Source organism: Rhinatrema bivittatum, unplaced genomic scaffold (assembly GCF_901001135.1).
Source record: "Rhinatrema bivittatum unplaced genomic scaffold, aRhiBiv1.1, whole genome shotgun sequence".
NCBI classification, from domain to species: domain Eukaryota; kingdom Metazoa; phylum Chordata; class Amphibia; order Gymnophiona; family Rhinatrematidae; genus Rhinatrema; species Rhinatrema bivittatum.
The window spans coordinates 48,394-151,744 of NW_021820724.1; the positions used below are offsets into that span (position 1 = coordinate 48,394).

At 50.8% G+C, this 103,351-nt stretch overlaps 2 protein-coding genes across 6 annotated transcripts; one reads left to right on the top strand and one right to left on the bottom strand.

Annotated features, from left to right (window-relative positions):
- Nucleotides 1-763: 763 nt before the first annotated feature.
- Nucleotides 764-69,055, bottom strand: LOC115082031 (zinc finger protein 142-like). 3 transcript variants are annotated; one of them, XM_029586290.1, is made up of 8 exons: nt 68,938-69,055; nt 65,589-65,959; nt 56,580-56,795; nt 55,119-55,934; nt 54,647-54,824; nt 32,733-35,988; nt 15,994-16,099; nt 764-1,652 (listed from the first exon to the last, which is right to left on the bottom strand). In XM_029586290.1, exons 2-8 carry the CDS (start codon nt 65,890-65,892, stop codon nt 1,183-1,185), a joined length of 5,346 nt encoding a protein of 1,781 aa, XP_029442150.1. In that variant the 5' UTR covers nt 65,893-65,959; nt 68,938-69,055; the 3' UTR covers nt 764-1,182. The 3 variants fall into 3 exon arrangements, with proteins under 3 accessions (XP_029442150.1, XP_029442151.1, XP_029442148.1); XM_029586291.1 differs by having other exon boundaries at nt 56,661-56,795; nt 68,724-68,954; XM_029586288.1 differs by having other exon boundaries at nt 68,724-68,954.
- A 43-nt stretch (nt 69,056-69,098) lies between these two features.
- On the top strand, nt 69,099-91,937 carry LOC115082032 (mitochondrial chaperone BCS1). 3 transcript variants are annotated; one of them, XM_029586292.1, is made up of 8 exons: nt 69,099-69,277; nt 69,959-70,344; nt 76,829-76,968; nt 79,746-79,940; nt 84,567-84,630; nt 86,888-87,057; nt 87,841-87,958; nt 89,243-91,937. In XM_029586292.1, exons 2-8 carry the CDS (start codon nt 70,025-70,027, stop codon nt 89,493-89,495), a joined length of 1,260 nt encoding a protein of 419 aa, XP_029442152.1. In that variant the 5' UTR covers nt 69,099-69,277; nt 69,959-70,024; the 3' UTR covers nt 89,496-91,937. The 3 variants fall into 3 exon arrangements, with proteins under 3 accessions (XP_029442152.1, XP_029442154.1, XP_029442153.1); XM_029586293.1 differs by lacking the exon at nt 69,099-69,277 and adding an exon at nt 69,329-69,434; XM_029586294.1 differs by lacking the exon at nt 86,888-87,057.
- Nucleotides 91,938-103,351: the final 11,414 nt, after the last annotated feature.

The following is a 103,351-nucleotide window of genomic DNA, read 5'->3' on the forward strand; positions in this document are numbered from 1 at the left end:
TTCCCCCCCCCCCCCCCATTTTTAATCCTTGGCTAGGCCCGGCCCTGTGACCGCCTCTAGCTCGCAGTATCCAGACCCCTCCGTGGTGTCCGTCAGCAGTGCTGCTGGCATGGTTAGGATTTAGTAACGGCAGCTGGGTCCAGGCTTTAATACTAGGACAGAAGAGTAGCAAAAGCTCGATGTCCAGCTCTGCTACCTTGAATGGTATTAGACAAGAAAGTGGAGGGTCAGGCCCCGTGGTGATGCAGTGGATTTAGAAGGCACAGGCACTGACACAGGGCAGGGGGACCTGGGGAGAAGAGCTGCTCACAGAGGAGGGAGGCACACACGGCCCCACAACCCCTTGCAGTGAGAGGAAGCAGCTTTTGTAAAGCGCTACCTGCTCCAGGCCTGCTTTTACCCCATTGACGCTGGCTATTTAATACCTGTTTCTAGTCTAGAGGAATAACATGTCTGCTCCTAGGTGTGTAATCAGCCTATTCCCGTACTTGTCATTGTAAACCAGATCGTAACCTGCTCTAGTGACATTGGTCACTGCCTGCATTTTCTTAAACACAAAACAAACAAAGGGAGAGCCTGCATTAAAGACAAGGGGTGCTTGCTTCAGTGCAAACTGCTTTCCTGCCCGTAAGGTGCCGCAGGGACTCCAGCTCCTGCTAATCCCCACCGCTCTGGAGGACAGGATCAGACCTCAAACAGGCCCGGGGCTTCCTGTCAGCCACACCCGGCCCCCTCCGGCAAGAAGAAGAGACGCACACTTAGCTAAATTAAAAAAAAACAGGCATCTATTTCAATATTTTATACACAGCTGCAAAATATTACACCTCTAAATGTACACTATCTACAGGCTTTATATACATACAGGGCAGAGCACGTCAGTGGCAGTGCAGTACGGCCCTTCCTGGGGCAGCTTTCTATCATGAATGATAAATAAAAAAAAGGCTTCCTATTCACTCTGGCCAGTGCCTCACACATACGGCTGCCACTGCTGAATAGCCACAAGTTGCTTAGCTTCAAACGCCCCCGCTCCTTTTCAACCCACGAAAGAGGCAGAGCTGGAAGCTGCTCCCAGTCTATAAAACAAATCAAATCAAATCCCCCTTTCCAGAAGAGGCAGGAAGCCAGCTTATAATTATTCATCCCAGGGAGGTGCGGGCGCACAGGCTCCAGGGGCAGCCTCTCTCACGTGCCGGGACCATCCCCGCCGGCAGACTCTTCCGGAAGGCGCTCCAGCTGAACGTCCTGCAGGTGGATGGTGGAGGTGCTGGGGTCCTTGCCCACCCCCTGCCTGGGGTCCTCACCAGCGTCCTGGGGGTGGTGCCTCTGGATGTGCTTGATGACCTGGAACTTCTGCTTGGCTTTGTACGTGCAGAAGCGGCAGTAGAAGGGGTGCTGCTTGGTGTGGATGAGGTAGTGGTGGCGCAACCCCGCCGCCCAGCGGAAGTTACGCAGGCACACGTTGCAGACGTAGGGCTTGTCCTCGCTGTGCTTCTTCAGGTGGGTTTTCAGCAGGAAGCGGGTTTTGAAGGCCTTCCCACACTGCTCACAGATGAACGTCCGGGCATCCTGGTGCCGCGTCTCTTTGTGAATGCGCAGGGCATCCGCCCGATTGGTGCGATAGTCACACTTATCACACTGGTAGGGCTTGATACCTGAGGCAGGGGAAAGCATTTAAGACAAGCTGAACATTAGGAGGAAATGCTGAGGTGTGCTAAGCTGCTTACACCGAGTCTGTGTTTCCAGCCCTAGAGGTAAATCTAAATATAACATAGTGGGTGCTAAAACCTGTACAGATTTAAAAACTGCAACGAAAAACATAACAGGGGATAGACAACTCTGGTCCTCAAGTGCCACAAGCCAGCTGGATGTTAAAGATATCCACCACTAAAGGTGAGATTTCTTCTTACCTGAGAATTTCCTTTACTTGAATCCAGCCAAACCAGTCCAGATGCATGGGTTATGCACCCTAACCAACAGATGGAGACAGAGACAAAGGTTTGCTGACATTACACCTCATAGGCAGACCTCAGCCTGCCAGTATTATCCTGCAAAAGTGAGGAAACGATTGCCCCATTATTCTATCCCTACTACTCAGGGGACTTTCAAGAGCATATGAAACACTAGCACCATAAAAACCAGAAACTGTCTAAGAAATATAAAAAGAAACAACTTACCTCAACATGTTGAAACAGTCACAATACTATTTTCTGAAATGTATAACAAATCTGTCTGGTAGAACAGAGTGTGGTCCTGGATAGTCTGGCTGGATTCAAGGAAAGGAAATTCTCAGGAAAGAACAGTTTTCACCTTCCTTTTCATCCAGCCAGACCAGTCCAGATGCCATGGTCTCAACCAGTAGGTAGGATAGTGCCAAACCTGCTCTTATCACTTTAGAACCAAAAGAAGTCTCTTCTCTGGCCCGAACATCCAGCCAATATTGCTTAGAAAAAGAAAGTAAAGATGCTGCTTTGTAAATTTCTGCTTGAGCAGCCAACCTATGTTCTATCTATGACGCTGCATGTGCTCTAGTGGAATACGCCTTAACTTGAATAGGGAGACAAAAACTCTTATCCATATAAGCTACTCCAATTCTTTCCTTTATCCAATGTGCTAATGTTGCCTCAGGAGCCTTCAACACTCCCCCCATCCAGTACAGGATAAGATGATCAGACTTCCTGAAACAATTTGTGACCTTTAAATAAGGCAACAGAATTCTTCTCACATGCAAATGGTGAAGCAACGTATACTCGTCTTCACATGCTTCTCTACAAAAAGACACAACCTAAGATGAAATAAGGAAGTCACCTGGTGAAGGAACGAAAGTATAGTGCAAATCTTCACCACATCCCTCATAATTAACAGCAGCAGCTCCCTGACCGTGCTTGCAGTTCTGAAATGGGCCTTGCTGAGCAAAGGACTACCAAGAAAACCACCTTCAGAGTGATTAACTTAGCCAACGCCTCCTTCACAGGCTGATCTCAGTCAGATAAGACAATACTAGGACTTCAATCCCAAGATGGAACTGGATCCCTAAGCGGCTGTCTGATATGCTTTGCTCCTTTTAAAAAAAACAGAGACATCTGAATAGGAGGATAGAGGATGACCCAAAATATGACCTCAAAAAGCAATCGCTGCTCCTTGAACCTTTAAGGAATCTAGCACCGAGCCTGGATACAAACCATCCTACACATGGTTAACAATATTCTGCTCACTGAGATATCCTTCCCAGCACAGTCTTCAAAGATGCACCAGACTCACAGACCAAGGAAGCAGAACTCTTCTTCGAATTAACAGAGTCTACTACTTGCTAAACTACCATACGACCTTCAGTGCGTTTAGGCCCCAATCCGTTTAACATCCAGCACCGAAAGTCAGCAGTCTGAAGAGCTTCTCAACAGCTCAGGGCCTCTCGACTGGCTGAGAATCCATGGAGACTGGGGCCAAGGGCCAGCATCCCACTAAACACGCTTTGCACCCAAGCAAATTACAACCAGCAGGAGGCTTCTACCAGAACCAGAGACTCCGCCTCAATGCGAGTGCCTCTCTGCGGGACCGGGAACTTTCTTTTGGTGCAGAGGTTCAGGTTCCAGGAGCGCAGGCCTCACGGCAGATCAGAAGAGAGTCAGACTTACAATACCTACTCCCTAGAATGGAGCACAGAGCTGCCAGCAGAAAAAACAACCCCAGCCAAATTAAAAAAGGGACCGACTAAAAGAAAACCAGCCGCCCTGAGCCTGCAGCTGCCTCGTGAAGAGGCGGTATCTGCACCACCAGATTTACACCCCACGGAAGAAAGGAGCGAGCGTAAAAAAGGGTCACCAGCCCCCAGCTCATCCACCTCAACCAGACAAGGAAGGACCCACAAACCCCCTGGGAGGAAGGCTCATAAATCAAAAACAGTCTCCTGACTGCAGAACTGCAGGTTCTGCACCATCTACCACCTGCTGGAGACTGCAGGTTGCACATGGGATTATATACACTGAACCTTTCTCTGTCTCCATCTGCTGGCAGGGAGGCAAAACCCAGGAATCTGGACTGATCTGGGTACGTACAGGGGATAATCTTTTATCAAATGAGACCTCTCAAAGACTAAGCCGCAAGATAAACGTGGCTTGGATCTTTGTGCAACACTAGACCTGGAAACAGTAGATAAAATGACTGAGGAGTCCCGTTCAATAATCTGATCAGATCCACATAATCAAGGGTGCCTTGGCCAACTGGGAACCACTAGAATCACTAAAACCAGACACATGGAGATTCCTTGCATGACGGCTCAGTAATGGCCACAAAGGAAAGACGAAAACAGCAGACCCAAAGGCCAGGACTGAGCCCTATGTCCCAACTTGCTGAACCCTTTTTCTCGATTCTGCTAAGAAAATTATTTCCATCTTTGCTGGAAGCCATTAAGCCCATTACACATACTCCGTACGTTGCAACTCTGAAAGTTTGCTTGAACATTCTCTTCTACTGCTATGTGCAATTTTCAGACGTCATTATGCCCGTTCCAAGAAAGGAGTTGCCTTGGCTGAAACGAAGACTCCTGGACCCCTCCTGGTGGTTGACATATGCTATCTGACAAAACTGACTACTTGGCCCCTGATCAGAGATGCAAGCTGTAGATGTGCCAATCTCACTGCTTTGGTTTCCAAACAATTGATGGACTGCTGAGCCTCTGGAGATATCCATTTTTCTTGAACCACTAAATACTGACTATGAACTCCCCGATTGGCTGGCCTAGCATCTGGCTGTGATATCTACTGGATAAGATCTTCTCCCTTTTCTAACTTATAATTTTAATTTATTAACAGATCATCCATCAAATCAAACTGGTTTTCACTTGCTTCAGAATGAATAACCAAATTTTGTGACCTTGGATCCCACCTGGATAGTAAGGCCTTCCATAGGAACTAAATTGAAGGCCACTGTCATGGAGACCAGTAGTCAAAGGTAACTCCATTTCATCTGTATACTGGTAGACATCACTTGGACGTAACTTTGCAGCTTCTGGATCCGCTACACTGTAAAGTGAACATGACCTCTCCTCGTGTCAAAATGAGCTTCCAGATACTCTAACAACTGAGAAAAGACTAACCTGCTCTTTGAAGAATTTATTACACAACCTAGGTCTTGAGGCAGTCAAATCACTTTGGCTGGGAATTCACACAAATCAACCAATTGGCCAGATAAGATGTACCAGAATTCCTTCCAGAGCTAAAAATGCTGCAACCACTACCATTACCTCTACCATTACCTCTAACAGACCAACTAGAGATATCCACAAAGGCACTCTGAAATGTCCCCCTACTAAAGCCACACGCCTCTCTACGACCAAAGACCGAGCGTTTTCGATAGCAGGCCCATCTATCTGGAACAGCATCCCATCAAACCTCAGATTGGAACCCTGCTTTTTAACTTTCAGAAAAAGACTCAAAACGTGGCTCTTTCACCAAGCCTTCTATGATCCACCAGACAAGCACTAGTTACCCTTCACTCTAAACCGGACTGCATTTACATCCACGAATCAATGGACCCTGACACTTACAGGTTAAAGCACCTTTAAGCTTTTACCCGTACGCACTATTGCACCACTTTATATTTATTACCTGCCTTATCTTCTTTCCAGCTTGTTGCAAGCTTCCAAGTTCTTTATTCCCTGTTGATTGTAACTTTGACTTATTCTTATCTATTGTTATCTATGGTTTTATTGAATTGTTACTCCAGTTATTCCCTTGTTAAATGTAAACCGATCCGATATGGTTATTTACTATGAAGGTCGGTATAAAAAACTGTTAAATAAATAAATAAATAAATTACCCTTGGAAAAGGTCCTTGGAGCTGTTGCTAATCTGGTGCTTGAAACAAAGTGACCATTCAGAACTGCAAGACGATGAAGCTTTTGATAGTCCCTTATTGGAAGGTGAAGATAAGTCTCTGACAGGTCCAATGAAGTTAGGAATTCAGTATTACTGATCTTAAGGTTTCCATTCTGAAGTGTGGTATCTTTAAGGCCTTGTTCACTAGATCCAAAGTAGGATGAAATTCTTATTTGTAGGTCCTTCTTTGGAACTATAAAGTACATTGAATAGCAGCCCTGCCCCAGTGAGCTTGAGGAACTGAAACCACAGCGGCTACACTGAGAAAAGGAAAGTGTGCAATGAATTGCTTCTCTTTTGAAGAGATGAGCAAGGGGGAAACCATAAAAGCACCTAACAGGACAAGAAAACTCTAAAAAGTATTTCTGTCATGAATAAATCTCCAAAAATCACTGCCCTAATGTGATCTGGATTCACCACCTCCAGAAGAATTTTAATAAATGTGCTCCTATTTCTACTTCTGGAGTCTGGGTCCCAAAACCTTCATTTACTGTTTCAAGAGGTACCAGAATCTCCTGTATTCCCTTCTTTCCACCTCTTCTGGAAGAACAGAAGGATGGGAATCTACTAAAGGGACTGGATCTTCAATTGCCTGAATACTGACCCTGTTTGTACCTTCTGAAATTAGAAAAACAACAAAGGGACTACCTTACACCGTGGAAGATTTTATTAGAGATGCATCTCTAATAAAACCTTCCACGGTGTAAGGTAGTCCCTTTGTTGTTTTTTGCGTTGGCTACGTGGGACCGCCTTCCGATTTGTTTTATTGGACCTTCCCTTCTGAAATTAGGAAAGCAAAATTTGGACTGAAACTGACACAAAGTCCTTTCTGACTCAGCCTATGGAAGTCACACCCCAAGCTTTTCCAGATCCTCACCAACAACAACTTCCCCTTAAAAGGGAGCTTGGTCAGATTAGAGACGAAATCCGCAGACGCCTCACCGCAATAATCAAGGCCATGCTCCTCACTGAAGTTCAGAGTCAAAGGATGCATCAGCCAGAAAGGCTGTGCCGAGTTCTAACCGAGCCACTTCCTCCATTATCAAACTAGAATCGTCCACAGATTTCTCTTGCATCTGCTGTAATCCCACCCTAGCCACAACTACATGAAGCTTCAAAGCCTTGTTTAAGGATCAACTATCTTTCTGTCCTGAGCATCTCTGAGAGCAGTACCACCTTCCACAATAGTGGATCACTTGAAGCTGCAAGGAGCCATAGATGTAAGTGGCCGGTAAAGCCGTTCCCTTGACCATACTTGGTTCCCTCTCCTTGGGATCTCACAGCCTCCTGTGCTGCCTTTATGGCAGCAATATGATGAAGTGAAGCAGCACCCTTCATTGCCACGCTAACAAAATGGCTGCTGCGCCTGTCCCGGTGCACAAAACCTCAGTGGTAATCCCGAAACTCCTCCAATACAGCGCGGCTAAACCTAAGCATCGATTCTGCCGGCACTGTCCACACTCTTCGTTTTCTCTTTTTTTTTTTAAAATACAAATAAGAGCGATGAGGAAATCTTCCCATGTTCTGCTGGCACGATCATGTGACCTGCTCACCCTGCCAATCCCCCATGGCATCTCTGCTGCAAAGGAATTGCTGGTGCAGACTTGTGCTGAGCATGGTGTTTCTTCTTTAAGTGACAGCTCCAGAAAATAATCATCCGGAGGCAGAAACCATCGGGGCGGTCCTACCTTACTCCTCAGAGGGAGGGAGGGAGCCACTGATGTCATCTCTGGAGACCTTCTGAGGAAGGCAACCCTGCAGGAGCTCTCCCCTCTTCCCTGCATGTTCGCAGGTTAAACATTAGGGCCAAATGCTCTGCTCAGAGGGAGGGCGAATCCTGCGTCACCTCAGGAACATTGCACCAGAATCTTCCGGTTCCATCCGGCCTAGACGTCTAGCGAGGGACGCAGGGCCAGATTACCGGCAGGCTGTCCAGCGAGAACTATCCGAAGGCTGACATCAGCAAGCTCTTGATCTCTGTCTCCATCTGCTGATAGGAGTGCAAAAGCCATCTGTGTGGCCTCGCCTGACCGGATGAAGAGGTCCTGAGCGTCTCGGAGAACTGTCCCACCTTCCACAATAGTGGATCGTACACACAAGGCCATTCGCTTTAGGGAACCCAAGTTTTTTCCTTCTCTGGAGAGAGCGTCTCTTTGACAGAGCTTGGCCACCTGTAAAATTAGCCTCAGTCAACTCCCAATCTAAATCAATTAAGTCCTTTAATCGACCTGGGCAAAGGAAGGGCTTAGGAAGTTCTCTTAAACTTGCCATCATAACAGGATCCTCCGAATCCTCTGCTCCTTCTCATTTTTTTCCTCAGAAATATTTGTTAATTGTAAGGAACAGGAAATGAGATCTCCTAATTCATCTCTGTGGAAAAGTCTTACTGTAGAAGGAACCTTCCAAATCCCCTCCTCGGGTCTCGGAGGTCTTACCGTCCTGCACGTCCTCCTCTGCCATTGCTTTTTTGTGCACCTAGGAAGGTGCCCACCCACCCCCAGGGACTGAGGACCGGTGCAGACGCTTTACAAATTCAGATGATATTGCACCCAGGAAACGGAAGTTACTTTGTCTGGGAAGGAGGTCCCTGTCTGTTTAACAAAAAGAAAGCTACTGCGGCCCCTGAAGAACTCCCAGCTGTTTCCGGCCCCACAGGAGAGCGCGCAGAGGAGCCTGAAACAGGTAGGGAATTATAAAATGGCCGCCGCTCTCGCTCCTGTTGCAGAGCTTGCTGGAGGGCCTTTTCCCCCCCCCCCCCACCTGTCCATAATGTCCTGCGTCCTTCTCCTCACTGCATAGCCAGCCCCGCCCGGTATCTGCTGATGTGACCCTCAAGTCTTACACAGCAGCGCTGGCTTCTTCCCGTGGTCAGCCTTGGCCATTTCCTGCACTGCGCACCTCAACGGAGCTCACAAAACTGAAGAAAATTAATGTAAAAAACAAAAAACAAAAACAAAAAAACTGCTGAACCATGGAAACTGCCTCTCAGATCCTGCTTAACTTCCTTGCTCTCCCATTTTGTTCTTTACTTTATGGAATCAGAGCAGCCAAAAGCAGGCAATCAAGACAGCAGAAACCTGTTTTGTTTTTTTAAAGGAGAAGGGGTGGGAGGGGAGGTTTAACAGCTGCTACCACTAGGAAGCCCTCTACTGAGAGAGGGAGTAGGAAACTTTCATCCTAAACAGGCCTCAGGACAGAGCAGGCGACGTGCTCCTACCATCTGCTGGAGACGGAGCAGGCTGGCAGGCACGACGTCAGCAATCCTGTTATTCCCCGTCTCCATCCGCTGGTCGGGCTGCATCGCCCATGCCTCTGGACTGCTCTGTCTGGAGAAGGAAGATGCACTGCCTCCACACCTCTCTCATGCACATTCACTGAGTATCTTGAAAACCCGACCGACTTGCGGCACTGCCTGTGGCTGTCTTATAAACACGTAGGATGTAAATCTAGTGGGAAGGTCTGGGATCACACAGGTGTCTAGGGCTTGTGCACGTGGAAACGATGCTTTAGCACGCGTGATCGGCAAGTGGGGCTTAAGCTTAATGTCTCTGAAGACCTGCACAAGAGCCTGCTCTACAAGAAGCCAGAGAGACATGCTGAGAGCATTTTCCAAGCAGCATTTAACGTGAGCTGCTCACTCACAGCAAGGCTGCTTCCATTCAGAGCTAGAAACTCCTAGGAGCTTCTTGTTTGGAGCGGCATATTGCTCCTGCTCATGAAGGTTTCCAGCTGCATTGGACAGGAAAATTGGTTCTTACCTGCTAATTTCTCTTCCTGTAGTACCACAGATCAGTCCAGAATCCTGGGTTTTGCCTCCCTTCCAGCAGATGGAGACAGAGAGACTTTCACAACCAGCAGCTTATAACCTGGTGTAGCACCTGCTGAAACCAAGCTAAAAACAGTTCCAATTAAACTAAGAATACAATATCCCCCGAATGAGCAGAGGAAAGAAGAAATACAAACTGTAAACACTGATATAAGCTTTAATGCCAAACTCAAAACCTGTGCCATTCTTCAGATAACAGACTAGACAGAGGGAACGAAAATTAGCAGGTAAGAACCAATTTTTCTTTCCCTGTAGGTACCCGGATCAGTCCAGACTCCTGGGATGTACCAAAGATTCCCTAATATGGGTGGGACTGAGAGAGACCTGCTCAAAAGGACGCCCTCTCCAAAACCAGCATCTTCCGGAGTTTGGATATCCAATCTATAGTGTCTGGTAAAGGTATGCAAAGACCTCCAAGTCGCTGCACGGCAGAACGCCTGTGGAGACACTGCTTACACTCTGCCCAGAAGGCTGCCTGGGATTGCGTCGAATAAGCTCTCAACCTCTCTGGACCGGACGACCACAAAAAATTTAAGCAGAACCAATAGCCTCCTTCAATCAATCAACGAGCAATTGTAGCCTTTGAAGCTTTCTGACCCTTTTTTGCTCCACTCCATAGTACAAAGAGGTGATCTGACACCCTAAAACTGTTGGTCACCTCCAAGTACCGCAACAGCCGGTGCACGCGATGCAGTATTCAAATTAGGTGGCGCGGTAGAAACGGGGAAAAGGAGCGTCCCTAGCACCTCCTTTTTGACAGGAGCAGCGGCTGTCAGCGGGTTTGACAGCCGACGCTCAATTTTGCCGGCGTCAGTTCTCGAGCCCGCTGACAGCCGCGGGGCGAATTCAAATTTTTTTTTACTCTTCGGGACCTCCGACTTAATATCGCCATGATATTAAGTCGGAGGGTGCACAGAAAAGCAGTTTTTACTGCTTTTCTGTGCACTTTCCCGGCGCCAGAAGAAATTAGCGCCGACCTTTGGGTAGGCGCTAATTTCTGAAAGTAAAATGTGCGGCTTGGCTGCACATTTTACTTTCTGTATCCGCGCGCATATCTAATAGGGCCATTAACATGCATTTGCATGTTGAGGGTGCTATTAGGTGCCGCGGGTTGGACGCACATTTTCCTCCCCTTACTGAATAAGGGTTAAGGGAAAATGCGCGTCCAATAGCAGGCTAATAGTGCGCTCCGGAGCACACTGTACTGTATCGGCCTGTTAGGGAGAAAAGACAGAACTGTCCTCAATGAAACACCAGAGTCAGAGATCCGCAAAAAAGGCTCCCTGCAGGATAAAGGCCTGAATCTCTGAAACCCTTCTGGCTGAACAAATAGCCACCAAGAAAATGACCTTCAGAGTTAGATCCTTAATGGTAGCTTTTCTAAGGGGCTCAAACAGCACTGCACACAAGCCCTTAAGGACCAAATTATGACTCCATGATGAACAAACAACCTAAGTGAGGGCGCAAATGCTTTGCTCCCGTAAGAAAACGCACCACATCTGGCCTACCATGGATCTTGCCCCCAAAACCGACCCGGGTGGAGACCTGCACTCTCAAAGTTGATCGATAAGCCCTTAACCTGTCCATTCGGTAAGAAAGCCAGAATCTGGGATGAGGCTTGCTGAGGGTCAATTTCTTTATGAGCGCAGCAAGACTCGAAAACCCTCCACACCCAAACAGGTGGAGGACTTACGAGCTTGCAACAAAGTGGTGATAACATCCTCCGGATATCCCTTTTTCCTCAAATGCTGCTGCTCAAAAGCCAAGCAGCTAGAGAAAGGCGATCTGCCTGATTGAAAAATACGGGTCCTTGACAAAGCAGGTTTGGAAGATGTCCCAGCCTCAATGGACCGTCCACTGCTAGATTGACCAGGTCCGCAAACCAAGGTCATCAAGGCCACTCTTGAGCCACCAGAATCACTCTTCCTGGGTGGACCTCTATCCTTCTGAGTGTCTTGCCCACCAAAGGTCACGGCAGAAACACAAATGAGAACATCGTTTGGCCAAGGAAGAACCAGGGCATCGACCCCTTCTGCTCCTCGCTCTCTCCTACGACTGAAGAAGTGAGGAGCTTTGGCATTCCACTGAGTTGCCATTAGATCCATATGAGGAACCCCCTATCTGTGGGTAATGAGACATCACGTCGTCTGATAGCTCCCATTCTGCGGGATCTAACTGCTGACAGCTGAGAAAAGCAGCTTGCACACTGTCAGACCCCACAATGTGAGCAGCTGCTATCCAAGGTAGATGCTACTCCACCCAAGACATCAGCATTTCCACTTCCCAAGCACCTGCTCGACTCTTGGGCCCCCTCGCCCCTGGCAGTTGATATAGGCTACCGTTGTCACATTGTCGGACAGGATCCTGACCGAGCGACCACGCAAGAGGTAAAAACTCCTGAAGAGCCGAACGCACCACGCGCGTCTCGAGACAACTGATGTACCATATCGCTCCCGCTGACGCCCATTGCCCTTGGACTGACTGGGCCTGGCACCCTGCTCCCCAGCCAGAGAGACTGGCATCCGTCGTCACCACCATCCACCGTGGAACCTCCAAATCCACTCCATGGCCCAGATGACTGCACGAAAGCCACCAAGAGAGACTGGTCCTTGCTGAGTCTGTAAGCTGTAGTGGAAGATGAAACAGCTCCGATACTGGATTGCAGTAGGATAGCAATGCCTGCTGAAGCAGTCTCATATGAACAAACGCCCAGGACAAGTTCCAAGGCAGATGCAATGGAGCCGAGGACCTGTAAGTAATCCTAGACTCTGGGGACCCGGGACTTAAGACACTCCGGATCGGAGACTGCAATTTGAGCATGTGCTCCTCCGGGAGAAAAACCTTCCCCACTCAGGTATCAAAACGTGTCCCCAGAAAATGGCTCTTGGATAGGTTCACTACCCAACCTAAGGAATGCAGGTGGCGCATCTCCACCGCTTGACTACATAAGTCCTGCGACTTCGCTTGAATCATCCAGTCGTCCAGATACGGGTGCACCAGAACCCCCTCCCCCTCCTGAGGGCTGCCACCACTACTACCATCATCTTGGTGAAAGTCCAGGGCGCTGTTGCGAAACTGAATGGAAGAGCACAAAATTGAAAATGCTCCACTAGGATCATGAATCTGAGAAACCTTTGATGGTCTGGATGGATTCCAATGTGTAGGTGTGCCTCCAGATCCAAGGATGCCAGGAATTCCGCTGTCCAACGAGCCATGATGTTGGACCGCAAAGTTTCCATTCAAAAACATGGTACTTTGAGAGCTAGATTCACAGTCTAAGTCCAGAACTGGACGAAAATTGCCCTCCTTTTTGGGGAGCACAAAATAGATGGAAAGGTTCTAAAGCGTAACCTTTTCTATCACGTTTAGAACCAACTGGTCCGACGTTATTTTGGCCCACTCCTCATAAAAATGCATGAAACGACCACCTATCCTTGGGACAAAGGAGTGGGCCAGCCTCGCTTCATTGTGTACCTGCCACCAGAACCCTGGCTGGAGACCTCCTTGCCAGCTCAACAAGCCCGAAAGGACTGGGTTCCAGGACTGTGACCTCCCTGAGGCCTGTCTCTGTACCACAGCTGGAGCTCTGTCCTGCCGAAAACACCTTTGGCCACAAAAACGAGAACATGCTGGAAAAGACACTTTGGGCTTGTCTTCCGGCAATTTGTGGACTTTATTTTCACCCAAGAGCTTTATCAGCTGCTCCAGATCTTCACTGAATAGGAGCTTGCCCTTGAATGGTAGCGCCCCCAGTTGAGCCTTAGAGGAGACATCAGCCGACCAACTTCTCAACCAAAGGAGCCTCCTGGCGGGGACAGCAGACACCATTGTCCTTGATGAGGTACAAATAAGATCATATAGGGCATCGGCGCCATAAGTGACTGCTGCCTCGAGATGCTCCTCGCGCCAGGCCTCTGAGGGTGACAAAGTTCTGTTTCCCTGAAGCTGCTGCACCCACCTCAAAGATGCTCGAAGCATAAAACTACTGCAGACAGCCGCCTGGATGCCCAAAGCAGAGATCTCAAAAATCTTCTTTAGGTGCACGTCCAGCTTCTGTCCTGTAAAACCTTCAGAGCCGTGGCCCCAGCCACGGGGATGGTCGTTTTCTTGGTAACTGCAGAGACAGAGGCATCCACCTTCAGAACCTGCAGGAGCTCCAGTGTTTCCCGGGCAATGGATACAGCTTGTCCATAGCCCGGCTCACTTTAAGGCCAGTCTCCGGAGTATCCCACTCCCTGACCATCAATTTTCCATTTCACAAGTCTGTGAGACAGGTCTTAGCTGGACCCCGTAAGCCAGCCATGACCGGATCAACATCGTTGTGGTCTGATTTCTCTTGAGGTACCGGTATATCCAACTCCGCCAGGACAGCTGGTATCAAGGGACCTAACTCGTCCCTCTGAAAAATGCGAAGGACCTTGGGATTGTCCCCGTCCATAGTAGGAACCTTTGCCGGCTACTTGGCCAGACCTGCGGACCATTATTCGGCTCCACGTCCGGGGTGCCATCCCCCAGTGACACACACCTTGGTTCGACTCCTCAGAGGAAACCTCCTCAGGGGCCCATGACATCAAGGGACAATGAACTCTCCGGACCCTGGTGGCCCCGAGGACCTTGATAACTTGGGCTTTTTACCTGAAGAGGGCTCAACCTCCCTGCACTTATGAGAGGGCCGCCCCGCGGCCAGGTGGGCCAGAAAAGCTTTGTGCATTAAAACCACAAATTTGGGTGAAAAAAAAAAAGAGAAAAACAACACTCAATCCTCAAGAGGATATGAATCCTCCTGACTGCCTTCCGCGGGCCCACCAGGCCTCTTCAGCACTCAAATCGGGCAGTGAAAGCACTGGCGGGTGGCGGGAGATCTCCTGCAGCGTTCGGCCCCCCAGACCAGCACTGCAGAGAGGAAACTACCACGGTCCCTCCCAACGTACCTTCCCCTGCTGAGCGGCACCTGGAGCAGCAGCCATCCCGCGATAAACGCGAGGAGTCATGTCTGCAAATGCAGCACCGGAGCTCCTTAGGCATGTCTGAGTGCCATGAAGACCACACGGTAGACAACCACACCAGGGGGGGTGGGGGGGTGGCGGGAGAGAAAAAAAAAAAGATACTGGGAGCCCACAGACAAGAAGAAAAAATCCCCCGAGCTGCCTCCTTGCACTACTGGTGCCAGGGAGAAGGCAGTGACAAGGCTACATCAAACGGTGTCCCAAACACCGATCACAAACTTTACAATAAAAAACCAGCAGGACACACAATAAGAAAAAAGAAAGAGATCGCCTTACCTGAAGTCTGGCAAAGGTTTTTTCTTCCCTCGAACTCCGGAAGGTGAGGGAACTGGAGCACCAGCTTTCAACCTTTGGCGTGGCCATCAGAGCAAATTTGGGTCACCAACCCCTGCTCGTCCGTCCCTACCACCAGAAGGAATGGTCCCCACCAGGACCCGCCAACCTCCTAGGAAGGAAATCCTTCCCTTCACCTCTTCCTCCATCTGCTGGAGACAGAGAAATACTGAGGGGCTGCAAGTGCTACACCAGGTTATAAGCCGGTGATTGTGAAACTTTCTCTGTCTCCATCTACTGGAAGGGAGGCAAAACCCAGGAGTCTGGACAGATCTGGGTACGTACAGGGAAGAGACCCTCTCCTGAGGCTTCACAGTCAATAATCCTTCATTCTCAGCTACCCGGGGGGGGTTTAGTCATTTAACCACCACCTCTCACAGAGCACTCGTGTGACACGCGTGCTTTTAGCTTGTCAGTGAGCGCCACTCCACTCTTATGCAATGACCGATGAGCATTCCCGAGCAGCAGAAGCCTGGCCTGGGAATCAAACCCACCAACCCCATCCCCGAGCCTTTCTGGAAAAAAAAAAAAAAAAAGGTAACAATTAAGGAACTTTCCACACCAAGAGGAGGGTGGCTCCTGTCACAGCTGCTCTATAAGCCCAGCGGGAAGCTGAGGGTCAGCCAGACGGGAGCCGGGCAGAGGACGGTGCTGCAAGACCTCGCTCCAGAAGGCGAGCAGCTCTTCATTGTCACGGCTGCACCCTGGACTTCCTAACCACGACAGTGTTCCCAAATTATGAGGATTTTGCCACCTAAAAAACGAGCCGGCAGTGGAGGCAGGCTCAGGGCCGTGACCTCCCTGTTACAAGTGGTGTCTGAAGGCCAGCGAGATTTCCAGTGCTCTTCTCCCTGACAGCCGGACACTGACCTCTGACCTCTGTGCTGAGACACAAGACGCCAGGCCACAGACTTGGTCACATGATCCTGCCGAGCCGGCTGAGCTGGGTACTTGCCTGTGTGCTTGGTTCGGTGGTACTTCAGCTGATTCACCCACTTGCACTTGTACCCGCAGTCTGGGCAAAGATATTTCCTCTCTTCCTTGTGGATCCTCATGTGGTACTTTTGGAAATAAGAAACAGACTTGAAGGCAGCAAGCACGGTAAAGACCACCAAAAAGGTACAAGACAAGACATCCAAGCGCCTTAAACTGAAGGGGCAGAGGGAAGGTAAATTCAAATCAACATTTTCTGACCTAAAGAGACCTTTCTTTAACCAAGTTAGATATCTCAATAGATCACAGGCTTTTTCTCCACTTCTTAGTTACCAGTGATCATCCCAGGCTTTTCCCCTCACTCCCCCACAGCTAAGGATCCTCTGTGCTTATCCCAGGCTTTACCTCTCACTCCCCCACAGCTAAGGATCCTCTGTGCTTATCCCAGGCTTTACCCCTCACTTCTCCACAGCTAAGGATCCTCTGTGCTTATCCCAGGCTTTACCTCTCACTCCCCCACAGCTAAGGATCCTCTGTGCTTATCCCAGGCTTTACCTCTCACTCCCCCACAGCTAAGGATCCTCTGTGCTTATCCCAGGCTTTACCCCTCACTTCTCCACAGCTAAGGATCCTCTGTGCTTATCCCAGGCTTTACCTCTCACTCCCTCACAGCTAAGGATCCTCTGTGCTTATCCAAGGCTTTACCTCTCTCTCCCACAGCTAAGGATCCTCTGTGCTTATCCCAGGCTTTACCCCTCACTCCCCCACAGCTAAGGATCCTCTGTGCTTATCCCAGGCTTTACCCCTCACTCCCCCACAGCTAAGGATCCTCTGTGCTTATCCCAGGCTTTACCCCTCACTCCCCCACAGTTAAGGATCCTCTGTGCTTATCCCAGGCTTTACCTCTCACTCCCCCACAGCTAAGGATCCTCTGTGCTTATCCCAGGCTTTACCCCTCCCTCCCCCACAGCTAAGGATCCTCTGTGCTTATCCCAGGCTTTACCCCTCACTCTCTCACAGCTAAGGATCCTCTGTGCTTATCCCAGGCTTTACCCCTCTCTCCCTCACAGCTAAGGATCCTCTGTGCTTATCCCAGGCTTTACCCCTCACTCCCCCACAGCTAAGGATCCTCTGTGCTTATCCCAGGCTTTACCCCTCCCTCCCCCACAGCTAAGGATCCTCTGTGCTTATCCCAGGCTTTACCTCTCACTCCCTCACAGCTAAGGATCCTCTGTGCTTATCCCAGGCTTTACCCCTCACTCCCCCACAGCTAAGGATCCTCTGTGCTTATCCCAGGCTTTACCCCTCACTCACCCACAGCTAAGGATCCTCTGTGCTTATCCCAGGCTTTACCCCTCACTCCCTCACAGCTAAGGATCCTCTGTGCTTATCCCAGGCTTTACCTCTCACTCCCCCACAGCTAAGGATCCTCTGTGCTTATCCCAGGCTTTACCCCTCACTCCCCCACAGCTAAGGATCCTCTGTGCTTATCCCAGGCTTTACCCCTCACTCCCCCACAGCTAAGGATCCTCTGTGCTTATCCCAGGCTTTACCCTCACTCCCTCACAGCTAAGGATCCTCTGTGCTTATCCCAGGCTTTACCCCTCACTCCCCCACAGCTAAGGATCCTCTGTGCTTATCCCGGGTTCTACCCCTCACTTCCCCACAGCTAAGGATCCTCTGTGCTTATCCCAGGCTTTACCTCTCACTCCCCCACAGCTAAGGATCCTCTGTGCTTATCCCAGGCTTTACCCCTCACAGCTAAGGATCCTCTGTGCTTATCCCAGGCTTTACCCCTCACTCCCCCACAGCTAAGGATCCTCTGTGCTTATCCCGGGCTTTACCTCTCACTCCCCTCAGCTAAGGATCCTCTGTGCTTATCCCAGGCTTTACCCCTCACAGCTAAGGATCCTCTGTGCTTATCCCAGGCTTTACCCCTCACTCCCCCACAGCTAAGGATCCTCTGTGCTTATCCCAGGCTTTACCTCTCACTCCCCCACAGCTAAGGATCCTCTGTGCTTATCCCAGGCTTTACACCTCACTCCCCCACAGCTAAGGATCCTCTGTGCTTATCCCAGGCTTTACCCCTCACTCCCCCACAGCTAAGGAACCTCTGTGCTTATCCCAGGCTTTACCCCTCACTCCCACAAAGCTAAGGATCCTCTGTGCTTATCCCAGGCTTTACCCCTTACTCCCCCACAGCTAAGGATCCTCTGTGCTTATCCCAGGCTTTACCTCTCACTCCCCCACAGCTAAGGATCCTCTGTGCTTATCCCAGGCTTTATCCCTCACTCCCCCACAGCTAAGGATCCTCTGTGCTTATCCCAGGCTTTACCTCTCACTCCCTCACAGCTAAGGATCCTCTGTGCTTATCCCAGGCTTTACCCCTCACTCCCCCACAGCTAAGGATCCTCTGTGCTTATCCCAGGCTTTACCTCTCACTCCCTCACAGCTAAGGATCCTCTGTGCTTATCCCAGGCTTTACCTCTCACTCCCTCACAGCTAAGGATCCTCTGTGCTTATCCCAGGCTTTACCCCTCACTCCCCCACAGCTAAGGATCCTCTGTGCTTATCCCAGGCTTTACCCCCCACAGCTAAGGCTCCTCTGTGCTTATCCCAGGCTTTACCCCTCACTCCCCCACAGCTAAGGATCCTCTGTGCTTATCCCAGACTTTACCCCTGATTCCCTCCATAGCTAAGGATCCTCTGTGCTTATCCCAGGCCTTACCCCTCATTCCCTCCACAGCTAAGGATCCTCTGTGCTTATCCCAGGCTTTACCTCTCACTCCCCCACAGCTAAGGATCCTCTGTGCTTATCCCAGGCTTTACCCCTCACTCCCACAGCTAAGGCTCCTCTGTGCTTATCCCAGGCTTTACCCCTCACTCCCCCACAGCTAAGGATCCTCTGTGCTTATCCCAGGCCTTACCCCTCATTCCCTCCACAGCTAAGGATCCTCTGTGCTTATCCCAGGCTTTACCTCTCACTCCCTCACAGCTAAGGATCCTCTGTGCTTATCCCAGGCTTTACCCCTCACTCCCCCACAGCTAAGGATCCTCTGTGCTTATCCCAGGCTTTACCCTCACCCCCCACAGCTAAGGATCCTCTGTGCTTATCCCAGGCTTTACCCCTCACTCCCCCACAGCTAAGGATCCTCTGTGCTTATCCCAGACTTTACCCCTGATTCCCTCCATAGCTAAGGATCCTCTGTGCTTATCCCAGGCCTTACCCCTCATTCCCTCCACAGCTAAGGATCCTCTGTGCTTATCCCAGGCTTTACCTCTCACTCCCCCACAGCTAAGGATCCTCTGTGCTTATCCCAGGCTTTACCCCCCACAGCTAAGGCTCCTCTGTGCTTATCCCAGGCTTTACCCCTCACTCCCCCACAGCTAAGGATCCTCTGTGCTTATCCCAGACTTTACCCCTCACTCCCTCCACAGCTAAGGATCCTCTGTGCTTATCCCAGACTTTACCCCTCATTCCCTCCACAGCTAAGGATCCTCTGTGCTTATCCCAGGCTTTACCACTCACTCCCCCACAGTTAAGGATCCTCTGTGCTTATCCCAGGCTTTACCCCTCATTCCCTCCACTGCTAAGAATCCTCTGTGCTTATCCCAGGCTTTACCCCTCATTCCCTCCACAGCTAAGGATCCTCTGTGCTTATCCCAGACTTTACCCCTCACTCCCTCCACAGCTAAGGATCTTCTGTGCTTATCCCAGGCTTTACCCCTCATTCCCTCCACTGCTAAGAATCCTCTGTGCTTATCCCAGGCTTTACCCCTCACTCCCTCCACAGCTAAGGATCCTCTGTGCTTATCCCAGGCTTTACCCCTCACTCCCCCACAGCTAAGGATCCTCTGTGCTTATCCCAGGCTTTACCTCTCACTCCCCCACAGCTAAGGATCCTCTGTGCTTATCCCAGGCTTTACCCCTCATTCCCTCCACAGCTAAGGATCCTCTGTGCTTATCCCAGACTTTACCACTCACTCCCCCACAGTTAAGGATCCTCTGTGCTTATCCCAGGCTTTACCCCTCATTCCCTCCACTGCTAAGAATCCTCTGTGCTTATCCCAGGCTTTACCCCTCACTCCCTCCACAGCTAAGGATCCTCTGTGCTTATCCCAGACTTTACCCCTCACTCCCTCCACAGCTAAGGATCCTCTGTGCTTATCCCAGACTTTACCCCTCACTCCCCCACAGCTAAGGATCCTCTGTGCTTATCCCAGGCTTTACCTCTCACTCCCCCACAGCTAAGGATCCTCTGTGCTTATCCCAGGCTTTACCCCTCACTCCCCCACAGCTAAGGATCCTCTGTGCTTATCCCAGGCTTTACCCCTCACTCCCCCACAGCTAAGGATCCTCTGTGCTTATCCCAGGCTTTACCCCTCACTCCCTCCACAGCTAAGGATCCTCTGTGCTTATCCCAGGCTTTACCCCTCACTCCCTCCACAGCTAAGGATCCTCTGTGCTTATCCCAGGCTTTACCCCTCACTCCCTCACAGCTAAGGATCCTCTGTGCTTATCCCAGGCTTTACCCCTCACTTCCCTCCACAGCTAAGGATCCTCTGTGCTTATCCCAGGCTTTACCCCTCACTCCCTCACAGCTAAGGATCCTCTGTGCTTATCCCAGACTTTACCCCTCACTCCCCCACAGCTAAGGATCCTCTGTGCTTATCCCAGGCTTTACCCCTCACTCACCCACAGCTAAGGATCCTCTGTGCTTATCCCAGGCTTTACCCCTCATTCCCTCCACAGCTAAGGATCCTCTGTGCTTATCCCAGACTTTACCCCTCACTTCCCTCCACAGCTAAGGATCCTCTGTGCTTATCCCAGACTTTACCCCTCATTCCCTCCACAGCTAAGGATCCTCTGTGCTTATCCCAGACTTTACCCCTCATTCCCTCCACAGCTAAGGATCCTCTGTGCTTATCCCAGACTTTACCCCTCATTCCCTCCACAGCTAAGGATCCTCTGTGCTTATCCCAGGCTTTACCCCTCACTCCCTCCACAGCTAAGGATCCTCTGTGCTTATCCCAGGCTTTACCCCTCACAGCTAAGGATCCTCTGTGCTTATCCCAGGCTTTACCTCTCACTGCCCCACAGCTAACGATCCTCTGTGCTTATCCCAGGCTTTACCCCTCACTCCCCCACAGCTAAGGATCCTCTGTGCTTATCCTAGACTTTACCCCTCATTCCCTCCACAGCTAAGGATCCTCTGTGCTTATCCCAGGCTTTACCCCTCACTCCCTCCACAGCTAAGGATCCTCTGTGCTTATCCCAGGCTTTACCCCTCACTCCCTCCACAGCTAAGGATCCTCTGTGCTTATCCCAGACTTTACCCCTCACTCCCTCACAGCTAAGGATCCTCTGTGCTTATCCCAGGCTTTACCCCTCACTCCCCCACAGCTAAGGATCCTCTGTGCTTATCCCAGGCTTTACCCCTCACTCCCTCACAGCTAAGGATCCTCTGTGCTTATCCCAGGCTTTACCCTCTCACTCCCTCACAGCTAAGGATCCTCTGTGCTTATCCCAGGCTTTACCTCTCACTCCCTCACAGCTAAGGATCCTCTGTGCTTATCCCAGGCTTTACCCCTCACTCCCTCACAGCTAAGGATCCTCTGTGCTTATCCCAGGCTTTACCCTCTCACTCCCTCACAGCTAAGGATCCTCTGTGCTTATCCCAGGCTTTACCCCTCACTCCCTCCACAGCTAAGGATCCTCTGTGCTTATCCCAGCCTTTACCCCTCACTCCCTCCACAGCTAAGGATCCTCTGTGCTTATCCCAGGCTTTACCCTCTCACTCCCTCACAGCTAAGGATCCTCTGTGCTTATCCCAGGCTTTACCCCTCACTCCCCCACAGCTAAGGATCCTCTGTGCTTATCCCAGGCTTTACCTCTCACTCCCTCCACAGCTAAGGATCCTCTGTGCTTATCCCAGGCTTTACCCTCACTCCCTCACAGCTAAGGATCCTCTGTGCTTATCCCAGGCTTTACCCTCTCACTCCCTCCACAGCTAAGGATCCTCTGTGCTTCTCCCAGGCTTTACCCCTCACTCCCTCCACAGCTAAGGATCCTCTGTGCTTATCCCAGGCTTTACCCCTCACTCCCTCACAGCTAAGGATCCTCTGTGCTTATCCCAGGCTTTACCCCTCACTCCCTCACAGCTAAGGATCCTCTGTGCTTATCCCAGGCTTTACCCCTCACAGCTAAGGATCCTCTGTGCTTATCCCAGGCTTTACCCCTCATTCCCTCCACAGCTAAGGATCCTCTGTGCTTATCCCAGACTTTACCCCTCACTCCCTCCACAGCTAAGGATCCTCTGTGCTTATCCCAGGCTTTACCCCTCACTCCCTCCACAGCTAAGGATCCTCTGTGCTTATCCCAGGCTTTACTCCTCACTCCCCTATAGCTAAGGATCCTCTGTGCTTATCCCAGACTTTACCCCTCACTCCCCCACACTTAAGGATCCTCTGTGCTTATCCCAGGCTTTACCCCTCACAGCTAAGGATCCTCTGTGCTTATCCCAGGCTTTACCTTTCACTGCCCCACAGCTAATGATCCTCTGTGCTTATCCCAGGCTTTACCCCTCACTCCCCCACAGCTAATGATCCTCTGTGCTTATCCCAGGCTTTACCCCTCACTCCCCCACAGCTAAGGATCCTCTGTGCTTATCCCAGACTTTACCCCTCATTCCCTCCACAGCTAAGGATCCTCTGTGCTTATCCCAGACTTTACCCCTGATTCCCTCCACAGCTAAGGATCCTCTGTGCTTATCCCAGGCTTTACCCCTCATTCCCTCCACAGCTAAGAATCCTCTGTGCTTATTCCCAGACTTTACCCCTCATTCCCTCCACAGCTAAGGATCCTCTGTGCTTATCCCAGACTTTACCCCTCATTCCCTCCACAGCTAAGGATCCTCTGTGCTTATTCCCAGACTTTACCTCTCACTCCCTCACAGCTAAGGATCCTCTGTGCTTATCCCAGGCTTTACCGCTCACTCCCCCACAGCTAAGGATCCTCTGTGCTTATCCCAGGCTTTACCCCTCACTCCCTCACAGCTAAGGATCCTCTGTGTTTATTCCCAGACTTTACCTCTCACTCCCTCACAGCTAAGGATCCCCTGTGCTTATCCCAGGCTTTACCACTCACTCCCCCACAGTTAAGGATCCTCTGTGCTTATCCCAGACTTTACCCCTCATTCCCTCCACAGCTAAGGATCCTCTGTGCTTATCCCTGGCTTTACCCTCACTCCCTCACAGCTAAGGATCCTCTGTGCTTATCCCAGACTTTACCCCTCACTCCCTCACAGCTAAGGATCCTCTGTGCTTATCCCAGGCTTTACCCCTCACTCCCTCACAGCTAAGGATCCTCTGTGCTTATCCCAGGCTTTACCCCTCACTCCCTCACAGCTAAGGATCCTCTGTGCTTATCCCAGGCTTTACCTCTCACTGCCCCCACAGCTAAGGATCCTCTGTGCTTATCCCAGGCTTTACCCCTCACTCCCCCACAGCTAAGGATCCTCTGTGCTTATCCCAGGCTTTACCCCTCACTCCCTCACAGCTAAGGATCCTCTGTGCTTATCCCAGGCTTTACCCCTCACTCCCCTCACAGCTAAGGATCCTCTGTGCTTATCCCAGGCTTTACCCCTCACTCCCTCACAGCTAAGGATCCTCTGTGCTTATCCCAGGCTTTACCCCTCACTCCCCCACAGCTAAGGATCCTCTGTGCTTATCCCAGGCTTTACCCCTCACAGCTAAGGATCCTCTGTGCTTATCCCAGGCTTCACCTCTCACTGCCCCACAGCTAAGGATCCTCTGTGCTTATCCCAGGCTTTACCCCTCATTCCCTCCACAGCTAAGGATCCTCTGTGCTTATCCCAGACTTTACCCCTCATTCCCTCCACAGCTAAGGACCCTCTGTGCTTATCCCTGGCTTTACCCCCCACAGCTAAGGATCCTCTGTGCTTATCCCTGGCTTTACCCCCCACAGCTAAGGATACTGTGCTTATCCCAGACTTTACCCCTCATTCCCTCCACAGCTAAGGATCCTCTGTGCTTATCCCAGACTTTACCCCTCATTCCCTCCACAGCTAAGGATCCTCTGTGCTTATCCCAGGCTTTACCCCTCACTCCCCCACAGCTAAGGATCCTCTGTGTTTATCCCAGACTTTACCCCTCATTCCCTCCACAGCTAAGGATCCTCTGTGCTTATCCCAGACTTTACCCCTCATTCCCTCCACAGCTAAGGACCCTCTGTGCTTATCCCTGGCTTTACCCCCCACAGCTAAGGATCCTCTGTGCTTATCCCTGGCTTTACCCCCCACAGCTAAGGATCCTCTGTGCTTATCCCAGACTTTATCCCTCACAGCTAAGGATCCTCTGTGCTTATTCCAGGCTTTACCCCTCACTGCCTCACAGCTAAGGATCCTCTGTGCTTATCCCATTCTTTACCCCTCATTCCCTCCACTGCTAAGGATCCTCTGTGCTTATCCCAGACTTTATCCCTCATTCCCTCCACAGCTAAGGATCCTCTGTGCTTATCCCAGGCTTTACCCATCACTCCCCCACAGCTAAGGATCCTCTGTGCTTATCCCAGACTTTACCCCTCATTCCCTCCACAGCTAAGGATCCTCTGTGCTTATCCCAGACTTTACCCCTCATTCCCTCCACAGCTAAGGACCCTCTGTGCTTATCCCTGGCTTTACCCCCCACAGCTAAGGATCCTCTGTGCTTATCCCTGGCTTTACCCCCCACAGCTAAGGATCCTCTGTGCTTATGCCTGGCTTTACCCCACACAGCTAAGGATCCTCTGTGCTTATCCCAGACTTTACCCCTCATTCCCTCCACAGCTAAGGATCCTCTGTGCTTATCCCAGACTTTATCCCTCACTCCCTCACAGCTAAGGATCCTCTGTGCTTATTCCAGGCTTTACCCCTCACAGCTAAGGATCCTCTGTGCTTATCCCAGGCTTTACCTCTCACTGCCCCACAGCTAAGGATCCTCTGTGCTTATCCCAGGCTTTACCCCTCACTCCCCCACAGCTAAGGATCCTCTGTGCGTATCCCAGGCTTTACCCCTCCCTCCCCCACAGCTAAGGATCCTCTGTGCTTATCCCAGGCTTTACCCCTCACAGCTAAGGATCCTCTGTGCTTATCCCAGGCTTTACCCCCCCACAGCTAAGGATCCTCTGTGCTTATCCCAGGCTTTACCCCTCCCTCCACCACAGCTAAGGATCCTCTGTGCTTATCCCAGACTTTACCCCTCATTCCCTCCACAGCTAAGGATCCTCTATGCTTATCCCAGACTTTACCCCTCATTCCCTCCACTAAGGATCCTCTGTGCTCATCCCAGGCTTTACCCCTCACTCCCCCACAGCTAAGGATCCTCTGTGCTTATCCCAGACTTTACCCCTCATTCCCTCCACAGCTAAGGATCCTCTGTGCTTATCCCAGACTTTACCCCTCATTCCCTCCACAGCTAAGGATCCTCTGTGCTTATCCCAGACTTTACCCCTCATTCCCTCCACAGCTAAGGATCCTCTGTGCTTATCCCAGACTTTACCCCTCACTCCCCCACAGCTAAGGATCCTCTGTGCTTATCCCAGACTTTACCCCTCATTCCCTCCACAGCTAAGGATCCTCTGTGCTTATCCCAGACTTTACCCCTCATTCCCTCCACAGCTAAGGATCCTCTGTGCTCATCCCAGGCTTTACCCCTCACTCCCCCACAGCTAAGGATCCTCTGTGCTTATCCCAGACTTTACCCCTCACTCCCTCACAGCTAAGGATCCTCTGTGCTTATCCAGCTTACCCCTCACTTCCCTCCACAGCTAAGGATCCTCTGTGCTTATCCCAGACTTTACCCCTCATTCCCTCCACAGCTAAGGATCCTCTGTGCTTATCCCAGACTTTACCCCTCATTCCCTCCACAGCTAAGGATCCTCTGTGCTTATCCCAGGCTTTACCCTCACTCCCTCCACAGCTAAGGATCCTCTGTGCTTATCCCAGGCTTTACCCTCACTCCCTCACAGCTAAGGATCCTCTGTGCTTATCCCAGACTTTACCCCTCATTCCCTCCACAGCTAAGGATCCTCTGTGCTTATCCCAGGCTTTACCCCTCACTCCCTCACAGCTAAGGATCCTCTGTGCTTATCCCAGACTTTACCCCTCACTCCCTCACAGCTAAGGATCTTCTGTGCTTATCCCAGGCTTTACCCCTCACAGCTAAGGATCCTCTGTGCTTATCCCAGGCTTTACCTCTCACTGCCCCACAGCTAAGGATCCTCTGTGCTTATCCCAGGCTTTACCTCTCACTGCCCCACAGCTAAGGATCCTCTGTGCTTATCCCAGGCTTTACCTCTCACTGCCCCACAGCTAAGGATCCTCTGTGCTTATCCCAGGCTTTACCCCTCACTCCCCCACAGCTAAGGATCCTCTGTGCTTATCCCAGGCTTTACCTCTCACTGCCCCACAGCTAAGGATCCTCTGTGCGTATCCCAGGCTTTACCCCTCACTCCCCCACAGCTAAGGATCCTCTGTGCTTATCCCAGGCTTTACCCCTCCCTCCCTCACAGCTAAGGATCCTCTGTGCTTATCCTAGGCTTTACCCCTCACTCCCCCACAGCTAAGGATCCTCTGTGCTTATCCCAGGCTTTACCCCTCACTCCCCCACAGCTAAGGGATCCTCTGTGCTTATCCCAGGCTTTACCTCTCACTCCCCCACAGCTAAGGATCCTCTGTGCTTATTCCAGGCTTTACCCCTCACTCCCCCACAGCTAAGGATCCTCTGTGCTTATTCCAGGCTTTACCCCTCACTCCCCCACAGCTAAGGATCCTCTGTGCTTCTCCCAGGCTTCACCCCTCCCTCCCCCACAGCTAAGGATCCTCTGTGCTTATCCCAGGCTTTACCCCTCACTCCCTCACAGCTAAGGATCCTCTGTGCTTATCCCAGGCTTTACCCCTCACTCCCTCACAGCTAAGGATCCTCTGTGCTTATCCCAGGCTTCACCCCTCCCTCCCCCACAGCTAAGGATCCTCTGTGCTTATCCCAGGCTTCACCCCTCCCTCCCCCACAGCTAAGGATCCTCTGTGCTTATCCCAGGCTTTACCCCTCACTCCCTCACAGCTAAGGATCCTCTGTGCTTCTCCCAGGCTTCACCCCTCCCTCCCCCACAGCTAAGGATCCTCTGTGCTTATCCCAGGCTTTACCCCTCACTCCCTCACAGCTAAGGGATCCTCTGTGCTTATCCCAGGCTTTACCCCTCACTCTCCCACAGCTAAGGGATCCTCTGTGCTTATCCCAGGCTTTACCCCTCACTCCCCCACAGCTAAGGATCCTCTGTGCTTATCCCAGGCTTTACCCCTCACTCCCTCACAGCTAAGGATCCTCTGTGCTTCTCCCAGGCTTTACCCCTCACTCCCCCACAGCTAAGGATCCTCTGTGCTTATCCAGGCTTTACCCCTCACTCCCCCACAGCTAAGGATCCTCTGTGCTTATCCCAGGCTTCACCCCTCCCTCCCCCACAGCTAAGGATCCTCTGTGCTTATCCCAGGCTTTACCCCTCACTCCCTCACAGCTAAGGATCCTCTGTGCTTCTCCCAGGCTTTACCCCTCACTCCCCCACAGCTAAGGATCCTCTGTGCTTATTCCAGGCTTTACCCCTCACTCCCCCACAGCTAAGGATCCTCTGTGCTTATCCCAGGCTTCACCCCTCACTCCCCCACAGCTAAGGATCCTCTGTGCTTATCCCAGGCTTTACCCCTCACTCCCTCACAGCTAAGGATCCTCGGTGCTTTCCCAGGCTTTACCCCTCACTCCCTCACAGCTAAGGATCCTCTGTGCTTTCCCAGGCTTTACCCCTCACAGCTAAGGATCCTCTGTGCTTTCCCAGGCTTTACCCCTCACTCCCCCACAGCTAAGGATCCTCTGTGCCTATCCCAGGCTTTACCCCTCACTCCCCCACAGCTAAGGATCCTCTGTGCTTATCCCAGGCTTTACCCCTCACTCCCCCATAGCTAAGGATCCTCTGTGCTTATCCCCTCACTCCCCCACAGCTAAGGATCCTCTGTGCTTATCCCAGGCTTTACCCCTCACTCCCCCACAGCTAAGGATCCTCTGTGCTTATCCCAGGCTTTACCTCTCACTCCCTCACAGCTAAGGATCCTCTGTGCTTATCCCAGGCTTTACCTCTCACTCCCCCACAGCTAAGGATCCTCTGTGCTTATCCCAGGCTTTACCCCTCACTCCCCCACAGCTAAGGATCCTCTGTGCTTATCCCAGGCTTTACCCCTCACTCCCCCACAGCTAAGGATCCTCTGTGCTTATCCCAGGCTTTACCCCTCACTCCCCCACAGCTAAGGATCCTCTGTGCTTATCCCAGGCTTTACCCCTCACTCCCCCACAGCTAAGGATCCTCTGTGCTTAGCCCTTGACTAAGGCGCAGTAGTGATCAAGTGATGCTTTATTTTCTTTCTTGCTCAGGTTTTTCCTCCCCACTCATTTTACCCTTCCTTCCCCTCTCCTCCCAGCTTTGCAGGTTTTCCTATGTTGCTCATTTCTGCCTGTGCTCCTCTTCCATCCTCCTGTGCACCTCCGGGGCCAGCCAGAAGCCCTGGTTCCTACCAGTTTCCAGGGCTCTGCTGATGGGTGATAAAGAATGTAAACTCGGTCCTATTTCTCCTCCTTTATGCCTGTACGAGGACCCATATTACCAGCCTGCTTGGAATTTTAACCCAGAAACGGTCCCCAGTACTGTGCTCACTTTAGAGGCTGCACAAACATTTCCCCCATGCTGTGAGCCGTATGAAAATTAATAAAAAATATAAACATTCAGATTTGTGGAGCTGCAAAAAGATTTTCAAATCCCAAGGGGCAGCCTTTGTGTAGAAATCAGGAGCGCCAAGGCAACCCAGTAAAACGTAAGTCTTGGGCCTTATGCATGGGACTGGGGCCTGCCACGTGGTACTCAGAGGGCCCTGCAGGCTCCAGCACAACTTAAGCTATTCTAAAATCAGGAGCTGCAGTCTAGCGCTCAATCCTGAGTGCAGTTAGAAAATAAAACCGGAATCATAGAAAAAAGTCGCTTTATGCACACCTGTACCCTGAGGCAGCCCCCCCCCTGCAGGGGCATGGTCACAACTGAGTTTTTGAGGGGCCCTTGGTTAACGCGGGTCAGCACCGCGGCCAGCCTTCATCCCATCCGGGTGTTCAAGGCCGTGACTACAAAACCCTGCATCTGCTGACTCTTCAGTCCCTCCCTGGCCTGTCTCTGCTGTTTCTCACTCTCCTGAGGTTAGCAAGCTACTGGAAACCAAGGTCAAGCTCTCTGCCTGCTGAAGAACCACCCAGCCAAGCATTCCCTAATTTGGAAGGGGCTGAGGAGGAATGGATGATGATCTGCCAGGAGACCGATGGCCTCAAGACTTTTACGCGTCTGAGCCCAAGGGCACTGTTGTCTCCCATTCAGGTTATTCCTCTTATAGGCGGAGGGGCCCATGAACTGGCAGCGATCCTCACGCCTCCAGAACAAGCTCCCCTCTAATGTTTGAAAGGTTAATGTGCACATAAATTTGTCTTTTGTGCAACTTTTCATAAGCTGGGTTCTAAATTGTGCACTACAAACCAGTATAATGCAAATTTCTTCTGAACGCTATGTTTTGTCATGTGCTCAGGGTTCACGACCTGTGTGTGCACAGCTTAAGAGGGATCAATGCTCTAGGCTCTACTCCTGCACCTTTAAGGAGATGGAACATGAGCCTGGAGTCAGAAGTGGAGGCAGCACAGGGCCCCTAAGGCTCACCCCTGGCCCCTGGAGGAAGTGAGGATGGAGGCACGAGCAAACTTTAATCATTGTTCAGAAAACTCACCACGAGGTTAACGGTGCTCTGACAGAACACCATTAAGTGAGACAGTGGCATCTGTCCGGTTACGTTTGGACTTAGCTGAAATAGCTGGTGCTGTCTGAATATCCAGCTGTGCTCACTATCCAGGACTTAGCCAGCTAACATCGTCTGGCTACAAAGGAGTGGGGCACAGTCAGTATCTGGGCAGCTTAGTTGGATAAACACAGATATTCAGCATGAAAGCACTCCTGAAGTCAGCTGGATAAACTTAACTTAAGAACATACCATACTGGGTCAGACCAAGGGTCCATCAAGCCCAGCATCCTGTTTCCAACAGTGGCCAAAACCAGGCCACAAGAACCTGGCAATTACCCAAAAACTAAGTCTATTCCATGTAACCATTGCTAATGGCAGTGGCTATTCTCTAAGTGAACTTAATAGCAGGTAATGGACTTCTCCTCCAAGAACTTATCCAATCCTTTTTTAAACACAGCTACACTAACTGCACTAACCACATCCTCTGGTAACAGATTCCAGAGTTTAATTGTGCGTTGAGGAAAAAAGAACTTTCTCCGATTAGTTTTAAATGTGCCCCATGCTAACTTCATGGAGTGTCCCCTAGTCCTTCTATTATCCGAAAGAGTAAATAACCGATTCACATCTACCCGTTCTAGACCTCTCATGATTTTAAACACCTCTATCATATCCCCCCTCAGTCGTCTCTTCTCCAAGCTGAAAAGTCCTAACCTCTTTAGTCTTTCCTCATAGGGGAGCTGCTCCATTCCCCTTATTATTTTGGTAGCCCTTCTCTGTACCTTCTCCATCGCAACTATATCTTTTTTCAGATGCGGCGACCAGAATTGTACACAGTATTCGAGGTGGGGTCTCACCATGGAGCAGATACAGAGGCATTATGACATTTTCCGTTTTATTCACCATTCCCTTTCTAATAATTCCCAACATTCTGTTTGCTTTTTTGACTGCCGCAGCACACTGCACCGACAATTTCAATGTGTTATCCACTATGATGCCTAGATCTTTTTCCTGGGTGGTAGCTCCTAATATGGAACCTAACATTGTGTAACTATAGCATGGGTTATTTTTCCCTATATGCATCACCTTGCACTTATCCACATTAAATTTCATCTGCCATTTGGATGCCCAATTTTCCAGTCTCACAAGGTCTTCCTGCAATTTATCACAATCTGCTTGTGATTTAACTACTCTGCACAATTTTGTGTCATCTGCAAATTTGATTATCTCACTCGTCGTATTTCTTTCCAGATCATTTATAAATATATTGAACAGTAAGGGTCCCAATACAGATCCCTGAGGCACTCCACTGTCCACTCCCTTCCACTGAGAAAATTGCCCATTTAATCCTACTCTCTGTTTCCTGTCTTTTAGCCAGTTTGTAATCCACGAAAGGACATCGCCACCTATCCCATGACTTTTTACTTTTCTTAGAAGCCTCTCATGAGGAACTTTGTCAAACGCCTTCTGAAAATCCAAGTATACTACATCTACCGGTTCACCTTTATCCACATGTTTATTAACTCCTTCAAAAAAGTGAAGCAGATTTGTGAGGCAAGACTTGCCTTGGGTAAAGCCATGCTGACTTTGTTCCATTAAACCATGTCTTTCTATATGTTCTGTGATTTTGATGTTTAGAACACTTTCCACTATTTTTCCTGGCACTGAAGTCAGGCTAACCGGTCTGTAGTTTCCCAGATCGCCCCTGGAGCTCTTTTTAAATATTGGGGTTACATTAACTATCCTCCAGTCTTCAGGTACAATGGATGATTTTAATGATAGGTTACAAATTTTTACTAATAGGTCTGAAATTTCATTTTTTAGTTCCTTCAGAACTCTGGGGTGTATACCATCCGGTCCAGGTGATTTACTACCCTTAAGTTTGTCAGTCAGGTCTACCACATCTTCTAGGTTCACCGTGATTTGGTTCAGTCCATCTGAATCATTACCCATGAAAACCTTCTCCAGTACGGGTACCTCCCCAACATCCTCTTCAGTAAACACCGAAGCAAAGAAATCATTTAATCTTTCCGCGATGGCCTTATCTTCTCTAAGTGCCCCTTTAACCCCTCGATCATCTAACGGACTAACTGACTCCCTCACAGGCTTTCTGCTTCAGATATTTAAGTTTTTACTGTGAGTTTTTGCCTCTACGGCCAACTTCTTTTCAAATTCTCTCTTAGCCTGTCTTATCAATGTCTTACATTTAACTTGCCAACGCTTATGCATTATCCTATTTTCTTCTGTTGGATCCTTCTTCCAATTTTTGAATGAAGATCTTTTGGCTAAAATAGCTTCTTTCACCTCCCCTTTTAACCATGCCGGTAATCGTTTTGCCTTCTTTCCACCTTTCTTATCCCGCTAACATTGGCTCAGCTGGGTATGGTCAGTGGGTGTGAGCGTATCTCTGATTAGCCAGATAAGTTTATCCAGCGGCTGAATAGTGACCTTTAAGTGCCCCATGAACACTGGGGTGGTTTTGGGTTTTTTTTGTGACCGATGCCCGGACACGGGGGGGGGGGGGGGGTAGCTGAAACAACCCCCTTGGCAGCCAGGCAGTTTCAACACCCTCTCAGGCAATCACCTGCCCCTCATCAGCCCTGAGAAAGAACAGACTTGACGTTTTAATGAATAAATTGCTACCTTCACACGAGACTTTGAGAACTCTTTGTACTGGGCTAGTAAAGGGAGGATCCAGAACCACCACAACTCTGCTCCTACTGGGGTCCAATTCCAGGTCCTCCAGAAGAGAGGACATTTTAAACATTAAGTCAGAATACAAGTGGTGAAGATGGACTGCCAGCATGTGCCGGCTTTCTAGGCCTCTCTGGAGCAGCGCGACACAGGCTCCCCCAGCAGCAGGGGCGACGGGCACGGCTCTGGCTCTTACCTTCAGGCGGGACGGGTCCGCGCAGGCGTACTTGCAGAGGTGGCACTTGTAAGGCTTCTCCCCCGTGTGGATGCGGATGTGCCACGTGATCTTTTGCCTGTTCTTCGTGGCGTACTCGCAGTCCGCGCACTTGTAGAGGCGCGTCCCTCCGTGGCCCTTCATGTGGTAGTCGAACACCAGCTGGTGGCAGCAGGTGAAGCTGCAGAAGGTGCAGGCGAAGGGCCTCTCCTCTCCCGTCTCGTGCTCCTCCACGTAGTGATGCACCAGCTGCTGGCGCTCCTTACAGGCGAAGCTGCAGTGCTGACAGTGGTGGCCGAAGTGGCTTTTCTTGTGCTCTTCCAAGTCCTCCCGGCGGCCGAAGGTCTCTCCGCAAGCGCCGCACTCCAGGTGCGGGTGCAGCTTCTGCAGGTGGCACTTCAGGGTGGCCTCGCTGTGGCACGTGAAGGCGCAGCGAGGGCAGCTGAAGCAGACCTTCTCCTCGTGCTTCCTCAAGGTGTGCTGCTTCAGGGCAGTTTCCGAGCTGAACCTTGCCGGGCACTGGGGGCAGGCAGAGCTGAGCTCCCCGCTGTGGCAGCTCTTCGTGTGCCTGGTGATGTCGTTCTGGCTGTAGCCGCTGTAGTCGCAGAGGGGGCAGAAGTGGGTGGGCTTCTTCTCGTGGACCCGGAGCTTGTGGATGCGCAGCTTGGAGTTGGTGCCGAAGGTCTGGCTGCAGACGTCGCAGGCGATCCTCCCCAGGCCTGTGTGCAGAGACTCGTGGGCCTCCAGCCGGTAGCGCCGGGTGGTGCTGAAGTCGCAGAAGCGGCACTTGTGAGGCTTCATGCCCTCGTGCCTGATGCGGACGTGCTGTTTCATGCAGCGGCTCTGTTTGCAGGTGAAGTCGCACTGCCGGCACTGCAGCTGCGGCCTCTTGCTGCTGCCGCCGTACTTCCTGTGCAGCTGCTTGTGGTGCTTCAGAGCCTTGGCACACTGGCACGCAAAAGGGCAGAGCAAGCACCGGAGCTCTGCAGACGTCTTGCAGCCCTTCCTCCGGTGGGCCTTCACCACCACCTGCTGGGAACAGGCGAGTCGCATCTTTCTGGAAACCCTCGCTTGGGTCCCCTGATCCTCGTCCCTGGCTTTGCTGCTCTCTTTTGAGTCACCAGTCTGATTGTGGCTGGGACTCGCTTCATCCTCAGGAGCGCCAGTCTGTCGGCTTCCTTCCACTGCAGCGGAGTCCACAGACTCGGGCCCCTTGTGCTTCTCGTCCCGGTGTTGCTTCAGCATCCTTCTCGAGCGGAAAGCCTCAGAACAGAGAGAGCAGGAGAACGGGCCCAGCTTCCTACAGCCCTCCCCGATGTGCGAGCTGATGCTGGAAGCCCTCGAGCAGACAAAAGAGCAGGAACGGCAGTGGAATTTCCCCTGCTCAAACCCGTACTGCTCAGACGCTTGGCCTTCATCGACTGACCGGGTGTCATTTTGCAGCAAGGACTGCGCTCTGCTGACTCCTCCGTCTGTCTCTTCAATCGTCTTTCCCGTGAGGGTTTCACTAGAGCACTGCTGCACAGAGGGATTGGCCGCAGCTTCCTGTGGGAAGGAAGGGATCGCCCTCACAAAGCCTGCTAAGTCGTCTCTGCCGTTTTCTCCGGACTCCATTTCCCCACCGCTCCCGGCGGAGGAACACCCGACCGCGGCACCGTCGCCACCAAGAGATGTTTTCCTGTGCCGAGAGCTGCTTTGCCTTCTTAGGCGACCCTCTCCCGGCCTGACAGGAAAGGTTGGCTTCAGCGCTGCTCTGCTCCCCTTGAGGGTAACGGGGCATTTCTTGGCGAGGTGGGTGTGCAGCCCCCTCTGCTGCTTGAAGCTAGCTCCGCAGGCCTTGCACACCAGAGGAGACTTCCTGCTCTGGCAGCCCGCTTTGGTGTGCAAGAGCAGGGACTTTTCCTTCCTGGTGATGTAAGAGCATTTCTCGCATCTGAAGACTTGGCTCCCAGACTGGACAACCAGCATCTGTACCCTTCCCTCCAGCACCAACGTTTCTGCCTGCTCCTTGTCCTGCTTTCTCAGTGCTCTCAGCACCGACTCGGACTGACTGCCTTCTTCTCTCTCTTCCGAGGAGACGTCTCTTGCTGCTGCTTCAGGGAAGCCACGCTGATCAAGCGCACTTAATTCGCAGGCACTGGAAGCAGCGGTCAACGTGCTGGCCCAGGTCTCCTGACTCTGAACGAGTTCGTCTCTCATCGGAAGGCCTGCGGCGCAAGATGTCTTCCCTCGAGCAGGAGACTGCTGCTCACAATTGCTCTGACTGTCACACTGCGTGCTTTCCTCGCTGCTGCCGTCGCTGGCTTCTTCCGGACAGCAGTCAATGCCATGTTCTGGTCTGCTCTGCTCTTCCTCCTGAAGATCATTCCCTTCTTCAAAATCGGGAAGGCCTTCTTCCGAGTTGTCACTGTCCTCCAAGACTAGGATCTCGCTGGAGGCCAGGTCCTTGTGCGCTGTGTCAGCTTCTGCACGCAAAGTCTCCATGCTCACCAGCTGAGCTGGAGAAGGTTCTTTGGACAAGTGCTCGAAAGACAACGGTGAACCACCCCGGGCATGCAAACCATCCAAAGTACTATGAGAAAGATCAGCGCTATCTGTCGCGGAAGAGACTTTTGCACAGGCATCAGGCTTTCCTGGCTCTTCGGTTCCTGCCATTTCTATATTTTTCTCCATCGGGCTGTGAGGCAGTACAAAGAGAGGCACCGCAAAGGCTTGTTGACAGCTTTCGTTGTCCACGGCAGACAGTTTGTCTTTCTGCCACAGCTCCCCTCTGGCGCGAGCACCGGAGCCCGACCTCAGAGCAGCGTCGACATCATAGCAGAGCAGCAGGTTGGCAGAGCTGACCTCCATCTCTTTGCTGGCGTAGTTCTCCAGCCAGTCCTTATCCCCCGGCACGTAGCCGTGAGCCTTGCGCTTGTGAAAGAAGAGGCTGGTGTTGCTGAAGGTGTGGTAGACGCACAGGGCACAGCGGAAGAGCTTCTGCTTGGTGTGCTTGCAGTTCTCGTGGTTGAGGAGGGCCTGCTTGTACTTGGTCTGGTAGCTGCAGTACTGGCACTGGAAGACGGGCACCTGGTAGTTCTGCGAGTGCTTCGCCTGCATGTGCTTCTGCAGCTCGTACTTCCGCTTGCAGGCGAAGCCGCACACCTCGCAGATCAGGGACTTGCCCTGGTGGCGCAGCTTGTGGCTGCTGAGCTGGTCCGCACGGTGGCAGCGGTACGAGCACTGATTACACTGATACCTGGAAAAAAAAAAAAGAAGCAATAGTATTAAAAGCATGCGAGATCAGGATTTAGATAACAGACATCGGACCTAAAATGTCCACATAGGATGTTAAACACCATTAGCTCTACAGGGTTCCCATTTTCTCTCACCATTTCCTGTTCTTGGGAAAGAAAATTGGTTCGTACCTGCTAATTTTCATTCCTGTAGTACCACGGATCAGTCCAGACTGCTGGGTTAATCATCCCTGCCAGCAGATGGAGACAGAGAAAGTTTTACTGACACTACCTCAAACCCCAGTGCCACCTGCAGTTCCCTCAGTATAGATCTGTACCCAAGCATAGAGCAGAAAACATAACGACCAAACAAATTAAGCAAATATATTGAAAAACTATGAGAACCGTATCAAACAAATCTGTATTCATAAGACAACACTAGAGCTGAGCGGGCGACTCTCCATCTCCTGGAAAATGGGCAGGTTCTGGACTGCTCCGTGGTACTACAGGAGCGAAAATTATCAGGTAAGAACCAAAATTTTCCTTTCCCTTTATGTACCCGGATCAGTCCAGACTGCTGGGATGTACCAAAGCTTCCCTACTTAGGGTGGAACCTGGAGAGTCCCACTCGCAGAACACTCTCGCCAAAGGAAGGAGAACCTGAATCTCCCAAATCCAGACGATAGTGCTGCACAAACGTATGTTGTTGCCTTGCAAATCTCAAGGAGACACCATTGGCACCTCCGCCCAGGAGGCCGCCTGCGAATGTGTAGAATGAGCACACAAGCTCTCTGGAATCACCCTACCGGCAGTAATGTAAGTGGATCCAATGGCCTCTTTCAACCAACGCGCAATAGTAGTCTTAGAATCTTTGAAACCTCGTTTCGCGCCGCTCCACAAAACAAAAAGGTGGTTGGACCGCCTGAAATCATTCGTCACCTCGAGATAAAGCAATAGAGCTCACTGAACATCTAACCTTTTGAGCTCTTTTGCATGTGGAACGGATGCATCTACCTTTGGAAAGGCTGGAAGCTCCACCATTTGGTTCACATGAAAAGCAGAAACCACCTTAGCCAAAAAGGAAGGCACTGTCGTCAACGATACTCTGAATCAGAAATTTGAAGGAAAGGATCCCCACAGGACAACGCCCGCAACTCAGAAATCCGCTTAGCAGAGCATATTGCTAATAGAAAAACTACTTTGAGAGTCAGGTCCTTTAGCGTCGCTCTACGTAGAGGCTCAAAAGGTGCTGCACACAAACCTCTGAGGACCAGATTAAGGCTCCAGGAAGGACAAACTCCTAACTGGAGACCGCAAATTCCTAGTCCCTCTAAGGAACCTGCCAACATCCAGATGAGCTGCAATAGCGGAATCACCGATCTTGACCCGAAGGCAGCCCAAGGCCACCACTTGAACTCTAAGGGAGCTAGGAGATAATCCTTTAGCGAAACTATCTTGCAAAAAGGACACAATATTGGGAATGGAGGACTGGAGGGCGCAAATTCCATGAGTAGCACACCAGGACATGAACACCTTCCATACTCTAACGTAAGCTAGATTAATGGACTGTCGCCTGGCTTGCAATAAGGTGATGACAACAGATTCCGGATAACCTTTATGCCTCAACCTCCGCCTCTCAAAAGCCATGCCCCTAGACAAAACTGAACAGCCTGGTCTGAAAATATGGGACCCTGATAAAGAAGGCCTTTCAGATGATTGAAACAAATCGGCCCATCCACCACCAAATTAATGAGATCCGTGAACCTAGGATGCCGTGGCCATTCCAGCGTGACCAATATCACTTCCATGTGATGTTTCTCTATGCAATGCAATACCTTGCCCACTAACAGCCAAGGAGGGAACACAGAGTAGGACCACCCCCCCCCCAAGGCCAAGGTAGAACGAGAGCGTTGACACACTCTGCTCCATGCTGTCTTCAACTGAAGAACCAGAACGCTTTGGCATTCTGACGAGTCACCATTAAATCCACGTGAGACCAACAACTTCTGATGAGCTGCATCATGGCTTCTGACAATTCCCATGTGCCTGGATCTAACTGAGTCAGACTTAGGAAATCTGCTTGGACATTTTCGACCCTGGCTGAGATGCAGCTATTCCCTCTAGATGGGATTCCGGCCAACGAATTAAGACTCAAGCGTCCTGAGCTACTGACCGACTCTTGGTTCCGCTCTGCCAATTGATATATGCTACTGTCATCGCATTGTCGGAAAGAATCCTCACCGAGCAACCTTTCACTAATGGCAAGAACTCCTTCAAGGTTAGATGGACTGCCCTGATCTCCAAACAGATGATAGACCATGCAGATTCTCTTGCAGACCAGATACCCTGGACTAAATGATAAGAACATAGGAACTGCCATGCTGGGTCAGACCAAGAGTCCATCAAGCCCAGCATCCTGTTTCCAACAGAGGCCAAAACCAGGCCACAAGAACCTGGCAATTACCCAAACACTACGAAGATCCCCCATGCTACTGATGCAATTTATAGCAGTGGCTATTCCCTAAGTAAACTTGATTAATAGCAGTTAATGGACTTCTCCTCCAAGAACTTATCCAAACCTTTTTTGAACCCAGCTACACTAACTGCACTAACCACATCCTCTGGCAACAAATTCCAGAGCTTTATTGTGCGTTGAGTGAAAAAGAATTTTCTCCGATTAGTCTTAAATGTGCTACTTGCTAACTTCATGGAATGCCCCCTAGTTCTCCTATTATTCGAAAGTGTAAATAACCGAGTCACATCTACTCGTGCAAGACCTCTCATGATCTTAACGACCTCTATCATATCCCACCTCAGCCGTCTCTTCTCCAAGCTGAACAGCCCTAACCTCTTCAGCCTTTCCTCATAGGGGAGCTGTTCCATCCCCTTTATTATTTTTGTTGCCCTTCTCTGTTCCTTCTCCATCGCAACTTTATCTTTTTTGAGATGCGGCGACCAGAATTGTACACAGTATTCAAGGTGCGGTCTCACCATGGAGCAATACAGAGGCATTATGACATTTTCCGTTCTATTAACCATTCCCTTCCTAATAATTCCTAACATTCTATTTGCTTTTTTGATTGCTGCAGCACACTGAGCTGACTATTTTAAAGTATTATCCACTATGACACCTAGATCTTTTTCCTGGGTGGTAGCTCCTAATATGGAACCTAACATCGTGTAACTATAGCAAGGGTTATTTTTCCCTATATGCAACACCTTGCACTTGTCCACATTAAATTTCATCTGCCATTTGGATGCCCAATCTTCCAGTCTTGCAAGGTCCTCCTGTAATGTATCACAATCTGCTTGTGATTTAACTACTCTGAATAACTTTGTATCATCTGCAAATTTGATAACCTCACTCGTCGTATTCCTTTCCAGATCATTTATAAATATATTGAAAAGCACCGGTCCAAGAACAGATCCCTGAGGCACTCCACTGTTTACTCTTTTCCACTGAGAAAATTGACCATTTAATCCTACTCTCTGTTTCCTGTCTTTCAACCAGTTTGTAATCCACGAAAGGACATCGCCTCCTATCCCATGACTTTTTAGTTTTCGTAGAAGCCTCTCATGAGGAACTTTGTCAAACGCTTTCTGAAAATCCAAATACACTACATCTACCGGTTCACTTTTATCCACATGTTGACAAACTGCTCCCCAGACACAGAGACTAGCATCAGTAATAATTATCACTCAGTCCAGAACTTCGAAATCCATCCCACGAACCAGATTGGGAGTCTGAAGCCACCAAGATAGATTGTCTCTGGCCATGCCCTCGAGAGGTAACGGCAAGATAAATTCCTCTGAAATGGGCTTCCAACATGCCAGAAGTGCCCTTTGTAACAGCCTCATATAGAAAAACACCCATGGAACCAATTCCAAGGTCAAAGGCATAGATCTCAGAACCCGTAAGTAATCCCACACTTTGTGAACTCGCAACTTCAAGAACCATCTGATCCGATTCTACAATTGAGCACGCTCTCCTCCGAGAGATACACCCTGCTGATCCGAGTGTTGAAGTGAGCGCCCAAGTACTCCAAGGACTGAGTTGTATTTGATTATTTTAATATATTTCTATTTTTACCATTTGTACACCGTTGTGATGTTTTATTACTGATGTGACGGTTTATAAAAACCCAATAAACCATAAATCACTCTTTGCCAGGTTCACCACCCAGCAAAGAGACTGAAGAACCTAGAGATCTCTACTGACCAACTGACAGAGAACTTCCAATTTCGCCCTGATAAGCCAGTTGTCCAAATATGGGTGCACCAGGACTCCCTCCTTCCAGAGCACCGCAGCCACCACCACCACCTTAGTGAAGGTGTGTGGTGCTGTGGCTCAACCAAAAGGGCCCAAAACTGAAAATGGTGACCTAGCACCATGAAGCGGAGAAAGCGTTGGGAGACTGGATGGATCAGAATATGCAGATAGGCCTCCATGAGATCTAAGGAAGTCAAAAACTCCTGCTTGTGAACAGCTGTGATCATGGAACACAAGGTCTCCATCCGGAAGCAGGGAACTTTGAGGGCGGCATTCACTTTCTTTAAATAGAGGATAGGACGGAACGTACCCTCTTTGTTCAGAACCAGAAAATAGATGGAGTGGTGCCCCGTGCGAACCTCCGCAGAGGGGACCGGTACTACTGCTCTCAAGCTCTGGAGATGGCAGTGCGGGAGACCCTAGTTCAACTGTTTGTTCACTGGACCACAGGGGGAAATTAGAAACAGTTCTCGAACGGGTTGAGCAAATTCTAAAAAAACTTAGCCGTCTTACCACACTGAGGACCCACTGGTCCTGCGTAATCTTGGCCAACTCGTAAAATGGAGTCAAGCGACCTCCTATAATAGGAACAAAGGAGTGGACTGGCCTTGCCTCATTGCAAGGACTTGCCTCTAGTCACTGATCCCCCCTGCAGCCCCTCAGAATGGCCTTCAAGCCCCATGAAAGGTCTGCCCCAAGACCGTCCTAGAGTAGAGAAAGGTCTCCGAGAGGCAAGCGGAGCCCTCGCCGGCCTAGATCTCCTATCGGAGTAAAACTGAGACCAAACCTGAAAGAATCTCTTAGCTTTAGGCTTATCTTCTGGCAAACAGAGCGGCTTATTATCACCCAGAGATTGAATCAGCTGCTCAAGGTCTTCCCCAAACAAAAGACTACCTTTGAAAGGTAAGGAGCCCAACTGCATCTCTGAGGAAACGTCCGCCAACCAATTACGCAGCCAGTGATCTCCCTGCTGCCACTGCCAAAGCCATAGCTCTAGAGGAAGTTTGAACCAAATCAGAGCGCATCCACCCTGAAAGCCACAGCCGCCTCGACCTGCTCGGCTGTGTCTGCGTATTCCCTGCCACCAGAAGGTGCTCCTGCATCTGCTGCATGAAGCTTGAGCACATCTCAGCCCGTAACCCCAAAGCTGAGACCTCAAAAATCCGCTTGAGGTGAACCTCTTACAATCTTGCATATCCTTTAATGCCGCGGATCCAATCACGGGAATAGTGGTTCCCTTTGTCAGGGTGGACACCGCCACATCCACCTTCGGGAGAGCAAAACACTCTAAGTCCTCCTCAGGAAGCTTTTCCATGGTCCTAGCAACTTTCAGACCCGCTCAGCGAGCTTCCCCTGGAACCCCCAATACTGCACAGATTCCTTTATCTAGTTCCTTATTCTTTTTTTTTTTTTTTTTTAACTCTCCAAGAACAAAAAGTTAAATAGAAACCACTACTTTCCTTTGGTGCAAAGGTTCCAGTTCCAGGAGCGCAGGCCGCATGGCAGATCAGAAAAGAGCCAGAGCATTGGCTATAACCATCTCCTTTCGCCAAACTTTAGGGACCCAGCCCAAGACAAACCGTATAAAGGGACACTTCCCTGCTCCACTGGGCTTGCAGTGCAGAACTGGCAGCAGGTTCCACCGCTGCCTCATGGGGGATGAGGGATCTGGACCCACAGATGTCCACCCCATGGACTTCCGGACCAAGCTATCAGAAGGGTCACCAACCCACTGCTTGCCTACCTCAAATGCTCTCTGTCTCCATCTGTTGGCAGGGAGGCAAAGCCCAGGAGTCTGGACTGATCTGGATATGTAGGGAAATCACCTTTCTCCACTAAGAAAATGTAACCATTTAGCTCCATTCAGGTTTTTTTGGGGGTTTTTTTATTTTTTAACCAGTCCTCAGTCAACAACAGAACATTGCCTTCTATCCCATGACTTTTTAATTTCCTAAGAAGTCTCCCATGAGGGACTTTGTTAAATGCTTTCTGAAAATCCAGATACATTGTATCAAGTGGCTCACCTTTTTCCACGCCCTCAAAAAATAAAATGTAGCAGATTGGTGAGGCAAGACTTCCCTTGGCTAAATCCATGTTGACTTTGCCTCATTAAGCTACAACAACTTATATGTTCAGTAATTTTGTTCTTTATAATACTTTCAACCACTTTTCCCAGCACTGACATCAGGCTCACCAGTTTGTAGTTTCCTGGATCACCCAGGAACCCTTTTTAAAAACAGGTGTTACGCTGGCCACCATCCATAATGCGGGCATCCAGGACATCACTCTCTTGCATCCGTCCTTTTACATTCCAAATAAACATAACTGACAACAGATTTTTTGGGTTAACAAGGCCGCAGCTTTAATAAAACCGTGGAGGCCCGAGCCCCTGAGTTAACATAACAAGTGCAAATAACCAACCAACATAATCGTCCGCCACTCCTCCAGCAAGACGATCCACGCCAGCCACACGGCTCGTCCCTCGGCCCACACCGAGTTCAGACTCCCGCCGCCTGCCAGCAAGGAGCCAACCCGGTGGACCCCCGCCGCCAGCCAGCAAGGAGCCAGGCCAGGAGACTCCCGCCGCCTGCCAGCAAGGAGCCTGCCACCAACAACTACCCCAGTTGTCTGCCATTTTCAAGTTGCCACATAAAAGAAAATTATTATTTACCTGCTAATTTTCGTTCCTGTAGTACCATGGATCAGTCCAGACAGTGGGTTATGTCCCCAATCCAGCAGATGGAGTCAGCACAAGCTTTGAGGGGGCGTATCCATATATACTACTACCCCCTCTGCAGGAGTTCAGTATCGAGTATATCAAAGCCCGAGTAGAAACCCCCGAAGGATCAAGTTTGTGGAAACAGATAATGAAAACAATTGTAACCGCAACAAGTAACTGCAAACATCCTACCAACTTGTAGGGAGCTGTGAAAAACAGCGAAAAGAAACAACTGTGAAGACACAGAACACTGCGAGCAAGAAGCAGCGCAGAGCTGAGCAGGATCAAGAACCCAAACGCGGTGGGCGTCTGGACTGATCCATGGTACTACAGAAACGAAAATTAGCAGGTAAATAATAATTTTCTTTTCCCTGTACGTACCTGGATCAGTCCAGACAGTGGGATGTACCCAAGCTTCCCTAAATCGGGTGGGGTCCTGCGAGGCCTGCTCGGAGAACCTGCTCACCAAAGTGTCCAGAGACCGAAGAGGCGAGGTGCAGACGATAGTGCCTCGAGAACGTGTGTAACGATTTCCAGGTGGCTGCCCTACAAATTTCCTGCGAGGATACCGAGTGAACCTCCGCCCAGGAAGCCGCCTGAGAACGTGTAGAATGCGCTACGATTCCGGGTGGGGGAGTCCGACCCGCCCCAATGTAAGAAGCAGCAATGCCGGCCTTCAGCCATCTGGCAATGGTAGTCTTCGAGGCCTGAGACCCCTTCTTAGGGCCGGACCAGAGTACGAAGAGGCGGTCAGAGGTCCGGAACTCATTTGTAGCCTCCAGATAGAGGCGCAGAGTGCGCTTGACATTCAAGAGACGGAGAGACTTCGGCTCTGAGGAAGAGAAGGACGGCAACTCCACCGTCTGGTTCACATGGAATGCAGAAACCACCTTCGGAAGGAAGGAGGGAACGGTGCGAAGCGAAACTCCAGAGTCGGAGAAACGGAGATAGGGCTCTCTACACAACAGAGCCTGCATCTCCGAGATGCGTCGAGCGGAACAGATGGCCACAAGAAATACAGTCTTGAAAGTGAGATCCTTTATCGTTGCGCTGCACAGCGGCTCGAACGGTGGTCCCAACAGGGAGCGAAGCACAAGGTTAAGACTCCAGGAGGGACAAGGGTCCCGCACCGGAGGACGCATATGCTTGACACCCTTGAGAAAACGAGCAATGTCAGGATGCTGTAGAAGAGAGCCCCCATCGCTCAACAGCGAACCAAGGGCGGCCACCTGAACCCGTAGTGAATTATAGGCGAGCCCTTTTTCCACCCCCGCCTGTAGAAACTGAAGGATCTGAGGTACAGAAGCCTTAGCGGGTCTCGTGGCCTGGCTGGTACACCACAGCTCGAACACCTTCCAGACTCGAACATAGGCCGATGTCTTTCGTGCCCGCAATAGCATGGATACTACCGCCTCCAGGTAGCCCCGACGCCGGAGGCGGCGCCTCTCAAAAGCCAGGCTGCAAGACAGAAGAATTCTGCCTGCTCGAAAAATACCGGGCCCTGATGTAGGAGCTGGGGGAGGTGCCCCAGCCTGATTGGCCCGTCGATCACCAGCTGTAGCAGGTCCGCAAACCAGGGTCGCCTGGGCCATTCTGGGATGACGAAAACCACGGTCCCCTGATGGCTTTCTATTCTGCGGAGCATCCTGCCCACCAGGGGCCATGGTGGAAAAGAAAGATATGGCGGCCACGGGAGGACCAGGGCATCCACTCCCTCCGCGCTCTCTCCGGCAACTGAAGAAGCGTGGAGCCTTGGCGTTGAGAGCGGACGCCATCAGATCCAAGTGGGGGGCCCCCCACCGATGGACGAGAAGTTGCATTGCTTTGTCGGAGAGAGACCACTCTCCGGGTCCAGCAGTTGACGACTGAGGAAGTCCGCCTGGACGTTGTCCACACCGGCGACGTGCGAGGCCGCTAGCCGGACGAGATGACGCTCCGCCCATTGCATCAGCAGCGCCGCCTCGAGCGCGACCTGCGGGCTGCGCGTGCCTCCTTGTCGGTTGATGTAGACCACGGTGGTAGCGTTGTCCGATAGGATTCTGACTTCTCGGTTCTGAAGAAGCGGGAGGAAATGTCGCAGAGCTAGCCGGACCGCTCTGGTTTCCAGACGGTTGATTGACCACTTCGCCTCCACCGTGGACCACGTCCCCTGCGTGGCGCTTCGATCGCAGACTGCACCCCAGCCTGCTAGACTGGCATAGGTGGTCACCACCACCCAATTTGGCAGATCGAGGGACATGCCACGGGCCAGGTTCGGCGGATCCAACCATCAGCCCAGACTGTCCCTGGCATTCTGTGGGAGCGGGAGAATCATCTGATAGTCCTGCAATACTGGTTTCCAACGGGAGAAGAGCGCCCACTGTAAGGTCCTGAGGTGCGCGAAAGCCCAAGGTACAAGGTCGATGGTGGACCCCATCACTCCCAGGAGTTGCAGGTAGTCCCAGGAGGTGGGCTCTGGTAACGCAGAGAACCGTCGTGTGTGATCCCGCAAGGATTGAGCTTTGTCCTGGCGCAGAAAAACTTTGCCCAGTAGGGTGTCGAAAGTTGCCCCCAAAAAAAACCCAAGCGTTGCGAGGGCATGAGGGAGCTCTTGGAGAAGTTCACTACCCATCCCAGGGAATGTAGAAACCGTACTACTCGAGTCACCGCTGAGCGTCCATGATCGAATGACTTCGCCCGGAGGAGCCAATCGTCCAGATAAGGATGAACCAGGATGCCCTCCTTCCGGAGAGCTGCCGCCACAACTACCATGATCTTGGTGAAGGTGTGCAGCGCCGGCGCCAATCCAAACGCGAGAGCCGTGAACTGAAAATGCTGGTCCAGAATTTTGAAACGAAGGAAACTGTGGTGGTCCGGGCGGATGGGAATGTGCAGGTAGGCCTCCGTTAAGTCCAGGGAGGCGAGGAACTCCCCCCGATGCACCGCCGCAATCACTGACCGGAGTGTTTCCATGCGGAACCGAACGACTCGAAGGGATTTGTTGACTTCCTTGAGGACTAGGATAGGCCGGAAGGAACCGTCCTTCTTTGGTACGACGAAATAGATGGAATAGTGGCCCGAGCCCACCTCTCCGAAGGGCACGGGCGCAGTAGCGCCTATCTCCCGGAGTCTGTCCAGAGTCAGCTGCACCGCTCCTCTCTTGAGGTCCGAGCCACAGGGGGAAAAGATGAACCTTCCCTGCGGGGGGCGGACAAATTCCAATGCGTAGCCGTGTTTTATGGTATCCAGGACCCACTGGTCCGAGGTGATCCGTGCCCACTCCGCTTAGAAATACGTTAGTCGGTCCCCAATCCTGGGGACAGGGGAGTGGGCGAGACTGGCATCATTGTGAAGACTTGGTATAGGGGTTCCCGGTTCCGGGAGTAGTGCGTGCGGGCCGATGCCCGCGGAAGGCGCGCAACCAGGGCTGAGACCTGGGGGCGGATGGCCGGGAGCCCGTCTGTCTGTAGCCCCTGTAGCGCCGTTGCGCTCTGGCTCTGGTCCGAGAAGAAGAAAAACGCTCTGGATGGTCGAAACCTATCCTCCGGCAGCCGATGAACAGCGTTCTCCCCCAGGGACTTGATGATCTGGTCCAAATCCTCCCCGAAGAGGAACTTGCCCCTGAAGGGAAGAGAGCCCAGACTGGACTTAGAGGACGTATCAGACGCCCAATTGCGTAGCCACAGTAGTCGTCGTGCTGCCACTACCGAAACCATGGATCTTGTGAGGACCCGAAAAAGGTCGTACGAGGCGTCCGCCCCATACGCCACTGCGGCTTCTAGCCGATCTGCCTGGGCAGCCTCATCGGACGGCAGGTTCTGAGACGTGAGGAGTTGTTGCAACCCAAAGGAGACTAGCCCGCTGGGCAAGCGAACTGCACATCACCGCCCGCATACCCAGAGCGGAGACCTCGAAAACCCGCTTAAGGAAAACTTCCAACTTACGATCCTGTGTGTCCCGCAACGCCGCACCTCCCGTCACTGGGATAGTCGTCCTCTTCGTGACCGCCGACACTGCGGAGTCCACCTTTGGGACCTTGATGAGGTCCAGAAAATCTTCGGGGAGCGGGTACAGCTTTTCCATAGCCCGGCTGCTCTTCAGGGAGGCCTCCGGGGTGTCCCATTCCCTGGTGAGAAGTTGTAAAAACGAGTCATGAATGGGAAAAGCCCGAGCCCTCGGCCGGAGTGCCGCCAGGACAGGATCTCCCTTCCTTGAAGAAGTGATGACAGCGGGAGCTACTGGGGCAGGCGGGTCTGGTGGCGGGTCCAAATCTAATTCTTGGATGATCTGCGGGATGAGGTCGTCCAGCTCTTCCCTCTGGAAGAGGCGTAGGGTACGCGGATCATCCCCCTCCTGTGTGCCGTCCCCTTGTCCCCCGTCCGGGAGGTCAAGTCCATGTCCCGCTGGGTCTGGCACCGCCCCCACTGCCGCGGGCGTGGATCGGACCCGGGTAGGAAGGCGGGAGGCCCCCACTCCCGGAGGGTCGGGGGGGGCCGGCGTCGAGGGCGACATCCGAGGGATCTTAGGAGGGGGGGGGGGGTCCCACAGGTGCTTCCAGCCCCTGCAGATAAGCGGTATGCATGAGCAGGATAAACTCCGGAGAGAACCCCGGCCTGCTCGGGTGCGCTTTGGGGGCAGCGTGGTTCCTGCTCCCTGGCTCTGGGTGCTTGGTTCCTGCACCAAAATCGGGGGAACACCCCCGCTGGTAGAGTCCTCCAGGGATCCGTTCTCCCTCGTGGCCTCCAGGGATCCGTTCCCCCTCGTGGCCTGCGCCTCAGGGCGCTCAGAATGTAAAATGGCCGCCGTTCCCGCCAAAAATGGCGGAGTGGCCGGCCCGCACCGCCCGGGCAAAAAAGAGAAATCAGTCAGGGACTGTGAGGTACCTTCCCCCCCGGGAAGGCATCGTGCACAGATGCCCTCCCGGGAAATCTGGGACCTCGGGTCTCCGCAGGCCGCACAGCGGGACGGCCGCGGCATCGGGATCGCTGCAGGAGAAAAGAAAAAGCCACGGGGGGGGGCCACGCGCACAAAGGCGCCGCTGCGGGGGGGCCCGGTCGGCCCGCACTGCCCGCTGTCTGAAAATAGAGGAGGGTGCCGCGGGGGGGCCTTCCCGGCCACACGACCCGCCCCAGACATCTTTCCCTAAATGACTCAGCAGCCCATGAGGAGCTGTAAAATGGCCGCGGGTGAGGGAGTAAAAAGCGAAGAGGCCGGCTCCATCGGCTTTCGCGGGCACCGGGGGCTGAGCTGTAAAGGAAAAAACTACAAAGGAAAAACAAACTTACCCCTGGCTGCAACGAGAAATAAACAGCAAGGCCGCAGAGAAGAGACAAGGAAGATAAGCCACTCCCCAGAAGTTGAAAGAACTCTGCCTTTTTTTTTTTTTTTTTTAAACTTAATACAAACTTGATACAACTTGATCCACAGAAAAAGACAACAAGAAGCCATAATCAAGCAAGAAAGTGAAGGAAAAGGAGGGGAAGCCTGATTCCCCTACTCGCATCTGCTGGAGTCAGAAGATACTGAACTCCTGCAGAGGGGGTAGTAGGATATATGGATACGCCCCCTCAAAGCTTGTGCTGACTCCATCTGCTGGATTGGGGACATAACCCACTGTCTGGACTGATCCAGGTACGTACAGGGAAAACCATTTATCAGATACCCCATGTATAAGCTGTATCGGCTCGGGCCCTCCGCACACCTGCCGTCCCTCACCGCTGCGACAACAAGGCACAACACCAGCTACAATCAAAACAATAGAAGGGCGGGTGGGAGGGAAAAAAACGGCCTGCCGGCTCTCGGGGCAGTCGCGGCGCAGTGCAAAGGCTGTTGGCGCGCCTGCCCCGAAACTCCTCCCCCTAAGAGTTGCTCCGTGCTCGCCGACCAATCCTGGCCGGCCAGCACCTCAGCCGCTCCAAACCTGCCAATCCCTGCTCACTGGCAGCAGGAAAACTCTCCCAGCTGCACCCCTCCCATCTCTCTGACCCTAGCCTGACCTAACCGCCTTCCCCCCCCTCTTTAACCACGCGGTATCACCGCGGGTCTAGGCCAGCTCTCCTGAGCGTGCCTGGGCCCGCATTATCTTGGCCAACCCGACACCGGTTCGGGCTGACCTCCCGATCTTCAAGTACCATAGCTGATTTTAATGATAGCTTATAGATTACTAACAGCAGGGCCACAATTTCATATTTCACTTCTTTCAGCATTCTGGTATGCATACCATCTGGTCCAGGTGATTTGCTACTCTTTAGTTTGTCAATTTGCCCTTGTTAATCTTGCTGCTTCACTAAGATTTGTTTCATTTCTTCTGAATCATCTTCTTTAAATATCACTTCTGACATGGGTATCTGCCATATTCTAAGTAAAGAATTCATTTAGTCTCTCTGCTATGGTCTTGTACTCTTACCCCTCAATCTGTAGATTTTTTTGTTTACAAAAGATTTTATTATGAATATTCACCTCCACAGCAAGCTTATTTTGCAAAGTCTGTCTTTGCCTTCCTCATCAATGCTTTGCACTTCCTTTTTTCTCTTGGTTATACTCCTCTCAGTACATCCCAGAATCCCTTTGACTCTACCTTACATAATAACCCATTAGATAACAAAAAATGAATTGTCTACCCAGTTTGCTCAGTTATTCCTATCCACAGTAAAGGATTGCATCTCAGCTACATAAGCATGGTTGCTTGTAGGATATCACCCCTTATCCAAATCAAATTATGTTGTCCAACTTTTTGGTTCTTTATCACTCTGGAAAGCTAAGAGTACGAAATCCCATACTTCATCCAAGACCCAGTCCAGCTCAGCCCAGTATGCCTTCCCCCATGTCTTACCATCAAGCCCTGCTACAGTACAGACTGCTACCAAAGTTAGTGAGGCTGTTTGCACATCTGACCTTTTAGGTCCTTGTGGTTTTGCTGGACAATTACCATACACCATAGACCTGTTGACATTAATCTGGTTGGCTGCTAGGGAACTGTAGTCTGCTGGTACCTACCCAGCTACCCCATGGTCTGCTGTTTTGCTAGGCCGTGCTTTCTTTATCTGCCCTTTGCTTTGTTTTCATCGCCTTTCCTCTTGCCTCTGTTCCTGAGGGAGTGAAGGGTGGGTTGGGTTGCAATACTGCAACCTCCCCTCCTGTTCATACCACTATCATTGAATATGACAGCAGATCTGGCCCATTTCATTCCTGGAACCACCGATGCCAAGGTCCTAGAGGAAGTACGCAGGTGGTCATATAAGGCATCCGCCCCATAAGCGACTGCCGCCTCTAAGCGCTCTGCCTGAGTCGATTCTTGGGGTGGAAGCTCCTGGGAAGTCAACGACTGTTGAACCCAATGTAACCCCGCCCGGAGCATAAAGCTACTACAGACTGCCGCCCGAATGCCCAGGGCGGAGACCTCAAAAATCTGCTTCAAGAGCACTTCCAGCTTTCTGTCTTGAAGATCTTTCAAGGCTGCTGCCCTCGCAACTGGGATCATAGTCCTCTTTGTGATTGCTGACACCGAAGCGTCCACCTTGGGAAACCTAAGGAGCTCCAAGACCTCGTCTGGCAACGGAATCAACTTCTCCATTGCATGCCCCACTCGGAGTCCCACATCCGGAACATCACACTCCCGAGTCATCAATTGTTGGAGCATGGGATGAAGTGGAAAAATGCGGGAGGGACCCCGCAGCCCCACTAAAACCGGGTCCACCGAATCTTGAGGAAGCGTCTCCTGAGGAAGGTCTACCCCGAGCTCCGCCAAGACCCACGGAATAAGTGGATCCAAATCCTCCTTGTGAAACAAGTGGACTACTTTAGGGTCATCGCCTTCCAGAGGAGCTGCTTTCCCATCTTCATCCAGGTCTTTCCCAGATAGGGGTGGAGGGGCCAGGGGTGCCTCCGCTTGGCCTTCCCCTGACGGGTCAGATACGGAGGCTCCCACCACAGGAAGGGAGGAGTCCCTAAGCTTCTTTACCTGCAGGGACCCCTGGGGTTCTTGAGGTCTAGGCTCCTTGCTTGGGAGACCCTCAGGTCGCCCCTGTACAACAGTCCCCTTCTGGGGTGACTGAGTGGCCAAAAAGGCCTTGTGTATAAGTAGCACAAAATCCAACAAAAAAGCCTGAGGGCCGACCCCCCTGGCGGCAGGCTATCGTGCTCGCCATCTGAGCCCTCTCTGGGCCGCTCCCGCGGACAGGAGAAAGATTAGGAGGGAGCTCCCCTCCCCCTAGGGCTCTTACTTCTGCCACAGCAAAAAAGTCTGCAAAATGGCCGCTGTTCCCGCACTCAGCGGGAACAGATCGGCCTGCCAGTCCCTATCAGCCTGCCTCTTCCGAGAGGTCTACCACTAACCATCCACAAAAAAGTGGGGGTAACCCGTATATAAATCCACAAAATGAACCCGCACACTAATTGAATGTTATTCTCATTAAATAAAGTATGTCTTAAATTTTTTTAAAGAACAATTTTTTATAAATACACCTCAGTGTCCCCCAATTATAAAAAGATTGGTTAAGCAACATTAATTTTTTAATCATATATAACAAATAATAAAAAATAGGACAAATAAAAATTATTTTGTAAAAATTAAAAGTGGTGGAAGGTGGTGCTCATGATTATAATACTAAATTGAGCTAGACACCAAGGTTTGGTGTTCTGGTAATTATATGAAGCATCATCCGACACTTCATAATCTTTTTATAATTGGGGGACACTGAGGTGTATTTATAAAAAATTGTTCTTTAAAAAAATTTAAGACATACTTTATTTAATGAGAACAACATTCAATTAGTGTGCGGGTTCATTTTGTGGATTTATCTTCCGAAAGGTCGGCAACAAGATCGAGGTGCCTTCCCCGCCAGGGAGGCACCTAATACAAAGGCCTGTGCGGGAGAGCCGAGAACCGGACTCCCCGCAGGCGGTACAGCGCGCCGGCCGCAGCATACAGAAAGGGGGGGGGGGGGGGGGTGTCAAAAAATGGCAAGAAATTGGCGTGAACACTGATTGCGGCAGATAGTGTGCTCCCGCGGGAAACGCTGAGCCGAACCCCGGTCAGTGGCTGAATCCCCAGAAGGCAGTTTTCATTTAAAATAAAAACCCTTCTTTAGTTTTTGGGGTTTTTTTTCTTTCGACCGGGACCTAGAGGGAGGGAGCAGACTACCGGTTTCACCTCCGGAGCCTTATCTTAAGGGAGCTGCGGGATCACCAACCCCAGCTCCTTGCAGTGCCTACTACCAGGAGGGATAGTCTCCCTGAGACCTGCCGACCCCCTGGGAGCCTGGAACCGCAGTAGCGCTTGATCTGAAAAATTGTCTTTTTTTTCAAACAAACTTTACTCCCTGCTGCCTGTTCTAAGTATCCTCTATTCTTCTCTTTTTCTTTTAAAGGATTAATCTACACCTCAGAAAGAAGTGCAGACTGCTGGAGACAGAGAAATACTGAGGAGATGCAGGTGGCACACCAGGTTATGAGGGGGTGCTTTACAAAGTTCTTCTGTCTCCATCTGCAGGAAGGGAGGCAAAACCCAGCAGTCTGGACTGATCCAGGTACATACAGGGAACATAGAAATGACGGCAGAAGATGACCAAACGGCCCATCCAGTCTGCCCAGCAAGCTTTCACACTTTTTTTTTTTCATACTTATCTGTTACTCTTGGCCCTTATTAGTAAGGTTTTGGTTCTAGTTACCTTCCACCCCCCGTCACTGATATAGAGAGCAGTGCTGGAGCTGCATCTAAGTGAAGTATCAAGCTTAACTGGTTAGGGGGTAGTAACCGCTGCAATAAGCAAGCTACTCCCACGCTTATTTGTTTACTCAGACTGTGCAATTCAGTCCTTGTTGGTTGTTGTCTGAATATAAATCATCTTTTCTTCATCCCCCTTCCGTTGAAGCAGTGGGCTGCGTTGGATATGTATTCCAAATGAAAAATCAGGCTTAAATGGTTCAGGGTAGTAACCGTCGCAACAAGCAAGCTACTCCCCTGCTTTTTTGTGAATGCAAATCCTTTTTTCCACATTTCCTCTTGCCATTGAAGCATAGAGCAATGTTGGAGTTGCATTAACTCTGTGTATGTTTATTGAATAAGGGTATTAATCATCAGGTAGTAGCAGTCATTCCCGCAAGCCACCCCCATGCCTCTTCTCTTCATTCACATCCTCAAGACTTTATGGATCCAGTGTTTATCCCACGCCCCTTTGAAATCCTTCACAGTTTTGGTCTTCACCACTTCCTCCGGAAGGGCATTCCAGGCATTGAACATTGAATATGACAGCAGATCTGGCCCATTTCATTCTTGGAACAGAGCCATTGGCCCTGGTTCATCTCTGCTTTTTTCTTCACTTTTTTTGCCACTAGGGATTCTCTGTGCTTATCCCCTACTTTACTGGATGTTACTACCTTATCACACTGTTTCACTAACAAGATCAGACACAGTCACTGTGTCTTTTCCATGGTGGGGCGCACATCAGTTCCTCCTCCCCCCTCCATCTTTTATGGATTCCTTGGATTTCAGCAGCCCAAATGCATGAGACTGAATGTTTCTGCACCTATGTTCGGTTTGATTGCACTACAAGTTAAAAATTACCATCCGTTTACTTGGAGGGGGTCCTAGAAGAACAAAATAAGAACTGGGATTTTCCACAGAACGAACTGAATTTGCATACACGTAAAGCACAGAATAAAATACCTGTGTCCCACTCTTCTTGAACCCCCGACGTCCCCTGAAAATTTAGCACAGCTCGGGTACAAAACACAAAGTCACTCGGGGACAACTGTGCTCGGGTATTTGGGAAATAAGTGGATTAAAAAAATATACACCCATGAGAATCCCTCAGGTCCTCCTCCACATGTCCTGAAAAGCTACACTCGGAGGTAAAAGCACAGACAGGAGAATTGCAGACGCTTCCCTCCTTTCTGCAAGCAGCCAAAACAAAATGGGGGAGCGAGCTGAATGGTTTGGTGCTGACTCCTGGGGAACATAACGGAGCTTGTGCTCTGGGCCGGCGTTTCCCAGCCCCCTCTCATCGGGTTTGCAGGACCGCCACAATGATGGATTTGCATACCCTGGGGTCTCCAATGCATGCAGCTCTCTCTCTCATGTGTATTCCTTACGGATATCCCGAAACCCCGACTGGTGGGCAGGAGAGGGCTGGGAAACACAGAGGCAGTTAAAGAAAATCGGACAGCGTTTTTAGTCCCCATCGCCAAACAAAAAAACAGCCGAGTTGCCGGAAGAAAGCTACAGAGCGGACACTAAGCGAACGGCTGACTCTTCAGTACAGGTACCGTTCAGGCACCGTAAGCAGCTTCCCATCCCCAGAGGGCCCACAATCCTTGCCCAAAGTCCCTCCCTGCCTCAGTTTCAGAATTTCTATTGCTCTGTCATTGCCCCGGACAAACTGCAGTCCGGATTACTTCCAAAAGCAAGAGAGGGAAAAATTGACTTCCGATTATTTTAGCTTAGGGGAGGGGAGCTTTCTGCGATCACCCCGCTTGCTTGTCCCCCGCTAATAACGCCAGATTTTCAGGACATAGCAGGCCTGGTGGCTTCCGACCCGGGCATTTCTTTCCGTAACCCACAAACGTGTGCGTGAATCTATGCCACCTAATTAACTTTTAGGTTTTGCATCTCATCCCAATTAAATTCTCTGGACCTACTGAGCTCTATTTTAGTTGGACTTTGCGTTGACTGCGGTTTGTCTGCTCGCACAGATTCCACGCAGCACACGAGTACCTGAGGTCGCCGGTGTGCTTCCGCATGTGCACACTCAGGTAGTGCTTCCACTTGGTGACATAGCCACACTCGGTGCACATGTAGTTCTTGTCACTGGAGTGCGTCAGCATGTGCTTGGACAGGTAGCTCAGGTCCCGGCAGGTGAAGTCGCACAGAGCACACTTGTGAGGTTTTTCACCTGGCAAAGAAGTAAAAAAAATTAATTAATTAACACAAACGCCGAATTCAAAAAAAAGCAGCAAACCACGTCCCACAAGAATCTGCATACCAAGTCACGGGACAAGGCACGAAACTGAAAGCTAATCCAGGAAGTCCCTTCACATCTACCGCAGGAGCTCTCCGTTCCAGTCCTTGTGGCTCCCGGACAGATCCGAGCTCCATGGCAAGCGAAAATAACGAAACTTAACTCTTAGACAAGAGATCAGCTTATCCTGTCTTGGGGACGTGCGGGGGCGTCGGTGCGGAGCCTCACCTGTGTGCAGAAGCGTGTGGCGGTGGAGGACCCTCTTGTGGGCGGTGGCAAAGTCACACTCGCCGCACTTGTGGATCTTCTCGTTGGCGTGCATCTTCCCCACGTGGTCAGCAAACTCCACGGGGTTGAAGGTGGTGTAGGGGCAGAAGTCGCAGCGCAGCTCCTCGCTGCCGGCGTGGCCCCGCCGCTTGTGCGCGCGGAAGGCGTGCTTGTTGGAGCAGACGAAGTCGCACTGCTCGCAGTGGAAGGCGTAGTGGCTCTTGCGGTGGGCCTCCATGGCGTCCCGGGTGGGGAACAGCAGGGAGCAGGCGTGGTACCTGCACTCCACCGCCTTGGCGCCGTGCGCCTCCTTCAGGTGGCGGACGAACTCCCGGCGGTCCTCGGTGGAGCAGTCGCAGCCCTCCTGGAAGCACCTCAGCAGCTGCTGCCGCCGGGTCTTGTGGCTCTTCAGGTGGTCCTTCAGGGCGTGGCTGAGCTGGAACTTCTGCTCGCACACCGGACAGGGGTAGACGTCGGAGTAGAAGTTGGAGATGTTGTCGTGCATGCAGGCCATGTGCCGGTTCAGGGCGTTCTTCTCCACCGAGCTGTAGTCGCACAGGGGGCAGCAGTGGCTCTTCTCGCCCACCTCGCGCATCAGGTGGATTTTTAGCTTGCTGCGGCTGGTGAAGAACTTCTGACAGTTGGGGCACTGCAGGCTGGGGTCTGGGAAGTGCAGGTGCAGGTGCTCCACCAGGTGAGTTCTCTTTCGGAAGCAGCGTTTGCACTCGGAGCACATGTGGGTTTTGAACAGGTACTCTGTGCCTTCCTCGACATCACCTGTGAAGTAAAAAAATACCCAGAACACAGAAATCAACTGAAAGCAGCCATGCAGCCCAATCACTTTTTATTTTTTATTAAACAACTGATTGTTTGTGCTGTGATCCCCCTGGTGCTCTGCTTCCCTGGCCAGCCACAGGGCTGGCTCTTTTGCACATCACTGTCCTCTCCCGAGCTTTATGAACAAATCGTGGGTGAGACCAGAACCAGTGCAGGCACTTAGCAAAAAATATGTTTCAATGGAATTGCCCACTCCAAAAGTCCTCGTTCCTTTCAAAGCTAACAACGAGGAGAGCTCAAACTCTCCCTGGCCTCGCTGGCTAGCAGTTTGGAGATTCGGATTAGCAGGGCTCAGACCAGTGCTGTCCCGATTCCAAGGGATGAGACTGCATAGGCTTTTGCTCGTTTTCAGGAGCAGAAGGTCCAAGAGTCTGTTTACAGCGATTTTCTGGTTCTGGCCTCTTAGAGGGTGTTGGGTTTCTTGTCACGGCTTTTACTTTTTACGGCAGCACTAAGCCAGATAAAATGTAGGCATGTTCTGAGGGAGGAGTCCAGAGCCCGCCAGTGAAAGCCACCTGCATGCTAACAAGCTTAGTTATTACAGCCAAAAGGAAGCTCCGGGCATCCTGGGGGTCGAGGTCTAACCTTTGAAATGCCTCGCCTGGACCGCCCTGGCTGGTTTCGCTTTCACGCGCCTTTTCTTCTGGACTTCAGCTCCTGCTTCACCTGTGCTCCTTCCGGTCTCGTCTTCCTCCCTGCTCGCTGTGGGCTCGCCCTTCTCCTGGGTTCTGCCCACCTCCGCTTCCCAGCCCTTCTGTTCTTCCAGGGATGAAATCTTGCGTTTTCGTGCTGCTTCCTTTCCTGCAGATGAAAGCAAATAAAAAAAGGTTGCTCTTTTCGAAATAAGAGATGAAAAGGACATCATTTACTCTCCAGTAGCCTAGGGGACGCATAGGGGGTGCCAGCACGGGGGGGATCTATGCTCATGCCAGGCACTGAGCCCTCCCAGCTGTGTGCAAGGGAACGAGGTCCTGGGGTTCAGCGCTGCTGAGCAGAGGCTCTTCGGGGAGCACTGGCGAGTGCAGGCCTGTAGTACCACGGATCAGTCCAGACGGTGGGTTATGTCCCCCGTCCAGCAGATGGCGTCAGACAAAGCTTCGAAGGGTGCTGCTTTGTAAACCAGTGCACCCTCTGTCAATCCCCCAGTATGAAGAATATCAAAGCAAGAGAGAACAGAGATGGATGGATCAAGGAAACCAAACACGTTTAACTTTGAACCGTGAATATGAATACACAACAGGCGCCAACAAGGCAAACTTGCAAAAAGAACCATTATATAGGTTACAACAGACTTATGTGAGCAGAAAAGCAGTTTCAAAAGTATGCAAAAGTATTAGAGCAGGAAGAGAGTAGATCCCAGAAAAAAACCCCATATATTCTGAGGGAGGGCGTCTGGACTGATCTGTGGTACTACAGGAATGAAAATTAGCAGGTAAGGAAATAATTTTCTTTTCCTTGTATGTACCAGGATCAGTCCAGACCGTGGGATGTACCAAAGCTTCCCTACTGAGGGTGGGCCCCGGATATCCCTGCTCGAATGACCCTATTGCCAAATGAATCAAAGCTCGTCAACTGCAGATTCAAACGATAGTGCCTCGCAAAAGCATGCACGGACTCCCAGGTCGCTGCAAGGCAAATCTCCTGGGCCGAAACAGACTGGCTCTCCACTCAGGATGCTGCTTGCGCATGAGAGAGTGGGCCCTGATGCCCGCCGGAGGCTGTCAGCCTGCCCCTATAGCGTCTTTCAGCCACCGAGCAATCATCTTTGTAGCCTTGGAGCCTTCTTTGGACCATTCCAGAGAACAAACAAATGATCCGACAAGCGAAATTCATTAGTAACTTCCAGTTAGTGAGTCAAGATACGCTTGACATCAAGCTTGCGGAGATCTCTGGGATCGTCAGCTGAGAAAGATGGAAGTTCAACCGTTTGATTCAAATGAAAAGAGGAAACCACCTTGGGAAGGAACAAGGGCACCGTGCGCAAGATGACCCCCGAATCCATGAAGCGAAGGTAGGGCTCCCTGCAGGATAACGCCTAGAGCTCTAAAATCCAGTGGGCAGAGCAAATGACTATGAGAAAAACAGCCTTGATGGTGAGATCCCCGAGGGTAGCAGAGCGCAATGGCTCAAACGGAGGACCGCCCAAGATCCGGAAGACTAAGTTGAGGCTCCAGGAAGGACAAGGGGCCTGAAATGGGGGTTTCAGGTGTTTCACTCCCTTGAGGAACCGGATGATATCCGGGTGTGAAAAAAGGAATTCCTTCTCGTTGATGGACCAAGTGCAGCCACCAGTACCCGTAGCGAATTGTAGGCTAAGCCCTTCTCCAGGCCGGCCTGTAGAAATGAAAGAATCTGTGCCACGGAAGCAGTTCGTGGAGATGCCGCTGTGGAGGTACACCAGGATTCGAAAACCTTCCAAACCCGGACATAGGCGATGGATGTAGAAGTCTTCCGAGCCTTAAGGAGTGTCGAAACTATGGCTTCAGGGTATCCACATCGTCTCAGTCGGCGCCTCTCAAAAGCCAAGCCGCAAGACCAAAGTGTTCTGCCTGGTCGAAAAATACTGGACCCTGGCGCAGTAAGCACGGCAGATGACCCAGGCGAAGCGGCCCGTCCACCGCAAGGTTGACCAAGTCCGCGAACCACGGACAACGGGGCCATTCTGACACCACCAGTATCACCGGACTGTGGTGTACTTCTATTCTCCGGAGGACCTTGCCCACGAGCGGCCACGGCGGAAACACAGAGGAGAATGTGACGTGGCCATGGGAGGACTAAGGCATCTACCCCTTTTGAGTCGTGCTCCCTTCTGCGACTGAAGAATCGCGGTGCCTTTGCATTGCGGGAGGTGGCCATCAGATCCAGGTGAGGGATTCTCCAACGACGGACGAGAAGGCTCAGCGCTTCCTCGGAGAGTTCCCACTCTCCAGGATCCAATCGTTGTCAACTCAGGAAGTCTGCCTGAATGTTGTCTACGCCTGCTATGTGAGAAGCAGCCAGCCGAGATAGGTGGGCCTCCGCCCAAGCCATCAACTTGTCCGCCTCCAGCAAGACATGATGACTTCTCGTGCCTCCCTGCCAATTGATGTAATGAACCATGGTTGCGTTATCTGAGAGTATCCAAACCGCTCGGCGAAGCATGAGGGGGAGAAAACTCTTCAGTGCCAGACAGACCGCTCTGGTCTCTAAGCGATTGATCGGCCAGGTGGCTTGTAACCTCGTCCACCACACCTGAACCAAACTCGTCTGGCACACCACTCCCCAGCCGGAGAGACTGGCATCCGTGGTGATAACCACCCACTCTGGAATGTCCAAGGGCATCCCCTGTGCCAAGTGAATCGGGTCGAGCCACCAGAGCAGACAGTCCTTGACCAGCTGCGGGAGTGGGAGGACGACCTGGAACTCCTGAGACACCAGCTTCCAGCAGGAGAGTAATGCTCTCTGTAAAGGACGCATATGTGCAAAAGCCCAGGGAACCAGATCGATGGTGGAAGCCATGGAGCCCAGTACTTGTAGATAATCCCAAGCCGTGGGAAGGGAGGGGCAAGAGAAGCGCTGCACTTGCACTATAATCGACTGAGCCCTGTCTAGGCGCAGGAAGACCATGCCCGCTGACTTGTTGAAATGGGCTCCCAGGAAGTCCAGAAACTGAGATGGGGTAAGGCTGCTCTTGGTGAAATTGACAACCCAACCTAGGGATTGGAGCAGTTGTAATGCTCTGTTGACCGCCCGGTGACACTGGCTCAAGGACTTCGCCCGGATCAGCCAGTCGTCCAGATAAGGATGAACCAATATTCCCTCTCGGCGGAGAGCTGCCGCAATTACCACCATTATTTTCGTGAATGTCCGCAGAGCAGTCGCCAGGCCAAAAGGTAGTGCCTGAAATTGGAAGTGCTGTCCTAGGATCTTGAAGCGGAGGAAGCACTGATGCGCCTTGAGGATGGGAACATGCAGATAGGCTTCCGTCAGATCCAGGGATGCGAGAAATTCTCTGCGGCGTACAGCCGCAATCACCGAGCGTAAGGTTTCCATCCGAAAGTGGGGTACCTTGAGCGACATGTTGACCATCTTGAGATCCAAAATGGGGAGGAAGGAGCCCTCCTTCTTGGGAACCACAAAGTAGACTGAATAATGGCCGGACCCAACTTCTGTTGGTGGCACCTCTATGATTGCTCCCAGGGCGAGGAGTCTGTCAATCGTCTGCTGCAAGATTATTCATTTTTGTGGTGACCCACAGAGGGAGAAGAGGAATCTGTCCCTTGGGGGGGGGGGGGGGGGTAGCAAATTCTAATGCGCAGCCATGCTTTACAATATCTAGGACCCACTGATCCGACGTGATCTTGACCCACTCCTCGCAGAAGAGGGAAAGCTGTCCCCCTATCCTGGGGGTCAGGGAGTGGGCCAGCCTGGTATCACTGCGAGAACTCTGAGGATGTTCCTGGGGTCGGGCCATCACGTGTCTGTCTCCGGCCTCAAAAGGAACGGGACCAGGACTGGGAACGTGAAGAAGGCAGACGAGGGGGGTCGTCTGTCTTGTGGTGCGGAAACGCTGTTGGCTGCGGAAGCGGACTCTGGAGGCAGTGAACGACCTAGCAGTCCATGGCCTATCTTCTGGAAGCCTATGTACCGCATTCTCTCCGAGGGACTTGATAATCTGGTCGAGGTAGTCTCCAAAAAGAAATTTGCCTTTGAAAGTTAGCGAACCTATCTGTGATTTAGAGGAATCCGCCGACCAGTTGTGGAGCCAGAGGAGGTGTCTGGCCGAGACCATGGATCTGGCCAGAACTCTAAGGTCTTACAGAGCATCCGCTCCATACGCTATGATGGCTTCCAGGTGGTCTGCCCATTGTACCTCCTCCGGAGGCAAGTCTTGGGAGCTGAGGAGTTGTTGAACCCAGCGAAGGCCTGCTCGTTGTGCTAGGGAGCTACAGACGGCCGCTCAAACTCCCAGCACGGACATCTCAAAGACTCTTGAGATACACTTCGAGCTTCCTATCCTGCAGCTCACGCAGAGTTGTACCTCCCGTCACCGGAATGGTGGTTCTTTTCGTGACGGCCAAGACCGGAATCCACCTTTGGAACCTTTAGCAGATCCAGGAAGTCATCTGGGAGGGGATATAGTTTCTCCATTGCTCTGCTGACCTTAAGGGAGGCCTCAGGGGAATCCCATTCCCTGGATAATAGTTGAAGAAGAGTAGGATGGGTAGGAAAGGACGTTGATGGAGGGTGTACACCTGCCAGCACGCGGTCTCCCTTCTTCACCGGAGGAATGGGCCCAAGCTGTTCCTGGGGGGCCTCAATATCCAACTCCTGCAGGATATGCAGAATAAGTGAGTCCAGCTCATCCCTCATCATTTCTGCCCTCCGGTTCAGAACCTGTGTCCTTCCTGGAGTCTTAACTTGGTTCCCAAAGGCATGTGTTTGGCACCATCTGAGCCCATTAGGACTATTACAAAAGATCTCAGTTTGAAGGAGGTTTTCTTGGTTACAATTTGTTCCATTAGGCAGATCTCGGAGCTTCGAGCCTTGGCATATAAGGAGCCTCTTGAATTTCGGATTTGGGGGTTTCCTTGCAGACAGTTCCAGCCTTTCTGCTGAAGGTGGTTTCGTCCTTTCATTTAAATCAATCGGGGCAGCTCCCAGCTTGCCCAAACCTGGAGGCTATGGTGCCTCATGCGAGAGAGTTCGGCTTTTGGATGTTGAGTGTTTTGTTGCAGTAACTTAGTTACTAACAGCTTCAGGTTTTCGGATCCCCTTTTTTGTGCTGTGGAGTGGTGCGAAGAAAAGGCTCATTCTACTCGTCCCAGGCGGTGTCCTGGGCCAAATGTCAGCAAGTGTCACCACGAGAGATTTGTAGGACGACTGCTTGGAAGTCTTTGCACACTTTGTCCAGACTGAACATAGTCCATTATTACCTATTAGCTCAGACTCTGCCTTAATCATGGTAATTAATATCCCTACCTCATAAGGGCAATTCATCAACGCTATAAGCACATTGACTGGCATATATGTTCTCTCTATTTAAACCCCTGCTTCTTTTCTCTGATCCAAGTTATATTACTCCCTTGTTTTATTATAACTGCATTCCTTAGCCTTCTCTTGTTTAATGTTTTTACTACTATTATTATTATTTTTATTACTTAGATCAATGTTATTTTTTACCTTTTGTTCCCTATCCACTTGTTAATTGTAAACCGACATGATGCGATATTTATCGCGAATGCCGGTATAGAAAAAATAAAAATAAATAAATAAATAAATCCCTCTGGACTATACGCAGAGCTCTGGGATCATCCCCTTCTAGTTGCGCCATAAGCAAAGGATCCTCCTGGTCTGGATCAGGAGCGGTATCAACACCCCCCACAGGTAGATGAACCAAACGAACCCTGGCGGCCCCCTGAGGGGCCCCGGGTGTTCCTGCCCCGAAGCCCTCGACTCCCTGGGTGGCCCCCACGGGAGGAGGATGCGCTAACCTGATGATCTTGGGAGGAGGCTGGCTCATCCTGGCTAAGTAGGCATTGTGCAATAATAGCACAAAATCCGTGGAAAACGGAGGAGGCCCCAAGGGAGGTAAAACAGAGGGGTCCCCTGCCGGAGGACAGGGGGTCCCAGAGGAGGCACCGGCATTAAAATCTGTGGAAACGGTGAAAAAATCTCCTCAGGATCTCCTTCTGGGTTCGCAGGAGCGGCTGGCTCTGTATCCAAAATGGCCGCCGTTCCCGCGCTAGGTGGGATCGGGGCCGGCCGCCAGACATCAAGGCGCGCCTGAAGGTGCAAAACTGAGCATCCCGCCGGCTGCGAGGGGCCCTCCCCACCAGGGAGACGCCTCGTACAAATCCCCTCGCGGGAGAGCCGGGATCCGGGCTCCCCGCACGCCGAACATCGATAAGCTCTCGGCATGGCAGGAGAGGGGGAAGCCGCGAGGAAATAAACTGCAAATGCCGCGAGTAGCGGGAAAACACCTCCGCTTGAAATTAAACAATCTCCCTCACCGACCCAACAAGGAAGCCAGAGGAATGTGCGTCTCTGTAGCTGGCTGCCGCAAGGAAAATGGCGTCTCGGGGCAGCGGGTCGGACAGCGGCAAAAGGGGGAGCGGTTGGAACCTCCAACATACACCCCCGGGAGAGCAGAGCTAGTGAGCCAAGCTGTGAAGGAAAGAAAAAACAAAACTTACCTGGTACACAGTTAAAAGAGAAAGCAGAGAAGGGAGGCTGTGAGAAAATAACAGTTTGGGCTGCAAGTTGGAAGCTGATAGCTTTTTTTTTTTTTTTAAACTACAAGAACTTGATCCATCCAACAAACAAAAACAAGTAAGCTTAGAAATAGAGAATAAATCTAGCTTGAAGCAATGCCCTAGGGGGAGCAGAGGTACCCCCACTCCTATCTGCTGGAGTCAGAAACATACTGGGGGATTGACAGAGGGTGCACTGGTTTATAAAGCAGCACCCTTCGAAGCTTTGTCTGACTCCATCTGCTGGATGGGGGACATAACCTTCAGATGCTGCAAAACGCAGCGGCCAGGATCCTTACAAACACTCGTCGCAAGGACCATATCACACCAATACTAAAAATTCTACACTGGCTGCCCATCCAATATAGAATACTTTTCAAGGCTCTCACCATCATCCACAAATCAGTCTACCAGCAATCCACTCTCCAACTCACCTTCCCACTTGAATTACATACTTCCGCAAGACCGATCAGAACCGCCTACAAAGGTTCGCTCAAGGCCCCCCCCAACAAATCATCGGTCCACAACACTATTCACAAGCGAGCTCTTTCAACAGCGGGTCCACTACATTGGAATTCACTTCCACAAGACTTACGCCAAGAACAATGCCATTCAACTTTCAGAAAGAAATTGAAAACCTGGCTTTTCGCAGAAGCCTACCGCTGAAGGATCTCCTCAACCATCACTGACTCTCACTCCCCCACCCCTCCCCAATCCCTCCCCCCCACCCAACCTCACCCTTTCCTTCTCCCTCTGGACATACCAGGCTAATAACTGCCTAGGATAAACGTATGTTTTTGTATCTTACAGTTTTTGTTGATTTATATATTTTTCTCTCTCTAATTGTTTCTTAGTTTAAACTCTGTACTGTCTTCCATTGCCCAGGTTTTATGCTCCCTGTTTAATGTAACTTTACTTTCTACCTTGATGTTAATTGGTTTCCCCTCAGTTACATTGTAAACCGGTACGATAAGACCTAGTCTTGAGCATCGGTATAGGAAAAGAAATTAAATAAATAAATAAATAAATAAATAACCCACCGTCTGGACTGATCCGGGTACGTACAGGGAATTCTAAATAAAATCTTGCATGATCATTAATGTGATGAAAGCACCTGCCTGTGCCAATGCCCTCAGGAACACGGGAACGTGCAGCTTCTAAATGCTTTATGTAAATAAAACGTCTGTATTTTACAAAAAAGGGTCTGCTAAGGATGCCCCTTCTTAAAGCATTCCAACCACCAAAATTATACCAACGACCAGAAGCTCCATGCGCTGGAAAGGAAGAAAGCAGCATCAGAGGCGAAGGGAAACGTTAACAGCCAGGGCAGCAGGGCCTGTCCTAAGGCACCAAAACACTGCCTCTCAAAGTTCGCTTGGTTTGCCGGCTTTAAAGAAATTCTTTTAAGTTTGCAAAAAAAGAAAGCAGCAGGAACGTAACCAACCACCACCAGCAAATAAGCAGATAGGAGAAGGGAGCGTAACCCAACTCCTACATCCACCGTCAGTAAACAGGAGGCTTATCCTGAACAAGGTACCGAGGCCAGAAAAGCTTGCTCTGCTCTGCTCCTGAGGCTAGCGAGTTACGAGGCTCCTGCAGTGGTAACCGGCTAAATTTGCACAAACAGCCAGATCCTTCCTCCCTCCCACCTGCAAAGATAATTCTGTGTGTGTGTGGGGGGGGGGGGGGGGAGCGGTGCTGCCAGCTCCCTAGGATATCCCTCTCAAGGAAGTGTTAAACTGGACAGGGGAGTCCGCTTCCTCCCGCTCCTCCGATAACAGAGAGAAGGGGGCTGGCGCACCCCCCCCTCCCCCCCCCAGTCCTAGCTGGGAGCAGGCGTGGACTTTACCGTCTTCCCGGCATGTCGGAGCGAGGGAAGCTCAGGCTCAGCCTAGGACTTTTGTACTGGGGGTGCGGGCGGCTGGCAGGAGGGGGCCTGGAGGCCCAGGATTTATTCTTAATATCAGGAGGGAGGGGTGGCTGCTCCGGCCAACTTTTCACTATTATTGGAGGAGTGGGAAGGAGGGGGGGTCCCCTAGGAGGCTATTAGCCCCCCACACACACAGACACACACACATTCTTTTCCTGGGGGGGGGGGGGGGGTCATAGATCAGCAGCTTTTTTTTGTTTTTTTTCTTCCAGTCTCTAACCTTTAAGGAACCAAAGAGTTTATCTGAATTCAAAAGGGCCTGGGATAAACACTGCGGTGCCTAAAGGCTGGAGACTGGACATGAAGAAGAGGGGGCATGGGATAAACTGCACGGAGCGGCAGGTACTACCCTTACTCAGAAGGTGAGGGCATTACTGCCATTAACAGATTAGCCTTGATGCTTTTGAGAAAGGAGGGACACGCAGCTCGTACCTGCAGCATGGCCACTGGGGCTGCCGACAGCCTCGCTTCTGGAAACCGCTCCCGATGCCCCTACGAACACTTCCCCGGCGGCTCTTTCCGGAGACGCACGCTCTTCGCCGGCAGATGCTCCCGGCTGCAGACCGCTGGGCTGAACGGTCAGAGGGGAGGTCACGTCTGCTCCCGCTCCGCCCTGCTCAGCAGTCTCACCGCTCTCTCGGAAGTAACTTCTGGAAGCTGCTGAAGGCACTAACAGCAGCCCCACGTGTAAACCGTCCACCGCGCTGCAGACCGGTGCAGCTGCTTCCTCTGTCATTTTCTCCTGGCATCAGGTTGCAAACGTTTGCAGTTTTAAACAGTCTCTTTGGAAGCAAAGTCAGCTCCTGAAAAAAAAAAGGTACCATACAAACATTAGCACTAGATACACAGCTGCTCAAAACCTGACACTATGCTAGGAAGGCAGCCATGTGCTTACAATTATGCAATTCCACAAGAATATAAGATAAGCTCATAGTGGATAAAAATGTGATACAGCAATTAGAGACTTTATGACTGGAAATACCGCCATAAGTATTAGTTCACTGATAGACAAGAGGCTGACTTTGTTGTGAAGGTCTCTGTGTTATAGATGGATTCTAGATCCTACGAGGTAGACTGTTTGTTGTGTTCAGTGATTATCTACCTGAGTGGTTTAGTTTTGGCATCATTAGAGAACAGATCAGCCAAACTTGCCATAAATACAAGTAGTCAGCCAAATCAGGTCTAACACGGAAACAAAACTACCAGACCAGGTAAGTGACTGCAAGTCTTTTATTCATTCAATCACAGGCACGTGCTTGTCTGACATTAATTTTCTGAGTCTGCATCTATGGGCGCTGCTATCATTCATGCTTTATGCTAAGTTACAGAGAAGATCTGGGTCCTTTCCATTTAAAATAATGGTAAAGTGGCAGTGTGCCATGCACCTGCTACTTCTGCAGGCAGATACGGGCAGTAACCTAGTGCAGGTACTTGGGAAGATGAACACGCCTCCTGGAAGGCCGTTATACGTACAGGCACACCTTTAGCAGCCAGAGGGTGTGGCTTTCAGCCAAGCCATATATCCAGGTAAACAGTTTTGAAAATTGTGCTCATGGTTTACTAAAATTTACACGGACTACAAAAACAGAGCAAAAGTTTAGAAAAAATTTTTTAAGTACTTACAAAAAGAAAAACATGAATACATCTATCCCAGATTACAGGATTGGAAAAACCTGAGAAGCCAGGTCACCTGGGTGCCCAAAGTTCAGAAAAGTAAAAAAACAAACACCAAAAACCCAAATAAAAAAAAAAACAAATAAAAACAGACAAAAAGATGAGCAAAAAGCAAGAAAACTGTAAGGACATTTGTTTTCCAGGTTCATAAACTTGATTGGTATTTACATATTCTAAATATATTGCCATCCTTACTAGACTGAACATACCCTGTTCCAAGCAAAATAAGACTTTGCTCACCAGATGTTACCTCTCTCTTTGTTAAATAGAAACCTGTTTCTCTAGCCAGCAAATTTCCTCTGCCCAGAACTACTGTTCCTACTGGGACAGTTTCACTTTATCTGTTATAACAGCATCAGGGCTGACGGTCAGATTCATAAAAAAGGGAAGTCAACATTTATTCACAGAAAGTGTAATGGACAGCATCCCAGTGCAGCCACAGAAGATTTTCAGGGGTGGGGAAACAATAGGTAAAGTCATAGCTCCAGCAGATTTGTAGTATTGCAGTATGGAGAATGGGCAGAGTGCATGGGCCTCATCGGGCAGAATCTTCTGTTTTCAGTTAAAGGGTTATTAACGCATCAAGCCAACACTGCACACTTTCCCCAGATATCCAGCAGTGGGGAATGCACAAATTACACCCGGACTCCTAACCAATCAGCATGTCTCTAGCAGTCTATTCTGAAGACTGATCTTACAATTCCCTTAACGTGTTTAAAGGCAGGAAACCCCGTATTTGATGGGCTGATCCAACTCCTCAGTCACCAGGGCTTCAAGAGTGCTCATGGCAAAGACAAGTTAATAGAAATGGACCTTGACAAAGACCCCCACAGGATCCTTGCAGATTTCCACAACACAGCTGCTCTAGTTACAGACTATCACTGCCATGCTCCCAGTATGTAGACTCCCAGTTACTGCCACAGTCTTAATGGGGAGCGAGGGGGGGGGGGTCACACAGGGTGGGTATATACTTCACTCTGGGGGTACAGCAACAAACTCCCTCCACTACCAGGCACTCTGTGAAGTAACACAAAGCCCTGGAAAAGACAAACACACTCAGCACCTATACAGCAAATGTGCTAATCCAGCACTAAGATGTAGAACTCAAAACTATAACCCAGCAAATTAAAAGGCAGCAATGCAAATATTGCATCGTGCCTTAGAACACCAGTAGCTGTCATATTGGAAGATACAAATTGGAAACTAGAACAAGATGGACTATTACAGATCCCTAAACAGAACATATACAGTAGCAGAATCCCACACCTCAGTCACAAATGCAAAAAACAGGCAGACCCTCACCAAATATAGAATAAGAGATCACAGGCTAGAAAGATGCACTCAAAAACTGGAAACCGCAAGAAGCCCAACGCTTTAAGCAATGCGACCCTGGAGAAATAGAAACAGCAATGCATTTCCTCCTGTGCTATGCAGAATACAGAGAGATCAGAGCTGCACAGGCCCCAGAGCTGAGAGAGGAAATCCAAGGAGAAATAGAAACAGCAATGCATTTCCTCCTGTGCTGTGCAGAATACAGAGAGATCAGAGATTTGCATTTCCCAAAGCTGAGAGAGAAAATCCGAGACTTCCCACTAACGAAAGAGCAGGAAAACCTCCTTATAATCCTGGGGGAAAGATGAGAGACAGCAGGGAGAGCAGCACAGTCTGTGGGATCCTGCCCCCAGGCCAGAAACCCAGGGACAATAGGAAGCAGCACCAGAACTTGATTCATGTCCCTGCTGCTGTACTGCAGGGAACCTTTCACACTGCTTGACTTATTACCATTTTGTAACTTGTTCCTTTCTTTTCTTCCACTTTTAATCATGCTATTACTTTGGCAACACATGCAAAATGAAATATCCCCCCCAAGAAAGGGATCCAAACCCGTCTTACTGGGGTGCAGGCCGCGGTCCCTGTGTTACAGGGGAGAGGGGGGCGCAGGGTGCAAACTCCTTCTCCCTCCTAGCAGAGGACAGTGGGGAGCGCGCAGGGGGCAGACCGCAGGTCCCCCGAGGAGCACAGGTGCCGTTCCTTGGAGCAAACCCCAGGGACGGGCTCTGAACTCCGAGCAAAGGAACCGGCAGCAAAGCCCTGCCGGCCCTCTCACCTCTATAGTCTGCGCGAGCCCCTCTGCCCCACGTCTCTATGATCGCGCGGGCCCCGCCCTCACGTCCCTATGGGCGGGGACCGCACGCTGGGGCTCCTCCTCCTCCTCCTCTCTGGTTCCGCATCAGCCTGTGCAGTCTCTGAGGAGCGGAAACCGGAAGTATGCGGGCTGCTTGGGTGGAGCCCATGGCGGAAGTATCGTCTCCTCCTGCTCGTCCCAGAGCGAGGCTTGACACTCACGCGGTGCCCGTCTCCGCTTCCGGGAGTGACTGAGACGCCCAGGCTGCCCTGTAACGGGGTTTGAACGCTGCTCTCGCTTTGATGGCCCGTGGGAGCGGCAGGTAAAGGACAGGGGGTGGGGAGGCTCAGTCCGGGAGAGTAGTGGGGCCAGAGGGCGATGCTGGAGATCGGAATCCGGGGGTCACCTCTAGGAAGGTGCACGTGTGATCAGCGGACAGCGTGGTGCACGTGTACCGGGAGTGGGACTGACGTGTGATAGTAAGGAAACGGGACCGAGAATGGGAGTCCTTTCGCCGAGAGCCTGAGCCAATTCCCAATCACTGACACTCTCCCGTAATAAGGGATGTGGGCCATGTATAATACTCAGCCTCAGTCACTCGCGTCTTCCATCCCTGATTGCACACACAGCAAGAGAGCCTCGCTCACCCCACACACCGTGACGGGCTCTCGCTCTCTCCTCCATCTCATCGCTCACCCCACACACCATGAAGGGGGTCTCACTCTCCTCCCATCGCTCATCCCACACACCATGAAGGGGGTCTCACTCTCCTCCCATGACTCACCCCACACACCGTGAAGGGGTCTCGCTCTCCTCCCATCGCTCACCCCACACACCGTGATGGTTCCTAATGAGCTGGAAACCCAAAGAAGCAAGAGGAAACGGTTCGGAATTGGGGCTGCATTATTGCATATGTTCATAATGACTTAAGGAATTAAAGTTTAGGCAGCCATAAGGTGGAAGAAGAGACTGTAACTTTTCCTTGGCTGTTTCTCTCTCATAGGGCCTTGCTTCCTCTCCTTAGAAAGAAGATGTGGTGGTGGTGATATTGAAGGGCAGTGCCCAGAAGATGCCTTTTCCAGACTTTTTGGTGGCATTGAAAGACAATCCTTACTTTGGGGCAGGTTTTGGACTAGTGGGCATAGGCACCGCCCTGGCGTTGGCACGTAAAGGGGCTCAGATTGGAATGATTGCATTCAGGCGCCACTACATGATAACCTTGGAGGTGCCCAGCAGAGATAAGAGCTACCAGTGGCTGCTGAGTTGGATTGCGCACTATGCCAAGAGGACACAGCATCTGAGCGTGGAAACCTCCTACCTCCAGCACGAGAGTGGGCGCATCAGCACCAAGTTTGATTTCATCCCTAGTCCTGGCAACCATTTCATCTGGTAAGACCAGCCATGCTGTGGGAAAAGGAGACTGCATGGGCTGTACACATGCACATAGGCTCATGCTGAAGCCTGGGAGGGTGGAGATTGTGTTCTCAGACAGGAGGAGACTGAGTGTGGCATTGCAAACAATCTGTGAACAGCTACATATTTTCTGCTTTCTTCTTCCCCCGCCTTCATCTGGCTTTCTGCAGGGAATCATCATGCACGTTGTCTCATCTCATACCTTCCCATGCAGTTCTCATCAGGGGGCCATTGCACACAACCTGACTTCTGAAACCTCATCTAGCCCTCATCAGAGAGCCAACATGCACAGCCTCTTATCATGCTTTCTTGTCCAGCTCTTATCAGGGAGTCGCCATGCACAGTCTTGCACACAGCACCCATCCAGGGGCTTTCAAGACCATATTACTCTAATTTTGCAGTCTCTGCATTGACTTGGTCTCTTTCTGCATTATCATTCAATATAAATTAATAAGCATTATTCATTGATTGATTAACAATGTACACTCGCAATGGTTTGTAGCAATTAAGAAAATTCATATCCACTCCAGAACTCTTTGATCCTCTGGCCAGAGTTGACTAGATATCCAGTCTCCTAAAGCAGCTCACTTTGACGAAACCAGGGAGCGAGCCTTTTCTATAGCAGGCCCCTCCCTCTGGAATTCTGTCCTGAAGGAAATAAGTATGAAAGAGCACAACCTTTTTAAAGAAAGCATATGAATGCTGAAACACTTTGCCTTACCTCTAGAGGCATGTCCTACCCCCTGAGATAGGAGTTCTTTATTTGTATTGTTTTTATAATTTGGTTGCCGTTTGTTACACTGACTGTGAATGTATGATTGTACCCCAACCTGAATGTAGGAAGGGGGGGGTAATAAACATTTTAAAATTAAATAAAATTCCCTGTACGTACCCGGATCAGCCCAGACTCCTCGGTTTTGCCTCCCCTCCAGCAGATGGCGACAGAGAAAGCTTTGACTGACTCTGCCCTATATCCTGAGGTGTCACCTGCAGTCCCTCAGTATTTATTCTCTGTCCCCAGCAGATGGTGGAGGTGCAGAATCCTGCAGTCTGTGGTAGTTTGCTTTAAAAAAAAAAAAAAAAAAAAAAAAGGAAAGCGAGTCGAACAGCTTATGCGGCCGTCTTCACGGCCTCCCAGGGGTTGTCAGGTTCTGAGGGGACCATCCCCCCCTGGTTCTAGAGGCCGCTGGAGTTGGGGAGGTTGAGGACCCTGCATCCACTCCTGGCTAGGGTGATACCAGGGAGCCTAGCTCACTCATCCTAATCGGCGCAGGACCCGCAGAGCAGCTAAGTATTAATCCAAAGTTTCTCCTGGCAGTTGCCGCGAAGGCAGTGTTCATCCAGCGGTGTTTTTTTTACCTCCAAGGGGGGAATAGGGGACCTTAGCAGCCAGTGAGGCAGTTTTTCTTCTTTCTCCTTTCTCCCGCCAACTCGCCGATGCTGCGTGGTGCAGCCTGCTGCGGGGGTCCCGGGACGGTCTGTGCTCTGTGATTCGGCCGGCCCGCACTTCGGGAAGGAGTTTTTTAAGTACTTTTCACGTGGCGACGCAGCTAGCGATGCAGGGAGGGTCGGATCCCCCTCCCTTGTCCCTACAGCAGGCAGCCCCCGGGGGGGGGGGGCATCCTGCGGGCAGTCGGCCTCGAGGAGATCTCCTCCTCCTCCTCCTCATCCTTTTCTACAGAGTTTATTAGGTTCCTGCATAAGGCCTATAAATTGCAGAAGGCACATAAGAGATGCCCAGGGAGTGGTTCTGTGCCACTTTCTGGGGTCCAACCATCCAGAATTTCAAGACTCTTGGAACAGGGCTCTGCTCCGCGGGTCAAGCATCCCCTTAGGTCCGGGGTGGTTCATTCTCAGGAGGAAGGTACCTCTGAGGACTCCGATCCGGACGAGCAGGCTCACCGGGACAAGCCCTCTCCAGGGGCAGATCTCGGGGGTGATCCCGATCAGGAAGACTGCCCTAATCCTCACATGGCGGACGGGGATGATCCCAAGGTGGTCCGTCTTTTTTCGAAGGGGTGAGCTAAGTCCTCTTATTCTGGCGATTTTAACAGACTTGGGTATTGAAGCCCCGCAGTAGGACTCTCGGATGGGGGATATAGATCCTGTGATGGTGGGCCTCAGGGGTCCAACTATGTCTTTTTCTGTCACCTACCTACTGTTCTGTGAATGGGACACCACAGATTTGGGCCTGAAGCTCAGTAAAGCGATGGACAAAACTGTACCTGTTACCAGAAGAAGCTTTGGAGGTCTTGAAGATCCCAAAGGTGGATGCCGCTGTGTCTGCGGTCACTAAAAAGACTACTATTCTGGTGATGGGAGCCTTGGCCCTTAAAGATCTTAAGGACCGCAAATTGGAAGTATAGCTCAAGCAGATTTTTGAAGTGTCCGCCTTAGGAGTGCTTTATATGACCTCCTGCGGACTTTGGTTTGATCCAAGGTGTCAGCGGTTTCGGCTCGTAGACTCCTGTGGTTGAAAAACTGGTTGGCGGATGTGTCCTTTAAGGCGCAACTCGGCTCTCTGCCCTTCAAGGGTAAGCTGCTATTTGGAAAGGACTTGGAAGATATGATACAGTCCTTAGGAGAGAGCAAAGTACCTAAGCTGCCGGAGGATCAGCCCAGGCCTAGTAACTTCTTTTCCTTGCTCGCCGGCTTTCGAGCAAATTGGAGATTCCATTCTTCTCGGCCGTCTGGCCCTCCTGTGAGATAATCTTCGGGCAAACAATAGTCTTGGTCATAGTCCTTTCATGGACGTTGTTTTGGAAGACCTGGGAACCCCCATGTAGCAGGTGGAGTTAAATCCGCCCAATGAAGCGGGGCCGGTCCATTGCCCGGTTCCAGTGGTATGAGGCAGACTGTCTCTGTTCTACGGGGAATGGGCCAAGTGGACGTCAGACCAGTGGGTCCTCAAGGTGAAAAGTCAAGGTTACGCTTTAGATTTTGGTCATCGACTGCGAGATCGGTTTCTCGTCTCCCTGTGTTCCTACAAAAAGAAGCATCAAACAGTATGAGACACTCTGCAGTGTCTGCGAGATCTCGGGGCCATCATTCAGGTCCCTCGATCAGAACAGCGGAGGGATCGTTACTCCATTTACTTTGTTGTGCCAAAAAAGGAAGGGACTTTTCAGCCCATTCTAGACCTCAATAGAGTCAACCGCTGTCTGAGTCCCCAGGTTCCAAATGGAGACCCTCAGATCAGTCATTGCTCGGTCCACAAGGGAGAGTTCCTCGCGTCCCTGGACTTGACAGAGGCATACCTTCATATTGGTATTCGCACCGATCACCAGAGGTTCCTGAGGTTCTGCATCCTGGGACAACATTTTCAATTCCAAGCTCTACCATTTGGACTGGCCATGACTCCCACAACCTTTACCAAGGTGATGGTCGTGGTGGCAGCACAACTCAGGAAGGAAGGTCTTTTAGTCCGTCCGTATCTGGACAACTGGCTGATTTAGGCGAAAATGGAGTCTCTTTGCCGTTCAATGGTTCACAGTGTTCTCTCTCTCTTGCAGTCCCTAGGTTGGGTGATCAACTTCGACAAGTCACCTGGCTCTCTCCCAGTCGCTGGAGTTCCTAGGAGCCCTGTTCGACACTCATCAGGGGAGGGTATTTCTTCCCGAACCCCGCCTTCTCAAGTTGCAAGGACAGGTTCGAGGTTTGAAGTCCAATCCTACTTCAAGAGTATGGGATTATTTGAGGGTCCTCTGCTTGATGACATCCCCTCCGGAATTGGTTCCTTGGGCCTTTGCTCGTATGAGACCACTGCAGTCCGCATTGCTTTCCCACTGGAACCCATTTTCCGAACAATATCACCTTCCCCTTCCCCTTACCGATGCGGCTCGGTCCAGTCTGGATTGGTGGTTACTGGCGGACAATTTGCGACGTGGGGTATCTCTGGATGTCCCCAACTGGACGGTGGTCACCACGGATGCCAGTCTCTCCAGCTGGGGAGCAGTTTGTCAGGAGACATCGGTCCAAGACCAGTGGTCCAGGGCGGAGGCCCAGTGGTTAATCGTCTGGATACCAGGGCTGTGCGGTTGGCGTTGCTGGCTCTTCAGCCCCTCCTGCAGGGAAAGTCAGTTCTAGTTCTGTCCGACAACGCAACCGCGGCAGCTTATATCAATCGTTGGGGAGGAACCAAAAGTCAACCGGTGGCATTCGAAGCGCAGCAGCTGATAATCTTGGCAGAGCAACATCTCGTCAGCATAGCAGCCTCTCACATCACCGGGGTCGACAATGTTCAAGCCGACTTTCTCAGTCGTCATTATCTCAACCCCGGAGAGTGGGAGTTATGCAAAGAGGCCTTTCAGCGGATATGCAACAGGTGGTCCAGACCAGCGGTGGTCCTTATGGCAACATTTCAGAATTCCAAGGCCCCTCGATTTTTCAGTCTGAGGCGAGAATGGGGAGTGGAAGGGGTGGATGCCCTAGTGGTTCCCTGGCCGAAAGACGTTCTTCTCTACATGTTTTCGCCATGGCCTCTGATCGGCAGAATACTGAGACGGATAGAGGCTCACCGGGCGGAGATCATTCTAGTGCGCCGGAGTGGCCACGCTGTCCGTGGTTTGTGGATTTGATCAGTCTGCCAGTGAACGGTCCCTTACGGTTTCGGGATCTGCCAAACCTTCTCTGTCAGGGTCATGTTTGTTTCGAAAAGGTAGAGCGGTTTTGTCTAGCAGCATGGCTTTTGAGAGGCACCATCTAAAGAACGAGGGTTATTCAGACACGGTAGTGGCTACTCTTCTGCATTCACGTAAGCCTTCTATCTCCCTGGCCTATGTCAGGGTGTGGGGTGTTTTTGAGTCTTTGTGCGTGAAGCACCAGTTAGATCCTCTGCGGGCTTTGGTCTCCAATATTTTGTCCTTTTTTGCAAGCCGGTTTGGCTCAAGGATTGTCCTTCAGTTCCTTGCGCGTGCAGGTAGCAGCCCTTGGTTGTTTTCGTGGTAAGTTGAACGGCGTGTTTTTAGCAGCGCATCCGGATGTAGTGCAATTTCTCCGGGGAGCAAAGCATTTGCATCCTCTGTTCAGGATCCCTTGCCCTTCTTAGAACCTGAACTTGGTGCACAAAGCCCTATGTGCTGTCTTTGAAGGATCTTACGTTGAAGGTGGTGTTTCTCGTGGCTATCTCTTCTGCGCGCAGAATATCGGAGCTTCAGGCCTTATCCTGCAGGGAACCCTTCCTAAGGATTACTGAGGCGGGAGTTTCCTTGAGGACTGTGCCTTCTTTTCTGCCAAAGGTGGTCTCTTTTCATTTGAATCAGTCGGGGGAGCTTCCGGCCTTTTCCGGTTTGGACCGTTCTGATCCCTCTTCTAGGGAGCGCAGGAAGTTAGATGTGCGCCGCGTTATGTTGTGTTACCTGAAAATAACCAACAGTTTCCGTATGTCGGATCATTTGTTTGTGCTCTGGAGTGGTCCCAGAAGAGGGCATAAGGCATCTAGAGCCACGATTGCTCGATGGTTGAAAGAGGCTATTGAGTCAGCGTATCTTCTCGCTCTCGGTCGGTTTGAGGGCTCATTCTACTCGTTCGCAAGCGACATCGTGGGCAGAGTGTCAACAAGTTTCCCCACAGAGGATCTGTAGGGCAGCGACTTGGAAGTCGTTACAGTTGCTCGGCATTACCGATTGGATGTCCAGGCTCGGCTGGCTTTGGGGAAGGAGTTCTCTGAGCGGGACTCTCAGGGTTCCTTCCCGAGTAAAACAGCTCTGGTACATCCCAGGAGTCTGGACTGATCCGGTACGTACAGGGAAAGGAAAATTGGTTCTTACCTGCTGATTTTTGTTCCCGTAGTACCACGGATCAGTCCAGATTCCCGCCGATTTTCTGCGTAGAGGTTACAAAAAGTCCGCTCATTCACTGTTTTTCAGGCAATCTGCAGATAAGTGCATACAGTATTCCAATTTTTGGCAAGTTCTCAGATGTTCTAGTGGGTTTTGCTTCCACTTGGGGTTCGTGAGTTGGTTGGTTTCATTCCTATCCCGAGTGGGGTGTGGTCCCAATTAAGTTTGGTTTGCTCAGTTTTGTTTGTGCAATTCTGCTTTCATATCGATTAATACTGTTGGACTGAGGGGTGTCGCCTCAGGATATAGGGCAGAGTCAGTCAAAACTTTCTCTGTCTCCATCTGCTGGAGGGGAGGCAAAACCCAGGAGTCTGGACTGATCCGTGGTACTACAGGAACGAAAATTAGCAGGTAAGAACCAATTTTCCTTTATGTACACTTTCCTGATGCTGAAATGCTAAAGAAATGCTTGCGTGTGTCCGCCACTGGGCTTTGGTTGAGAAGTGGTAGCTAAGAGTGGTGCTTGGCTCTTCCTCAGCCTCTGTCAGCAAGTGGAGTAGGAGCTGGCACTGGGCTCTGAAGCCAGGTCTCGGAGCAGGCACCAAAGAGCATTCGATCCTAGTCTGCTAAGCGATTGTGATGTACGTTTCTCTGAAGCAGACTGTCTCTCTCCTGTTCAGGTACAAACGGAAGTGGATCCGCGTTGAGAGGAACCGGGAGAAACAGATGATAGATCTGCACACAGGGACCCCGTGGGAGTCTGTCACGTTCACTGCTATGGGCACCAACCGGGAGATCTTTTTTAACATCTTGCAGGAAGGTACCTGGAAATCTTCGGATGCAGCGAGTAGGGCAGTTGATTTACTGAGAAATTCTAGGGGGTCAGAGCATTGACCTGGTAATAAGGAGTAATGTTGGTTTGCAGGTTCTAGTCTTGGTTCTGCCACTAACCCTGTGACCTTGAGGTGAGTCACTTTATCTCCCTGTGCCTCAGTTCTAATCCCAGCTCTGTCACTGACTCTGTAACCCTGAGGTGAGTCTCTTTATCCCCCCTGTGCCTCAGTTCTAATCCCAGCTCTGCCACTGACTTTGTGTGACACTGGGGGGAGTCCCTTTCTTTCCCTGAGACTCAGTTCTAATCCCAGCTCTGCCACTGACTCTGAGAGACCTTGGGGTGAGTCACTTTATCCCCCTGTGCCTCAGTTCTAATCCCAGCTCTGTCACTGACTCTGTAACCCTGAGGTGAGTCTCTTTATCCCCCCTGTGCCTCAGTTCTAATCCCAGCTCTGCCACTGACTTTGTGTGACACTGGGGCAGTCCCTTTCTTTCCCTATGCCTCAGTTCTAATCCCAGCTCTGCCACTGACTCTCTGTGTGACCTTGAGGTGAGTCACTTTATCTCCCTGTGCCTCAGCTCTAATCCCAGCTCTGTCACGGACTCTCTGGGACCCTGGGATGAGTTGCTTTATCCCCCTGTGCCTCAGTTCTAATCCCAGCTCTGTCACTGACTCTGAAACCCTGGGGTGAGTCACTTTATCCCCTTGTGCCTCAGCTCTAATCCCAGCTCTGTCACTGACTCTCTCTGTGACCCTGGGGTGAGTCACTTTATCTCCCTGTGCCTCAGTTCTAATCCCAGCTCTGTCACTGACTCTCTGTGTGACCCTGGGGTGAATCACTTTATCTCCCTGTGCCTCAGTTCTAATCCCAGCTCTGTCACTGACTCTCTGTGTGACCCTGGGGTGAGTGACTTTATCCCTCTGTGCCTCAGTTCTAATCCCAGCTCTGTCACTAACTCTCTGTGACCCTGGGGTGAGTCACTTTATCTCCCTGTGCCTCAGTTCTAATCCCAGCTCTGTCACTGACTCTCTGTGTGACCCTGGGGTGAGTGACTTTATCCCTCTGTGCCTCAGTTCTAATCCCAGCTCTGTCTCTGACTCTCTGTGACCCTGGGGTGAGTCACTTTATCTCCCTGTGCCTCAGTTCTAATCCCAGCTCTGTCACTGACTCTCTGTGTGACCCTGGGGTGAGTGACTTTATCCCTCTGTGCCTCAGTTCTAATCCCAGCTCTGTCACTGACTCTCTGTGTGACCCTGGGATGAGTCACTTTATCTCCCTGTGCCTCAGTTCTAATCCCAGCTCTGTCACTGACTCTCTGTGTGACCCTGGGGTGCGTCACTTTATCTCCCTGTGCCTCAGTTCTAATCCCAGCTCTGTCACTGACTCTCTGTGTGACCCTGGGGTGAGTCACTTTATCTCCCTGTGCCTCAGTTCTAATCCCAGCTCTGTCACCGACTCTCTGTGTGACCCCGGGGTGAGTCACTTTATCTCCCTGTGCCTCATTTCTAATCCCAGCTCTGTCACTGACTCTCTGTGTGACCCTGGGATGAGTCACTTTATCTCCCTGTGCCTCAGTTCTAATCCCAGCTCTGTCACTGACTCTCTGTGTGACCCTGGGGTGAGTCACTTTATCTCCCTGTGCCTCAGTTCTAATCCCAGCTCTGTCACTGACTCTGTAATCCTGAGGTGAGTCTCTTTATCCCCCCTGTGCCTCAGTTCTAATCCCAGCTCTGCCACTGACTTTGTGTGACACTGGGGCAGTCCCTTTCTTTCCCTGTGCCTCAGTTCTAATCCCAGCTCTGCCACTGACTCTCTGTGTGACCTTGAGGTGAGTCACTTTATTTTCCTGTGCCTCAGCTCTAATCCCAGCTCTGTCACGGACTCTCTCTGGGACCCTGGGATGAGTTGCTTTATCCCCCTGTGCCTCAGCTCTAATCCCAGCTCTGTCACTGACTCTCTCTGTGACCCTGGGGTGAGTGACTTTATCCCTCTGTGCCTCAGCTCTAATCCCAGCTCTGTCACTGACTCTCTGTGTGATCCTGGGGTGAGTCACTTTATCTCCCTGTGCCTCAGTTCTAATCCCAGCTCTGTCACTGACTCTCTGTGTGATCCTGGGGTGAGTGACTTTATCCCCCTGTGCCTCAGTTCTAATCCCAGCTCTGCCCCTGACTCTCTGTGTGATCCTGGGGTGAGTCACTTTATCTCCCTGTGCCTCATTTCTAATCCCAGCTCTGTCACTGGCATACTTCATCTTAATTTCTGACTTTATTCTGCACTACTAAGGGTCCTCTGTGCTGGTTGCATATCTTCTTTAATCCCATTACTGTTGTTGCTGGCATCACCTGCACAGGGTTTCTTTGTGTGAAGAGAGATTTCTTTGTGCTTCTCACAAGTGTTACCTCCTCTTGGCTTCGTGTTGACATGAGCCTCAGTTGTGGAATTTCCTCTTCTCTCACAGTTTTTCTCATGTGCAGTATTGATACCTGAGAGGTATTTGAATGTCTCTATCATGTCTCTCTTTTGAGTAAAGATATTTAGGTCCTTAAGTTGCATTTCGTAGAACTTGTGGTGCGGACTCGGCATCGTCTTGAGAGTTCTTCCTGTGGATTCTTACTGTTGGTTTGTGTCCCCTGAATGCCAAAAATATATACGTGGGTTTTTTTTTTTTTTTTTCTTTTGAGTCCTGCTAGTACAGGGCATCTGTGGTGCATCCCGTGAGTTGTTACGGCACCGCTGAGACCAGTTTCCCCTCTCCTCACAGCCCGGGAACTGGCGCTGCAGCAGCAGGAGGGGAAGACGGTGATGTACACTGCCATGGGCGCAGAATGGAGGCCCTTCGGCTTCCCGCGCCGCCGGCGCCCCCTCAGCTCCGTGGTGCTGGAGCAGGGAGTCTCGGAGAGGATTGTGCAGGATGTGAAGGGCTTTATCGATAATCCCAAGTGGTACAGCGACAGAGGTGAGAAGCTCGTCTGTAACGTGAGTGGCTAAAGGAACCTGGCGGGAGACAGTGGGGAAGCAGCTTTGACGGGAAAGAAAATTTTGTATTATATTTACATATTTCAGACAGAGTAACGCGGGCTTAGAATGATCTTCTGCCCCATAGTCAGCTGGCCAGTTCTTTCACGCCCATGTTTCTCAGAGTTAATAGAAAAATGCTTATAAGAACTTATCTGCTTTAGATATGGCTACCAGTGCCTTTTCCTGATGGTTGGAGAAGCTTAGAGATTCTGAGTATAGTGAAACACAGAATCTGATAGGAGAAAAGGACCATAAGAGCAGTCTAGTTTCTGTCCCGATATCCCATACACCCCAGCTGATCTCCGACTACTATGCATGTTTTGCCTCCCTTCCTGGGGGCCTCAGGAGCCCCTAGGTATGAAGCCATCCACTGTGATCCAAAATCTCTTGCCAGGGAGAAAGGCCTGACAGTCCCAGACTCTCACAGGACTAATCAAGAAAGGACAAATGACCGTACAGTTAGAAACCAAAATAAAATTCAGAAGAAAGGAATACAGAGAGCTTCTGGAGGTTTATTATGCAGTTCCTTAGCATTACCCCTTACATCCGCTTGGGGTTAACTCTGTGGACATTTGAGGGCCTTGCCAAGCACTGCTCGGTCCCATCTGCTCTGTACATATGCCCCTACACTGGCAACTTCCCCTCCACCAACTGAATCCCCACTTGACTTGCAGGCAGAGTACTGCCCCAGAGCTATCCCCTGGTGGTTTCTAGAGACATTGAGATCTCACACAATCCAACAGTCACACAGTTCCTAGAAGTACACCTACAGACCAGATACAAAAATTGCTGGGACCATCAATCGGTCACTGGACAGAGCTAACAAACTATAAAGTTTATTAAGTAGTAAGAATAGTGAACAGAAGAAGATTTGATTTGTAAATGGCAACAGGTAAAATAATCCATCCAGTTTTATGCTAACTTGACAAATTTCATGGTACCTACCCAGTGGCTGGGGAGCTTCAGATAAGGCTGTCCTCACAAGGATGGACAGAGCCGGGACAGGATCTTGGTACAGATCTGGTTCCTTTGCACTCACAGCCAAGACTGTAGAGTTCCAGCAGCTTCAGGTCTAGTTCTCTGTGGGCTGCATCTGAAGGACCAGTCAGAACACAAAGTAATAGCTTTCTGACCAGTGGCACTGCAGAGTGTTACGGTCTTTCAGCTCCCTGAGGATACTGAGAGATGTCCTGTCCAAGCCTCATTCTGAGTCTCCGTGTGAAGGCCAGAACACAGGTTAGCTTAAGGGAAATGAGCTCTCTCTGGGGAAACACAAGTGCCAGGGCAAAACAAAGCATCATAGTCCACATTAAAAAAAAAAAGAAATCATTTTGCTAAATTTCCCTAAAAAATTTACTTTCTGGTTTGGAGTTATTTACAAAATATGCCTCAAGTTTTACAGTTTACCAATGACAAAATTATTGTTATTATCAGATGTGTTCACTCCTTTCTCTAGCCCAGATTTTTCATTCTTTCTTCAATCTTCAAATGATAACATTTCTACTAGGGCTACATTGATAATCACATTTGTTTTAGAGTTTGATAAAGATTTGTTTTTCCAGCAATACTTTAAGTATCAAGGAAATGTATTTTGTGGTCAGAAGGTACAAGTTTTTCCTGATGTATCTGGAGGAACCCAGATCAGGAGTGCCTTCAGTTAAAACATGGATTTCCTGAACATACCCAGATCAGTCCAGATGAGTGGGTTTATGCACCCCTACCGGCAGATGGAGGCAGAGAATAAGCCTTTGAGGCGCTGCTACGTAAGAGAGAGAGAGTGCCGCCTGCAGTCCCTCAGCATTTCTCTGACTCCAGCAGATGGGAGAGGTGCAGACCTGCAGTCTGAGAGAGAGAAGGCTAGTAGAAGCAGCACCCTGACGTGTTAGGCTCCTCAGGTCGAGCCGGGCGTCCAGGGGGTTGGGATCCCCTGTCAGTTGCTCGACCCGCAATGCGCCGTGATCTTGATAACCAGGGGACTGGCTCCCTCCAGACTGCCGAAGCCCCGGATCCAGGAAAGTATCCCTGGTTGGTTTTGCTAGCAGGTAAAGTTTTGGGGGGGGGGAGGGCAAACAGCTTGAGAGCTGGGGGGGTGGACGGCGCGGCCTGCAGTGGTGCAGGAGCCTTTAAGCAGTGGGAACTGCTGGCTGGGACAGACAGCAGGACGCGCGGGGGTCCCGGGAAGGAGTTGTGCTGGTGGTCAGCTCTGAGGCGTCTGGCGGCGCGGTGGCTTTGACGCGGCCGCGTTTGGTTTCCCGTGTGCCGCCGGGCCTGCGATCGGGCCTCCCTGCAGCAGTGGCTGACTCTTTCCCCCCATGCGTGTTGGTAGGTGCAAAGGGTGTGAGAGATGCGGCTCGGGGGAGCGCTTAAGGCCGGCGGATTGGGAGACCGCGTGGCGTTCGGTGGTGCGGGTACATGCGCACGGAGGCCTTGCCGCATGTGTGTGGCCTGTAGGCAGCGCGCTTAAACTCCCGTCCCTGCTGCCCTTCAGGAGGTGCGGGTTCCTCAGCGGGCATTAAGCATCCGAGTCGTTTCCCCCAACTTCCGGGGTTGGGGTTAGTGACGGCCGAGGAGTCGGGGGGCCCAGGTCGCGTCTGCGTCCGCGGCGGGTCCATGGATGGGGCGTCCTCTTCGGCAGGGGAGCCTACAGACACTCCCCCTCCGGTGGGGTGAAGAGGAGGACTCCTGAGGACAGTCCAGGACAGGGGCCTGATGGTCTGGATGATTCTTCGCCGGAATTTGTGCTTCCGATGCATAAATCCTTCCTGGCAAGGATAAGAGGTCGTGAGATGGGCCCCCCCCCCCCCCCCATGCCGAAGAAGTGTAGGAGGGCTGCACGAGGGCCCGGAGGTTTGCTGCAGAGCCTGCACTGGACCCCAGTGACGGGGAGGATTCGGGTGATCCACAGGAAAACCCTTTGGGCCGTCAGAGGGTGGATCTGGATGCTGACGGGGGCGGTGGCACCTGGGGCGGATCCCGATGCGATTAAGGACAACCCAGATCAGGATGTTCCCTGTACGTACCCGGATCAGTCCAGACTCCTGGGTTCTTTCATCCGTGCCAGCAGGCGGAGACAGAGAAAGTAAAACTGCCCCTGCTTTATCTACGCTGATGCCCCCTGCAGTCCCTCAGGATTTCTCTGTCTCCAGCAGTGCAGGACCGATGCTTGAACCCTGCAGTTTGGGCCAGTATTTTTTTTTGTTTTTGGTATTTCTTGATTCTAAGTTGAGCCTGCCTCCCAGGGGGTCGAGAGTAGCCCCTACCCGGTTTGGTTGAGGAGGGGCTGGGGGTCAGTGACCCTTTTGTACGCCCGTGTCTTGGAGAAACTGTGAGGTGCACATCCGGTGGTCCGGATTCCTTCCCTGTCACAAGTTGGCTCCCAAAATTGATTTTTTTTTTCCTCACTTTTCTCTCCTTTTTAATTAGTCTGCTGAATTGGGCTGGACGGCTCTCTTCAGTGCTAGGAGGGGAATCCTTTCCTGAGGCTGCTTTTAGAGCAGTAAAGTTAGGAGCAGGTAGGACAGCTTGCGTCGTCTCTCTCTCCCCCCCCCCTCCCCCCGGCCCTCCGCGGTTTTTCTCTGGTTTTTTACTCTTATTTATACTTTTTTTCCCTGCTGCTCGGTCGGGCCGCCGACGCCACGATGGTAAGGGGGAGTGGCGTGTCGGGCATGCAGGTCGACCCCGGCGAGGCTGAATCACCGTGGTTTATGTGCGGCTTGTATTTCGGGGGGAGATGGTCCCTTGGAGCTCCCTAGGCTGGCGAAATGATGGAGAGCTGTTCCCTGCCCCTTCCCCGATGGCTCCGGGCTCGGCAGAGACCATGAGGCGTCCCAGTGCGGTAACCGTGGGAACGGCAGCCATCTTGAATCCCCGGCGGTCGGAACTGAGTTGCTGCAGGCTGAAGAGGATGCCCCTCCAGTGCTTTTCCCGGTGCTCCCAGATCCTATAGAGGGACAGGGGTATCCGGTAGGACCCCGGGGGGGCCCATTTTTGCCTCCAGCTGATAGTGGGCAGTCCAGAGACCCTCCCTTCACTGCTGAAAGACTGTGGGGTTTGTTTTTTTTGTCAACTGGTGGTTCAAGTTGTCTGCTTTTCAGAATATGTGGGCAGTTTTAGATCATGGTTTGGGTTCTGGGCTGCAGTTTTTGGGGGGTTTCCAGCCCTATAGTTTTCCCTGTTAGCCAGAGAAGGGCGTTTTGGGCTTACATCTTGGCTTGGGTACAGGTCAGTACTGAGGGGCTGCAGGTGGCACTCGGTTATGTAGCAGAGCCTCAAAGTTTTGTTTCTCTGCCGCCTTCTGCTGGTAGGGAGGCAAAACCCACTTGAATGGACTGATCCTGTGGTACTGCAGGTAGGAGTCGGTTTTCCTTTCTTGCTTGTTGCATAGTTTTGCTTGGTCCTGTGATGCTTTGTTGTCTGTCTCCATGTGTGATTTGTTTCATGCTTCTGCCTGCTGGCATATAATCTGTGAAATATGGATGATCAGGTTATTTCTTGCACACTTCCACGTGTTAATATGCAGTTTGCCCTCCGTTGTGTGTAATAATCTGTGACTCTGTGTTCGCAGGCATCCCCTACAGGAGAGGGTATTTGCTATATGGTCCTCCCGGATGTGGGAAAAGTAGTTTCATGTAAGTAGCTTTTCATGATATTTCTAACCCCTCTAGCAGTTGAACTGCTGCTCATTGATGTGAGCGTGGCTGTGATTTCCACACGATCCCAGATTCCCTGGCTTGAGTAATGATCTGCTATGCAAATGAAGGCAACATTTGCTGATTTCCTGCCTCTGGGGACTCTTGATGGTTCCTTAATACAGGGATAGCAGTGCAAGTCCTGCCACCGATGCGTTCAGCAGGCTGGAATACAGGCCGATGGTTGAATTTTCTCCATGGTCTCTCGGCAGATGTTGTCTTCAATGTTGCGTTATCACAGCTGGAGTCTTGGTAGATTATAAGAGCTTTTAAAGGAGTCGCTCAGGTGCATGAAATAGTCATCGTGGTTTGTCCTGCAGCCCTGCCATGCCCCTGACCTGCTTTCTTCACTACTGATGTTCACTGAGCCTGCAGAGATGAAGCTCGAGAGAATGCAGGAGTCTGCATTGCGCTCCTGGACCTGGCCTTGCTCACCTGTAGTGGTTCTCTTACTGTGGCAGGGATATTTTACTGATTGAAGACATTCCTGGGCTTCTCCTGTCTGCCATGCCTACCTTCTGGTACCCTCTTACTGGGCTGGTCTATAACTTGCTGTGTTTTTTTTTTGTTTTGTTTTGTTTTGTTTTTTAAGCTTTTAAGTTTTGTGTGGTGTCGTATTTACTTTCTAGTTCCATCTTTGGACTGATTTTACTTATCCCCAAGGGTTTCCCGTGGTATTTTGCAATGTTGGGTTACATAGAGCGGCACTTATCTTTTTGATAGGTTTCATTTGTCCTCTGCCCCAAGCTCATGAGCATGGATTAGCCTCGCCGTGGAGACAAAAGGCCAGAAAGCCTGGGAGAGAGAATCCCTAGTTTCAAAGAAGGGAGGGGACAGCCACACATCTAGGGCCTGTGGCACTGCACCAGGCGTAAGTCCTCTGTTTCCACGTTGGGCTGAAATCGTGGCCGCTCCGTGTAACATACTCCATGGCCACCCCATACAGGAATCTGCCACGGCTACCGGAGGGGTTTTGGACAAGAGCCTTGCTGGTTTGGCGTCTCCCTGTGCCGGGTTAATTATTGGACCTGGAAGAGCCTCCCGGTGGTAGAGGCCAGCACTGTAACAGAACGTGAGCATGCGTGGGAATAGGGTGGAGAGGCCGGGTAAAGACATGGGGTGGGGGGAACTGGAGAGAATCGGAGAGGAAGTCAACTGGGCAGACCGGGCGGGTCTGTCGGTCTTTTTCTGCCGTAATGGGTAGACTGTTCAACAGGGTTTACCTGCCAATTTAAGGAGTTGTTGGCCGCCTGAACTTTTGAAAATTTCCTAGCAGAGCCACATCCAAAGTTATCCACTTGAGATGTTGCCATTCCCAGAAGCTGGGTTGAGTCGGGGGAAGGAGTTGGGAGTTAATATATATTATTTTATTTATTTAGAAATGTTTATATTCTGCCTATAGTGGTGAATCACAATAAGTATACATCCCTTAATAATCATGAGTACATGCATTACAGTAAAACACAAACGTACAACCTCATTCCAGAAGAAATGAGAGAGTCAAACTTCCTGCTTAATCTCCTGAGAGCAATAATGAAAAGCCTGTGTACACAGGGGAGCTTTGAGCTGCTTTCTGAACACACGGATGTCATTGCTAAGCGCCTAAGGCTGTGCACAGACTTCCACAGTGTGGGTCCTAGCCACTGATAAAGATCCCGACCGTGTCTCGTGCAATCGTGCTGAACGCAACTGGGAGCTTATGCTTTCAATACATTTCCCTGGCAGCGGGCACCTTCTCTTTTTAAGAGCCTTATAAGCCAAACCTAATATTTTAAATTTGATCTGATATTCTATTGGCGATATACGCTCCCGGCGCTGACAGCCACATACACTGACCAAGCTGCAGGACCTGAATTGCCCTCAACAATCCTACAAATAGAAAATTACAGCTCGAATGCTTGGATCACTGTCTGGATTTAGCCGGCTAGTTCAAATTTTCAGCGCTAGCCAGTTTAACTGGCTATCCCCGTTTTGTAGAAGTGGCAGGTTGAAATCTAGCCAGCCGAGCGGGTTCCTGTCTGTCACTGTGTTACTCTCAGCTGATTATATCTGGCTCTGGTGCTGCCGTGATGTGGAACGATCGTAGGAGATTCCTCAGGTGCAGCACGGATTTAAAACCCGGGCGTCCAGATTCTGCACAGATCTGCAGCCTCCTGGCAGCCCTGCTGCTCTCATGCACCTCTGTTTGTCCTTGCAGAACGGCGCTGGCGGGGGAGCTGCAGTACAGCATCTGCCTGATGAGCCTGAGCGACAGCGGCCTGTCCGACGAGCGGCTGAACCACCTGCTCAGCGTGGCCCCGCAGCAGAGCATCATACTGCTGGAGGACGTGGATGCCGCCTTCCTCAGCCGCGACTTGGCCGAGCAGAGTCAGTGCTCGCTTCTGATCCACCGGGGCCCCTCCAGCATGGGGCAGGGGAAGGGGGTTAGCTATCGGAGGAGCTCGCAGCTAGGAGGGGATTTCTAGCGGCGGAGGCAGCTGGAGAGGGAGGGGGCTCTGGTGCTACTTCTGGTACCTCTCATTCTGCACCTGATCATACTGTTAACTTACCCTGAACGGAGCAAGTCAGTGGGGAATCTTGCTTTGGATTCCGGTCCTGGTCCTGGCCCTGACCCCTCCCGGGTCTCCTGCTGGCTTGGGTCCTGGGTGATGGGACTTCTGCCTCTCCTGCTGTTAGTGGCTCGCTGAGCAGTGGAAGGAGGTGCAGACGCAGCTCTTGTGTGGTACTGGGGTGAGAACAGCTGCTCGCATCCTCTTCAGGGTTCATTAGCACTGATACAGCTTAACAGCACTTGTGCACGGTACCTCTTACTGTATAAGAGTGTTGCCCTGTGGTTCTCTGAGCAAGAGCCCCATGAGATGAGGAGGATGCGTTTTGTGAACACAAACTTGCATGAGGTATCACTTTTTTCCCATAAAAGGTTTTGTGTACAGCACTTATAAAGTCTTACATAGCAGTCATCAGTTTCACGTTTTATATAAAGGAGTGGCAGTGCCGTGCGCTGTGTGGGGGAGGCTCAGGCTGGCAGAGGGTGGGCCTGCTGCAGAAGTAGCACTTAGAGCCTCCAGGGGAGGGGAAGGAGCCTCGGCCATCCCCTGCGACCTGGGCACTCTGACTGCTGAATGTCTGTCTGTCTCCTTCCTCCTCCAGACCCCACCGTGTACCAGGGCCTAGGGCGCCTGACCTTCAGTGGCCTGCTGAATGCCCTGGATGGCGTGGCCTCCACCGAAGCCAGGATCGTCTTCATGACCACGAACTACATCGAGAGGTGAGCGTAGGGGGGGGGAGGGATAGTGCGAAGGCAGGAGAACGAGGGGCGCCGCTGAAGCTTTCGTAATCTCTGCAGGCCACGGGGCCTCCGTGACTACTTCCTGGTAACGGGAAGAGGAACTGCAGCCGGCAGGCGTTTGCTACACGTTTTCCTCTTCTGTGTGGTGTAATGCGATGCGCTCCTTGGACTTAAAATTAACTTAAAAATGTTTGGGTTGGGCACGGGCTTTCCTAGGGGGCCTGCCACGCTGAGTTCCTCTCCAAACCCAGAGTTAAATGCGAGGGGTGAACGGGAGTGAGAGCTGCAGGCAGCTCGTATCCCCTCCTGCTAGTGAATCTGGAGCAGGCTGGGGTGCGCACCTGTCCAGCTTCATATTCAGTGCATAGACCAGGGGTCTCTGTCTCCCAGCTTTCTCTGTGTGTTTTGTATCCTTGAAGGAAATCCTTCGTTAAGGTTGGACTTTGTTATGTAAATTAATTTGCATTTAAAGGGACCCTCAGGCTCTGCTGCTCACTCCTGCAGCCGCTGTCGGTGGACATTGGCTAATTTTTCTGATGCTTGAGGTCCCAGTAAAACTACAAATTCCCTCTTTTTCTGAGTGTTTGGAGGGTTTTTTCCCCATTACCTTGCTTTGTCAGCTGCAGGGAATAATCTAAGGTTTCCTTTGCAGAGTAGTCTGTCATTCCAGGTTTTCCTTAGCATAATTACACACACACACCCGAGGTTATTTCTAATCTTTTATAGTTCTCCTTAGAATTCAATTTTTTATTCAGCTTTCCAACTAAATCTTGCATGTGCACTTAACTGAATAAGGTGGAACGCTGTTCCCGCACTCCACCATATCAACTAAACAAAGGTTCCAACGTCAGCAGCCAGCAGATTCGCTAATAAAGCCTTTTATGTGCCTACGTGCAGTTAGCTAAGCCCTTAGTAAAACCTGCATTGGTTTAAAGGACCAATGTTACAGGAGTCCACAAATGCTGTTGTATGTTCCTCTCTGCCCTGGCTTTTCCTTGGGATCCCATTATAGTGAGAGACGAATAGCCCTGTCCCTGTTCACCGGTGGCTCAGAGGGAGCCACTTATAAGCCACAGCTCCCACGGTTCACATTCAGCCTCTGTTTAACAGATAAGAATGAGAGAGAAAAAAAAAGTGCGAAACTTGCTGGGCAGACTGGATGGGCCTTTTGGTCGTCTTCTGCCGTCATTTCCGTGTTTCTATGCTTGTTAGGACCTGGCTTCCATGACATGTGGTTAAATTGTGCCATCTCTGTCTGCACAGGTTGGACCCAGCTCTGATCCGCCCTGGCCGTGTGGATATGAAACAGTACGTGGGACACTGCACGCACTGGCAGCTGGCACAGATGTACCTGCGTTTCTACCCCGAGCAGCCAGCGGCAGTGGCGGACAGGTTTGCAGTTGCGGCACTGGTAGCCTCGGACCGGATCAGCGCCGCCCAGGTGCAGGGCCACTTCATGCTGCACAAAGCTGACGCAGAAAGTGCCATCAATAATGTGCAGGCAATCGGCATCTGAGCAGGTTGTGCAGGCGCGCAGCAAGGCGCCTGTGAGTGGCGAGCTCCAGCGGTGCTGCAGAATGAGATTTCTGCTTCATTACCTCATAATGAGGTCACCTTATCAACAAAAAATTAAAAAGAAAAATTATTTTTAGAGAGAAGCCCTGGTTTTGAATCATTGGAGTGTTTGTGTTTCATCCAAGCCTGAAGACAAGTTTACCTGACGGTACGTTCCAGAGGTCAGAAGCTGAAGAAGCAGGTCCTTCCCCCAGAGGGCACTGGAATATCGCTGTCCTCATGCATACAAGCAGAAGCCGCTGCCTGGGGACGTCGCCCGCAGGATGGGAGCGATTCCTCTGACCATGGGCACTGGAATATCGCTGTCCTCATGCATACAAGCAGAAGCCGCTGCCTGGGGACGTCGCCTGCAGGATGGGAGCGATTCCTCTGACCATGGGCACTGGAATATCGCTGTCCTCGTGCATACAAGCAGCAGCCACTGCCTGGGGACATTGCCTGCAGGATGGGAGAGCTTCCTCTGACCATGGGCACTGGAATATCGCTGTCCTCGTGCGTATGAGCAGCAGCCGCTGCCTGAGGACGTCGCCCGCAGGATGGGAGAGATTCCTCTGACCATGGGCACTGGAATATCGCTGTCCTCGTGCGTATGAGCAGCAGCCGCTGCCTGAGGACGTCGCCCGCAGGATGGGAGAGATTCCTCTGACCATGGGCACTGGAATATCGCTGTCCTCGTGCATACGAGCAGCAGCCGCTGCAGGATGGGAGCGATTCCTCTGACCATGGGCACTGGAATATCGCTGTCGTCATGCGTATGAGCAGCGGCCGCTGCAGGATGGGAGAGATTCCTCTGACCATGGGCACTGGAATATCGCTGTCGTCGTGCATACGAGCAGCAGCCGCTGCAGGATGGGAGTGATTCCTCTGACCATGAGCACTGGAATATCGCTGTCGTCATGCGTATGAGCAGCGGCCGCTGCAGGATGGGAGAGATTCCTCTGACCATGGGCACTGGAATATCGCTGTCGTCATGCGTATGAGCAGCGGCCGCTGCAGGATGGGAGAGATTCCTCTGACCATGGGCACTGGAATATCGCTGTCGTCATGCGTATGAGCAGCGGCCGCTGCAGGATGGGAGAGATTCCTCTGACCATGGGCACTGGAATATCGCTGTCGTCATGCGTATGAGCAGCGGCCGCTGCAGGATGGGAGAGATTCCTCTGACCATGGGCACTGGAATATCGCTGTCCTCGTGCATACGAGCAGCAGCCGCTGCAGGATGGGAGCGATTCCTCTGACCATGGGCACTGGAATATCGCTGTCGTCATGCGTATGAGCAGCGGCCGCTGCAGGATGGGAGAGATTCCTCTGACCATGGGCACTGGAATATCGCTGTCGTCGTGCATACGAGCAGCAGCCGCTGCAGGATGGGAGTGATTCCTCTGACCATGAGCACTGGAATATCGCTGTCGTCATGCGTATGAGCAGCGGCCGCTGCAGGATGGGAGAGATTCCTCTGACCATGGGCACTGGAATATCGCTGTCGTCATGCGTATGAGCAGCGGCCGCTGCAGGATGGGAGAGATTCCTCTGACCATGGGCACTGGAATATCGCTGTCGTCGTGCATACGAGCAGCGGCCGCTGCAGGATGGGAGCGATTCCTCTGACCATGGGCACTGGAATATCGCTGTCCTCGTGCATATGACCAGCGGCCGCTGCCTGGGGACGTTGCCTGCAGGATGAGTGTACCTGCTGGAAATGTCATATGGGTCCTGGGGTCTTCAGGCGTAGAGTTGTAGTAGTTCTGGAGAAAAGATAATTGTTTGTGGGTTGGAGTAGTACAGGACTTAAACATCTGTATCAGGGACCTCTGTGGTTAGTTCTTCTCAGGAACAAAACAGAAATGAGATTGCAAAGGATTTGGAACCGCCACTGTTTGTTGACATAAGCAACGTCCAGCCAGAGCTACAATAAATACAAGCAGAATGCCATGGAGTAAAGGCCGCAGGGAGAGATTTCAGATCAGGGCCTGGCTACCAGGTAGCCACATAATACGTTGGCACGTCTGACAGGTTGCATGCCTCTACCTTTGTCTTTCATTTTTCATTTACTGAAAGCTCAATTTAACATCCATTTATTGGTCTATAATAAAAGGTAAAGATTTTTTATGGGAGGAAAATACAAGAAATAAAATTGCTGTAGATAAAATAGAAAACAGAGGTGTGATGTTAGTCTAACCAGGGTACAAAGTGCATCACTAAATGAGGATTTCCTGTTCATACCCAGATCAGTCCAGACAAGTGGATTTATGCCTCCCGACCAGCAGATGGAGGCAGAGAACAAAACTTTCAGGCACTGCTACATAAGTAGAGTGCCACCTGCAGTCCCTCAGGATCTCTGTCTCCCCTGCAATCTGGTGTTTCAAAAAAAAAAAAAAAAAAAGAGAGAGAGAAAAGGGGAGAGAAGAGATCTGTGCTCCCCGAGGTGTTAGGTTGCTTTGTGGGCCATCCCTTGGGTAGATCAGGGTGAGTGGGGGGTTGGTGATCCCTGTTCTGGTTCGGCCCTTTCGGGGGAGATGTGTGAAAGCCAGGGTTCCTGGTTTCCTCACCCCTCTGGGTCCCTGGCACCCTCCGTGTTCAGCCTCCTTTCAGAAGCAGGGAAGTATTTTGATCTTCTTCCCTTTCCTGGTTTGTGTGTCTGTCTCTTTAACTTAAGTTTAAAAAAAAAAAAAAAATGGCAGCAAGAGCAGGTCTGAGGCAGTGATTGAGTGGCTGCCGGGAGGCAGGTAAGGGTGAACGGGGCAGAATTCGTTTGTCCGATGGGGCCAGGTGCCTTTTCAGCGCTGGACAGCACCGCTGTTAGTTCGCTTCAGCAGGGGCTGTTTTTAGGCCCGTTCATGCCGGTTTGCCGCCTCCCGTGCAGCGCGGGAAAGTTTGTTGCGGCTGCAGATTGAAACGGGCTCGGGGCGATTTGACCGTGTTTTGCCTGGAATGCGTCTCTGGAGGGGCTGGGACCTCTGTGAGGTCCCCGGGGAGGACAGCAGGAGCATGAGGTCGGCTGGGCCGGTTCTGGAGACCCCGGGGGGGGGGGGGGGGGTCAGAGGAGCCAGCGGCCATTTTGTCTGCACGTGCTGGGAGTCGGGCTGCTGTTTCAGAGCCTCGGGCCTCCCCTCCCACATCTTTTCCCGCTGACCAGAGCACTGCTGCTGGGAGGGGAAGGGAAGAGACTCAGGGGGACACGGTCCACGACCCTTCTTCTTCGGATCTGGAGGCTTTTTCACAGAATGTGTCCTTCTCCCTCATAAGGCCTATTTATCCAGGAAGGAAGCAGGGACCAAGAGGCCTTCACCCAGGAAGTGCCAGGCAGTCAAAAAGCCTAGGGATCTGAGGAGGGCCAAATCGGGAGGGATCCTACTGGACTTTGGGACTCAGTCCGCTGAGGAGGAAGACAAAGATGAGACGGATGATCCTGGTCAGATGCAGGGAAGTCCAGTGGATCCGGACAAGGACCCTGTTAGCATGTTTGGATCTGCAGGATTCAGACCGGGATCCTGTTAGTGTATTGAGGGATCCAATGCAGGATCCAGACAAGGTTCTGATCATGGATGGTGACAATCCTCGAGTGGATCCGCCTGTTCCGGCCAGGGGACCTGGGCCCGCTAATTCCCCAGGTGCTGGATGAGCTGGGGGTTAAGGTCACACAGGAGGATTTGGATAATGAGGGGGTAAACCCAGTTCTGGAGAGATTATGTGTCCCCCCCCCCCCCCCCCAAGGCTTTTCTGTGTCCTAAGAAGGTGAAGAAGTTGTTGGAGTGGGAGTCTCCCAAAGCAGGCTGAAGGGTAGCCAGAGCTATGGCTAAGTTTTTTATATCCCTTGCTGGAGCAGACCTTGGAGTTGTGGAAGATTCCCAAGGTGCATGCAATGATGACCGCAGTCTCCGATGAGACGACCATCCCAGTGGCAGCTGCAGCCGCACTGAAATATATTCAGGATCGGAAGCTGGAGATTCTACTTAAAAGGCTGTTTGAGGTGTCTGGTAAGAATAGCTGTGTCTCGTGGTCAGAGTGGACAACGTGCAAACGGACTTCCTCAGCAGACAGCATCTGGATCTGGGGGAGTGGGAGTTGTCGGCAGAGGCCTTTGCCTTGATTCAGGTCAGGTGGGGCAGACCAGTGGTGGGCCTCATGGTGACGCCGGGAAATGCAAACACGGATCAGTTTTTCAGTCGTAGAAGGGAGGTCGGACTGGAGGGCATCAACGCCCTTGTTTAGCCATGGCCGACACATCTGTTGCTGTACATGTTTCTACTGTGGTCCTCACAAGTCGTGTTGCAGCGCATCAAGCTTCATCCGGCACCCGAGTGGCCGTACTTGCTGTGGTTTGTGAACTTTCTTCATCTAGTGGTAAACAGTCCTGTGCACTTAACCCATCTGTCAGGGTTATTGCGGCAGACACCCGTATTTTCAGACCGGGAGAATTACTTCTGTCTAGCAGCTTGGCTTTTGAGAGGGCTCCGCTTGAAGTGTTATTTGGAGCCTGTGATTGCGACTTCCACGTCGTTGGCTTATATCCAAGTGTGGAGAGTGTTCGAATCGTGGTGTTTGCAGGACAAGGTGGAATTTGTTGCCAGAGAAGATAGTTAGTGCAGTTAGTGTAGCTGGGTTCAAAAAAGGTTTGGATAAGTTCTTGGAGGAGAAGTCCATTAATGGCTATTAATCAATTATACTTAGGGAATAGCCACTGCTATTAATTGCATCAGTAGCATGGGTTCTTCTTAGTGTTTGGGTACTTGCCAGGTTCTTATGGCCTGGATTGGCCACTGTTGGAAACAGGATGCTGGGCTTGATGGACCCTTGGTCTGTCCCAGCATGGCAATTTCTTATGTTCTTATGTTCTTAAGGTGCAACCTTTGAAGGTGGACGTTACACAGATTTTGTTTTTTTTTGCAAAGCAGCTTGGCAAAGGGTTTGGCCTATAATTCTCTTCAGGTTCAGGTGGCAGCCTTAGGGTCCCTTCGAGGTAGGATTCAGAGAAGATCGTTGGCGTCTCCATCCGCATGTGGTTTGTTTCCTCAAGGGGGCAAAACATCTGCATCCTCCAGTCTGGAAGACTTGTCCAGCATAGACTCTTAATTTGGTTCTTCAGGTGCTGTGTGGTCCTCCCTTTGCCCCAATTAGGAGGGCTTCTTTAAACGATTTAACCCTGAAGGCTGTTTTCCTGGTGGCGATCTGTTCAGCTAGAAGGATATTGAGCTGCAAGCTTTGTCGTACAGGGACCCTTTCCTACGCTTTCCAGAGAAGGGGATTGCTTTAAGTACGGTTCCTTCCTTTCTGCCTAAGGTTGTTACCTCCTTTCAACTTAACCAGATGATTGAGCTACCGGCCTTTCTGAATTTGTCAGTGGATGCTCCGATGGCGAGGGAGTTATACTTATTGGATGTGCAGGAATTCTTTTGTGAGATCTTAAGGTGCCAAATGCCTTTCGGAGATCTGATAATTTGTTTGTCCTGTTCAGTGGAGCAAAGGAGGTTAATGAGGCTTCCAAGGGCACGATTGCACGATGGTTAAAGGAGATGTAGCTGCGGCTTACGTCTGTAAGGGCCGGTCGGTGCCGGAGGGGTTGAGAGCGAGTTCCACTAGGACGCAAGCAACCTTGTGGGCGGAGTGACAACTGCTTTCTCCGTGGGAGATTTGTCGGGCAGCGATGTGGTCTTCACATTTTTACCAAACATTACAGCTTGGATGTGCGGGTGCTGGAGGAGGCATATTTTGGGGAAAGTGTTGCGCACGGGCCTTTCAGAATAGAGGGGCTTGGGTTCATCCCACTTGTCTGGACTGATCTGGGGTATGAACAGGAAAGGAAATTTTCATTCCTGAAGTACCACTGATCAGTCCAGAGACCCGCCCCCATCTTTCGAAAGATTTCCTCACTTCTGGATATTGCTGAGCTGATGTGTGATAGATTAATGAGAAGTGTACTTTGTTTTAAATGAAAGGGGCCTAGTTTTCAGGAGTCTCTGTTTGCCCAAGGTTTATTGGGGTTTGTTATGGTAGACATCTTGGCTTGGGTACAGGTCAATACTGAGGGGACTGCACTCGGTTACGTAGCAGTGCCTCAAAGTTTTGTTCTCTGCCTCCATCTACTAGTAGGGATGAATAAATCCACTCGTCTGGACTGATCCATGGTACTTCAGAAATGAAAATTAGCAGGTGAGAACCAATTTTCCTCCCCCCCCCCCCCCCCCCCCTAACCTTCCATCTCCTGCAGAACCTAAATCAATGCAAGTATAAAGGGTTGTCAAGACAAGACAGTCAAACTTGTGAATTATTGTAAATGTTATTGTTTAATTGTTTGTCTTGGATTATATATTGTTGTGCATTGCTCCGGTCAGGTCAGGTATCTGTGTGAGCAGTACATAAGAAAATAATAAATAAATTTGCGAATATGCCTGGCATTTATAGCTCTTCTCAACTTTCCGCTTCTGTTTATTTTACAAAGCACAAGTGAGGGAAGGGCTTTTGCCCAAGCTTTGATTCCTCTTCAGCCAGCCAGACCATTCCAGTCGCATGGGTTATGCTCCCCAGCCAGCAGATGGAGACAGAGAGCAAAGGTTTGCTGACATCATCCTTTCTAGGGTCCCGCGCTGCCCTCAACCTGCCAGCTGTCTCCGTCATCCCTTGCTGTGACTTGAGACCTGGTTTCCTTAGGCCAGGTGAAGTGGAACATTTGGATTGGGCCTGCTCCCAGGATGACTACTTGCTGGACTCCCTCTCCTAGGGTGTCAGTCCGATGACTCCCTACCCCGGTTGATCCTAGCTTTAGGATCAGGGGCTACCATTGGGATCAGAGTCCTTTCCTGGGTGGATGTGAGTACTCCATCCCCCTTCTCTTTTTGGATGTGTTTTTCTCATTTTATTTTGCAGTCTCCTTGGCCAATTTTCCTCCTCTAACTTTCTGTTCAATTGGATTGACTGTTTCTTTTAAAAACTGGGATTAAGTTTCCCAAAAAAAAATAAATGGCGTTTTCCCATTCAGGAAGACTGCATCAGTTTGCAGGAGGAGAGCAGGTAACTTGGGTTGTACTTGGCTGGTAAGCATCATGTCAGCCCTTCAGGAGCGCGGGAAGAAGGCTCAGCTTTAGGCCCCGTGTGGCCCGTAGCCGATGTTATCGGGAGGGGGGAAATTCTGCAGAGACTGTATGGAGGAGAGTGAAGGAGAAACGCAGGGTTTTGGGTGGAGGGCCTACGTTGGCAGCCCGTTACTGTTGACGGGTGTAGTGGCTGTTTCCTTTCAGCAGGAAGGAGACTTTTCAGACTCTGGGGGCCCCTTCCCACCGGAGGGGAAGCAGCTACTGCTGCTCCGGGAGTTTCAGCGGGGCCAGCAAGTCATCCGTGTGCTAATGAAATAGCAGTGCAGGAGTCTGTTGGTGGCTTCATGGTCAAGCGTTTTCCATGCAATTCCTCAAGCGTCTGCATCAGAATTTTTGCATGGGGCACAGTTTGACTCCGTGGACTTCAGTCCATGGGTCACTTCCGGAGCCCTCTTCCTTCTCTCGGGTGCCTAATGCAGCTTTACCTCCTCCTTCAGGGCAGAAGACGCCTGGGAAGCAGGTAGAAGTGGACCAGGAAGAGTGTAGGTCCTCTGGTTCTGATATATCTGTACTGCCTTTTGAAAGGGTGAAGTGTAATAGTAGTGAGAGGGGATTGAATGAGGGGGAGTATTCCCCCAGGGAAGATGGTGACGTTCTGGTGGTTTGCCTGTTCTGTTTCCCAGACCAGAAGGATTCAGAATATAGCAGAAGATAAGGGAGAAGAGGGTGCAGCTTCTGCAGAGGGTCTGATTATGGCAGATCTATTAGAGGTCTGATCTCAGGGGAGTGGGATTCTCTGGAGGCTAAATTTAAGGGAACTAAAGCCATGCTGAGGCTTTATCTGCTCAGTGAACAGGAGAGGCAGAAACTAGGACTCGTAAGGTAGTTGCTCTGGTTTGTGCTATCACAGGAAGGAACTATTCCCTTTGAGGGTGGTCCTTCCCTGAAGAACGCACAGGATAGGAGAATTAAGGTGGTCCTTAAGCATTGCCTTTGATGTGGCTGGTTTAGCTCTGCAATCGGCAGTTTGTAGTGGTATCGTGGCTAAGGATGTCCTCTGTTTTGTCCCAGCGCATTTCAGAGCCATCCTGAAGGAGCCAAGCCAGATGGAGCCTAAAGCAACATTCTTGACAGATGCTTCTTATGATTTGCTAAGGACCACAGCTAGAGCTATGGCTTTCATCGTGGCAGTGAGTGTCTGTTCTGTTCATAGCCCAGATCAGTCCAGACAAGTGGGTTTATGCAGCCCTAGCAGCAAATAAAAACTTTTCAGGCACTGCTACTTAACCGTGAGTGCCATCTGCAGTCCCTCATTTCTCTGTCTCCAGCAGATGATCGAGCACAAACCTGCAGTCTGGAGATTATTCAAAAAGAAAATAAAAGAAATGTAAGCTGGTGAAGACTGGGGCTCCCTGAGGTGTTAGGTTCCTTCGTGGGCCGTCCCTCGGGTTGAGCAGGGGGGGTTGGTAATCCCTGTTCTGGCTCGGCCCTCAACTTCCAGAGGGAGGGAAAGCCAGGGGTCCTGGTTCCCTCGCTCTCTCTGAGGCCTTCTCACCATCCTCCGACAGCCAGAAGCAGGAAAGTATTTTTCATTTTCATGGGGCTGCTTGGTTGCTATTTCTTTAAAAAAAAAAAAAAAAAAAAAGGAGCTTAGGAGAGCAGGGCTGATCAGTCGGCTGTGTCTTTGCATCGAGGCCGTTGCTGAGGGTGAGAGGGGATGTGTGCAACTTGCCAGCAGTACCGAGGGTCTGGGACAGCACTGGCAGCAGTGCTCGGGAGGTTATTTTTGCTGCGGACCGTGGCAGAAACTTTGCGCCTCCTGCAGAGCGTGGGAAAGTGTGTTGGACCTGTGGCGTGAGGAAGTGGCGCCCTGATGGAGCATCTTTGTGTGCCGGCTGTGCCTCTGAAAGGGCATGGACTTCCGTGGAGGTCTCAGGAAGCGGTCGCCACATGTTGTGTTCAGGCCCCATTCTGGAAACCTGAGGAGTCGGAGGAGACGGCAGTCACCTTGTCTCCATGTGGCAGGATGCATGCTGTTGCTAGGGAACTTAGGGACTCTCCTCCCCGTTCTCTCCGGTGGAACCAGGCACTATTGAAGATACAGAAGGTAGGAGAGCCAGAGGAGGACACAGTGGAGAAGGGATCCATTGGGTCTGAGGAATTTTCCACGGATTTTGTATTTATTTTATTTATTTATTTAAGAATTTTTTATATACCGGGGCACGTTAAAAACATCACCCCGGTTCACATTGTAACGAAACGTAGCAACAGGCTTTACAATAATTTAGAATAGATAAGCATAGATAATTACTATAGTTTAGAATAGATAAACATTATGACAACTGTTCAACTTGGGATAGGTGGTTTATCAGGTGGTACGTGATAAACTAATAAGGAGAGTAGAAGAGAAAAGGTGATTGGAATATGGGCGGGTATGGGGAGGTAATTCTTAGGAGGGTAGAAGAAAAATAGGTTCTTTAACTATTCACAAAGTGACAGGTAAGAGGGCGGATATGGAGGAGTAGGAGGAGGATGGGGCTGTTGAAATGGGAGGAGGAGGATGGGGCTGTTGAAATGGGAAGAGGAGGGGGGGTGGGAGGAAGGGGAACAGGGATGTGGGAGGGGGCGGGGATGAGGGGGGGGGGGGTCATGGTTGTTGAGTTCAGTAGAGGCGTGTCAGTCGGGAGGGGCGTGAGGGTCGGGTATGTAGATTTGGGCGTGGTTGGCTAGTCGGAGTATGCTAGTTTGAAGAGCCAGGTTTTCAGATTCTGTTTGAATTCTTTATGGCAGGGTTCCTGGCGTAGATGGGGTGGCATTTTGTTCCAGTGGGACGTGCCTGCTATAATGAATGATCTTTCTCTGATCGTGGCATGTTTGATGACTTTGGGGGAGGGTGTCAGGAGTTTGGCTTGGTGCTGTTTTCTAGTTGGTCTGGTTGTGTTGTGGATGTGGAGATGTTCAGGGAACCAGTGCATGTTTTGGTTGTGAATGGCTTTGTGTATGAGGGTGAGGGATTTATAGATTATCCTGGAGTTTACTGGGAGCCAGTGTAGGAATTGAAGAACTGGGGTGATGTTCGTGATGGTGAGTATTTGTGAGAATGCGGGCGGCAGCATTCTGTAGTAGCTGTAACGGTTGAAGGGTATTTTTTTGGGAGGCCTAGTAGGATAGCGTTGCAGTAGACCAGTTTGGATAGGATCATGGCCTGCAGTACTGTTCGGAAGTCAGAAGTGTGTAAGAGTGGTTTGATTCTCTTCAAGGTGTGGAGTTTGAAGAATCCGCTCTTTATGGTGTTAGAAATGAATTTTTTGAGGTTAAAGTGGTTGTCTATCCATATGCCTAGGCTGCGGACGAATTGGGTGGGGGGGCATCCTGGTGGCGAGGGGGAAGAAAGGCTGAGTGTGGGAATGCTGGGGGGGAGAGAGGATGAGTAGTTCGGTTTTGTTGGTGTTGAGTGCCAGAAAGTTGTCAGTGAGTAATTTGTTTGTCAGACAAAGCAGATTTCCAAGTCTTCATTGCGTTAGTGATAGAGTCTGTTATAGGTATGAGTGTCTGTACGTCGTCTGCATATATGAAGTGCTGGATGCCCAGTTTGGAGAGCAGTATGCAGAGGGGTATGAGGTATATATTAAAAAGGGTTGATGATAGGGATGAGCCTTGTGGAACTCCTTGTGATAGCTTGACCGGTTTGGATTCATTGCGGCCGATTTTTTCTCTATAGCTCCTGTCCTGTAGGTAAGACTGCAACCAGAGAAGGGCGTTGTCTGTGATGCCAATTTCCTTGAGGCGTTTAATGAGTATGTTGTGATTAACTGTGTCGAATGCCGCCGATATATCTAGAAGTGCGAGTATGTGGGGCTGTCCTTTGTCCAGGGCTTTGAGTATGGTTTCCGAGAGGGAGATAAGTAGGGTTTCTGTGCTATGGTGTTTACGGAAACCAAACTGTGAAGATGAGAGAATGTTGTGGTCTTCTATGTATTCTGTAATTTGTTTATTAATTATTTTTTCTAGTATTTTGGAGAGGAACGGGAGGTTTGACACTGGGCGATAGTTGGCTGGATCAGTGGTGTCTAAGTCCGGTTTCTTTGAGGATGGGTTTTATAATAGCTTGCTTCAGTTGTGTTGGGACCAGTCCCAGTGAGATAGATTTATTGAGGATATTTGCGATGTGTTTGGCAATTGATGTAGGGTTTGAGATAAGTGTTATGGTGGGCAGGTTGTCTGAGGGATGATAGGCGGGTTTGAGTTTTTTGATAATATTTTCAGTTTCTAGTGTAGATGTGTTTTCAAAATTTGAGAGGGTGGTGTTTGAGGTATGTATGGGTGTTATGGGATTGTAGTGGTCATTGGGAGTATTGCTAGGAGTTGTTAGGTTCGGGAGATTGGGGTGAGGTGAGAAACGAGCCATAATGGTCTGTACCTTAGTGTTGAAGTATGATGCTAATTTTTCACACTTTGTTTCATCGTCGTGGTTAAGGTTGTGTCTGTCTGGTGCTGTGATAAGGCTGGTTACGTATTGGAAGAGGGCTTGTGGGTTGAACTGGAACTGATGGATTCTTGCAGCATAGAAGTCTTTCTTTGTTTTTTTCAGTGGCTTTTCTGTAGGTGTGTAGAAGGGTGCGAAACTGTGCTAGGATGGTGGGTGTCTGGTTCCTCCGCCAGGATTTTTCAACTTTACGAAGGTCGAGTTTCATGATTTTAAGTTCATTTGTATACCATGGCTTCTTATTATTTTTGTTTGCTTTGATTTCTTTGGTGTGGGATGGGCAGAGTCTATCTGCTATGTCTGTGGTGATTTGAAACCATGAAGCTGTGGCTGTGTTTGCGTCAGTGAGGTCTATGTTGGGGAGTTCTTTTGAGAGGGCCTCAAGGATGTTTTCAGTCTTGCCTTTTTTGCGAAATGTTATTGTTTTTTTGGGTTGCGAAGGGGGGGGGGTGTCTTTGATTGTGCAGCGTGTGTCTATTCGGAAGTGGTCTGACCAGGGGATGGGTGTGCATCTGGGTTGGTCAGTTTGGATTGAGGAGTTGGTAAAGATGAGGTCGAGTGTATGCCCAGCCTTGTGTGTGGGTTCTGAGACATTTTGTTTGAAACCAAGTGCTGTCATAGCTGTTAAGATAGCTTCAGAAGAAGGGGAGAGGGGGTTGCGGTCTACATGAATATTCAGGTCTCCCAGAATTATGGCAGGCTTGGTATTGTTTATGTGTTTAGAGATGTATTCTATGAGTGGGGAGGGATTTTTTTCGAGAAGGCCAGGGGGGGCATAGATTAAGCAGAGTATTGCTGATCCATAAGACTTAATCTGGTGAAAAGAGGCAGTGAATAAGCATCGGGCCACCCAGAAGTCCCAGCACTCTACTAAGAAACCTAAAGCAAGTGTGCAGCCCAGGTCCGGGGGGATTCTTCGGCTCCCTGGTCTGGGACACCTGTCGGGGGAAGATGGAAAGACCTCTGAGGACTCGGAGGGTGAAGATCTCCAGGAGAGCCTGTGAGATGATCTGGGCATTGATCCTGTGAATGCTTCAGCAGGTAGTGGGCCTGATGAGGTGGAAGGAGATGACCCAAGGGTCGTGAGTTTATTCTGTAAGGAAGAACTGTCCCCCTTTGTTCCCTACGTGTTAGAGCAACTGGGGATCAAGGTCACACAGGAGGATTCAGTTAATGAAGGGGTGCACCTGGTATTGGATGGCCTGCAAGGACCACCAAAAGCTTTTCCTTTGCTGAAGGAGGTGAAGTTAGCTGACCAGCAGTGGGAATTGGCCACAGAGGGGTCTCCTCTATGTGTGTCCTCCATGACCCCAAGTGGGCAGAATATTGGAAAGAGTTTCCAGTCATTGAGGTCTGAAGATTCTGGTGGTGCCAGATTGGCGAAGGTGCCCTTGATGTGCAGATTTAGTGAGGATGTTGGACAGAAGACCTCTAGTGTACCATTGGACCTTAGATCTCTGTGGTTCAGGGTCTGCTCATTCATGAAGATTGGCTTAGTTTTTGTCTTATGGCTTGGCACTTGAGGGCTCACTTGGTTAAGAAGAGGTGATGGTACTCTGTTATATGTGAGGATTGGTGTTCTAGTAGAGGAGTATTGCTCTGAAGGGTCTTAGTTCCATCAATCTCAAACTTTTTGTAGGAGGTTTTAAGTAAGGGTTTAGCTCTTAACTGAAGGTGTAGGTTGTCTATTGCTTGTTTCAGGGGTCATTTAGGAGGCAAATAATTGGCCATTCATCTGGATCTTTCCCATTTTCTTCAGGGAGTTAAGAATATTAGTCTTCCAGTTTGTTATTACTACCCTGGGATTTGAATTTGGTGCTGAAATTTGTTAGTTTGAGCCTATACAGAAGAGGACAGTTAAGCACCTCACTTTTCAGGCAGTTTTTCGAGTGGCAATTTGTTCTGCTAGGCATATTTTGGAGCTACAGGTATTGTGATAGGGCAGTGTTTACCAACCTTTTCAAGCTCAAGGCATTCCTACTTTAACAAAACTTTTGTGTGGCACACCAACCTCCATGGAGCAGGCAATGCAGACACATAGAAGTTTCATATTTATTTATTTGCTTTTATATACAGACATTCATTGGGGTATATCACATCGGTTTACATGTAAACAACGGAGTATAATAAGACGAGGAGTCTTATTATTTTACATTGAGCAGCATGGATATGAACATATGGCTAGAAGAACAGCTAGGGGAAGTACTGAAATACCTGCCAGTCTGTCTTTGAAATTTTAAAATAAAAGAAGGGCCAAGACGCACAAGATCCCATCACTAA

Excerpts from the sequence above, each read along its gene's own strand:
- LOC115082031 (XM_029586290.1), bottom strand. The coding sequence starts at position 65,892 with ATGACAGAGGAAGCAGCTGCACCGGTCTGCAGCGCGGTGGACGGTTTA. Across the intron at positions 35,989-54,646 it reads AAGCACACCGGCGACCTCAG|GTATCAGTGTAATCAGTGCT; the intron begins GTACTCGTGTGC and ends TTTTTTTTCCAG. Across the intron at positions 1,653-15,993 it reads CCACCGAACCAAGCACACAG|GTATCAAGCCCTACCAGTGT; the intron begins GCAAGTACCCAG and ends CCCCTGCCTCAG.
- LOC115082032 (XM_029586292.1), top strand. The coding sequence starts at position 70,025 with ATGCCTTTTCCAGACTTTTTGGTGGCATTGAAAGACAATCCTTACTTT. Across the intron at positions 87,058-87,840 it reads CCGCGACTTGGCCGAGCAGA|ACCCCACCGTGTACCAGGGC; the intron begins GTCAGTGCTCGC and ends TTCCTCCTCCAG. Across the intron at positions 87,959-89,242 it reads ACCACGAACTACATCGAGAG|GTTGGACCCAGCTCTGATCC; the intron begins GTGAGCGTAGGG and ends CTGTCTGCACAG.